The sequence below is a fragment of the Monodelphis domestica genome, chromosome 5, assembly GCF_027887165.1.
Source record: "Monodelphis domestica isolate mMonDom1 chromosome 5, mMonDom1.pri, whole genome shotgun sequence".
NCBI lineage: Eukaryota > Metazoa > Chordata > Mammalia > Didelphimorphia > Didelphidae > Monodelphis > Monodelphis domestica.
This window is the reverse complement of record NC_077231.1, coordinates 213,283,242-213,424,724: the sequence shown is the minus strand read 5'-3', so window position 1 is coordinate 213,424,724 and position 141,483 is coordinate 213,283,242. Positions and strand designations below refer to the sequence as shown.

General features: G+C 37.1%; 1 protein-coding gene across 2 annotated transcripts; it reads left to right on the top strand.

The window, feature by feature from the left end:
* Positions 1-20,819: 20,819 nt before the first annotated feature.
* On the top strand, positions 20,820-126,024 carry LOC100022977 (zinc finger CCCH-type antiviral protein 1). Of its 2 annotated transcripts, XM_056799754.1 has the most exons (14): positions 20,823-21,496; positions 57,104-57,239; positions 64,015-64,273; positions 70,344-71,387; positions 72,384-72,590; positions 73,408-73,509; positions 79,994-80,117; positions 80,788-80,947; positions 83,750-83,858; positions 85,847-85,949; positions 87,166-87,250; positions 116,326-116,456; positions 117,007-117,143; positions 120,803-126,024. In XM_056799754.1, the coding sequence occupies exons 1-14, from the start codon at positions 21,195-21,197 to the stop codon at positions 121,054-121,056; spliced, it is 3,153 nt and encodes a 1,050-aa protein (XP_056655732.1). In that variant the 5' UTR covers positions 20,823-21,194; the 3' UTR covers positions 121,057-126,024. The 2 variants fall into 2 exon arrangements, with proteins under 2 accessions (XP_056655733.1, XP_056655732.1); XM_056799755.1 differs by lacking the exons at positions 116,326-116,456; positions 117,007-117,143; positions 120,803-126,024 and adding an exon at positions 100,431-101,450 and having other exon boundaries at positions 20,820-21,496.
* Positions 126,025-141,483: the final 15,459 nt, after the last annotated feature.

The window sequence follows — 141,483 nt, the reverse complement described above, 5'->3', positions numbered from 1 at the left end:
GCCTCTAACCCCACAAATACTGGGGGGCCTTTAACCACCCCTAACTCCAACCGGGGAGCCTCTAACCACCCAAAATAAAGTCGACTAAAATCAACTGGCCAGAATACTGTGCTTAACAGAGTCGAGTCCAATGGATCCTTCCCACAGCGCATCCAAGAGAGAGGGAGTCAGGGATCCTTAAGTGAAGGTAGCCAAGAGGAGTGTCACAGTCTTTGTCCACACACTTCCCAGGATTTTTGACCTATCCCCTCACAGGAAATAAAAACTGCATACTTTCCCAGTTCACAATCAGAAGTAGGTGAGCAGCTCTCCCTTATGAGTCTGACTTGGCAATAGGCTGTCTTGTATAAGCCCCAGGCCGGTGACCAGTGGTCAGCCACTTAGTCGTATCTCAATGACTCAGGAGCCCTTACCTCCACACTCTCACACTACATTCTCCACTCATTCATTCAACACCTCCAGAAACTACTCACCAGACTCTACTGTCATCCACCAAGATGTGGCATATTCTGGATCCCATCATCTCGAGTTGTTCCAGTGACAGGGGTCCTCCCTCTGTTGGTCATACTCTGTTTCTTTCATAGGATCCCAGAAAGAGCCCCCATATGAAGTGCCCGGTTATGATCCCAAAGATGAAATGATAACCGACAATGTAATACACATAAGGGAGTTTTATTAACCAAACTTCAGTTTGGAGCTCAGCCCTAAAAATTGGCTGGTCCCGAGTCTGGGGCTTGCAAGCTTTTTATACACTTTTGTGGTAGGGGAAGTGCACAGGAAATCCTGGGTTAGGGGGAGTGACCAGGAACTCCGAGGGCTGGGGTCCTTATCAGTTCCTAGCACATTCCAGGGTGTGGTCACTGGTTCTTCAGTAACTTGACTACAGGGGCTCTAGGAGGTCACAGAAGGGGTATACAAGGTGTGGTGACTTATCTGCAGGGGGTATAGGGGCAAGGGAAGGGCATAGGAGCTGGTTCTTCACAGCTACTTAAATACAATCACGCAAAAACTTGGGGATGCAGGAAAAGGGAATTTTGGGAAATACCAAGGAATTTCTAGGGGATGAAGTTCAAAGGCTCAAAATCTCCATTTATACACGTGAACTGGAATGACTTCTAGGAACTGATGCAGAATAAGAGGAGAAGAACCAGGAGAACATTGTACACAGAGACTGATACACTAGTATAATCGAATGTAATGGACTTCTCCATTACCGGCACTGCAGTGATCCTGAACAACCCAGAGGGATTTACAAGAAAGAACTCTACCCATATTCATAGGAAAAACTGTGGGAGTAGAAACAGAATAAAAAAACTCCTTGATCACATGGGTCAAGGGGGATATAATTGGGGATGCAGACTCTAAATGATCACCATAGTGCAAACATCAACAATATGAAAAAAGTTTTGATCAAAGACACATGTAAAACCCAGTGGAATTGCGTGTCAGCTACGGGAAGGGGTGGGTGGAGGGGAGGGAAAGAATAGGATTCTTGTAACCAAGGAATAATGTTCTAAATTGACTAATTAAATAAAAATTTCAAAAAAATAAAAATAATAAAATTTTAATTTTAATATTTATTGGGAATATTGTCCTATACTTTGCTGAAACTCATTCAGAAGACAAATGGGGAAGGAACTGACCACAATACTAGAACTAATATTGAGTAGTTAAGTGGCACAGTGGATAGAGTGGCAGATACATCTTCCTGAGTTTAAATCTGGCCTTAGATACTTCCTCTTTAGGTGACCCTAAGCAAGTTACTTAACCCTGTTTGCCTCAGTTTTCTCATCTGTCAAATGAGTTAGAGATGAAAATGTCAGAGCCCTCGAGTAACTTTGCCTAGAAAACTCCAAATGGGGGCATGAAGAGTTGGATGTGACTGAACAAGAACTTTTCATCCTCTACTTTGTCCTTCCCAGGTTTAGGTAGCAATACCATATTTGTATCACAGAATAGATTAAAGAGTGTCTTCTTTTCCTTTTATATCAATTAATTTGTTTTATATTTGTGGAAAGTTAATCTTTGACTTATGATTTCTTTAGAATTGTTATTTCAAAATTCCTTCTTCAAGTACCCTTTTGAATATAATTTTTATTGATTTGTGAGCAATAAATGATGTTTCATATTTCTCCTTTTCTAAATTTTCTTGTAAGGTATTTATATCCCAATACCTGGCAAATTTTTATAAATGCTTCATGTATACAGGAACAGCAATATTGTCTAATAATGAACTATGAATGACCTAGCAATTTTCAGCAATGAAACGATCCAAGACAATTCCAAAGGACACATGATGAAAAATGTTATCCACTTCTAGAGAAAGAACTGATGGAGTCTGAATGCATATTAAAACATACTATTTTTCCACTTTATTTTTCCATGTTTTTTTAAAGTGTGTTTTTTCTTTTACAACATGACTAATGTGGACATATATTTTGCATAATTGCACATGTATAATGTTAGATTTAAAATGGTTGAGGTCTTAAACTGTAGTGAGTTAAAATGGTGGAAGATATAAATTGTGATAGATATAAGAGAGGGTGAGTAAATTTGACCGCAGAAAATATGTTTCACTACAGTGTCTTGGGTTTTAAATCAAATATAAGTTGGTCGCCAGGAAAATATTCCCAATTATTCAAATACCCAAGTCAACTGGGTTTTATAAAGATTTAATTAATACAAATGTGGAATTAAAGAAAAGAGAGAAAGAGAGAAAAAGGAAATAGGTATGAAGGGCCTTAAGCCAACATGGCCTAGACCTGAGTCTTAAGAGAGAGAGATCAGTCAGTCAGTCTTTTAACACTCACCACAAGGTCTGTCTAAGCAAGGATTCTAGTGACACCAGGCCAGCATCATCTCAGCTGCTTTCACCAGCTCCCTCCTCCATCTGAATGTTTCAGAATCAGTCCTTCCTCAATCTGAATGTTTCAGAATGACCTCCTCAATCTGAATGTTCCAGAATGACTTCCAGCTCTTCTCTGAGCTCTTATTTTTAAGGGCAAAATCTCCTATGTCACCTCCCCTAAGTTCTTCCATCTACCAATCACTGTAGATGTTTTCCAAAAGACATCCCATTTTGAATTCACAACTGAGTAGATTAATCTCTTTAGTAAATCAGAAAAAAAATGCTGCTGTGTCGACTAATTTCATTAAGAGAAAACCTCTGAGTAAGTTTTCACCTTTTAGGTCTAAGTAGTTTACAAGTTGCCCCACCTTTATAGGCACTTAGCATCCCATTGTATCAATTCCAAAAATAGGCATGGTTCAAAGAACTCCTTTCCTTTATAAGTATGGTTTTCTAGTACTTTCATTGTTTAGCAAGGAGTTTTCTGCCCTAAAGCATTCTTAAGTAGGGGTGGAGTAGGGATACTCCCATAGCAAGGAGTTTTCACATTCAAGTAGAGTTCTCACTATCTGGTAGGGAATTATTTCAAGTAGGGAATTGGAGGATTCCTCAATGTAGAGTAAAATTTTTAACATTCATAAGTCTGTGAAATTTTAAGGTTTACAATAATCTATATCAAATTGCTTGCAATCTTAGGAAGGGGGTGGGAAAGCAATGCAGGAGAGAATTTGGAACTCAAAATTAAAAAAAATAAATGTTAAAAATTGTTTTTACATGTAGTTGGGAAAGAATAAAAATATTTTTAAAGTGCTGTTTGTAGCAGAGAAATATGTAAATTCTTTTGTATCATTATGCAATAATTACCAAATATCTATCATCTAATTCCACATTTCTTTTCGGATTCAACTCAATCACCACCTCATTCACTGAAGCTCCAAATGCTAGTGCTCTCTTTTTCAAACTACCATATCTTTGAATTGTGTGTGTGTGTTGTTTTACATAAGAGAATGTGAGCTCCTAAAGAGCAGGAATTGTTTCAGCTTTGTCTTTCTATATTTGGCACCTAGCATAATTTCTAATACGCAATAGGCACTTAATAAATATTTGTTGATTTACTTGCTTATGAAACTATTAAAGAGGGCAAAATGAACTTGTACAGCATGTAGTTTTAGACATACATATTTTAAATATATATGTGAATACACATGGGCATATGTTTTCTAATAGTAATCCTTCTTCTTACTTTTGAAAAGTAAGCAAAGGCATAGTCTTGCAGAACTCTGTTCCTTGCTCTGATGAGTATGTGCTTTAAAGAAAACATTGCTGGAAAGGGAGGGGAAGAATTGGACGGAGTGGAGCCTCAAATAAAAAGAGTTTTGAAATACCAATTTCCTTGCTAATAAATCTACTTGGAAAGAACAGAAAATAGAGCTACATGTCAACTGATATCATCTATATATCAACTAATGTCTCCCACTCTTATTTGGGTTTTGTTAATGAGAGAAGTAAAGTTTTTGTAGAATGAAGAAATTTTTCTCTCTTTAATCTTTTCAAGGTTACAGCTGCAGCTGTAGAAACAAAGGCTTCTTCAAAGCAGAATTTTGGCAAGTAATAATGTTTTCCTTATTTGTTATATGTACAGCAAGTTCTCAGATGTAAAAAAGTGTCTTCTTACTTATGGAAATTGGGTTTTCTCGGATTTACTTATAGAGGGAAATTAGTCAATCAATTGATGAACATTTATTGAGTGCCTATTATGTTCCAGGCACTATATATAATACATATATACATCCATAGTAAGAGGCAGGAGCTAACTGCTGACATAATCTTTTCATCTTTTCTTATGGCACAGTAGTATTTGATCACAATTATACCACAACTGTTTAGATATTCTGCAATTGATGGGCATCTCAGTTTCCAGTTCTTTGCCACCACAAAGATAACTGCTTATAAGTATTTTGGAATATATGGATTCTTTCCCATTTTCCCCTGATTTCTTTGGGAGAAAGACTGTCTAAGGGTATACACAGTTTTAAAACCCTCTTGGTATATAATTCCAAATTGCTTTTCAAAAGTGGTTGGATCAGTTCACAGCTCCACCATTTTTCCACATCCCCTCTAACATTTTTTCATTTTAGATGATATCTCAAAGTTGGTTTGCATTTCTCTAATCAGTAGTGATTTGAAATATTTTTTCATAAACCTATTTATGGCTTTGATTTCTTCATCTGAAAACTGACTGTTCATTATCTTTCCCCTATTTACCAATTGGGGGGATGACTTTTATTCCTATAAATTTAACGAAGTTCTCTATATATTTTAGATATGAGACATCTGAGAGCCTATCTATGAAATACCCCCCCTCCAATTTTCTGTTTTCCTTCTAATCTTGGCAACATTTGTTTTATTTGTATAAAGCCTTTATAATTTAATATACTCAAAATTATATATTTTACGTTTCACAGTGCTCTCTATTTCTTGTTGACTCATAAGTTCCTCTCCTAATCATAAATCTAATAGGCAATATGTTCCCTGTTCTTCTAATTTACTTATGATCTCTCCTTTTATGTCTAGATATGTCTCCATTTTGATCTTATCTTAGTAAATGGTATAAGATATTAGTCTATACCTAATTTCTGCCCAACCAGCTTCCAGTTGTCCCAGCAATTTTTACCAAGAAGTGATTTCTTTTCTCCAAAACTTAGATCTGTTTTTGTTTTTGTTAAATATAAGATTATTATAATCTTTTATTATTGTTTGTTGTATGTCTGTTCATTTTATTGATCTACCTTTCTATTTCTTAGCTAGTATCAGAGAATTTTTGTTTTATTTTTATAATTTATTTTATTTATTTATTTAAGAACAAATGTCCACATAAATTTTCCCAAGTTAAATGATCCAAATTGTCCTCCTTCCCCCTTCCCAGATCTAGGAAGCAATTTGATCTGGGTTATACATGTATTATCATGCAAAACACATTTTCACATTGTTCATTTTTATGAGAACAATCATATAAAACCAAAATCCCAAAATAAATCCCCATAATAAAGTGAAAAATCATATGCTTTGATCTGCATTTTTGACTCCAACAGTTCTTTCTCTAGAGATGGATAGCATTCTTTTTCATGAATCCCTCAGAATTGTCCTGGATCATTGTATTGCTGAGAGTAGCTAAATCTATCATAGTTGATAATTCTACAACTTTGCTTTTTTTTTTTAACCTGGTAATTCCAACACTGCTTTACTAACCTAACCCTAAATCTAACCTAATCTGCCTAACCCCTTTAAAAAATTAAATCTTATTTTTTCAAATGATTAAACCTTTTTTCTTCTTTCCATCTTTTCCTTTCTAGAACAAAAGGAAAACAAGCTTTCACAGTCAAGTAAAGCAGATTTCCATATTGTCCATGTTAGAAAACATGTCTTGTTCTCCATGTTTTTTCTCAGCCTTTCTTGAATCTCAAAGACTTGGGGAATGTTAGAGTGAGAAGGCAGCTTAGAGATCATTCAGTTCAGTGCTCACATTTGACATTCTTCTCCATCCCCTTCATGACTTCCCAGTCTTTAGTTCTCCTCTCTTGGCCTACATGTATCCAGATTGCTTCTCAGTTGATGACAGATGAGTCCTTTCTTAACTAAGCTTACTATTGACTGATTCCTGGAATTTAGCTCCGTGACTCTCTTCTTGATTAGAAGTAGAAATTTGTCCTCTTTCCTATAGAGAGCCTTTCCTCTCCCAGTGGGTGTGAATAATGATTTTTAATACAGGTGCTACAGGCTTCATTTATTCATTTTATTGAAAGGGTTTTGGAGCTTATATCAAAGACATAAGTTATTTACCTTGTCCATATATGGTATAGACCCACAAGGTCCTAGGAAGTCTGTTTTTAGCTTCTCCTTCATCTTTTTTTTTTTAAACCCTTCCCTTCCCTCTTGGAGTCAATAATGTGTATTGGCTCCAAAGCAGAAGAGTGGTTCTACTGAGCTACCCAGCTGCTCCCTTCTCCTTGATCTTATATGAGTCACCTTGACACATGATGAGACTTTATTTGTCCAAATGTAGAATGGAGATCTTTTTAATGTGCCTTTAAAATAACATATCATTAGGGTGGGAGTCAAGACCAATCCCAGGTAAATAAGTAAATAGATTGTTATAATTGGAGTTATGAAAACTGAGATTCAAAACCCAACTCTAATACTATCTGGGTGACATTTGATAAGCCATTTAACCTCTATGGTCCTCAATTTCCACAACTGTGAAATGAATGGGTTGTCCTAGATGGCCTTTGAGGTCTATCTCTTCCATCTTTAAATCTATGTTGTACAACATTGCTTTTACTGAGTACCAGATAGTTTTGATAATTATGGCTTTATAATTCAATTTAAAATCTGGTAAATCTCCTTCCTTTACCTTTAAAAATTTATTTCTTTTGATATTCTTGATGTTTTATTCTCCCACATGAAATTTTGTTATTATATTTTCTAACTCAGTAAAATAATTTTTTGGCAATTGAATTGGAATGGCATTAAACAGATTAGTTTAGGTAGGACTGTCATTTTAATTATATTGGCTCTGTCCACCCATGAACAATTAACATTTCTCCAATTACTTAGATAGGATTTTATTTATGTAAAAGTTGTTTTATAATTATGTTCATGGGTTTGTTTTGGCAGGTACACTTCCAGGTATTTTATTTTATCTATGGTTAATATCTCTTTCTATCTCTTCTTGCAGGACTTTGTTAGTAATATATAAAAATGCTGATGGTGTGATTTATGCAGATTTATTTTATACCCTGCTACTTTGCTAAAATTATTGATAGTTTTCAACTCACTTTTTTAGTTGAATCTCTAGGATTTTCCACTTATACCATCATGGCATCTGCAGAGATGATTTTATTATCTCTTTGCCCATTCTGATTCTTTCAATTTCTTTTTCTTCTTTTGTTGCTATTGCTAGCATTTCTAATAGTCTGTTAAATAATATTGGTAAGAATGGACATCCTTGTTACACTCCTAGATTAAGGGGCTTTCAGAGTTGGGAGAAGTGCAATTCCCTGAAATTAGAAAAAGAAGTTTCCCACTCCCCAAGGGTCTATATTCAATCTAAAGAACAAGGAAACAGTAATTGATTGACTAATACAGCCAGATTTCTGATAAGACATGAATATGAATTGTTTGAAATGTATTATTCTGAGAAAACTTCTTGCATCAATCTTAGGATCTGATTGGATTTCTGGTCTGCATAACCTGGGTCCTTAATTAAAGGTCTTTAAAGCAACAGGTAAAAGTGGTTCAGCTTCCCAGCCACAGAGTGCTATGTTTAAATAACACGTTAAGATTTTCTCACAATTCTCATAATTGAATCAAATTTTCTTACAAGACAGAAATTGGACTAGACCCAAAATTGAATAGAAACTAAGCTAGCTCTAGAAATGAGTCACAAGATGGTTCACTCAATTCCCACAGAGACTGGCCTTGAATCCAGGTTACCATGACTCCTTACCAGTTTTCTAGTGTGAGGATTTAATATAACTAATACCACCTTATTCTGTTTGAAAGCCTATTTGATCAGTATCAGCCCCATCCTTTGATTGGGCACCCACACATACTATGGGAGGAAGTCAGAGATCTTGGGGTTCTTCTAGGAAGGAGCCAGCCCCAAATGCAGCATGATTATAAATGTTGGGAAGACTTGGCTCTGACCCAGCCTGAGGTCAAATCTGTCCATCCAGAGAGCAGCAGCAGGAGTGATGTCACTGGCCTTATAAGAAAGAGAATGGAATAGGCGCTTGGTCTCTTTTTTTGGGCTAGAGAGTCTTGCCAAGGAGCAGGGTGGTGTGGCATACAGATTAATAAGGAGTGGTATGGCTATTGTGTGATTTTTCTCTCTTTCTCTCTCTTGCTGGACACTCGCTCTCTTTCCTTTCTCTGGGGTGTTTAACTCTTGGGGTGCCCTGGCTTGGCATAACCACTTGTGGGGAAAAAATGGCTAGTAATTGGGTATGGCCAGAGGATCATGTGATCTTTCTCTCACTCTCTAATAACAAATAACTAATTACAAGTTAATATGCGATCTCCAGAGAATTTTAATCATAACACTAGCTACAACAACATGTTGCCTTTCCTGTGGTAATTTTAAAATGAGAAACCATATCTGGTAGAAAGAGGGTGAAGTCATCATTTGATAGTAAGGAATCAGAATCATAGAATTTGACAGTAAGGGCACAGAATCTATCACAGAATTTGACAGCTAGTACTCACAATCACAGAATTTGATAGGACACAGAATCACAGAATTTGACAGTAAGTACATAGAATCCATCACAGAATTTGATAGTACGGACACAGGATCACAAAATTTGACAGTAAGGACAAAGAATCAATCACAGAATTTGACAGTAAGTACATAGAATCATTCACAGAATTTGACAGTAAGGACACAGAATCAATCACAGAATTTGACAGTTAGGATTCAGAATCACACAGAATTTGATAGGACTCAGAATCACAGAATTTGACAGTAAGTACATAGAATCAAACAGAATTTGTCAGTATTAACACAGAACCACAGAATATAAGAGTTGGAAGACACCTCAACAGCCATTTATTCTAATTCATACACAAAAAGAATTCCCACTCTAATATATATAATGGTAGGGGTCTATTGATTAAATCAATCCATGAATCACACTATCCCACTTAGAGAAAAAAAAATCTTTATCAGGTTAGAACAGCTCCACAAAACATCTCTAAGAAGAGTGAGCTAGATTCACAACAAAGCCTGACTCAATTCAGCACTCATGTTCTTTATTTCAGGTTTTGTGACCAAAGTGTGATATGTAAATTATTGCCAAAATACATAAGAATAACTGAGTGACCAGTCTTGTACAGATGTGAAAGGCTTGTTTTGGGATATGGAAATTTGTTTTTGGACTGCTGATAAGCAGAACTTCTCTCAGCTGAAATAGGTAAGACTTGTCTTTTAAGGCAAAAAGGCTTCTGGGATCCAATGGCAACTTAGTACTCTAAGGAGAGAGAAAGTCCTAGGATGATTGGAGAAGGCAACCCAAGGCTCACCTTGGACTGGACTTTCCTGACCATCTAGGCTGCTATTCCTTGAGTGAAACAATAATGGCATGAGCAAATGACAGCCTTGGATTGTACATGAAGTCACTCACTGTGTCCTTTGGCACATGAGGAAATATTTTCCCTGTCTGCCTTTTCCTTTGTGACACATTCCCATAATCAGCACAAAATGCAAATTGTAAAATTAAAGTTTCCATTTCCCCAAACAACCTATTAGGTTAATAATTGAAAATTCTTAAATTGTCAGGGAACATACTTTGAGAAGTAGGTGAAGCCTTAATTTACCACAGTTGAAGTTTGGATCTTGAGCTTGGAAATATAGCGCAAAGCTTTCTTGAATTTCCCCCAGAATCTGGGGTAAAGAAATCCATCTGTAAAATATTGTTACTCAAGTGTTTAAAGATGCTATATGAATGCAAATGTTTGCAACACAATATTCTTTAATAGTAACATCACATACCAACTCTGCAAACAACTCAGGAATCCAACTTCCTAAAGGGATCTATCTATTCCTGACAGAAGATGATTTCTGAAGAAGTCTGGTAGCTAAGATACCCAAATGCAAATGTGTAATATCAATTACTATTGTACTAATTTTCTCTGTTTCTATCTGGTGTTCTAGTTTTTGCCCCAGTCCAAGTTTCTACACTTCTAACTGAGGGGCTGACTCTCCCCTTTGTGACCTGTCTGCCAATCTGGGGAAGCAGTTGCTGGACATCCTTCAGATCTCCAAGCAGGTCCCCACCGTCCTAGAACCCAGGCACTCACTGAGGAAACACTCCTAAAGACCCTGTGTCCACAGCCTTTCCGTCTATGTTCAAGTTTTGGCTACTCCCCTGTGGGATATGTGGACCTTGCATTTGTAACCTTGTCACTTCTCTAGTTGCTTCTAGGGTAAAAGCACTCCTAGGAGTCACCCAGATGCCACTATAACCTCAGCAACCATCCTGGTCTGAAGCCCTGGATATTGCCTACAGTCGATACCTCTCTCCTGATCATAGGCAGGGTCAGCTCTACAACCATTCTCAGCTCTGAAGAAGCTATAGAATATTGAGACCATCACCCCTTTTCCCTTAGATATTTGGAGAGGGGGGAGATGACATGGGCATTACACCCCCAGAAACGTGGGCAAATTATTGTCAAAGGGGTTCCTTTGCTCATTTACATCATTGTGACTCCTAACCTAGAAACATCTAATGACCCCTGTAGGACCCTGAAATGATTGTGCTCCTTTGATCCTCCTTTAGATTTAAGATGGACAAGAGAGATGCATCTCCAGGCTACACCTCGATTCTATCAGGCTATATATATCAAAGAATCTTTTATGGGGTCATTCCCTATGTCTCCAGGCACACCCCAGTCAGATGACCAAACCCCTGACTAAATACCTGAGGGTTTACTAATCTAGGTATAGGAAGGAGAACCTCCAGCCTCACTGGAAAGGACCCTATGTTGTTCTTTGCTTTTATGCTGATCATACAGGGCTAGTTTGCCTAGTAGCCTTTGTCAAGGATCACATTAATACTATCCAGCTATGGTTCTTCACCAGCAATATCAAACTCTGAATCCTACTGAATCCCCTCATGAGGATAGGGTAAGATGAATTACTCTCCAAAAAACTATGATATAATTCCTCAAAACAAATTCTGGAGTAGTATAACCCACAAAAAAGATGGGATGAAATAAAATTTCAGCTCAAAACAAAATAGAAGGCTGGCATAAAAGATCTGGTACACCAGGTTGGAAGTAGAGTGCAAAGCAGCACTCCTGGACCCCAAACATTCGAACCCCCAAAGCCAGGCCCTATCCTGGCAACAGGTCTTGGGGGCAGCTGAATCAGCAGCAAAGGCTTCCTGGTTTCTCAGTCACAGATACTAAAAAAGGGGATCAGACAATTGCTCAGAAGGTGATTGTATGGGTCCCTTTGCTGACTCTGGGAGTAAGACTCTTGTTGTACTGCCCATATACAGATCCAGGTACCAGTCCTGTGTAGATGTTTGAGGGTCAGGAGAAGCACTAGCACACACCATTGCTTGAGGCCACAAGGTGAGCAGGGGACCCTGGTCACAGTTCCAAGGTAGAAAAGAGTGCTTGGTGTTGCTCACAGACTACAACATAGGCTGTGAGAGTATTAAATACACTACACCTTACATAATAGCACCTTGGAAGAACTGAAAGCTTATAGATCATCAGAGCTAGCTCTGAAGGCAGCTGCACAAAGAACCTCAACCTTGGAACAGTGTTCCCTTGACCAAAGTTACCGAGCCCAACTTTAACTAAAAGAAAAGAAAAATGCACAAAAATAAGTAAACAACAGAAAAAGAAACTCAGCATAGAAATTTATTTTGGTGACAGAGAAGACCAAATACAAACTCAGAAGGAGACAACAAAAGTCAGTACTGCTGCATCTAAAGCCTCCAAGAAAAATAGGAATTGTTCTCAAGCCCAAAAAGAATTCATGGGGGAGCTCAAAAAATATTTTAAAAATCAAAAAAGAGAGGTAGAAGGAAAAATTGAGAAAAGAAATGAGAGTGATACAGGAAAATCATGGAAAAAGAGTGAACAGTTTGGTAAAGGAGACACACAGAAAAAAAAAAAACCCTGAAGAAATTAATACTTTAAAAAACAGAATAGGCCAATTGGTAAGAGAGGCATGAAAATCAAATGAAGAGAAGAACATCATAAAAAGGAGAATTGATCCAAAGGAAAAAGATAAACAAAAATTCACTGAAGAGAAGAACTTCTTAAAAGGCAGAATTGGTCATATGGAAAAAGATGTACAAAAATTCACTGATGAAAAGAACTTTTTACAAAGTAGAACTGGCCAAATGAAAAGTGAGGTACAAAAGATCACTCAAGAAAATCATGTCTTCAAATTAGAATTGGGTAAGTAGGGGAAAAAAGTAGAAATTGGACAAAAGAAACTAATGACTCCATGAGATATTACGAAATAATCAAACAATGTCAAAAGAATGAAAAAATAGAAGAAAATGTGAAATTTCATAGGAAAAACAATTGTCCTGGAAAATAAATCCAAGACAGATAGTCAAAGACTTATTGGTCTACCAGAAAGCCATGATAAAAAAGAAAAAACAAACAAAAAAACTTGAACATTATCTTACAAAAAGTCATCAAGGAAAACTGCTTTGATATTTTTTGCCCCAAATTATAGAATTGCTGAAACATGGAAATTGAAAGAATCCACTGATCACCTCCTGAAAAAGATCCCCCAAAATTAACTCCCAGGAGTATTAAAGTAAAATTCCAGCACTCCTTGGTCAAGGAGAAAATATTTCAAGCAGCTAAGAATTGTCAACATGGAATCTAGAAACTCCACACTTGTGGCCTAGTGGGATCTGATGAACCCCAGGTTTCAGGACTAGCTTATAGGTTTGAGACCCCAAAGTTTTACTTGTTACCTGTTCCCATGGGAATCCACCCTGAAGGGAATCCTGAACTAACAGTTTCAGACTGAGTAGGGAACCCTCAGGTGAATGATAGTCCTTGTTGGGTGGGACTAAATATATGCTAAGAATCCTCTTTGTTTTAGGTAGTCTCCCCTATTGTATCAGAGACCCTTTCCCAAGAAGATCCACACCTGGGAAGGAACCATTCTTTAGTCCATTGTAAGTAGTCCCTTCCCTTACACCCTAGCCTCTAGCTATGATTCCTTTCCCAAGCTTGATTGTATCCTGTCAGTGTAGTTTGAAAACTTCCATTTTCTTTGTAGCTATAGTGATGTCAATCATCTTTCCCTGCCCCTAGTTTTCTCTCAAGTGGTAGATAGGTTCCCCAAATTCTTTTGTTCCTTGGAGTCCTCATCTAGTGTGGTGGCACTCCCAGGGATAACATTCCCAGAGTGCAGGGTTTATACCCTGAAAAAATTGTGGTGCCAGACTCTGAGTAAAAAATTAAATACTGGACCTATCCCTATCCTGCTTGAGACTTGGTTTTTCTGACTATTTAATAGTTCTGTGTTATTTACAAGTTAACAGAAGGAACAATTGAAATATCCAGGAGTCAGAGTCAGAATAACACAAGATTAATAGCTTCCACATTAAAAGATCAGAGATCTTTTAGTTTAGTTTAGAGGAAAAGAATAGGATATTCCAGAAGGCAAAAGATCTACAACTTCAACGAAGAATCACTTACCCAGCAAAACTGAGCTTAATCCTTTAGGGACAAAAATGGGTATTCAATGAAATAAAAGACTTTCAAAAATTTCTGATTGAAAAGGCCAGATATAAATGTGACATGGGTATTGTACTCCCAGAAGCTCAGGCAAACTATTATCAGGGAAAATTCCTTTGCTCCCTTACATCCTTGTGACTCCTAACCTAAAACATCCAATGACCCCGCATAAGACCCTGAGATAATTGTCCTCCTTTGGTCCTCCTTTAGATTTAAAATGGACAGAGAGATGCACCTCCAGGCTACACCTTGATTTTATCAGGATATATCTCAGACATCTGTCTGTTTCCTAAAACCAAAGAATCTTATGTGGGTCATTCCCTAAGTCTCCAGGCAGACCCTAGTCAGATAACCTAAACCCTGACCGAATGCCTGAGGGTTTACTACTCTAGAGTCAAGTCCTCACCATGACACAGCATCTGTTATAAAGAGTATAAAATCCCCAGAACTGATGTTGTCTGGGGGACAGCTTTTCCATCCATGCTGTCCTCCCAAGGAGCAGCCTTCCATCTTGCTGTTCCACCTGTACCATCCTTCTGGCCATTCTCAACATTACTCTCTAAATTAATAAATTTCTCTTTTTATTTTTAAGCTAAGTTTTGGAGTCTTGCATTCTTGCAAAAGGTATCCTTCCCAAATCCCAGGGATGCACCTCTTCACCCCCACACCAAATGGAAAATTAACTCTCAAATGCAAGCCTCAAGAGAAATATAAAAAAGTAAAAAGGAAAGAGAAATCAAAAGACATTCAATAAGGTTAAATTGTTTATATACCTACATGACAAGATGATTCTTGTAACTTGTAAGAACTTTATCATTTTCAGGGAAGTTAGAGGGAGATTACATAGACAGAGGACAAGGGTGTAAGTTGAATATGATGATGAGATCTAAAAAAAAAATAAAATTTAGGCATGAGAAAGAGGAATGCATTGGGAGAAGTGGGAAGGGAGAAGTAGAATGGAGTAAGTTTTTCACATAAAAGAGGCATGAAAGATCTTTTACAGTGGAGGGGAAGATGGGGAGGAAAGTATATGAACCTTACACTCTTTAGAATTGGTTCATTGAAGGAAGAATATACACAAAGAATTGGGAATAGAAGTCTTTCTTACCCTATGGGAAAGTAGAAGAAAAAGGGAATAAGAGAAAGTGGATAGGGGTTGATAAAAAGAGAGCAAATTGGGAGGTGGTGGTCAGAAACTGTTTCAGGGAGAAATAGGAGGGAAAGTAATACACAGTAATTGTAATGGTACAATTTTTTTCAAGTTTCTCTAATAAAGGTTTCATTTCTCAAGTACATACAGAAATGAGTTGAATGTATAAGAATACAAGTCATTGCAGAGTTGATAAATGGTCAAAGGATTTGAATGGGCAATTCTCAAAGTATTAAAACTCTATAGTCATGCAAAAAATGCTCTAAATCAGGTTTAGAGAAATGCAAATGAAAGCAACTCAGAAGTACCACCCTACACCTTTCAGATAGGCTATTATGACCAAAAAGGAAAATGACAAAAGTTGGATGGGATGTGGGAAAATTGAGATGCATTGATGAGGAAATTGTGAACTGGTTTAACCATTCCAGAGAACATTGGACCTATGACCAAAGGGCTATAAAACAGTACAGATCTTTTCAGGACCCAGGAAAAAACCATTACTAGATTTGTATCCCCCTAAGGATCCAGGAAAAAACCATTACTAGATTTGTATCCCCCAAAGATAATGAAACAAAAAGGCTAAGAACTTATATGTTCAAAAATATTTAAAGTAGCTCTTTTTGTAGGAGTAAAGAATTGGAATCAAATGGGGAATGGCTGAGTAAGTTATAGTATATGTGAATGTCATGGATTACTGCAGTGCTATAAGAAATGCCAAGCAGATCAGGAAAAAACTGGGAACACTTACATGAACTGAAGTAGAGTAAAGTAAGTAAAGCCAGGAGAACATTGTACACAATGACAGTGATACTATATGATAAACAACTGTGAATAACTTAGTTATTCTCAGCAATGCAATGATATAAACAATCCCAAAGGACTCATGATAAAAAAAAAAAAGCCATCTGTTTCCAGAGAAAGAACTGATGGAGTCTGTATCCAGACTGTGAACTTCAAAAATTACTCCACCCTACTCAGACCATACTAGACCATACTTTGGTTAATTAACCATTAACCTTTAACTCCTGCCTGACTCAGCCTGAGCTGGAGCAGTTTAAATTGACTCTTGCCCCTCTCTCTCTCTTCTCCTTAATTCCTTCTCTCTCTATTAATTAAAATCACCATAATTTCCAGTTGACTTCGGTATTTTATTATTTGGGATTTTCCCTGGAGACCAAATTAAATAGATTTTAAGTCACAACGTTAAAACTATCCTTACAAGACCAAAGTAAACTTTTTTCAATTTCCTAAAAAATTTTTTTTCTATTCAAGTTTCCTTCTACTAAAGAACCAGCTCCTATGCCCTTCCCTAATCCCCTTGCCCCTAGACCTCCTGCAGTACACTCTAGAGCCCTGGTAGTCAAGTTACTGAAGAACCAGTGACCATACCCTGGAATGTGCTAGGGACTGATAAGGACTCAACCCTCAGGATACATGACCTAACCCCACCTAGGGCCTCCCAACTCTTCTGAGGAGATAAGCAGAACTAGGCACTTGACCGCAAGGACCTAACCCTACCCAACTGTTCTGATAAGATATCCTCTTCTGTAACTCAAATCTACCCTATACCCTTCTCTCCCCTTTGTTCAGGGCCCAATCTGCCTTGGAGGCGGTGGGACCAAAGCTCTATCTTGTAATAAAGCAGTGTCTCTCGCTTTTACATTATCCTGTGTGCCTCCTAATTTGGGAAACCAGAACTGGATCTAACACTACAAAATGATTGACATGGAAACATGTTTTACACAATTGTACATGTAAAATAGATTTCAGATTGCTTATCATCTCAGCGGGTGGGGGGGGGGGGTTGGAAAGGAGAGAATTCTAGCCTGAAAATTCCTTTTAAAATGTTGGAAACTGTTTTACATATAATTTGAAGGAAAAAAGAAAGATTTGATCTATCCAAAGAAGGGGCTGGGCAGATAGTTGCCTCTTTGGATAGAAAGCTAGGCCTGGAATTAGGGTCCTGAGTTTAAATCTGGATTTAGATCACACTTCCTAGTTGTGTGATCCTGGGCAAGTAATTTAACCCAATTGCCTAATCTTGGAATTGACAATCTTGTTTTATGAGATCCCAAATTTACCCTTGTCTAATGGGAACATGCCCTTAGAAACTTTCTGACATTGCCAGACAATAGGTCATTAAGCACCCATTTAAAGCACCTTGGTTAGAAGTGGTGGATGTAGTCAAATCTTAATTAAGCTTTCTGCCTTCTTAGTTTTTCTTTAAGTATTTAGGTACTGTAAATCTTGAAATCTCTCAGACTTGTGAATGTTAAAAATTTCCCCATCAGGGAATTCTTAATTGGAACAAATTCCCTACTGAGAAACATTCCCCATTTTGATGTGAGAACTCGCCAGGATCAGAAATGGGAGGACTTCTACTCCACCGTACTTAAGACTGCTTTAGGGGAGAAAACTCCTTGCTATGGGAGGACCCCTACTCTACCCGTACTTAAGACTGCTTTAGGAGAGAAAACTCCTTGCTAAACAATGAAAGTACTTAGATCCATGCTTATAATAAAGCAAGGAGTTCTTTGAGCCAGGCCTGTTTTTAGAATTGATACAATGGGATGCTAGGTACCTAAAAGGGTCGGGCAAGTTTTCTCTTGATGAGATTAGTTGACTCAGCTGTGTTTTCTCTCGTTCAGACTTACTGAGGAGATTGGTCGACTTAGCAGGAATTTAGATGGGCAGTTCTTTGGAAAGCGTCTACAGTGATTGGTAGATGTAGGGACTTCGGGGAGGTGACATGGGAGAAAAACCCCTATATAAGAAAAAGCAGAATCTCTTGAGGATATCCTTTTGGAGAAATCCTTTTGGAGGATCTCTGATGAGGATCGCTTGGGAAGAATCTCTTGAGAGAGGCTCTGGAGAAGGGAAGCTCTTGGAGGACAATCTCTAAGGAGGTCTTGCTGGAGCTCTCTCTGGTAAAGTCAGCTGAGATGGAGCTGGCCTGGTGTCACTAGAATCCTTGTTTAGGCAGACCTTGTGGTGAGTGTTAGAGGACTGACTGACTGATTCTCTCTCTTAAGACTCAGGTCTAGGCCATATTGGCTTGAGGCCCTTCATAATTTTTCCTTTCCTACTCTTTCTCACTTTCTCTAATTCCTCATTATATTATTAACTAAAAATCTCTATAAAACCCAGTTGACTTGGGTATTTGAATAATTGGGAATATTTCCCTGGCGACCACCTTATATTTGATTTAAAAACCAAGACATTGTAGTGAAACATTTTCTGCAGTCAAATTTACTCACCCTCTCTTATATGTCACAATTTATATCTTCCACTATTTTAATCACTACAGTTTAAGACCTCAACCATTTTAAATCTCACAGTACCATGGCCTTGGACTTCAATCCCTTTTCTGAGCTTCTATATAAGCAATCATTTGTCCTTTCTTTCATATGTTCCTTAAGGTATAAATAAAACTCCAAGTTCTTTAGTCAGAGGAAATGCCCATTCTTGGTGTTTTTCCCAGAATCTCCAGAGTTGGGTGACTCTGATGCATGTGTTGGCTCTGTGTGGTAAGCTGGCCATAAGAGCATTGTTTCCCCAGTCCGGATTAAAGATGTGTTCTTTTGTAACTGCTTTGGTGATTCTTTTTTTTTTCTCTTTTCAGGTTGTCAGAACCAAATTCAACTCTAAGACAGAAAATAAAAAGTTAAAAACAAACAAACAAAAATGAAAGAAAATGAAAATGAGGGAAAAATAAAAGTTATCAATAATTTTTTAAAGAATAAAGTAAGAATTCCTGTATTTTGCTTTTCTTTTTATCCCCTTAGCACAGAGCCAAACACATAAAAAGTGCTTAATAAATGTTCATTTATTTGACAACAATGTAAGTGGAAAGACCAAAATGCTGAAATTGGATGATGTGTGATTAGAAGTCCAAGTTTGGTTTTAATGAAGATCCAAAAAAATGGGTTCTCCCCTTATTTTGGCAAAAGTTCGATAATCGACTACACTGTATATATACACCTGTGTGCTTGGTAGAGACCTTAGTTAGTATTGCTGAAATGATTTTTTTTCCTTTGTCAATCTGGAAAAACACAGAACCATTAAAGCAGTTATGAAGAACAAGTCTTTAATCAGAACAAGGGAGATGAGTCCTTATAGCCACCACACACAGCCAAATTTGGGACTCTGGGAACAATATGTCTGGGAAAATGTACTATGGATGGGAATGTCCATTATGGGAATTTCCATCAAACAAATGAACTTAGGACCTTCTATATTATTTAGGAAATATAACCAGAGAAATGACTGACTTGTTACATAGGGACTTGGGAAAGACTAGGGTATCTGGGAGAGGCCCAGATGCAATAAGAGAAACCAAGAAACCAAAAAGGGTAGAATATCTATTATTCTTATTCAAGGTTTTCAATGAGTTCTTGATAGCTTATTGTTCAGTCTAGGACTAGGGTCAGTTTGGGAGTTCCTTCCTTGAAGGCAAGTTCCCTTGGGACAAAGGTTAATTTGGGGGTTTCATAAAACTATATTTGTCACCTTTTATTTTTTATTCTTTGTTAAGAGGAAAGGGGAGGGATGTGCCAGTAAATGTTTAACTGCCTCTCTGGGGGAAAAAAAGTATGCAGGAAACATTTTTAACTTTAAGAATTATCCACTTTTCTCCTTCACTTTTCTTAAGTCAAGATAACTAGCAAAACAATCCTGAGGTATAAATGACCATCCTAAAAAATCAAGTTGGCTCTCATCCCATAGGAACTGTTTTCAACACATTTTGGATTAAAAAAAAATAAAACCCATAACTTCTGTCTCAGAATCAATATTGAGTCTATATTAAATTCTAGTTCAATACTAAGAAAAGTGGTAAGGGCTAGGCACACACAGCTATGGAAGAGTCTGAGTGTCACAATCAATCCAGGATTTGGTTCTGAATCCACTGGGCCACCTAGTCCCACCTATTTCTCCTTCCTCCACCAACCCTCTGAATATATTTGTAAAGAAATTGATGTAAATATAAAAACCAAGAATACATTTTTTCCTTAATGTTAAATAGCTTTGGTATAAGTGAAAAAAATGTGCATGCAACAAAAAATATTGGATAAATAAATAATATTTTATATAAAATATTTGTGTAATATATATAAATATATTTAGCAATAAAGTGCTTTACATACTGTCATGTGCCCATCACAAACCAACAAGGAGACAGGGCATTAATTACCATTATTAAGTAGAAGACGGAAGAGAAGAGTGGAAATCAATCAATGGACATTTTTTTTTAAATTAAGCGCCTATCATATGCTAGACTCTGTGAGAGTATATCCAAGTCTAAAATAATCGTTTCCTCTTGAGGAATTACATACAAATGGTAAAAGGAAGAGGAGGAAGGAGAGCCCGGAGAGGCAGAGGCTGAGGGATAGAAGGGCCCGGGGTGGGAGACACAAGGATGCAACCAAAACCACCCTAGGCTCGTCCTAAAAATCAGTCCAGAAGAAGCAGGGCCTGGGCTCAGTTCTGAAGTTTCCGGGCGACTCGACGTTAGAATCTCAGAGAGGAAAGGGAGGAGGAGGAGGAGGAGGAGGAGGAGGTGGGCGGGGATTCTAGAGGGATCCTGGGCACTGGCACTGGCACGGGCGTAGTTTTGCTCACTTTCTAGCCTGGCACGTCAGCTGATCCGAATGAAATGCAATCACTATCTGGGGTGATTTCTGAGCCCAGAGAATTCCCAGATTGGGGATTCCCTACCAACCTGAGTTTTGCAATTCGAAACTAATCTCCCGCAGGCAGCCCGGGGCTGGGGCGTTTCCGGAAAGTCGGAGCCTCTGGCTGAGCCCACCCCCTCGGAGCTCGTAAGTTTCGTTTCTCTTTCCAGCTCTCGGTTCAAGCCCTCTGCGTCGCTCGTTCTTCTTCGGCAGAGGCTGCAGCGCTAGCCGAGCTGGACTGACCATGGCGGACCCGACCGTGTGCGACTTCCTCACGAGGATCCTGTGCGCCCATGGGGGCCGAATGGAGCTCCGAGAGCTGCTCGGCCACATCGAGCTGTCCGAGACGCAGGTCGTCGAGGTGCTGAGCGAAGCGGGCCCCGAACGCTTCATGCTCCTGGATCAGGGCCCCGGCACCTGCCCGGTAGTGCTGGCTACCACCTCTGTGCGAGTGTGCAGGCGCAAGGTCTGCGAGGGCCAATGTGAGGCCCTGCACCTCTGCAAGCTGAACCTGTTGGACAGGTGCCGCTTTTACAATAGCGAGAGGTGAGTGCGGCACCCTCCTCCGCCTTCCATCTCCTCGCCAGTTTCCCCCTTCCTTCCATCCATCCCCTTCCTTTCATTTCTCTCCTTCTCCCTTCCAATTCCCCTCCCATCCTCCCCAATCCCCACCATTCTGCACTCCCCTCCGTTCCCCCACCTCCCTTCCATCCTCGTTCCCCTCCACACCCCTCTCTTCCATTCCCCTCCCCTCCATTCTCTCCCTTCCTTTCCATCCCTCCCCTCCATTCTCCCATCTCCTCCATTCCTCCCTCCTTCCATTCCTCTCTCTCTTCCATTCTCCCTCCCCTCCATTCCTCAGCCCATCCCGGGAGCTCACGTGCCCCCATGCCAGAACTCCGCTGCTCTACCCTTCTCTTCAGAACAGGCTCTACTTAACTTTGAACACTCCTGCCCTTAACTTCCTGCATACGTGTAACTTGGCTGCTAGTTGCTTTAAATATATTTTTTTAAATTGATGTCTTCTATATCCTTGCATTGTGGCTGGATGGGCCCGAAAACATAGCTTATTTGTGAAGTTGGGATTGGAGAAGAAATACGTGAGGTGGGGGGCTCCCTCCCCAACTGATGAATCATCAGCGTCTCCACTGGCTCCTTCTCCAGGTCCAAGAAACATGCTCCGACATATCTGCTCGGTACTGCCCTGTTTTAACCTCCAAGAGCCCATCTACTCAGATTTAAAAACATTTTTTTTTTTTAATAAATAACCCAAACCTCTTGACCCTGCTGCTACCTTTTCTACTCCATCCAACTACCAACTGCTTCACTCTATCATGCCCCGCCCCCCATTGTCATATTCCTTTGCCTTCAGTTTCTCATTTCTCATACTGCCTTGCTTTTACCACTCTGTTGGAACTGTGCTAAGATTTATCAGTATTGATTGACCAGTCACTCCTAGAATTCTCTTTTCAACTTCCATAATGCTGTTTTCCCCCTCTCTCCTGGGTGCCTTCTCTGGGTCTCCTTTCCTTGGAACTCCGAAGCTTAGTCCTTGGCCTTTTGTGTCTGATATTCTTGCTCCATATTTTCACCTTTGGAGATCTCATTTATTCCTGTGTCTTCAGTGTCACCCAAATTTACACTTACAGTTCTCTGATAAGCCCAACATCTGTTTCTCTGTAAGTAACTGCTCAATGGATATTCCTTTTCATGGAAAAGGTGACAGTGGCCTATCAACACCTCAAATCTAGATAAACATCTCTCACTCCTCAACCTAGCCTCCTTTGGTCCAATATATGTACCATCATTCTAACAGGAACCAAAGCCACAAACTTAAAAGAGAGATAACATATGCCCTATTATAAATGATTATATAATATACACAGATATTATTTAAATAGTATATCATATACTATTTGCAAAACCTAAAGTGCTATACGGGTGCTATTATTATTCTTAAATTTCATAATTCTCTTTCGCTCAATCAAATTTCTTAAGTTATTTTGTGTTATGGACCACTTTGGCATTCTGATGAACCCTTTTGATTTCAGAATGTTTTTAAATGCATAAAATTAAATTCATTTGATTACAAAAAACTAAATGGTTAATAAAATAAAGATGGAAATTCTTGTTTTTAAAAGACAAAATTAAATTAATTGGATTACAAAAACCTAAAAGGTTAATAAAAAATAAAAATATAATTTATTGTTTTTAAAAGGCATAAAATTAAATTCATTGGATTACAAAAAAGCTAAAAGGTTAATTGGATATAATTTTTTTTCTTCTAAGTTCGTGGACCCACCTAAAATCTATTTATGGACCCCAGGTTAAGAATACCTACTGTAAAGGTTTTCTTTGCCCTGTCTCTCCTGTCCATCTCATCCTATTCATTTCCTTCCTAATTCAGGCTCCTAGTACCCAATTTCTGGAATTTTTCAGGGTTTCCTTAGGGTCTCCCAGTCTTCTGTATCTCCTCATTAGAATTTATTCTATTCAACTCCCTCTCTTTCATATTAACCACTCCCTAATACCCAGTAGGTCTGAACTCCATAGGCTGGTATATGCCAAGCCCTCTTCCTGACTCTCCAACCTTTCCCTGGAACATCCCCTGTGCCACTTGGGAACTCAAAGAGAAATAGAATCCCTGGAGCTACCTATTGACTTAGAAAGCCACATGCTAATATTATGTATTTTTATTGGTCTTATTAAATATTTCTAAATTCCATTTTAATCTGGTTCCCTCCTGCAGTACAAAGGGTGGATCTCAGGCCTCTGGGCCTGTTCTCTGAGACCTTAGCCTATGGCAAAGCCTATACTAGCCAACTGTGCCTCTCTTTGTGTCCCCCCCTCCCCCCATTTACCTCTGGTCTTCTGCCTTCCAGTCCTTGTTTTATGTTATCTTTCTTATCTGGAATGTCCTATCCTCTCCCTGCTTCCATATCTTCCCTTCAAGGATGAACTCTAGCCAGGCCTGCTTCCCGAAACCTCCATCACTGCCTTTATCTCCCACTCTCAGCCTTGCAGGAATATTCCTCCTCCTGAATCCCTGCTGCATTTTGTGGCCTTTCTTACATCTGCCCTTCTTAGGGTGATTTAGAGACTTCTGTTCCTCTGGTCTTACAATCCCCTTGGATTGTAAGCCCTTTGAGGGCAGCGACTTAGAATTCCTTATCCCATCGCCAGCTGGAAGAATGTCTTATGCCTAGTGAATTTTCAGTGCATGTCTTTTGAGTATGATGATGACTCAGACCTCTAACCTGCAGACATTCTTTTAGTCATAGAAGAAATAAGGCCTTGCAAGAATATCTTCTTTCCTCAAATTTCTATTTTAGGAAATTTCACTGTGTTGACAAAAAAAGTCACTATTGTGTATGTTTCTTTTGTTTATGTATTTATATATTCTTACATACACATGTATGTGTTTATATACACAAAAAGTGTATGTGGCCCAAACAAGACTCCTAGGATATTAATTATTCAAAATAAGAAAGCCATAAAGAACTATGAATCATAGACTTTTAGAACTGGAAGTTTTAAGGACTTTAGAGATTGTCTCATTCAATTCTCTCATTTTACAAATGAAACAAGTCCTAGAGAAAGCTGTAACACCTTTAGTTACATAGAGGCATAATCCTTGTGATGTTGTTCTTTTTCACAGACTGTATTATTGTCCATGTTAAAATATGCTCTTTAATATGGGCAGAGAAAAAAATGAGCAGATGACAAAATAAATTAGTTGTCTACTTCCTTATCGTCCCAAAAGTTATCAATTAAAAGAAAAATTTTAAATAAAAAAAATTAAAAGAAGTTAGAAAGTTAAAAAAACCCAACCTGAATAAAAATAACTGACATCAAAACAGTTTGTAAGCTGTCCCTCCCTGGCCTTGCCAAAATTTTTTTTGCAAAAATAATCTCTGCCTTGTTGATTAGGGGACCAATGTTTTAAAAGGCTCAGTTATTTTTGTTAGCCACTCAGACAGCTCTGTCACTGCAAGGATTGAGGCATTTATTATTATTGGGGCTAGTAATATATATATATGTATATATATATATAATTTATTTATTTAGAATTTAATTTTATTTAAAAAATTTTCCCCATGGTTACATGATTCTTATGGCCCATCCCTCCCCACTCCCATAGTTGACAAGTAGTTTCATTATAGTAAGATATTTTTTGGAGCTATATCCTTTCCTTTGATTTTTTTGCTGCCCTTTCAGTCAAATCCTAGGTTGGAAAGACTGAGAAACCTTTGGAAAAATGTCACACTCATGGCAATATGTATTTGAAAACAGCATTTATATGACTAATGGGTGAATGAAAATCATTTATTAAATGCTTCCAACATGCCAAACACTGTTCTGCATCCTGGGGATATAAATCTAAAATAAGGCAACCCTTGACCTAAAGGAGCTTGCCTTCTAGCAGGGTAGATAGTATATGTAATGATATTATGGGAAGGGTGTTTTAGTTTAAGAAGTCAGAGGGATGATGACTGCAGCCAGTATTTTTTTGTTTTGTTTTTAAAATTCTATTTTTTAAAATTCCCAATTACAGATAGAAATAGCTTTTAACATGTTTTCTGGCATTTTGTGATCCAAATTTTCTCCCTCCCTAATAAGCCATCTAATACAGGTTTTACATGGGCTATCATGTAATATATAATTCTGGTCATTTGTGTTGTGAAAGAAGACGTGGCACAGAAGAAACTTGTGAAGGAAATAAAGTGGAAAATGGTATGCTTTGATCTGTATTCAGACTACAGGGGCAGAATTGATTTTATCACTGTTCCTAGGACAAGGAGGCGGCAGGGCCAAGGACAAGGCCAGACATATTCTGAATGGACGGTCAACAAGGATAGGAAGTGTAGTCCAAGGCCAGCTAGCTGGAGTGGTTGTGTGTGTTGGCACTGACTGACTTAATAATCTGGACAGCCTGGCCCCATCGCCCTTCTAAAGAGGAATGAATAAAAGCTATTCAGGTTATGTTCTCAGCAAATCCAGGTGGCCTGGAGGGGGCCAGCAACAGAAGGGATGAGACTTATGAGATGGGACATATATGCGCACAACATATACAGACACACACACTGTGGTCTGTACTAAAGTGGATCTGTGATCTTATAAATATGAATATATTTATTTTTAATTTTAAGTACTTAATATTTATTTTAATATTTTAGTTCTGTTATAAATAAATAAAAAATTAGGTGTAAAAGAATCCATTTAGTGTGAATTACTTGAAAAGAATCCTTTCTGCGTCCTTAAATAAATAGCTATCTCCACTTTGCTAGGAGACCTCTGTTAAAGCAAACTTACTAAATCCTAAAGGCAAGTCTAATCTATTGTAGCCCAGTGGATAAGAGTCCAGCACTCTAGACCTGGAGTCCGGAAGATCTGAGATCGAACTCAATCTCAGACTAGCTTTTTTCACCTTAGGCAAGTCACTTATCTCTGTTTGCCTCAATTTCTTCAATTACAAAGTGGGGATAAAAATGACACTTCCCAGGCTTGTTGTGAGGATCCAATGAGATAATACTTGTAAAGCGTTTTGCAGTGTCTGGCACAAAGTAGGTGCCTACAAAATGCTAGCTATTATTATTAATCAGTAAATATTTATTTATATTTTAAAATATTTTTCCATGGTTACATGATTCATTTTTTCTCCCTCCTTTTTTCCCTCCCCACCTCCTGGAGTTGACAAACAATTCCACTGAGTTATATATGTGTTATCACTTGATACCTATTTCCATATTATTTATTTTTATAATAGAATAGTCTTTCAAAACCAAAATTCCAAATCATATACCCATATAAAGAAGTTAATAAATATTAAGACCCTTCTGTGCGTAAGGCACTGTGCTAAGCTCTTGAGGATACCCCCAAAAAGGGCAAAGGATAAGGCTGTCCTCAAAAGTCACTCCCTCTTCCTTCTTTTCCTTTTCATTATTTTTATCTGCCTGATTATCTTCTGTGTGACATTTCAGATACGTAAAAGGCATCTGAACACCCTGAAGTCTTCTCTTCTCTAGGCTAAGCATCCTCAGTTTTTTTAAATGAACCTTTTATGACATTAAACTCAAGGTTCAAGGATGTCCTCCATGCTGGTTTGCTTGTCTAAAAACTAGTTGATATTATTAGGGGGTCATCACTTCTATATTCTTGCACAATATGCCTTTTTTTAGTGTAGCTTCAAATTGTATAAACTTTCTTTGCTGCTCTATTACAGATTTGTCCCATGTTGACTTAGCAAATGTATTAAAAACTCTTAGAACTTTTTCAGATATTAGAATACTGTCTAGTCATACCTCTTCTGTCTTAATCTTATGAACTCAGTTTTCTGAAACCAAGTATGAGAGTTTACATTTTTCCTCATAAAAATTCATCTAATTCTAGTTGGTATTTGGCCTTTCAAGGTCTTTTCTAATCCTGCACTTGGTGTACCAGATATTCCTCTCAGTTTTATGTAATCCGTAAGTTGATAAACTTGCTCTCTATGCTTTTATCTAAGTCATTGATAAAAATGTCATTAAAAATTTTAAATCTCTGTCCCTTCTTTTACCTCTCTTGCCTCCCCTTGAGCATTTAAAAAAAAAAATTCTGAAAAATAAAACCTTCAATAGTCCAATAAAACAAATGCCTACATTGGTTAGATTTGAAAAATCAACATTTTTTCCTGCATTTTAAGGATTGTGTTTATTCATTCTTTTAGACTTGGGATTTATCATTGCTGTCAATCAAAGTTATAAATTAATTCCAAAGTTTTTTTCCTTTATAATACTATTGTAGAAATTGTTCTCATTTTATTATTCCTTTTATTCTCTGTATCAATTCCTCTGAAACTGCTCCATTTCATCATTTCCTAGAGCACAATAATATTCCATTACATTCATATACCACAGTTTGTCTAATAGGAAGGTGCATCCTCAGTTTCTAATTTTTGGCTGCCACAAAAAAAAAATATAATATTTTTGTATATGTTTGTATTTAAATATCCTTTTCTTCTTTCTTTGATTATTTTGGGGTCTACATTTAGCAATAGTCTGTCTATATAGCTGATTCACAGAATATGTATATTTTAGTAACTTTTAGAGCTTAGTTCCAAATTGCTTTCCAAAATGCTGTACTAATTCCCAGCTTTACCAAGTGGCATTTGTGCCAAGCACAAACCTCCTGGAACATTTCTATAGAACATATAGATTAGTTATTAGAAATTATTAATGATTAAGGATGTGGCCAATTAACACCTTGTACCTGGTGATAGACATTCGGTTTCAATTAAGGATAATAAACTCATTCATACTTCATCAAGGGATATAATAGGAATTGCTTCTTTACAGTTAGTTTAACACCTTATAAGCAGCCCCTAACTTTTTCTAGCTACATCTCTTTCTAGGGGGTGGCCCAAAGTTTATTCTTCCTTTATAGTGGTCTAAAATGCTGATGTAAACCTAATTTCTGATCAGATGTTTCTGAGTTCTCTGAGCAGAGTTCTTTTCCCAGGCAGGAATTTGTTTTTGGATTTATCAAGCAATGGGCTAATGTTTTCTATTGCTTCTGATACCTGTTTATCTAGTCTATGCCTTTAATCTACTTTTTACTATTTTAACTAGTATTTGATGATTATTGCTTTATAATATAGTTTGAAGTCTTTAGTTCCTACTTTCCCCCATTGTTTTTCTTGAGATTTAGGTCATTTATTCCTATAAATAAATTTTGTTATTGTTTTGTATAGTTATGTAAAATATCTGCTAATTTTATTGGTATAGAGCAAAAATCTATAAATTTTATTACATTGTCATGCCATAATAAACTCATTGTATGTATGATTGTCTTTCTCTAAAGAGTAACATAGTTGTATAGATATACATTTTATGTGTGTCTTAGGTAGGTTAACTTCCAAATATTTTGCAGTTATTTGGGAAGAAGTTTCTTATTCTTCCTGATTTTTGTTAGTTTTGTACAGAAATAGTTATTATTTTGTTCATTTATTTGTATCCAGATACTTTATTGAAGCTATTCTCTTAAAAATTTTCACTGATTCTCGAGGGTTTTCTAAGTATACCATCTTATACTCTGTAAAGAGGGATAATTTTTGTCTCTGCTTTGCTTATGTATATACTTTTAATTGTATTCTATTGTCCTATTACTGTGAAACTGCTGATTCTTGACCACTGCTTCCTTTTCTACATAGTCACAAACTATCCATTTAAACATATCCATTCTGGAATTATACCAGAAATCCAAGTTGAGTGCATTGGCCTCTAATTTGAAAACTCCCATTTTCTTCTCTCTTTTTTTTTTTGAAAATCAGAGCAACATTTGTCCTTCTCCAGCCCTATAGCACGGATATTTTCTATTGTCCATGATCTGTCAAAGATCTCTGAGGGCCGTGCTGTTTACCAGGTTTTTTTTCAATATCTGAGGACATAGATCATCAGGACCAGGTGACCTGAATTCATCAAAGGCCACAGGCTGCTTTTCTTTCTTTTTTCCTTATTTACCTTAATGGGTTAGAAGCAATATCCTAACCCCCAGCCAGCTATCCAAATTAGGTTGCTTTCTTTATAAGGGATTGAAATCATCCCCAGGATTGGCTGAGATGAAGAAAGGCTGTTGGGATGACTTCCTGCTCATCTAAATAGAAGGAAGCTACTAGGAGCCTTTTGATGCTTGGCCCCTGGTGAAGGATGAGCAGCCCCACACCTCCTGCTATGGTCAAAGCAGTCTCCTTTTCTTCATGGTTGAATGACCACCAGGTGTCTCTTTCTGTTCCATTCTGAAACCTCAACTAGCCAAGCCCAACTCACTGTGGAGCTGTCCTCCCAGTGAGCCATTTTTGTGCCTTTGTTTCAAGTCCAAAGACTATTTTTTTTTTGGTCAGAAAAATCAGAAAGAAGACAGAAACTGAGAGCTTTGCTTTGTCATCTTTTATTCACTTCCTCTCCACCCAGATCAGTGGGAATATGGCCCTTCTTTGATTGCATGATGTGTGAATTCCATAGGATACTACACATATAAACATATTTGTGTCTAGACCTGTATCTTATTGCTGTTTAATGCTCCCAGTGTGGAAATGCCCTTCCTAGTCCCCAGATTCAGGTCTGTCATTTGTAGTGTTAAGAATTTGCCTTTGGACTCTTGAGAGCCTAAGGGGTTTGTTTGACCACTTCTTTCACTAGTAAAGCACACATATCTCGAAGAATAGGAACCTTATTTATATAGACTTATATTTATCTATCTATATTCATAGATGCTTTCATATAGTCACATATATAATATAACATTATAATGTAATATGTTAATATATTATAACAGATACTGTCAGAGAAACCAGAAGGAACACAGGTATTGAGAGTTTTGCTTTGTCATCTTTTATCAACATCCTATCCACCCAAATCAATGGGAATCAGGGCCCTTCTTTGATTATATGATGTGTAGATATATATAATGCATGCACTATATATATGGTGTATCTGTGTAATCTATAATGCATTATATATTAATATGTAACCATATTCTATATTTGACTTTTGGGATGCTCTCAGAGCTCATATAGCACATTATTTTGAACATTCACTTCTCCTAAGGTACCTTGTATAAAACTGCCCCAGACAATGTTATAAAAATGCTGCCAATATTCCTATCCAACGCTCCTTTGGTGTCTATATTCATTTACATACCTTTGCATATGTATCCAGCTCTAAATCTGTTATGATTATATACAAATAAATAATTAAATATATATATATGTTATATAGAGGGAGGGAGGAAAGGAGAGAGAGAGAGAGAGAGAGAGAGAGAGAGAGAGAGAGAGAGAGAGAGAGAGAGAGAGAGAGAGAGAGGAGGAGAGAGAGGGAGGGAGGGAGAGGGAGGGAGGGAGGGAGGGAGAGGGAGAGGAAAAGGGGGGAGAGAGAGAGAGAGAGAGGGAGGGAGGGAGAGAGGGAGGGAGAGGGAGAGGAAAAGGGGGGAGAGAGAGAGAGAGAGAGAGAGAGAGAGAGAGAGAGAGAGAGAGAGAGAGAGAGAGGAGGGACAAGTGAGGCTGCCTCAGTGTTGGGACATGCTAGCACTCCTTTATGTCACTTTTGGGATGGGGGGGAATGGGTTTCCCTAACTTGTCCAGGCTGGAATTACAGTATTTTATTCACAGGCCCAACCTCATCACTAATGGGTGAAGGAGCTTTTAATGTCTATTTCTGATCTGGGCTGGTTCTGCCATCTGTCAGCCAACTGTTGATCCCTACCTGCCCCCCCTGGGGTCACCATATTGGTATTTGACTGCACTGATACCTAGTTGGCTTAGCCTTGATGCATGTCAGAACACGCAAGCCTGAGAGATCCTCCACACTTAGCCTTCCTGGTAACTGGGATGTACATGTACATGTACCACCACCTGTGTCTACACATACACATACACAGTGCATGTAATGCATAAATATATGTAGTGACTATGAAGTAATGAGATTGAGGGGTATGTGTGTGGCCAATAAACTGGCCCTGAAAGTACCTAATATTTGATTTTTATAACATTATTTAACCTTATACTATATGGTTTTTAAGAGTGCCTTTTTAGAATATACTTTGCAATTTGGTAGGACAAATCTACACCATTATTAATATTATTTTAAAACTATTCTTTGGTATTCTTGCTTATTCTTTCATATGAATTTTACTGTCAGTTTGTCATATTCTATCCTAAGGGAATTTTAAGTGGTATTTTATTAGATTTATGTATTAACTTAGCTAGTATTGCCATCTTTAGTGAAGAGACGAAAGGAGGACTCTCCAATTTTTTTCTCTGTTTATAAGGTTTTGTAATTTTCTTTGACTCAATCTAATCTATTGTGTTTGGAGCAATCTGTGTGCTGCTAATTTTGATGATAATTTTCAGTATTGGGACATGTAGGTGACTCGGTGGATAGAAAGCTAGTCCTTGAGATGGGAGGTCCTAGGTTCAACTAAAAAAAATACACACATATGTAATTTTAATTTAGTTTTAACTCAATTATATGTAACAAGAGTTTCCAACATTTTTCAAAGAATATTCAATCCCTTCCTCCCCCGTACTCTCATCTGTGTTGAGATGGTAAGCTGTAATCACGTAAACCATTTCCCCCAAATAATGATCCTTTTGTTAAAAATTTAAAAAAAAATTTTGTTTTGGTCTGGATTTAGATTCTTATCAGTTTTGTTTTTGGTTAGGAAGCATATGGCATTTTTTATCATGAGTCCTTTTGGATAGTTTTGGATCGTTTTATTGCTGAGTATGTCTGTTATTCACAGTCAGTCAGTCATTGTACAGTATTCCTGTCACTGTGTACAGTGTTTACCCAATTCTGCATATTTCACTCTGCTTCAGTTGTGTAAGACTTTCCAGTTTTTTTGAGCTCCTCCTACTTGTCATTTCCTACAGTACAATCATATACTACAACTTACTCAGCCATTCCCAAAATGATGGTTGTCCGCTTTCCAATTCTTTGCCTCCACATAAAGAGCTGCTTTAAATATTTTTGTATTCATAGGACCTTCTCCTTTCCATCTCTTTGGGATTCAAACCTAATAATGATACTGTTGGGTCAAAGGGTATGTTCTGTCACAGCTCATTGGGCGTAGGTTCAGTTCACAACTCCCCCAACAGAGCATTAGTGTCTCACCTTTTCCACATCTCCTCCAAGTTTTGTTATTTTTCTTTTCTGTCATAATAGCCAATCTGATAGGTGGGGGGAAGTACCTCAGTTATTTTAATTTTCATTTCTCTTAATTAATAGTGATTTACAGTATTTTTTGGCAAGAGTCTAGAGAACTTTAATACTTTTGTCTGAGAACTGCCTGTTCATATTCTTTGACTGTTTATCAATGTATCCTTATACATTCAACTCAATTCTCTGTGTATTTGAGAAATGAGGTCTTTATAAGAGAGCCTTGTAAAATGTTTTGCCACGTTATGATTACTGTGTGTTACTTTGTTTCCTATTTATCCTGTTTAGTTTCTGGCCTCCCCCTCCCCAATTTATCTTTTTTTTTTAATCAGCCCTATACCCCTTCTTTTATCCTCTTTCCTTCCTACTTTTCTGTAGGGTAAGAGATTTTTATACTCTTTTGATTGTTTATGTTTATCCCTCATTAAGCCAGTTCCAAAGAGCGTAAGATTTACATGCTTTCTTCCCCACCTCTCCATCTACCCCTCCACTGTAAAAGCTCTTTTATGTGTAGTAATTTGGCCTATTCTATTTTCCCTTTCCCCCTCCTCCCAGTGCCTTCCTCTTTCTCATGCCTTAATTTAATTTAATTTAATATCATCCCAACATATTCAACTCACGTCCTTATTCTCTATGTGTACTCCTTCTAACTGCCCTAATAATGACATAATTCTTTGGAGTAATAAGAATCATCTCCCCAAATAAGGATATATACAGTTTAATCTTATTAAATGCTTTTTGATTTCTCTTTCCTTTTTGCCTTTTTATGCTCCTCTTTAATCTTGTATTTGAGAGTTTTTCCACTCAGCTCTGGTCTTTTCACCTCTATTTCATTGAATACCCATTTTTTCCTCCTGAAGGATTATGCTTAGTTTTGCTGGGTAAGTGATTCTTGGTTGAAGTCCTAGCTTTTTTGCCCTCTTGAATATCCTATTCCTTGTCCCCTGATCCTTTAACAAAGAAGCTGCCAATTGTTATTCTTGTATTATTCTGACTTGATTCTGTAGTATTTAAAATGTTTCTTCATGGCCACTTGCAATATTTTCTCCTTGACTTTGGAATTTTAGAACTTGGCTATAATATTTCTGGGAGTTATCCTTCTGATATTTCTTTCAGGAGGTGACCAGTGGATGCTTGAAATTTCTATTTTACTCTCTGCTTCTAGAATATCAGGACAGTTTTCCCTTGATAACTTCTTTGAAAGATAATAGCTAAGCTCTTTTTTTTGATCATGACTTTCAGGTAGTATAATAATTCTTTTAAAAAAATTTTTTTTTAAACCCATACCTTCCATCTTGGAGTCAATACTGTGTATTGGCTCCACTGCAGAAGAGTGGTAAGGGCTAGGCAACGGGGGTTAAGTGACTTGCCCAGGGTCACATAGCTGGGAAGTGTCCAAGGCCAGATTTGAACCTAGGACCTCCTGTCTCTAGGCCTGGCTCTCAATCCACTGAGCTACCCAGCTGCCCCCTTAGTATAATAATTCTGAGATGATTTCTGCTGGATTTATTTTTCAGGCCAGATGTTTTTCCAAAGAGATATTTCACATTTTCCTCCATTTAAAAAATTCTTTTAACTTTATTTGATTGTTTCTTGATGTCTCATGGAGTCATTAGCTTCCACTTTCCCCATTCTAATTTTTAAGGTTGTGTTCAAATGCTGCCTGTAATACATTGACCTGTGGCAAGTCACAGAAAGAGTAGCTAAATGGTAAAGTTAATAGAAGTTCAGGTTAATACAACCTCAGAAATTTACTGGCAGTGTGACTATGAGAAATTCACTTAATTCTCTTTGCCTCAGTTTCTTCACCTGTAAAAAAAAGCAGGAGAAGGAAATGGCAACCACCCCCAGTATCTTTGCCAAGAAAACCCCAGATTGGGTCACAAAGAGGTCAACAGAACAGAACAATAACAAGAAGTCATTAAAATTCCCTGAGGCCTTTGTTTCCTTATCCTTAAAAAGAAAAGGTTGGACTAGATCTTAAGGTTCTTTCCAGTTGTAAATCTATGCTGTTATACACCTGGGGGACCTGAGACTGAGCCCAAGTCTTATCAGCACTGGAATGCAATCTCTTTGAGGGCTTTGTCCTAAGTTTAGCACAGTACCTGACACATATTAAATATTTAATAATTGCTTGTTGATTACTTGACACTTGAACCCATTGTTTTTCCCCCAACTTATGATGTTGCTTTGACTTAAAAACTTTTAAAAATTAAAAACATTTATTTTACCAGTTACACATAACAATTTTCAACATATGCTTTCCAAAATTATAAGATCCAAATCATCTCCTTCCCTCCCTTCGCTCTCCACTCTTGGAGATAGTAAGCAATTTGATTTGGGTTATACGTGTTATCATCTCATTGCTATTTAAACAGTGTTGTTCCATGGTTTTAAATTTATAGTCTGAAAAGCACCTTGCCAACCTTTAGTTGTCCCTACAATGATTTATTAAATACTATTATTTGTATACTAACCATTATATGTTATCATTCATCTGTGATCTTATAAGTACAAATATTCCTTCTGACCTATCCATGCCTTTTCATTCTGTATAACTTTTTCATGTCCTCCTGTAAACCAATAAGTAAGTTAAATAAATCCATTTATACATAAGTTTTAGTAGTTTTGATAAAAATAGATGTTAAATTTTATTGAATGTCTTCAGAAATCTTTGTTGGAGACAATTCTATTATTTGTACTGTTTTTCCTATTAATAGTTTTCCTTGTATTTATTTGATCAATCTTCCATTCTGAGGTGCTGACTGTGTTTGGGCAAAGCAGATAATTCTTTTATGTTGTATTATGTATAGTAAAATTATTTTTATGAATTTTCTTCCAAACTGTTATATTTGTAGAATTTCTTTTTTTGGTGCCATGAGAGTAAGACTTAATTGTTTTCCAAAATAAGCTGGTTAACATATGTTCCTCTTCTGTATTTTACAACAGTTTATGCAATATAAAAATCTTTTTTTCTTTTTAGTTTTTGATTGTTAGATCTATAGTTTGAAAGGGCCTTAGAGGCCATTTGATCCAACCTCCTCAGTTTTAGATAAGGAAACAGGTTAGATTGTAGAGCTAAGAGGTGGAAAGGACCTCAGGCTATCTGGTTCAATGCCCTCATTTTATGGATGAGGAAACTAAGGTCTCCCTTATGAGAGTGTAAACTTCTTGAGGGCAAGGCCTTTTTTTCTTTGGAACTTTTTTTGCATTTTCTTTTAGCCCATTTTCTGACACAGTGGTAAAGGCTTTAATAATTTCTTTTCTGACTGACTGAGATCGTAGTTGGTAGATTGGGCAGGAGGTTGAGCCTGGATCTGTGATATACACATTGGGTCAATGATAACTTCCTCCACCTGGGCAGGTCTGAACCTGTTCAGCAGTTTAGTCTTAGCAGCTTGCCTGGGGCATTTAGATCAGGTGAATTGCCTACTGATACCCAGACATTTTATTTCCGAGGCAGAACTGGAACCCAGGTGTCCTGACTTTAGGACCGCGATCCTATCTACTCATCTTCTTATACAGTTGAACCTATAACTAGGTTTTCATCTTTTAGTTCTTTTAACTTTTTTTCTGCCTGATCTTTGCCTCATTTTTCCCCCTTAGAAGTAGCTGCTTGGTTAAGTTATAGATTTATAGCTCATGTAGATTTAATTTAAGATTTAATCTAGATTTTAGTTTGGCAGGCAAGTGAAATTAAATTGCTCAGCCTTAGTAAAATTTAATTTCCTCTATAATAGTTCTGTGTATGGGAACCCTTTAAGTATTAGAAAGGGTAGGGTGCTATCCTTCCAACTCCAACTCATGAGATAATATTTTAAGGTGCAAATTGCTTGCCACAAGCAAATTGCTTGCCACAAATTGCTTGCATTCACTTTTGGTCCAAAGCTCCACTCTGACAAGTGGTGATCCTCCTTCCCTGAGCTGTCTTGCATTTGTGCACTGGATGGATCCCCAAAAGAAAAACCTTTTCCCTGGCCTGCCAATATTTCTTTTTAAAAATCTTTCTTTTTTATTCTAAATTCACAAAATCAATCAAAAAAGCATCTCCTCACAAAGAAAAGGAAGATGGCACACAAATGAAATCCCAGTCTCCTGTGTGTTTAGTGCCCCCTCCCCACAGGAGACCAGCATATTCACATAAATTAAGTATTGGGTGCCCCCCTACAGGTCACTCTGGAGTCAGCATCCAGAGGCCATGCCTCCAGCACCATTTCAGCAGCTGGACCCTGGCCGTGGTCAATTGCTCCTTTGCCTGGAGGTCTGTGGCTCTGGCTCTTAGCACTCTTGGAGGGGCTGGTTAAGTATAGAATAGAATGGTGAGTTCCAATACTGTCCTGTCTCATGTAGTGGCCCAGGGGGCATTAGACAGCCCTTCCCTTCAGTTTAGAGACCTCAGGCTGCTTCCTCTTGTTCAAACCAAGGCTTTGGAATGTCCACCACCAAATTCTGATTTCCGAGTCTCTCCTACTCCCTGAGAACTAAGATAATAATCGCACCTTCTAGGGCCAGTAACCAGAGACCCTTCTTCCCATCTGGGCCCCTACTTGCCCCTACTTGCTTCCCTGTGACTAGATGACTCATCCTTGAGTAATCAGATGCTCTTCCCTTGCTGAGTTCTCCCTTTCATAATAGGAAAAAAGTATTTGTACAAAAAAATAGAACATTTTCCCCCATCTAAATGAAAGGTTTTATTATTTCTCTTTGCTCGTCTTTTTTTTTCTTGTTGATTCTCCCAGTGAATATGTGTTCCTTGAACAAAGAGGCTGTTTTTAGTTTTAGTTTTTGCCTTTGCAAGGATGGTGCACATGGCATCCAGAATGCTCTCCTTCTCATGTTTACCTTGAAAAATCCTTCAAATCCTTTGAAGCACATCTCGGGTGCCGAGTCCTGCAATAAGATCTTTCTTGATTCTCCTAGTTACTCATTCTCTTTCCTTCTTGTAATAATTTTGTATTATTTTGGGTGTGTATACCCGGTATTATCTAACTGTGTGCATGTGCATGCATAATAGTCCTTTCTAGTAAGCTCCATCTTCCCTCTCCCTATACATTAGGTGCTTAATAAATAAATATGTGCCAAATTGATTTGAACAAATTATTTATATTTTAGTGCCTCTAAAGAATCAATCAATCCATATGGCAACAAGCATTTATTAAATGCCTGTTATGTGGCTAAGCACTGGAGATAGAAAGATAAAATGGAAATTGTACTACCTTGAAGGATCTTAAATGTTATATTTAAAATAGTTGTCTCCCATAAACTGTAGCTGATGGCCATAAACTGTAAGAGTTAAAATAGTTGGTAGACTTAAATTGTGGCAATTAAAAGAGTGGGAGAGACATAAACTGTATAATTAAAATGGTTGATGTTGTAAACTGTAGTGAGTTAAAATGATGGAAGATATAAATTGTGATAGATATAAGAGTGGGTGAGTAAATTTGACGGCAGAAAATATGTTTCACTACAGTGTCTTGGTTTTTAAATCAAATATAAGGTGGTCGCCAGGGAATATATTCCCAAATTATGAATATGCCCAAGTCAACTGGGTTTTATAGAGAATTTAATTAATAATACAATGAGTAATCAAAGAAAGAGAGAGAGAGAGAGAAAAGTGTAAGTATGAAGGGCCTTAAGCCAACATGGCCTAGACCTGAGTCTTAAGAGAGAGAGAATCAGTCAGTTTTTTATCACTCACCACAAGATTTGTCTTAAGCAAGGATGTCTGGGAACAGAGTCTCCCCAGAGGGAGTTCCAGCCAGAGTCAGCCTCCCAAGGGACTTCTTCTTAAGAGATGTTCAAAAGGCCTCCTCCAAAAGGATCTATCTCCAAGGATCTCTCTCCAAGGATCTATCTCCAAGGATTCAAGGATCTCCAAGCCTCTGGGGATCCCTTGCTCAAGAGATTCCTCTTCTTATATAGGGGTTTTTTCCTATGTCACCTCCCCTAAGTTCTTCCATCTACCAGTCACTGTAGATGTTTTCTAAAAGACAGCCCATCTGAATTCCAGCTAAGTCGACTAATCTCCTCAGTAAGTCTGAACCAGAGAAAATGCTGCTGTGTCGACTAATCCCCTCAATAAATCTGAACGAGAGAAAACACAGCTGAGTTGACTAATCTCATTAAGAGAAAACCTGCCCGACCTTTTTTAGGTACCTAGCATCCCATTGTATCAATTCTAAAAACAGGCCTGGCTCAAAGAACTCCTTGCCTTATTATAAGCATGGGTCCAAGTACTTTCATTGTTTAGCAAGGAGTTTTCTCCCCTAAAGCAGTCTTAAGTATGGGTGGAGTAGAGGTCCTCCCATTTCTGATCCTGGCAAGTTCTCACATCAAAATGGGGAATGTTTCCAGTAGGGAATTTGTTCCAAAGGAGGATTCCTCAATGTGGAAATTTTTAACATTCACAAGTCTGAGAAATTTCAAGATTTACATAAATTAGATTGAAGGAGATGATATGTACACATAGAGGTAAATACAAAACCAATATAAAAGCAATTTGGGGGGAGAATAATAGTAGCTGGGGGAAATCAGAAAAGGTTTCATATAGAAGGGGGACTTGGGTTGAGTCTTGAAAGAAACTCTTCTAATGTTTCTCAAGAATATGAAAATCTTCTAAATTTAGAATAATTATTTTATTTATTTATTTTAAACCCTTATCTGTCTGAGAATCAATACTGTGTATTGGTTCCAAGGCGGAAGAGTGGTAAGGGCTAGGCAATGGGGGTTAAGTGACTTGCCCAGGGTCACACAGCTAGGAGGCATCTGAGACTAGATTTGAACCTAGGACATCCCATTTCTGGGCCTGGTTCTCAATCCACTGAGCTACCCAGCTGCCCCAGAATTATTTTATAAGAAGGAAACTCTTCTAAGGCTTCTGAGGTATATCACTTAAGAAGGTCAGACTGACTGGAATATAGAATTAGTCAATAAGTATAAAAAAAAATCCTTACCTTCTTTCTTAGAATCACTGTCAAGTATTGGTTCAAAGGTAGAAGAGCAGTAAGGGCATAGGTAATGGGGTTAACTGACTTGCCCAGGGTTATACAGTTAAGTGTCTAAAGTCAAATTTGAATGCAGGACCTCTCATCTCCAGGCCTGGCTCTCTATCTACTGAGCATTTTTTAAAGCCCTTACTATATGCCAAGTACTATGCCAAGGATGAGAATATTAAAAAACATACTTTCTATTTGGAATGATAGCATATAAATAACTAGGTCCATAAAAGATATCTAAAGAGCAGAAAACCATAAGGAGCTGGGGGACTGAGAAAGCTTATCTTCATTTGTCACTGGAAAAACTAGGAAAATGTGTTGAGAGATTGTTAGTGATATTTACTTTAAATCATTACTGAATGCATTTTCTATTCTACACAAAGAACTGCAGAAAAGGGCAAAGTTAAGTTCTTTATAAATAATACAAATAAATATTTATTCTTTTCTGTCCCCAACTACTTTCCTCAAGCCATCCCCAGCTCTAGAGTTCACTCTATTCCCAATGGATATCATTGGTGAACTTTACACAGGAATCTTTCATAATGGGAGAGGGAAAAAGTGCCCAAAGAACTTGTGTGAGCCAGAGAAGAGATGTTGGTCTGAGCCTTCCCCCACGAGGGTTAGAGGAAACTTTGAGCCTGTTAGAATTTCTGGCCGGCAGTGATTATTCATTGTTCATCTACTGGTATTTGCTGTCTCAGAACTCATGTCTTAGTATCAGTAGGAGAGCCGCTCAGGGACTTTGATAACCACCCAAAGTGTCTGCTGTCCCTTAGGAGTGGCATGTCAGAATTTTAGGAATTTAGAATCAGAGGGCTTCATTTTGAATTCTGGCCACATTCTACTCTGGTTTTTTGTTTTGTTTTGTTTTGTTTTTGACAAACTATGTTATTATTCTAGACCTCATTTTCCTGCTCTCTTGTTGGAGAGGAACCAGATAGACTTTCTCATCCTTCTTTAATCCCAGAATACCATGAGGTCTCAAGAAGAGAGAAGACTGGTCAGAGGGGGGATTCCCTCCCCCCCCAAATCTTGACTGTCTAAGCTTTTGGAAATGTGGTAGGTCTTCAGTCCTGGATTCAAGGTTTGTGTTGTTGGTTTAAATGGGCAAACTGACGGTCAGCAACAGGCTCCTTGAAATTGCGTTCTGTTTAAAAATAAAGTGAAGTGATCCTGAACAACCCAGAGGAATATAGGAGAAAAAACACTATCCACATTCAGAGGAAACACTGTGGGAGTAAAAACACCAAAGAAAAACAATTGCTTAATGACATGGGTCGAAGGGGATATGACTGGGGATGGAGACTCTAAATGAACATCCTAGTGCAAATATCAACAACATGGAAATAGGTTCTGATCAAGGACACATGTAATACCCAGTGGAATTGCGCTTCGGCTATGGGAGGGGTGAAGGGAAGGGAGGGAGGAATAGAAAATGATTTTTGTAATCAAGGAATAATGTTTGAAATTGACCAAATTAAAAAAAAAATGTAAAAATAAAGTGAAGGGAGGCAGGGAGTCTGGTAGGAACGGAGGGTATATTAGGTTTTTCTTCCCAGAACTCTTTAAGTCCCAGCTTCTCATGTTCCTCCTCACTTGGGAGGATATAAGTTTTGTGTAGCTCTGTCCCCTCTCTCTTCTTCCCCTGATTGCAGCTGGGGAAGCGGGCTTTGGGCAGGCAGGAGAACTTACTCATGTGGTCTTATTTTTGTTAGATAATTTGGTTTTTATACTTCTATTTCCTTTTTATTCCTTCTACTTCAAGTGATTATTAATGAACTTTGTAAAATTAGTACTTGGAGTTATTGGATATTAATTTAAATCTTACAAGAAGGAAGCAGGATGGATGGGGGTAAGGGAGAGGGCATCAAGAGGCTGGTGGGTGGTGCAGCTAGAAGCCAGGTCGAGCTAGTCTGATCTTGAGTTATTTGGTGGGATGTGGTTATAGTGATTTCACAGCATGCAAGTAAATAAATTAATAAAAATAATAAAATAAATTAATAAGTATAAATTATAATGCTAGATAGCAGATTTCCCTATGATATGCCATATGGAATATATTGTAATGCATTCCTGTCAAAGTTATGCTACTGAGTGGGGAGCTGTTACCTGAGCACCCATGTTCCCTTCAGAAAATGCTTTGTTTGAAAAATGAACAATAAGGAAATATGTTTTGCATGATAATACATGCATAACCTAGACTGAATTGCTTGCCAACTCTGGGAGGGGGGAGGGAGACCATTTGGATCATCATCACTTCAGAAAACTTTTGTTTTCTGAAATTTGATAATTGGTAAAATTAAAGTATATTCATTAAAAATTTTTTTAAATGCTTTATTTGCTGCAGAGCTACAATTCTGTTTTCAATGGATAAGAGTTCATTGTTCATAAAAACGTGCAGCTTTGTAACCAGATTTTAATAAATGCTAGCTGTGGGACCCTGGGCAAGTAACTTAACTCCTATTGCCTAGCTCTTACTGCTTTTCTGCTTTAGAATTGATATTGATTCTAGAACCAAAAAGGTAAGTGTCTGAAGGGTTAACAAAAAAATAAATGCACTGGGTCCTCACCAAAAGAAAGTGTTCTATAGCTCTGTCAGAGTATTGAAGTTATTAGCAAAAGGTGGTGGTGGTGGATGGAGATCTGGGTCTGAGATCAAATTTAGCCTCAGATACTTAAGCTGTGTGACTCTGGGTAAGTCACTTATGCCCCTGTCTGCTTCAGTTGTCTCAGCTAAGAAATGGGCATAAATATAGCCCTTATCTGTCAGGGTTGTTGTGAGAATCAGATGAGAAAATAAATGTAAAGTGCTTATCATGGTCACCTGGCACATATAGGTGCTATATAAATGCTTCTTTCTGCATGCTATATGATATCATGCTATATTTTTTAAAATGCTATGTTGTATTGGGGTGGTAATTGAGAGGACCTTGAAAATTCCAAAGTTCACTCTTTAACTACCATTAAACAATAGGATTGAGGAAATCCATCCCTTAAAATATAATGCTTTATTGAGAGAGAGAGATGCCAAAATCCTCCCAAAACAAGATGTTCCTGTAGGTTTACAGAGACTCCCAATTTATGAGAAGATGCCATAGAATTAATGTTGGACACCTTCAAGCAAATTAACATCTTCTAGAAATTGCACGTGAGGATCCCTCCTGCCATGGGGCTTGACTTCCTGGAAGAAGTTTCCATAGATGCAATACAATATCAGGCTTTGCTACTTCTAGATCTAAGTACAGTTCAGCCTGGGAGTCCTGCCTCAGACAAATTCCCAGACAAACTGTGATAATTAAAATGTTTGGGAGCAAGGGAAATATATATATATATATATATATATATATATATATATATATCAATTATGACCGCTGAAATATGTTTTCTACTGTGTCTTGGTTTTATATAAATATAAGATATAAGATGGTTGCCAGGGAATATATTCCCAATTTATGAATATGCCCAAGCCAACTGGGTTTTATAGAGAAATTTAATTTATAATACACTGATTAATTAATAGAAAAAGAGAGAAAGTAAGAAAGGAATAAGAATGAATAAATCAGTCAGTTGGTTTTATCACTCACCCAAGAGCTCTCTAGGTAAGGCTTCTCATGCCAACCTCAGGCTCCACCTTCAAGAGAGCCTCCTTTCAAGAAATGTTTCCAGAGAATTCTCCTCCTTCAGAGCCAGCCTTCTCTCCTGGTCCTCCCACAGAGCAACCTCCTCAGTCCTCCTTCAGAGCTACCTTGCTCAGAGCAAAACCTCCCCCTTCTCTCCTCAGACCCCGCTATCTTTAAGGAAACCATCCAAGTTCCCTCCCCTCAGTTCTCACATCTACCAATCACTGTCGATGTCTCCCCTGTGCCAATGGTGGCTCTAGCTTAACCCAGGACCGCCCAGAGGTCTGTTTCCTTTGCACATGTCTGTTGTAGGTCATATTCTCAAATAATTAAATCTTGATCTATGCTACAGCCCTTCCTAAATCCTGTTACTCTGAGTAGGGTGGAGATTGTAAGTTCCAAGACCTGGTTCTGTCATTCCAAGTATCTCTATTGTATCAATTCTAAAATCAATCATGACTCAAAGAACTTCCTGTTCTATGCTTAAGCATAGGTCAAAGCCCTTTCCATTGTTTAGCAAAAGGTTTCTGTCCTAAAGTAGTCTTAAGTAGGGAGGAGAAGGATCCTCCCATGCCAAGGGGTTTCACATTCCAATAGAGTTCTTACTATCAGTAGGAAATTTTTTCCAAGTATGAAATTTCCCGATGGTGAAATTTCCAACATTCATAAATCTAAGAAATTTTAAGGTTTACAAAACTCACTTAAAGTCTTTGTTAGGATGGGGGTGGGGGACCAATTTTTTGCTAACTTTGTGGCAATATTAATAAAGATGACTAACTTGAGAATAACACACTAATTTCTCACTCCACACGATATAAGTCTTCTTCCTGCCTCTCACCACCTTATAGAAATGAGCTCTGATAGTTACTTTGAAGATTGTTGTCTAATCTGATCATCATCTGGAGTCTGGATGCAGATTGAAGCATACTTTTTTTACTTTATTCAGGTTTTCTTTTGTTCTGCATTTTTTTTTTTGCAACATGACTAATGGAAATGCTTTGCATGCCTGCACATGTATAATCTGTCAAATTCCTTGCTTTCTCAAAGGAAGGAGGGAATTCGGCACTAAAAATTAAAAATAATATTTAAAAATTATACGTAATTTGAGAAAAAAATTAAAATCTAATTGAAAAAAATCATCATTAGTGGATTCAGCTTCCTGTCTTCTGTTTTTTGGCATTCCCACATCTTCTGCATCTTGACATTTTCTGCCTCTTGCCCATCTGCTGAGTGTCACTGTTTGCCCTGAAGCTAAAAACTCTACGCAAATCATACAAGCTGGTTTTATAAATACTTGGAAGTAAGTCAGGAAGAGGACTTCTCGAAGCAGACTTTTTTTACTTTCAGAAAATTATTCCTTGGGAAGCAGTATGTAGTAGTGGAAAGAGCAGCATCCTTGAAGAAATCAGAAGATGTAGGATGGACTTGAGGCTCCCAATTTCAATAGCTGGACAGCCCATGTCATGTCATTTAACAGATCTAGAAAATGATAATGATATTTGCATTTCCTGCCACACGGGACTGTGGTGAGATCATGTAGGCAAAACACCTTGTACATGTTGAGATCTTGAGGTTGGAAAGGAACACCAAGTCCAATCTTTGTCCACCACATTGTTGAGAATCTCTATTTCATCTTCTTTTACCCTCTGCCCCATGTTTGGGCGTGAGCTCTCCCCCAGCCCTTGTTCTGAGAATTACTGCTTTGTAGCATACTTTGAGATCTGGTTCTACTAATCCTGCTTTCTTCTATATAAAACTTTCCATGAGATTCCTGACATTTTATGCCTCCAGATTAATTTCATGATTTTTTTCTAGTTCTTTAAGTAACCCTTTGATAATTTGATATGTGACTGAATAAATTAATTTCAATAATGTTTTCATTTTTATTACGTTGACTTGGTTTGCTCCTGAGCAATTGATATTTAAGTCTGCCTTTATTTTTGTAAACTATTTTGTGGTTGTATTCATACAGTTTTTGTGTGCATTTTGGAAGTTAAGACTCATGAGTATTTTATTCTTTAGTTACTTTAAATGGAATTTCTCTTTCTACTTCTTCCTGCTAGCTTTATTGGTACTTTATTGAGATGCTGCTGTTTAGTGTGGATTTATTTTATGTCCTACAACTTTTGCTGAAGTTATTGTTTCACTTACTTTTTTGGTTGACTCTCTAGGATTTTCTAAGTATACTATCAAATTGTCTGCAAAAAAAAAATATGTTTATTACTTCTATTTCTTTTTCTTCTCTTAGTGCTATAGTTTGAATTTCTAGCACTATCAAATATAAGTGGTGACAGTGAATATCCTGGGTTTACCTCTGATTTTATTTGAAGAGTCTAGTTTATTTCCATTACATAAGATGCTGGCTCTTACTTTAAATATAGACCATTCATCATATTATGTAAAGGTTAATTTATTCCTGTTTTCTAGGGATTTTAACAGAAGTGAGTATTGCATTTTTTGAGTATTGTATTTTGTCAAAAACTTTTTCTATATCTGTTGATATAATCAAATGACTATTACTCTTGTTATTGTTATAGTTAATTTTATATTTATATTTTTTCTGATATTAAACTAGCTCTACATTTCTGGTACAAATCCAGCCTGGTCATAGTATATAAGATTTTGGATGTGTTGCTATAGCCTCTTTGCTAATATTTTATTTTAAAAATTTCCATCAATATCTACTAGAGATGTTGCTCTTTTTCTTTCTCAGGTTTGAATCTTCTTGGTTTAGGGATCAAGATCATATCTGTGTATAGAAGGAATTTAGTAGGATCCCTTTTGTTGTCATTGCAATCAGTTTTATACTGAGGGAAATAATGGTTCTTTAAATATTTGATAGAATTCTTTTGTGAATCCTTTGGATCCTAGAGGTTTTGTTCCGCTGGGAATTCATATATGTTCTTTATTTCCTTTTCTGAGATTGAGTTGTTTACATTTTTATTTTTTCATTGATCACAGTATTTTATGTTTTTACAACAGTTTATTTAAGTTTTGTCTTTCTTTGTATCCTCCCCACCTCACATAATAGTACATTGCAGGCACTTAAGAAATGTTTGTTGTTCATTGTCAGTTTTATTGGCATGAAGTTGGGTAAAAAAAATCCTTTTCTGATGATAACTTTTATTCTTCATTTGTTGTAATTTTTTTTTTCATTTTTGATACTGAAATCTTATGAAGAAGATACATCCCTATTTAGTTATTCACCCAACTCATGTGTGCATGTGGGTATATATTATTGAGATGAAAGTGAAATTTTAAGGTGATTTTTGAAACTTTGCTCCCCCTCCCATAATACCTTCCATATTTGCATAGATTTCTATTTGCACATCCTAATTAAATTCCCTTATTCTTTATCCCTTTTCCCCTGATGTATTCTTTTCCTTCCTTCCCTTTTCTTTCTACTTTCAGTGTTAAAATGTAACAAAGCAATTGTTTGATTTGATTTTCTCTATGACCTCTTGTATGATTAGGGATCTGAAAAGATTTCTATATTATCAACCACTTATTTATATTTTATAGTTCTCTATTCAGTTCTGGTCTTCTTGGAAGTCCTGTATTAATTGAAAATACACATAAGATTAAAGGTAGTTGTTTGATTAAATTTAGTTCTCAGTAAATTACACTTGGTTGAAAGCAGTGATGTGCTAGTAAATATTTAATAATTAGCCCTCCCCCCCAAAAAAAGCAACACATTCTTAGATTTAATATGCATGTCTTTCTTAAATCTAGAAATCAGCAAAGAATAAATTAAGCTCTGATTTGTAGCATTTGCTGATTTTTGAGATGTAAATGCACATGCTGAAATTTTAACTCATGTTTCAAGCTATAATCTGAGGCTGGTGCTCCAGCCTATATTTTTGCATTTTGGAATATCTCATTCCATATTCTCCATTCCTAAATAGTAGTAGATGCTAAATCTTGTGTGATGCTCACCATTCCTCATTGCTTCAAATCTTTCTGATTGCTATTAAAAAAAATTTAATCCAGAAGGTATAATTCTAAGAGATATAGGTGGTTTTCTTTTGTGATTTCTTGAAATAGAATATCTAGATTCTTTTTTCCTGAAGGGAGGGAGCATTCAGGTAGTCCCATGATTTTAAAAAAATATTTTTTTTCTTCATTTACATGAAAAAAACAACTTTTTACAGCACAGTAATATATCATTGCAGTCATATGCCATAACTAGTTCAGCCATTCGTTAATTGGTGGACATTCTCTCAATTTCCAAATCTTTGCAACCACAAAAAGAGCTGCCATGAACATTTTTGTACGAAGAGGTCCTCCCATGACACTTTTTTTTTAACCCTTACCTTCTGTCTTGGAGTCAATACTGTGTATTTGTTCTAAGACAGAAGAGTGGTAAGGGCTAGGCAAAGGAGATCAAGTGACTTGCCCAGGGTCATGCAGCTAGGAAGTATCTGAGGCCAGATTTGAACCTAGAACCTCCCATCTCTGGACCTGATCTCAATCCACTGAGCTACCCAGCTGCCCTCAGGATAGTCTTTTTCTAAGTCCACAGCTGAGACCTAAATTGCCCCTTTCAGGTCTTAAATCTAATTTTCCTGGAGATAGACTGAGGAATAGAAAAGAGGGACTTTTTCTTTACTTCAGGACTAGTTCAACCCTCCTTCTCTTGGGGTTTCACCATGTTGAGGTGCTTTTCTTCCTCTTATTGAAGCCTTTCACTTGATCCTGATCATAGTATTGAAGGCTCCCTCCCTTCTTTGGGCATCTTGGGTGAATCTTGTGATGGTTGGGATTGCATTATGTAGTGTTGAGAGAGAGCTGAACTATGCCACTTCCTTCTGGTCTACCATCTTGCTTGGATTCCCCAACCCCTCCACTCAACGAATGCTTAACCCATTGCCTTGTAGGATGGTCCAACTCACTCTACCTTGTGTATAAGAATAATCTGAGCGATTTCATCAAGTGCTTTGTGAAAATCTAGATAGACTAAATCTATAGATGAAATCGTTCTTCTACAGTTTAGTAACTCAAGAAAGAAAATGAAGATTCTGGCCAAGGTGGCCACTTGGAATGAAGGCGAATCACTTGGTTCCTACATATGGACTGCATCAGAAACCTGAAATTCATGCCAAATTGAGTAGTAGTCAACAAATCGATTAAAAGCTGCAGTAACTTATTTCGCCCCAGAATTGAGTAAACATATCAGCCAGGATCCTCTGGATATTAGAAAAGTGTGTTATTACCAAAATTGGCCCAAGCATGGGGAAAATAGGCTGGAGGCTTCCCCACATAACATTCACTGCACTGGTAGATCCCTGTAGACTGCAAAACTAAGGCAGGAACAGTGGAGGTGCCCTACTCTGAGAAAGCCCTGGGAGAGGGCAGCGTTCTTCATCCTGAGACTGCTCTGGGGTCCCTAGTATTTTGTCCCGTTGGTTCCCTAGAGGGCCCCGAAGATCCAGCATTCAAAACCTCAAAGGTATCTCCAAAATCGAGAATAGAAGGAGAAAGTAATTTTGTTAGACTATGAGACACAAAGGAAAAATTAAGCTTTTCATGAGGACTACATGAATACTTAGGGGTAATGAAGCAAGAGAGTAAAGAAAAGAGGAAATAAAAGCTCTCAAGTAAAAAATTAAGAAAAATAAGTGCCTTTGAGAAAAAAATATTAGACATCATGCAAATGACTACTCCTTGAAAAGGGGAACAGACTAAAGAGAGATCGATGGCTGCATGAGAGCAAGAAATTGTAGCATCTCCCTTGTTTCTTTAAGCTCCAAGCTGAATTGCCAAAACACATAACAGACTTCATAAGTTGACAATAGAATGCATTATGCTTCCCTTCCCTCCCCCGCGTTACTCCTCTTCCAATCCTCCGCATTTCTTTCTTTTTTTAAACCATTACCTTCCTGCTTTGAGTCAATACTAAGTATCAGTTCCAAGGCAGGAGAGCAGGAAGGGCTTAGGCCATGGGGGTTAAGTGCCCAGGGTTACGGAGCTAGGAAGTATTTGAGGCCAGATTAAGCCCCAGGACCTCCTGTCTCTAGGCTTGGCTCTCAATCCACTGCTCTGTATAGCTTTCGGAAGTCTTTTGGCTACATGTTAGCAGCTTCAGAGTCATCTTTGATTCTTCTCTTCCTATTTCTCCTATGTTCAATTATTTGCCGCATCTTATCTGCACTATCAGTCAATGTTTATTAAGTACTGAGTATAAAAAAGGGGTAGAAGACAGTCCCTGCCCTCAAGAAACTTACAATCTAGTGTAGACAACATGCAAAAAAATATATTAAAAGCAAGCGAAATATTGGATAAATAGGAAGGAATTAACAGGGAGAAAGACACTAGAATTAAGAGGGATTGGGAATGGTTCCCAATAAAAGAAGAGGTTTTAGTTGGGATTTGAAGCCAAGGTAGCTAGTCACACTCCTACAATATCTCTCCTATCCAACTGTTCTCTACTAATATAGCTGCTATCCTAATTAGGGCCCCCTCATCAATTTTTGCTTGCTCTGTTGCAGCAGTGACTCCAGAGGCATCAAATACATGGCCTATAGCACCCCCTTTCCCTTCTCCCATGCAGCCTGAACCATATTAAAATATCATTGGGAAATATTTAACAAAACAAATACATGAATAAAAAAGGAAATCTATAAAGGTATGGTTTTCTACCACAGTATGTGGCCTGCAGGGATCCTCATGTATGATTTAGTGTCCTCATTTCTATTTGCTTTGGGCACCACTAGAGTACACTAATTGGTTCCCCTGCCTTTAGTTTTTCTCTCTGTGACATCCTCAGCCTAGCTGCCAATGCTAAATTGTCCTGAAGTCTAATCACGTACAGGATCTCTCCAAGATAAAATACAGACTCCTTTTCCTAGGATTTAAAGGCCTTCCCAGTGTGGGTCCAGCCTCATTATTCTTATTTATTATGTATTATTCCCCTTCATGCACTCTGTGGTCCAGCCAACTGGCAGGTGATTGAAAGTCCTCCTTTATACCTCCACTGTGAAGGCTCTTTTCTTTCTTTTTCTTTCTTTATAAGCCATCGATTACATGAGGCCTTTCCCAATTTCCCCAGCTGATGCCCTTCCCTTTCCTCCCCAAACCTGGCATTTTATGTGTACGTGTTATCCTGTCTGGCACATAAGAAGAACTTAATAAGTACTTATCAGCTGACATTGTCAGAATGTAAGTTCCTTGAGGGGAGAGATTATTTAGTATTTGTTTTTTTTTTTCTTAGTGCTTAGCATGTGATAGGTTCTTAATAAATAAAAACATAATTAAAAATAATCCCTGATGGTGATTCAGGGTGTCAGGGTTTATAGAGTACTTTACATACATCATAACAGAATCCTCATTAATTATATTCTGGGTCTTCTGATGTGAAGCTACCAGATAGCTTTGGGCGTGATCCCCAATTCCCTTTTCTGACAGTGGTAGGATATATTTTTGTTTAGAATGGCTGTAATTTTTTCTTCTCTGGAAACCATTCTTATGCCTAAATGTCTCTGTTATTTTCTAATTGCATTTTGCTTTTCAGGTGTCTTTGCTGGGCAGAGAAATATTCCGTTTACATAGTAGAAATGACTCAGAAGAACTAATTTTGTGAGATTGGAAGTCTTTCTTTCACATAGGTCTTCTCTTTCATCCTCTTTGCTAAATTTTTAGGATTGAAGTTATTAATGTTTGGAATTTCTTTAGTGTATTCTAGGATTTGGGCGTTATATTTTGAATTTTTTCTTTATTATTAAGAAACAGATTTTAAACATTATTTTAAATTATAAAAACAAAACAACAAAACTCTACTTTCTGTCTTAGAATCAATACTGTATATTGGTTCCAGGGCAGAAGAGCAGTAAGGACTAGCAATGGGGGTTAAGTGACTTGCCCAGGGTTACCTAACTAGGAAATATCTTGAGGTCAGATTTCAATCCATATTTTCTTATCTCTAGGCCTGGCATTTTATTCACTGAACCACCCATCTATTCCAAGAAACAATTCAAATTAAGAGGACTCTACTATTTAGTAGCAGGTGAAAAGGAGAAATGATCAAGTCATGGGTCTTTGATATTTCTTGAATTCTTGAATCAAAAGAATTCATACAGGAACTCATATCCTGATATTCATTTTAAAAAATAAGATTTATAATATATACATATGTGTGTGCATATATATGTATATTTCTAAAAATAAACATACTTTCTATCTTAAAATCAATACCATGTATTGGTTCAAAGGCCAAAGAATTGTAAGGGCTAGGCAGTTGGGGTTAAGGGACTTGCTTAGTTGCCTAAGAAAATTAGAAAGAGAATAGGGTAAGATATCTAGCCTAAGCACTAAGTAATTTACTCCTGGCCCCTGGCTCAACCCAGGCAGGGAGAGTTAATCCTTAGGGCTCTTTGCCAAGGACCTGGGGAAGTCTCTCCTGAGATAAGCCTCTTCAGAAAATCCAATATGAAAGGAGTTAGCCTTTCATTTATCACGTCTTGGGTCCAGGCAGCAGATTCTCCACCAGCCTCCACTTCAAAGAAAGAAAGAAAGAACTGCCAGTAGAACTCCAAGTAAAAACTCCAAGTAGAACCCCTTCAGGAAGTTTTCACTCCCTTTTGAGGACACTTTCTCTTGTGTCACTTCCTGTGCCTTCCCCTAATTTTATGTCTACCAATCACAGTTGAAGTTCTGCTTTAGGACTGCCTAGGAGGCCATCAGTTGATTCTGATTCGTCGCCCACTATCACCCATGTGAGTCACAGACCTCCCCCACTCAAGTGTGAATGGGGTGTTTATACCTTTGGTGATTAAATCTAAAAATGGGCAGGTCTCCCCACTCAACTTTAAGTAGAGTATTTATACTTTTGGTGATTAAATCTAAAAATAGGCACGCGTTACAATTTAATCTTTACAATCAGCGGAAAGTTAATTATTTTCATTTTTACAATCAAGGGAGAATTTAATCTTCACTGTGTGTGTGTGTGTGTGTGTGTGTGTGTGTGTGTGTGTGTGAATGAAAACTTAGCAAGAATGGTCATAAATGAGGAAATTGAGGTCTAAAGAGCCCAGGAACTCATGTTTCTCCTCTGACATTGGTGAGCTCCACATGAAAGTAGAATCTTAAGTGGGAAAATTAAATAAATAGAATTCCTTTCTGTGTTTCTCTTCAGTGGGGTGGGGATGGAAATCCCACCCCAGTGAATGTGGATGCAGAGGCCCTAGACTTCTCCATGGACCTGTCAATCCAAGATATAAACACTAGACCAGGTAGGATAGAAACAAGTTCGTCTGGGAGGAATGACTTTGTTCAGTGGTTCCGAGCAGATGCCATATGGGAAAAGTACTGAAAGAATCAGCTAGACTTTTGGGTCTGTGTTATTAATTACAGTAAGCTAGTCCAAAATCTAGCATTTGCTGGGGGGCCTGAGATTACCTTTGGGGGTAGGAGGAAGGATTGAGTTCTCTCGCTTCCTCCTGTGGCCTAGAGGGTAACCATCAAATCCGAAAGACCAGAAGATTTGTGTTCTGCTGGTATCCGTAACAGTGATAAAGAAAGTATCTGCGTCAGGAAATAAAAGACAGATTGGATATGGGCATTGGGTGACATTTCAGAGAGCTAAATAGATGCCCTGGGGCAAGAGAGCTGGTGGATTCTACAAGGGCTCTGACTCACATCCAAGTGGAGAGCTATGCCCATGGAGAATTTCATCAGAATACTGTGAAAGGTGACTCGAGTGCCAGGCCCAAAGGAGGGAAGATCTGGGTTCAGATTTGGCCCCAGATACTTCCTAGCTGTGTGACCTGGGCAAGTTGCATAATTGTGATTGCCTCTCCCTTGTCCTTCTGTCTTAGAGTTGCCCTAAGACAGAAAATTAAGGGTAAAAAAAAAAAGCAACCAAATACTATGAATGAAAAGAAAGACTTCTGCTAGCCAGGTCTGTGAGTTACTTGGCCACATTTGCTCTCTAAATAAGGAACCCATTCTCTTTTTGTCTGCGGCCCTGTGCCCTTGGCTAGGGCGAATGTTTTAGACCAACTGTTGCTATGCTACCTTTTTAGTAAATCCCTATTTCTAAAAGCCATTTCTTAACTCTGGCTGGCTTCTTGATCATCCGTGAGCGGCACACCAGATAGGGGGCCTGTGCCCCGACCTACCATGCATGGCTAACACTGGCTATAAATGAATAATGTGCAACAAGGAATTATCAAAGCCCCTCGAGCGCTGCCATGCCCCCACCCCACCCCCTAAGAACGTGAAAGTGGCAAAGATGAAAGTGAAAGCAGAACCCAACCCTCCCTCACCCCCTCAAATAGCCCCCTTCCGAGGTTCCGAGAGGGATTCCTTCCTACTGGAACTCCAGCAAGATAACCAGCCTTTGTCACTGATCCTCACTTATCTCCAGAGGCATCTTGAGGATGGTTTGAATTAGGAGGAAGTGATTCCACACCTCTTGCTGGCTTCTGGGACAGAGTGAAACCAGTCTGGTCCTTTTCTCATTTCACAGCCTGTCCCATCCATGGAGATAGCAACTTTTGCTTATTCTGTCTGTATATTACAAAGTTTTGTTTTTTTTTCTTCCCCCAGGAGGGCAAACAGCAATATATCAATCTGTTCGTTAGTTTTAAATGTTTGTTTTTTTAAACGTTTCTGAAATCAAATTCATGGGATGAAATTCTGAGGCCACACCCTTGGTCTCAATTTGATAGAAACACAGGCCCCTGGATAATTCAGGCTGGGGGCATTCTCTAGTATACCTTCAGTGGGGCATGAGGTGAGAGGATGAGGATGATGATAGGGGTGTCCCCCCTCCCCCGCTCCACCCAAAAGGAAAAAGGAAGAAAAAAGAAAAGTCATGGAAGAATTTTTTTTTTAAATGCGCAGAAGAAAACAGAAGGAAGGCTAAAAAGAGTCACTGAGAAGCAAGACAGCTTTGAAAGTTACATGTTGAGTTTGTTATAAACTTAAAGAGGAAAGCAAGCTGAAAATAATAAATTTGCAATTTCATATACTTCTGCTACTATGTATATGGAAGTGACCATTTTATTTAGTGTTTAATTCAGTATTTAAAAATGCTTTTAGAATGTAACTATTATTCTTTCCCTCTCCTTTCCTAGTAGTTTAAGTGATTTCTTTAAAGCAGGAGTTTGGGAAACTTTTAAAATAGATTTTTATGACTATTTCAATATTATTAATTTCTTTTGCAGTCCAGTATATTTTACTTTATGCATTTGAAAGAAGATTCTTAGAAGAAGTTTGTGGATTTAGCAAACTGTTAAATTCATTGCATACAAAAAAAGGCTAACCTTCCCCCCCCACCCCACCCCAAAGTAAGATTGGCTATAGGAGAAGAAGAAGATAGCAAGAATTAAGTTGGAAGATATGACTATCAAGAAATGAAAGAGAATAAAGGTATATAGATTACTAAGAAGTCTCACATCTATGCATGAAGACAAGACTTTCTAGGAGAAGAGAGTTAGATGGTACTAGATGTAGGGAACTTCATTGTTAACTATTTTTTTAACTACAAATTAATTTGCATTCATATAGACCAGGAAGGGTGAGGGTTTGGTTGCTCCTGTATTTCCCAAACTATTTCTCTCACTATGGTTGTCATCTAGTTCCCTTATAGCCTTTCAAAACAAATAAGATAGGGGCAGCTGGGTAGCTCAGTGGATTGAGAGCCAGGCTTAGAGATGGGAGGTCCTAGGTTCAAATCTGGTCTCAGACACTTCCCAGCTGTGTGACCCTGGACAAGTCACTTGATATCCATTGCCTAGCCCTTACCACTCTTCTGCCTTGGAGCCAATACACAGTATTGATTCTGAGAGAGAGGGCAAGGGTTTAAAAAAATAAATAAGATTGTATAGAGCCCATATAATTCTGGGCCAATTAATCACCACATTTCCTGTTCTTTGTTTCAATGCGTTGATCATAGCTCCACCCAGCCAAAGAGACTGAGACACGGTGGTGAAGACTTCCTGGCTCTAAAGTTCAGATTTCTTTTCATGCTCAAACTTGTGCGTTTAGAGTCCTAAAGCCCCAGAATGTTAGAGCTGCTGAGCACCTCAGATACCAGCTAGACCACCCTCCTGATTTTACAGAAGAGAACATCAAGGCCCTCTTAGAGAGGAGATATACCTTTGACTGAATTTATCAGTCACTTAGGAAGGCATTTTTTTTATGGAGACCCCCTACCCTAGAATTGGGACTTGGAAACATCCGGAGATGATACCAGACTTAGTCGAGGTTTTTCCCCACTTGAAACTTCCTGTTTATGAAGACTTGCCTAAAGAAAGATAATTAGTTAGTGGTTATAGGTTCTGTCCCCTGAGACAGCTAACTGCATTCAAAACAAAATTCCCAGAGTTCAGTTTGTCAAGTATTTCCAGGCTGTGAGTACAGCCTTAAGCCACATCCATGATTCTGAGCAACCTCATCATGAGTTCAATTCCATCTTCCACTAAGCCACTGAAAGGATTTTTCCAAAAAGTAGGTCACTCCACTCCCTTTCATAAAATTTAAGAGCTCTCTTTTGTCTCCATCTTCATAAATATGGTCCTCTTGTTTGGCCTTGAAAGCTCTTCAAAAATTGACTTTTTTTTTTTTGCCAGTCTTACACTTTTATTCTCTTCCAACACACTGATCCAGGATGCCGGACAGCCTGTTTGTAAATAGGACACTCATACGTAGGAGTATTTTGGTAAATGTTTACCTATCAGTCTTCCAGGAAAAAAGAAAGGTACACAATTGTGACCTACTCTTTAGATTAATTCAGCCAAAGAATCAAGCCATGATTTGTCTTCGAGGGATATAAGTCCACACTGAAAAATTAACACCTGACTTGTGTAGAGCTGGTGCCAGTGGATAGTCCCAAGACTGTCTCTGTGACACTTTGACTTTGCTGGCCCCCCATGCCTCGCATGGTCTCCCTCTATGCCTGCCTCTTAGTTTTCTTTGAATCCTCATCTCAAATCTCAGCTTCTCCAGGAGGTCTTTCCTGGCTCCTCAGCAGCTAAGTGTCCCCTTTTATGAGATTTTTCACCCACTTTTGTATATGTCCTGTAGAGTGGGCCATCCCAAGACATGGTGGGCTTTCTTTCCTTCAAGGCCTCCCTTTGCATAGATGGGGGGACAATCAAATAAAGAATATTTCATTGATTTTCCCACATCATCAGTGTGTTGGTTTTGCTGAACTGTTTTTTCTCTTTATTTTTAGTCCTTTTTTTTATAAAGGATGGCTCTTTGGGCTGGGAAAGAGTAAATATATTTGGAAATGAATGGGATCTATAAACAATCAATAACAATTAAAAAAACCCAAAATATATTGAGCTGAAAAATATTTGATCTGTTTTTAAAAAATAAATTCCATTAGTTTATCCTCACATTTTATAAACCAAGCCTTCATTTATGTAATAGTGATGTTTCTGTAAAGTGTATAAATTGAATTTTTTTGCAATTTCATTTTTTTCCATTTGACTTGCATATTTCTACCTCTTCCTTTCCCATTTTCTTTCAGTGTTAGATAACCATAATCTCTAGAGAAGTTGTCATTTAAAGGAGCCCTTTCTTTTGTAAATTAAATATTTCTAAAGGGATCTAAAAAAGTATATACCTTTTCTTTCTCTTTTTTCTCCAGATCCTACCTGTTTCGTAAGTTGGATTTTTACAGGATTTCTTCAAAGCAAGGTCTTCCTCTATTAGAAGTTATCAAAGAGCCCAGATGAACTCAACATCTTAAAACTTCCACTGATGTATCTCATTTGTGCAGTTCATTTTAGCAAGGCCAAAATTAGTGATACGTTTCCTAGTACAACTACTACTACAACTGCTACTGCTGCTACTGCAATGATGATGATTGCCCCCCCCCTTTTTTTTTCTTTTCAGGATTTACTGCAAATATTCCCACGATATTCATTCGGAAAAGAACATCAGAATCCTGAAAAAGCATTCACTTTTTACACTCTCCAAAAAAGAGCTGGGTGTTCTTCTTCTCCAGAGTGACCCCTTTTTCCTGCCTGATGTAAGTTACACTTTAACACTGAGGCTGAGACTTTGTAGAAAATGCTGGAGGTTGTTTTAAAGGACAGCATTGTGTAGGGGATTAAAAAGTAAATTATATAGCTCAAAGCCCAGAAAGACTCTTCTCAGAGGTGCCTGAACTTCCTAGTTAGAGGAGACTTTAGAGTGGAGGATCCCCAGTTTTTATTTAGTTCCTTTGGAGGGAACTGGACTGATGAGTGGTCTGGAGGATGAGGAGGTTCCATCTTTTTCTAGAGTTCTTCTACTCAGGAAGGAATGTGAGACTTTCAATCCCTCCACAGCCCACATGTGTTAAGGAGTCCACAGCATTTTGAGGCTCTAATGGGAGTGATTTTTTTCCTCCTTGTCATAATCAAAGAAAGGCTTCCTGGAAGAGCTTTACCTAACCCTGGCCTTTTACATGAGATGGCTTGTAGATGGGAATATCGTGACTCTTAAAAGCTTCCCATAGGAAATGACATTCGAAGATAGAGCAGGAGGGAATGAGTGAAGAAGATGGTGGACAAAGCAGCTTGACTGAAATAGAGAAAATCAACAGGATGACTAAAGATGGCCGACTTCAGGAACAAGAGTGAGTGGAAGTGAAGAACACTTTGAAAACTCTAGTCATAAATTGGGTTATAGTTTAGTGAACGTTTTAAAATAGTTTTCAAATAATTTTATTTCTATGTTGATTTAAAAAAATTAACAAATCTATTTTCTTTCCCTCCTATCCCCACTCCCCCAATTGGGAAAAAACCAAACTAAACTCTAGTAATATATGTGTGGTCAAACAAAAAAAATTCCAAAATTGGCCCCAGACAAAAAAATCTTATGTCTTATTCTCCATTTTCTGTCCATCATATTTCTGCCAGGAGATGGGTAACCTATCTTGTTATTGGTCCTTGGACACTGGCATTGATTTTTGTACTGCTCAGTATTCTTTATTAAGTTAGTGAGCATTTTCTTGTCAGAACCTACAAGATTATCAAGAAGACCTGGATTTTTAATTCATGAATTATTTCTTCCTGTTACAACCTATCTGTCCATTTCTGACACATATGCCAAAGGAGTCAGATGGCAAAAATATGAGTGATATAGTCACCAGGGTTGGAAAGTGAAGGAAGCGGGGATGGGGCTTGGGGTAAGACCTTCTTGGCTACTCTCCTCCTGACCATCCATTTAATTAACTCAGGTGCCGAAGGTATCCTGGGCCGCACCTCCGCACACACTCATGTTGGTTCCGAACATTTCCCTAGCTGTACACATGGGGGGAAAGTATCTTGAATTTAAGGTTCCTGCCCTTTTCGAGGATCCCAGGAGTTTCCACTTGGTATAATTTGAGATTACTTGATTGCTGTCCTGTTCATTACTTCAAGATGAAGGCTTGGCATACTCCTCTAGGAAGAGTGCTGCTGTGACATAAGGTGAAAAAATATTGGATTAAGAATCAGATGGCCTCCTATCTTCTTAGGGGTAACCAGATAAATCACACCATTTCTCTGTTGCCTCAGCCCAGTGATACCTCACCTGACTGGTTGTAGGATCAAAAAATAGAATGGGTGTTGTAAAAAGGAAAGGAGAACCCCTGGTGTGATGGTTTAAAGGTTGGTCAGAATATGTTGATGATCCCCCCCCCCCCAGGGGAAGCAGAGGTCTGCACCAGATAGAACCCCACAGGACTCTTGTTAGGACATGTATACCTAAGCTAACCACCTGGGTGCCCTTCTGATTAAACCCCTTGCTGAAGGAAAGAGCAATGGCTCTCGGTCTAGGACTTTGCTTGTTGCCTGGACCTGATGAGAGATCTTCCTCCAGGATTAAACCTCCACCCACCATCCTTCTTTCTTCTTTCAAAATCTGGCTGCTACTGAATAAACAACAGCTATTTATTTGGGAAAGGGTAACAAGGGAGAGGACTCTGCTAAAAGCCCAGACCGAAGGTGGGCTTTGGCCATTGGAAAACTTCCCTATCCTCTAGTTATTCTATGCTGGCTATCCTAATCTAATGTCAGAGAAACAACAAATGTCTTTAGGTATAGCTGATGCAGAGGCAGATGGTATCTGCCTTCCAGGGTAAACCCTCTCAGGCGGCTGAATGTCTGGTCAGTCCACACAGGTCCGGAGATGGCAGAGAAACAGGATCAAATCATAGTCGATGTGGGCATCGGATACGCTTGGGAAATCCTCAGGAAAACTGGGTTTCAAATCCTGAGACAGGAAAGGGAGCTGCTTTCAGTCCGAGGTTCAGAATTGAACTTCCTGTCCGTTGGTTATTTTCCCAGCAGTCCCTCTTCTCAACATTCCAACTGCTCTGTCTGTCACTCTTGTGTAAAATCCTTCTCTTTCTTGGATGTAAAGTGCCATAGAAATGCCAGCTTATGGAAAAGCCTCCATGAACTGATGCAGAGTGAAATAAGCAGAACTAGGAAAATGTCATTCACAGTCATAGCAATATTGTGGAATGAATCAACTGTGACAGACTGAGCTGCTCTCAGCAGTACGGTGTTTGGCAAAGAATGCTGTCTGTCCACCTCCAGAGAAAGAACTGTTGGAGTCAGAATGCGGATGAAAACATAGGGTTTTTCAATTGTTTATTTGGGTTTATGTTTGGGGGTTTTGGTTTTATAGGATGACTCACAAAAAATGAATAATATGGGAGTATATTTTGCATAATACGTGTATAACTCAGATTGAATTGCCTGCCAACACCAGGAGGGGGATAAGTTCAATCACATAATTTATGTGGAAATTTGTTATTACACATAATTGGTAATAAATACAAAATCCCAACTTACATGTTCTATTTGCTGGCTAGAATGTAAATTCCCTGAAACCACAGAATAGGCCCATATTTGTCTTTGTGGCCCAGGTGCCTAGCCCAGTATTTATTTAACACGTTGTAGAGCTATTAACAAAAACCCGTTGATATATTAAATACTTTGAGGATCACTTGAGTGCTTTCTTCCCATAATCCTGTGAGGAAGGCAGTGCATAATATCATTACCTGGGTTATAAGATTGAAAACTCCTGAAGCACAGAAATCACTTGCCCAAGGGTACACAGCTAATAAGTATCAGAATCAAGATCCAGGAAGTCCAGATCTCTTGGCCTTGCCCTATACTGGCATTCTAATTGTTATCATCAGTGTTGTCTACCCTTTAATAGATTAAGGTTATCCCTTATCTGACCATTATCTGTTGGCTTTTGACCTCTTCCTCTGCCTTCCCTTTCATGACCTTTCTCTTTATCCATCACTTGACCCCTCTATTCCTTCCTACACCATCCCCCCTGCACTAACCACTTTCTCCTCTTCTCCGCATCTTGACTTTTTGGTGAACCAGTTCATCTCTGCTGTGTCTTCTCTTGGATCCCTAGCCCCCTTATCACATCAATGGTCAGACCCAGCCGAGCCTCAGCCTTGGACCATTCCCACTGTCCACCCCTGTGCTACCAAATGTAGGGGGAGAAAATCATGCAGCTGCTTGGTTTGACTGGGTTTGCTATACATTTATGTTATACAACTTCAGTGGATCCAAAACAATATTTTATAATAGAACCGTATAGCTCTAATCAACTCATTATCCCACTCTCAAAAGTTTCTTCCAAATCTTTTCTTCCCTCCTTAAAAAAAAAAAATGGAGGCCATTCACCCAGAACTTCCTCTTCTCCCCCTTTCTGCCTGTCTTAGGTGCCTTTTGCCACTCTCTCCTCCTTCACTCCTGCCTCACATGATGGAGTGGCCTTACTCTTTTCCAAGGCAAACCCCCCCTTCTTGTTCACATGAACCCATTCCATCCTGTCCCTTCCAGTAGATTGCCCCCTGTTGTACTGACTCATTCACTTATTTTCACTCTCGATTTCTTCTTGATCTTTTCATATTGCCTTCCAACATGTCTTGGCCCCCACCCCCCGTTAGATTTAAAATAGTTTTGAGCATTAAGTAGTTGTAGATAAGGGAGTGGGAGCCATAAACTGTGATAATTAAAATGTTTGGGAGCAAGAGAAATATATAATAATTATGACCGCTGAAATATGTTTTCTACTGTGTCTTGGTTTTATATAAATATAAGATGGTCGCCAGGGAATATATTCCCAATTTATGAATATGCTCAAGCCAACTGGGTTTTATAGAGAACTTTAATTTATAATACCCTGATTAATCAATAGAAAAAGAGAGAAAGTAAGAAAGGAATAAGAATGAAGGGTCTCAAGCCAATAAGGCCTAGACCTCAGTCCTAAGAGATAAATCAGTCAGTTGGTTTTATCACTCACCCAAAATCTCTCTAGGTAAGGCTTCTCATGCCAACCTCAGGCTCCACCTTCAAGAGAGCCTCCTTTCAAGAAATGTTTCCAGAGAATTCTCCTCCTGACTCCTCCTGAGTTCTCCTTCCACTGCCTCCTTCAAGACCTCTCCAGGAGCTCTCCCTCCAGGACCTCTCTCCTCTTAGACCTCCTTCAGAGCAAAAACTCTTCCGAGCAAAAACTCTTCCTCCTCAGTCCTCAGACCCCGCTATCTTTAAGGAAACCATCTAAGTTCCCTCCCCTCAGTTCTCACATCTACCAATCACTGTCAATCTCTCCCCTGTGCCAATGGGGGCTCTAGCTTAACCCAGGACTGCCCAGAGGTCTGTCTCCTTTGCACATGTCTGTTGAAGGTCATATTCTCAAATAATTAAATCTTGATCTTTGCTGCAGCCCTTCCTAAATCCTGTTACTCTGAGTAGGGTGGAGATTGGAAGTTCCAAGACCTGGTTCTGTCATTCCAAGTATCTCTATTGTATCAATTCTAAAATCAATCATGACTCAAAGAACTTCCTGTTCTATGCTTAAGCATAGGTCAAAACTCTTTCCATTGTTTAGCAAAAGGTTTCTGTCCTAAAGTAGTCTCAAGTAGGGAGGAGAAGGATCCACCCATGCCAACGAGTTTCACATTCCAATAGAGTTCTTACTATCAGTAGGAAATTTTTTCAAGTATGAAATTTCCCAATGGGGAAATTTCCAACATTCATAAGTCTAAGAAATTTTAAGATTTACACCCCCATCCTGAAAAAACCCTTCATTTGACCCGTCTGTCCCTGCTCACTCTTGTCATCGATCTCTTGAACCCTCCACTTTCTATCATCTCATTGTTTTCTTCTTTTCCCTTTAAAAAGAACAAAAACTCATACCTTCATCTTAGAATCTTACTTTAACTTATCTTCCATCTTAGAATTGATCCTGATGGTTCCAAAGCAGAAGAGCAGTAAGGGTTAGGCAATGGCAGTTAAGTAACTTGTCCAGGGCTACACAGCCAGGAAGTGTCTAAGGCCAGATTTGAACCCAGGACCTCCTATCTCTAGGCCTGCTCTATCCATTGAGCCACCCAGCTGCCCCCCTCTTACTATCTTCTAACCTCTTAAATGATTTCTTAGTTGCCAAATCCAGGGCTTTTCCTCAGTCCTCTTTCTTCTTGACCTCACTGCAGCCTTTGGCACTGTTGACCATTCTCTCTTCCTTGAGATTCTCTTTTCCAGGCTTTCAGGACTGCACTCTCTGCCAGTTCTCTTCTTACCTCTCTGACCTATCCTTCTTTTGTGTCCTTTGCCTCTTTTAGATCCCACCCTGTAATCCTAGGCTGTCTTCTCCCTCCATACTGCTTCACTTGGTGATCTCATCAGAACAGAACTCATTATTTTTTCCCTTAAACTTTCCCTTCCTCCTATTTTCCCTATTATTGTTGAGGGTAATCCCCTCTTCCCAATCCTTTAGGCTTGCACCCTAGCAGTTCTCCTGGGATTCCTCAGTATGCTTTGCCCTCCCATATCCCATCTGTTGCTAAGGCCTATCTATTCCTCTTTCTAGCATCTCTTGAGTGTACTCCCTTCTCTCCACTGACATGCCACTTCTCTAGTGTAGATCCTTATCATCTGATGAGGGGACAGTCTGCCTGCCTCAAATCTCTTGCCCCTCCAGTCCATCTCCCAGCCACTAAAGTGATTTTCCAAAAGCATGGTCTGATCAGCAAGCTCCAGTGACTTCATCCTATTGCCTCCAAGAGAAATACAAAATGTTCTATTTGATATTCAAAACCCCTCATAACCAAACCCCTTCCAACCATTCCTGTCTTCTTGCACCTTACTTCCAAACCAGACTCTTCCATCCAGGGACAGCAGCTTTCTGGCTGTTCAATGAACAAGATATTCCATTCTTTAGCTGTGGGCATTCTCTCTGCTCATCCCTTTGCCTGGAATGCCCTCCCTCCTCAACCCTAACCTCTCTGTCTTCCCTGAAGTTCCAGCTGCCTTCCCCAGAAATCTTTCCCAAGTCCCTCTTATTTCTAAAGCCTTCTCTCAATTAACTATTTCCTATTATTGTATCTATGTTGATATATAATATATATATATTTGTTGGCATTAGACTGTAATAAGCTCTTATGGTGGGCAGGGACTCTCTTTAGTCTCCTTTTGTTTCCCTAGATTTTAGCAAGGTGCCTGTTACAATGGGGGTCTGATAAATATTTATTGATTAGTTGACTGATTACTTGTGAAGACCCTTATTTGTTAGTAAGTCCTGGTCTGCCTTGCTGCAATTAGTTAGTGCTAATTCATAAAGATGGACCAGATTGGAGTGTCCTTTAAGCTTTCTGTCTTCCTTGCTTCCTTTTGCACAATGCAGGTATCCTTGTATGTTCCGACTTTGCTTCATAAAGGTAAGGTGGACGCTGCTTGAATGGCTGAATTGTGTCCTCTTTGGTTATTCATTCCTGTCCCTGGTATCCTTCTTCTCTTCCCCAGATATGCAAACACTACAAAGGAGAAAATAGGAGTGACTCTTGCAGTAAGAAGACAGAATGCCAGAGACTCCACATCTGTGAACACTTCACTCAAGGAAAATGTGGCTTTGAACACTGCAATCGGTCTCATAACTTGATGGATACAAAGGCCTTGGAACTTCTCAGAGAACATGGGCTAACTGACTCAATAATTATGAATATCCAGGATATTTATAATCAGAAGCATGCCAAAAATAAAAAGTTTCTTTCCGGGAGAAAAGGTGAATTTAAATAACATTTAGAATGAGGGTGTATTGATGGGCATATTAATATTTACTCTTACATCAGCCTTGTGCTGTGCTGCTAGCTCTTATCCAGCCTTGACTGATCAACATCTGCCTCTGTGCATTGATGTGGCCCAGGCTCCATACCTGAAATGTACTTCCATCCCATTGAGGCCTCTAAGCTTCCTTCTTTTCCTTCCAAGGTCAGCTCAGGTACTTCTCCTTTCCCACAGCCTCCCCTTATCTGCCCAGATGGAAGTGCTCTCCTATACTCCTAGAGTACTCTGCCTAATCAATCACTCCTTTGTTTCTCTTATTCCTTATCTTGTTTTATAGTTCTTTTTTAGTACAGGTTTACATTTCCCCTCTGACTCTTTTAAGTCTGTGGCCTTGGACCAGTCACTTAACTATCTTAAGCCTTAGTTTTTTAATCTGTAAAATAGGACGTTGGACTAACTAGCCTATAATGTCCCTTCCAACTCCAAAATATGGTCTCCTCCCCTCCAACTGCCACCCCTCTCCCCCAAGGATGTAAATGGCTACAGGGAAGGGCCTGCTTCTTTGCATGCCTAGTGCTCAGGATAGTGTTTGTTATATGGCAAGCTCTTTAAATAAACATTTGCTAAACTGAATTAAATTATCACAGTCTAATATAGAAGGACCTTAGCTTATCTGCCCCATAAACAGTCATTACTGTTACCAATGACTCACATGTCAGTGGACTTTTGTCACAACACCCTTTGAGGTGGTGTATTGAGCTAATAGTATTTTCCTTAGTCCTCATCCTTGTTTGTTTGGTGTGTTTGACATCAGGGTGTTGACAGCATCTTCTCTTGGATATTCCTCCCTCCCCAAACCCCCTACCCCACTCCCTCTGTTTTCCTGACATTTCTCTGACCACTCCTTCTTGGTATCTTCTTTGTTGTTTTATCTTTTCCCATAAACCCTTCTTGCAAACGTCCCTTTTCTGTTGAAAATACCCTGAGTTCTTGTTCTTCCTGTACCTTCTGGTCGTAACTTTGGCATTCTCTTTAATTTCTCGCTCTCCTTTACCCTGCCCTCCCCCCCACCCCCCGGAATCTAGACTGTTGCTGCATCTTACACTTTCTGTCTCCATAACTCCTTTCCCATCAGACCCCCGTCTCTGCTCACAGACTACCTTAGCTCAGGCTCTCTGGATGATTTCTGCATCCTCTTCATTCACTGAGTCCTGCTTCAGGTCTCTCTTCACACCAGCCTGTTGTAAAGATAATTTTAGGGTTGTGACTTAAAATCTAGAGTTAGTTGGTCGCCAAGGGAAATCCCAAATAAAATACCCAAGTCAGTCTAGAAATTTGTGGTAATTTAATTAATATAGAGGGAAGGAATTTAAGGATAAGGAGGGAAGAGGATATAGCATTCTCCTGCCTGGCCTGTGCCATGGGGAGTTTTAAAATCCCTGCCTCTAGGTCTCTGAAGAAAATTAGAGGCTTCTGAGGGGATAAAGTTGGAAAAGTAAAGGAGGGAAACTTAGCCAGAAACTCACCACCAAACTGGACAATAGCTTGTAGCCACACTAAGATGCTGAAAGGCCAGCACGCTGCTATCAGCCAATTCTCTGCTGCAAAGGGCTCCAGAGAGAGGAAGTGATCCAAATATATAGATCTTTCACCCTTGTGTCTCCTCTTCTAAATTTTCACGTCTACCAATCACATCAAAGGCTTTTCTCCAGAACTGTCTATACTTTTAGTTCTCATACTCTTTTAATTAGATTATATCTTTAGAGTTACTTAACACTTCTTTGTTAAGTTCACCTTTTGTTAGTTACTTGACCTTTTTGTGATTAATTTAACTTTTATAGTTACTTAACATCTTTTTGTATTAAGATCTTAAAATAGACTTAAAGTTCTAGCTTCACTATAAGGTAAGAGTTAAGTACCTTCATTGTTCAATCAGGAGATTACAACTTTATCTTCCCCTAAAGTAAGGTCTAAGTAGGGTGGAGTAATTTTAAAGTTCCCAAGACATTCCTGATTTTGTTAAACTAAGTGTCTTCATTGTTACAATCAGGAAATAGCTAAATCCAATCTTCACACTGTCCTCCACACAGATGCCAAGGAGAATTTCCTGAGGCAAAATTCTGCCCTTGTCACTCCCCCAAGGGACTCTTACAGCCTCAATTCCCCTATTTTGTTTTCTAAGCCCTTCTTCACTTGGCCTAGCCCATTTTCCCAGTCTCCTTTGATATCTTCCTTCCCTCTGCAGCCTTTGATCTAGCCAAACCTACCCTCTTTCTATTGCTCAGATGTCACACTCACACTCCCATCTCCTTTCTGTGTGCCTTTGCCTTTGCTGTCCTATGTGCCTGGAAGGTATCCCTCTTCATCCCTGGTGCACCATCTTTTGCACAAAACCTTTCCTGATCCACTGCTCCCCTCTCCTTTCTGAACTTTCTAGAGGCTGCTCTGTGGGGTTGGGGCTGGAGTCAGGAAGATTTGCTTTTCAAATCCAGCCTCAGATATTTTCTAGCTGTGTGACCCTGCCCAAACCACTTAAACACCTCCATTTCCTCAGCTGCAAAATGTGGATATAGTAAGTTGTTGTGAGGATTAAATAAGAAAATGCTTAACACAGTTGCTAGAATGTAGTAAATGCTTGTTTCATTCTCCTACCTTGGACTTATATTTATTTATATTTATTACCTCTTTTTATGTTTCTTTGTGTTTGTATGTAGATGTGTATCTATATGTATGTGTATATATGTAAAAATATGTATAACATTTTGTATATATGTATGAAATTTCTACAGACATACTCCCTCCCCACAGTGTTCCAAAAATCTTAGTGCTATTATTGTGTGTTTGTGTACATATATACATGTATAAACATGCATAGTTCTATTGTAACCTATTTTGACATCATCAATTTATTCCCATGTGCCTGATATATTAGGAAGCATCTTGAGCATAATAGAAATTTTGAGTTTGCTTTAGCATGGTTTTTTACCTTGAGAAATAGCTTGAATGCTGAAAGCTGTACCATTGCCCAATAATTCCCAAGCTGCAACCCTTCAGACCCCTATTTCCATAAGTAGACTTCAGGTTTGTAAAGGAAAAGTGCCCGTGTATGTCTTTGCCGTGCAGCATCCTGGAGCTGTGAGTGGAGAAGGGCTAATCTGAACCACCCCCGCCCCTTTGCCTCCTGGCCTCTCGAGTCCTGCCTGCCTGCCTGGACTTCATCCTTGTGGCCCTCTTAGGCCAAAGGATCAGCTTCCCAAGGCCAAAGACTCTCCCACACTTTCTTGTAGTATTTATGTATTTCTTAGATATTTAACACATATAAAATATACAGCCATTTTAATTAGGATGGTGTCTTTAAAAAAATTTTTTAATGTGTTAGCCATGTAGTTTTTGAGTATTCTTCCCTACCCCCAAAAGCCTTGTGATTTTTACTGCCTAGTTTTGCATAATACAAAATTTTTTTGGAACAAAATCATATATAATAGAATTCACTCTGTGTATGTGTTTGTATATATACAAACATATACATTGTCTTTACCTTTAAAATGTCATCTTGAGCATAGACTGTTTCATTCATTATATTAATACACCTACCCCATATTAGAAGTTTAAAAAAATATGCTTGTTGATCGATGGATTATTATCTTCTTTAACAGAGGAAAGAAATTCAGGGAGTTTAGTCTCTCTTTTGAGATTTGAAGCTGGTGATATTTGAGCAGTTACTCAAGCCCAGGTCTTCTTCAGCCAAGCCCAGTGCCCTTTCTTTTTGCCACATTACTTCTCATACTCTGCTGCTCCATCCATTTCTTTTTCTTTCATTCTTGCTCCCTCCCTGCTCAAGAATTGATTGGAGACCAGGACAAGGAGGAAGAAAGCCCATATATTCCTCCCTATAGCATCACCTTCTTCCCTTTCCTTACTGCACCCTCCTCCATGTTCTACCCTTTCTTTCAGCTCTAGTCATACACTACCTAGAAGAGGACAAGGAAGAGAAGAAAATTCCCACTCACTGTTTTTAACATTTAGTATTTCTATCAAGTTCCCGCCCCCAAACTTACAGCTGTAAGGTTCCTGTCTGTTCCTTTTCATCCCCCAAGTCCTCTTAAACATCCCTGAAATTAGCACTGTTCATTCCCTCTGCCTTCAATATGTAATATTTATTGGGAAGGAAATAGGATTGGAAAACAGGGGGATAAAGGGAGGTTTGTATGGGGTATGGAGGAGATTAGGGGAGAGAGGGTATATTGCTTGGAGAGGCAAAGGAGGGAGATGCCCCCTGCTGAGAGGAAACAGCAGGGGTCCTATAAGGTCTTTTATTGCCTTGATGACTGAACTGATTTTCAGCTCCCTCTATGACCAGAAAAGATCGTCCACTTATCTGACTGTGAATTAAAATAATATAAAGTTTAATAATCCAGTTGGAATTGGAGTTTTTCCTTAGCTTCAGAGTATAGGGCCAGGCCCTAGAGGCTGGCAGAGGGTTTGTCCCACTCCCGTCTACACTCATTCTAATTCAGAATCTTAGCAATAGACAGAAAGCAAACAAGAACAATTCTAACTTTCAGAAGCCTGTGTCTTCGGGCTGAACCAAGACAAGCATGCCACTCCAGACTGGGCTGAACAAATCTCTCCTCCAATACCCGGAAGCAAGTCCCCCACAGCAGGAAGCAAGTGCTAGTCACCCAACTGCCACTCCCAGTTGGCCCCTTCCCCCACAAACTGTCAGTCTTGTTTCCTTTCCACAAATGCCACCAGCCCCATGGTTTCCTACAAACTCCTTATTCTTCTTCCATCCTGGTTCCCTTCATCTCCCTGTTCCAGGGAGCCTTTGCCTAAAGCCTCCATTGGACTTTCTCAGTGTTGTACAGCAGAGGTGTCAAACTCAAGACCCACTGTGTGCTGAACAGGATTAAAGCATAACTGGGAAATATTTAATATAATAGATAGGATGTCACATAAGTAGTGTTAACTTGTGGCTTTCTGAGTCAGTATGCAACCTTTCTATTAGAGTTGGACACCACTGCTGTCCAGAAGTCTTTATTTTCTTCTTTCATTGACTCTTTATCCCATTCCCTACAGTAATGATTCTAAATCTCTTCAAGTCTCTAACCCAATAGCATTCTTACTCTATCGTAGATGGCTGTACTTCTTCCTCTTCTGAGAAGATTGGGACCATCTGATGTGAACTTCTTATCTCCTTTCTCACATTTTAGTTTTTTTCTGTGTTTTCTCTCATCTTTTCCTCTTATCTTAGATGGTCAAGTAGGTCATACTGAACTCCTTTAACTGTGTCTGATTCTATTCCCCCATGTGTATCCTTCAGGACTCTATACCCCACTAACCATCCTCTCTCTTTCTGCTTCTTCTTTCCTCCATTCTCATCCTTCCCTCCTCCTTTTGGATCTGATTTCTTTGATGTTGGTAACTTCCAATATGGAAATTCTCCCCAGGGATGCAAATCCACAACTTATTTATAACCTACAGTCTTAGAGAATCATTTGGGGCATTTTAAAAATAAGTGACTTTCCCTATAGTCACAGCTAGCATTTACTGAGAAGCAGGATGTGAATCCAAGTTTTTTGACTTCAAGGCCAACTCTTTGTCTCTTTTCATAGTGCTTTTCTCTCTTACTCTTTAATGGTTCCTTTCCTTCTGTCTAATCCACTTTGAGGATGGGAAGATGGGGATCCATTTCATCACTTGTAGTTTTTGTTTGTCAGATTGGTCCATGTGGTTTTGACATGATTTGAGTTATGTGACATCCTCAAGAAGAAAGATATAGGGTAAGAATTTGGGCAGTAATTTGATAAAAGTGGAAAGAGTTCTGACTTTGGATTCAGAGGACTTTGATTCATATCTTGGCTAGTTCAAAACTATGACCTTGGCCAGGGCACTTACTTGGGCCTCAGTTTCCTCATCTGTAAAATGAAGAGGTTGGACTAATTGATTTGTGAATTCTCTCATAGTTATAAATCTCAATCCTTTAAACTTATTTATTCTTGTTTTCTGTGTTTTGTCTTTAATTCTGCCCTTTCCATCTGCTTATCCCCTGATTCCTTTTTCCTCAGGCCAGTCAAACCAAAGAAAAAGAGAAAGTAGAAGCCAAAGTAGAAATCGATATTTTTTTGAGACGCAGGAATTGGCTCCATCACCTTCTGCCTTGGTCGGAACTTCGCACATACCAGGACCAGATAAAACAACCCCAGCACCATTGCCATCCTTTGAAGGCAAAGCGAAAGAGAGCAGAACCACTACTTTAAGTAAAGATTGTGCTCAGTCAGTATCAGTATCTCCTAAGACTTCCAAAACCCAAGAAGGTTGTCAAGCTGGCACAAATTCAAACGTTTCAGTGACTAGCCATCGAGAAAGCCGCTTTGGGAACCAAGATGGTACCCAGCTTGCTGCCTCCACCTCTCCACCATTTTCAACGGACAAAGGCTCCACCCCTGTAAGGAGTAGTAGAGTTGAGAGAAAAATAAATATGTTCTTTGGGAGTGAAGATGATTCCTTCTCTGGTCCAGATCTCATAACCACTAGCAAAAGTGGAGTAATGCCTTCCCACAACTGTGCAAATGCAGGAGATGACTTTGGAAATCAGAAAGCCTATTCTTCACCTGGTCTCCCCAAAACCGTTCATGTGCAGGGCAAAGGCAGCAATCCTGTAGTGTTTTCCAAATATAAACAAACAGCTAATGGAAAGAAAGAGGACTCCTCATGTAAGAGTAAGGACAATCAGTCCACGTTGGCGAATCCCCAAATGGCTAAGACAGCAACATCAATAGGGAAATTAGAAACTCCAATCCCAAATCACAGTGTTGCTAATGTCAGTTCTACTGTGAGATCAAGAACATTCTGGAATACACATGAGCAGCAACACAACCTGAACAAACTTGCTGATGAATCACTAGCCTGTCAAACTGATGCCCTGAATCTGAACTCTGCAATAATTGCTAAAAAGGACAGAAAAGATGCCTCTTGTGCGTCTCAGAATATCCAAGCCCTCCCCGTGTCTAACACAGCAACTGCTAGTGGACCACCAAAAACCTCATCTGCATCTCTCACCCAGAGTGGAATTCAAAAGTGCAATTTAGTCCAGCCTTCTATACCAAGAGGTAAGATGGGCCATCAGATCAATCTAACATGTGAAACACAAAAACCTACTATTTCTAGAATCAGAGATTATGGGGTGGTAGTGGTGGAGGGTCACTGGAGTTATCTGCATTCATGTCAGGGGAGTTGTGGGACTTAAGGTGAGTAGTAGGAATAATAAATTAGGGACCAGACTTGCAATTTCATTGGTGTAAGGAACTTTTTTTTTTTTAAACCCTTACCTTCCATCTTGGAGTCAATACTGTGTATTGGCTCCAAGGCAGAAGAGTGGTAAGGGCTAGGCAATGGGGGTCAAGTGACTTTCCCAGGGTCACACAGCTGGGAAGTGTCTGAGGCCAGATTTGAACCTAGGACTTCCAGTCTCTAGGCCTGGTTCTCAATCCACTGAGCTACCCAGCTGCCCCCAGTGTAAGGAACTTCTGATGAGGAACTGAGACCTAGGAAGATTCAATGCCTTGCTCTATACCACACATAGAGAACCATGATTTGAACCCCAAAGACAAAAGAGAGGGAGGTCCAATTACGAAAGCAGATAGAGCTACTCCCCAGAGTCTTTAGGAAATTTAAGAAAACAAGCTTTGAAATGGAAATATTAATAGGGTTGTAGTTGGCAAGTAAAATATGATGTAAAAGAGGAAGAAAGAAAAGGATTATGTCCCAATGTTGGGGGAAGAGAAATCATAAATCTAAGCAGCATGGCTCAGTAAAAAGATGTGGGATTGGTTCCCAATATCATCACTTATTAGTCATTTTGTCAGGTCAGTTTCCATAGCTATGAAATGAGGACAATTATATCTCCTATGCTTACCTGTCAGAGTTGTTGTGAAGATTAAAGGAAAAAAATATACATTGTTATGTGTTTGTGTCTGTATTTCAATCCTTTGAAAGTTGCAAAGTCCTAAATAAATGTAAGGTATTATTAGTGAATACTTGTGGTCATCTGAGATAAAAACAAAATAAAGCTTCTGATTAGAACTCAAAATTTCGTTTTCCCCTAGTGGTACAAGATCCCGTTGTCTCCAAACCAGCTTCAGTGTACAAGGCAGCCGCATCGCCCTTGAGCAACCAAACAGTGGTAAGAGAGAGGATGTTTTCTTTTGGCCAAGTTGGATCTGTTTCTTCCTCTGGTTCTTGTCAAACTTCTGACACCTTGACTGCAAGCAATAGTGGAGGAGCATCTCCTTCCAAAAGTACAAATGCAGAGGGTAAGTAGAGAAACCATTTCTTCACTGCTCTTAATAAGGGCATCTAAAAGATATACACAGTATCTTGCAAGCAGCATCTTTGTTTTTTATTATTGGTGTTGTTCCAGTCCTGTGATTTCATCTATGTAGGGAGTCTCTAGGGGCGGAAATATTCTCTTAGTACAGATCAGCATCTTGCTTTATAGGGCCAGAGCTAGACCGAGCCTTCCTATCTTGGTCAGACTGGTCATGCCATCCTCATTCTTGGCCCCAGTTCCACCGCTGCTCAGTCCACAAGCTAGGCTATGTTGCTGCTGACTGGGCTATTGCACCATTTGCTACTTAGGCAGCTTGGTAGCCCCTAACTCCCTGGGGCTTGCTGTATTGGTGCCAGACTGAGGCTTGATGGACACCTGAGCAGCTTGGCAGCTCAGAACTTCCATGCTCAAGTGATCCATCAGCCTTCCTGGTATCAGGGAATTATAGCCATGTGCCACAGCCTGGACTGGGGTTCTTTAAGTAGGGTCCAGGAATTTGCATTAAAATAATATGGTTCAAAGAGATTCAAAGAAACACAAAAGACAGACCCTGCCCTTGAAGGACTCACAGTCTAACCATGTAAACAACTATGTACTAACAAGATATATCCAGGATAAATACAAAGTCATCCAAAGAAGGAAGGGACTAGGATTAAGAGAGTTAGGGAAAGGCTTCCCTTATTCTTTAAATAAGAAAGTTAGATTCTCTTGATAATCAGTGACATACCCTCTTTGCCCCAAAAGTCATGAGTATTTTTCCCTTCAGGAAAGCAATTATTTTCATGTATTCTCTTCTTTAGATTGCAGAGCCAGGGTTTCTAACACAACACCTTCAGAAATGGAGAGTAATGACTCCACTGAGATTTGTCTTGACTTCCTTCATACAGATTGTAAACTGCAAGGTAAGTAGTGTTGAGAGATTTAACCTGGAAAATACAGAAGTTCTGGAATTTGACCTGGGAGAGCTTGGGTGGGGATGGAGGATGCATGTTGATAGAGCGATGAACTGCACTTGCAATGCCACTTATTTAGGGAACTCTCTGATGAATGGACACCCTTTACCTGGTATAGGTTGGCATCTTCTCTGCAATTTATACTCTTTAGAGGGCTGCAAAGACCACTGAGAGGTTAAGTGATTTGCCTAGGCTCATAGTCAGTGGGTATCTGATCTGACTGGTTCAACTCTCAATTTACCTTGTGTCCATTATCTTGAAAGGATTTCAGAATATTCTATGTCCTTGGTTTCAGAAAGATCTAGAAACCCAAGGCCATCCTGGGATTAAACATGGAATGTACAAGTTTCCTAACCTAGATTTGAGGCTATCTTGTGAAAGGGGACCCAGTCTAAACCCAACCAGTTGTAGTCGCTTTAGTTTATCCTGCTATCAACTCGTATCTGCAAAGCTCAGAAATTTGTAAGCTGGCATGTTTTGCCACTAGAAACTTTACCTGAAATTGCTGATTTAGTGCCTGGTAGAACTCTTTAACTTTTAGTTTCTTCCCATTTGGTGAAAATTTGAAACACCAAGAGAAACAAGGTCAAAATTAATTATAAACATCAATAAAAAGTCTCCAAGCTAATAATAAATAGGTTCATTGAGAGGTGGCCAGTCTCATAATAAACCTGGATTCTGGTCAAAATCAATACAGAGAAATCTGTGGCAAAATATAATCAAAATGAAAATAGAATAGATGGAAAATCTTTCACATGGGCAGCTCTTAATTAATGACGCAAGTGCTGATTAAACTGGAAATTACAAAAATAATCACTATGGGTGGTAACTTTATATTTTTGCCCTTTCCAAGGCCTCTGCAATTAGGGTCAAGGTCTAATTGTTTTCTTCTGACAATTATGATTTAATACTAGGAGTCAGCAGTAAGACGGTCATCCATTTGCACCCAAGAGTAGCCCTGACACTTCCCTTTGGCTAGCATTTGCACCCAAGAGCAGGGTGTGGTGGGTTTGGTAGAAATTCCTGGGTTATAGGCTTAAGGTCAAAATGCCTATAAACAAGATTTGATACCACCCTAAACTGTATTTTTCATTGCTAATGTTTACAATTCTTTTAAAGCAAACTAACCATTAAGGCTAATACTATTATAATCATAAAAAGGGGCAGGAGGTTTCACACTTACCCCTGCTAGTCCCTTTGAATTTCTCCTCTTTTTAGGCAAAACAGGCAAGACAAGGAGAAAACATTTGTGATTGAGTGTGGTCCAGCTCCTTGGAACTTTCCTCTCAATTAGCATGTGTTTGCCTCCATTTCTTTAGCAACAGTCATTCTCTAACCCCCTCCTCCCCTTTGCCTCCTCCTTTTTTCTATCAGGAATCTATATTTAATAACTCTTATCCTTGTCTCAGGGATGTCAATTCCTATATAATTTAAGGAGTAAGTTTGCTTTTCCAAAACATAATGGACCTCTGTGGTTAGAGCCAAGAGGTGGCAGACTAGAGGAAACAACCAAGCTCTCCCAACGCTCTCCTCTAAACAACTTTCAAGTAACACCTCAAATTGGATTCTAGAGGGGCAGAGCCGGCAAAAGATCAGAGTCAGAAATTTCTCCTACCCAAGACAACTTAGGAGGTTGTAAGGAGAGGTCTGTGACTCTAGGACGGGCATGGCCGTGAGGCCACATGGTGGCATCACCAGTGGTGGGTCTTGAAGATGGTCAGATAGCAGCAACAGCAATCGCTTCAGGATAAACCAGAGACAGTAAAAGGATCTGACAACTGGCCAGAAAGTGGCCACAGGGAATTCCTGTGGGTGCCAGTACTGGGTGTGGGGCAGGATGATGTTTGTCCGCTCCATTATCTATACCCATTTCCTTGATAGTTCAGGGTAGAGAGTGCTTGCTGTCCCAAGGGTCTGGGGCCTTGAGGAGCACTATCATGTGCTGTTGCAAAGGAAAAGTGAGAACAGTTTTCCCCACGTCACAGCATCTTAGAAGCACCCCAAACATCTAACCCTCCAGAACCAGCTCTGAAAATAACATGCAGGAAAATCTGAAGCTTTGGGCACTATCCCTCCAACCCCATCTGAGGAGTGGAGCCAAACTTTAAAATAAAACTCGAAATCAAGAAGTACACCCAGAAAATGATGAGCAAACAACAAAATTAGAATCTGACCGTAAAAAGCTACTTTGATGACAGTGAAGATTAAGAAACAAACTCTGAAGAAGATGAGGATGTCAAAACAATCACAACCTCAATGAGTAAAAAAATGTGAAATAGAAACAAACTGAACAAGAATTCCTAGATGAGCAAAATAATGGTTTTAAAAATCAAATGAATGGTAGAGGAAAATCTGGGACAAATGTGAGTGTGATGCAAGAAAATTATGAATAGGCAATTAATATCATAAAAAATGCACAAAAATAATTGAAAAACAATTTTAAAAAGCAGAATTGATCAAATGAAAAAATGGTTTTTAAATTAGAATTTAGTGAGTGGAAGCTGATGACTCCATGAGATATCAAGAAACAATAAAACAAAGTCAAAAGAATGAAAAATGGAAGAAAATGGGAAATGTCAGAAAAACAACAATCAGAAAATAGATCAAGGAGTGATACTTTATGAATTATTAGATTGCCTGAAAACCATGAGGAAAGAGGTTCCCAAATGAAAGCTCCCTGCAATCGTGTAGTCAAATTCCATACCTCCCAGGTCAAGGAGAAAATATTGTAAGCAGCCAGAAGGAAAACATTCAAATTTTATAGACACAGGAACACACAAGATTTGGAAGCTTCTACATTAGAGGAGCAGAGGTTTTGCAATATGATATTCTATAAAGCAAAAAAGCCTGGATTACAATCATGAATAACATATTCAACAAAACTGAGTATAATTCGGGCTGTTAGGTGGCTCCGTGGAGAGATCTAGGCTTAGAGATGGGAGGACCTGATTCCAAATATGACCTTAGACACTTCCTAGCTCTGTGATACCTGGGCCAGGTCTTAACCGAAATTGCCTAGTCCTTATCAATCTTCTGCCTTGGAACCAATACTTTGTACTGAATCTAAAACAGAAGGTAAGAGTTTTACATAAACACAACTGTGTATAATCCTTTGGAGGAGGGGGGAAATAGATATATGGACAACATTTTATTATTCTGATAAACAGAATGGTGATGAATAGAAAATCTTATTTTCAGATAGAAGACTAAAAGGATTAAAAGGTAATTTGAAAGGGAAATCACAAGGGACTCGATAATGTTAAATTATTTCATTCCTATATGGGAAGACAATACATGTAACTCCTCAGTACTTTATCATTTTTGAGGAGGGTAAAGAAAAAAAGAATAATGTAAAGATAAACAGAAGAAATTAGATGGAGGGAAATGCACAGATAGCAGTCATAACTATTAATGTGAATAGGATGAATTCACCTTTAAAAAAGAAATGGATAGCAGAACACAGAAGATGTGAGACACGAAGAGTTAAAAATAAGGATCTGGAGCAGAATTTATTATGCTTCATCTGAAGTACAAGAGGCAGGGATAACAATAATGATCTCAGACAAAACAAATGCAAAAATAAACCTAATTAAAAGGTATAATCAGAGAAATTAAATATTATTAATAGGCTCCACAGAGACAAAGAAGTTATATTGATATTAAATAGCTATGCATCTACATTCTTAATGGAAACACTAAGTGAGGTTATAAGAGGAAATAGTAAAACTATACTAGTGGATGACCTCAACTTTGCTCAGAGGTAGAAAATTATAAAATAAATAAGAAATTAAGGAGATAAATAGAATTTTAGTAAAGTTAGTTATGATAGACTTTTGGAGAAAATAAAATGTGAATAGAAAGGAATATACCTTTTTTTCCAGTGTTGATGCCACCTTAACAAAGATTTTAATCACATATTATAGTATAAAAACCCCAGAAACAGATACAGAAAAACAGAAATCTTAAATGCATACTTACTAGAACATACTTAAACAAATATGACATTCAATAAATTTGTGGAAGCATAGATTAAGAGTGATAGATCACCATAGTAGTCTAATATTTGATAAACTCAAGAGATCCAAGCTTTTGAGACATGAACTCTTTGGAGTGCAGTTCAAGAGGAATACGTATAGACCAACATGTCATAACATATACCTAGATATGGCCAAAATGGATAAGTGATTTAGACATAAAAGTGATGTCATAAGTAAATTAGGGTAGCATGGAAAATTTTATGTCTCATTTATGGAAAAGAAAATAATTTATGATCAAATAGAGGATAATGGAAAATAAAATGGATAATTTTATTTACTTCATATTAAAAAGCAAAAACCAATCAACCAAAATTTTAAGGAAAGGAGGAAACTGGGAAAAAAATTTTTTATAATTGGTTTCTCTGATGAAGTTCCCATTTCTTAGATATTTAGGAAACTGAGCCAAATTTGTAAAAATAAAACCCATTCCCCAGCTACTAAATGGTCAAAGGATATGAATGGGTAGTTTACAGAAGAAGAAATCAAATCTCTCAATAAACACATAAAAGTTTTCCCTGTATCACTTTTGAGTAAAGAAATGAAAATTAAAACATTTCTAATGTCTTATTATACCTATCAGATTGGCCAGCAAGATAGAAAAAGAAAATGATAAATGCTGGAGTGGATGTAGGAAAATAGGGGCACTAATGGCATTTTGATGGCATTGTGAAGTAAGGTAACCTTTCTGGAGCTCCCCAAAGTGCTAAACAAACTCTGTATATGTTTTGATCTAGCATTGCTATTATTAGATCTTTATCCTAAGGAGATTTTAAAAAAAGGACCTTTATGTATAAAAAAATAACTCTTTTTTTGTGGTAGTAAAGAATTGGAAATTGAAAGGATGCCCATTATTTGAGGGATGAATCTACAAGTTATAGTCAATGATTGTGATGGGATACCATTATTTTATAAGAAATGATGAAGAAACCTGGGAAGTTATATGAACTAATGCAAGTGAACAAAACCAGAATATTGAACACAGTAACAACAATGTTAGGTGATGATCAACTTTGAAAGGGATATTCTGATAGAGACAATGATTCAATATTATCCAAAGGACCAATAGTGAATGAAACTCGCTATTTATCTCTAGAGAGAGAACTAATCAACTTGAGTATAGATTAAAACATCATTCTTCATTTTTAATTTTTTTTTGCAAATGGTTGAATTGGAAATTATGTTTTACCTGACTTCATGTGTATAAATCATGTATAATTACTTGCTTTCTCAATAGGTTGGAGAGGGATGGGAGGGAAAGAGAATTCAGAATTCCAAATTTAAAAAACTTGATAAAAATAAATTTAAAAAAGGAAAGCATAGAGAGCTCCCATTGGGGAGGCTACTTCCATCAAGGCAGATTAACAGACTTTGACTTAATAATTAACTTTTCAAAAGTTGCCTGAAACATTTAAAGCTCAAGAGACATAAGCAGTGTCACTCAACTAATAAGAATGAAAGATTTGAACTCCCTTACATTGAGCCAGCTACTTGTTACTGCCTCTTGTTATGGTATCAATGAGTTCCTTTAAGTTTGCCACAAAATTATATTTTAAAACATAAGGCCATATGACTATAATTTTTATTTGAATCTTAATTTAATCCTTGATGTCATGAAGTTCCACTAAAACTTGTGGTTTGTTTTTTTTAAGAGAAAGGCATAGAAGATACTAAGAATCACACAGCTCTTATGTTGTTTATAAACATTAACTTAATTATATTTGTTGTAAATGTGAAGTGTTTGTCCCAATAACCAACTAATAGATGTACTCTTGGATGAATTGAACCAGATCATTATTGATATTTTTCCATAATTAAGCCAGAAAGAAGTTTTTCTCTTTTCTTAAAAATTATATTCTTCATTGTTAACTGAAAATTGTTGTGTATTCTTCAGTCTCAACTGTACTTTTTGCTGCTTACTACTTGTGTGACCTTGGGGAAAATCACATAACCTTTTATGGGCTCAGTCTCATCAATCAAATGATAAGGTTGAAATAGGTGAACTCTTAGCTTCCCTCCAATACCAAATTTATAATCCCATATGCTAATATATGAACATAGATGGAATCATTTTACTTTGCTAGTGTATGTAAGGTTTTTGGTGGTGAAATATGGTCATTGTAGTTTTATGCTTAACCAAATGGTCTGAAAACTCATTTTAAGAAATTCTTGTGCTTTTCAAGGCTGCATTTTTGTAGTGAAAAGTGGAGCATATCTGTAATGAAGATGGATTGGAGAGACATAGTATGTTGGAGAAACCTCAGAATTGTGAAAAGGAAAACAAAGACTTGGAGGATGGGTGTAAAGAGACTTTGATTCGAGGTGGTATTAATAGATTATTTTAAATAGAATGAAATAGATCTTGCTTTAGTCCTGTGAATTCTGTGCTTTCTTTCCAGAACGCTGCAAGAATATTCATTTTCATCTACCCTACCGATGGCAGCTGCGCATTGCCAATAATTGGAAAGACTTTAAGGACATGGAGGATATTGAGAAGGCTTATTGCGACCCAAATATCTCTCAGTAAGTTGTTGCCTATGAGGTCTGTAAAACATATTTCTATTTAACTTCATTCAAGCTTGAGACAGATAAAATAAACAGGTAAAATAGATTTTTTTTAAAAGTTCAGCTGATTGAGTCAAAAAGATGAAGATCCATCCTAGGTTTTGAGTTTGAAAAGAACACAGAGACCATCTAGTCCAACTCTCACCTTTTACAGATAAAGAAACTGAAGTCCAGGATGTAGAAGTGACATGTCTGAGGTTATATGGATTGTAATTATTAGAAGTAGGCCCTTAGACTCCAAATCTAGCATTCTCCCCATTCTTCTATGGCAGATAAAGGTACTCAGATCCCTAATTAAATGATTGTATATTTTCAGATCCTGGCAGATTTTTTATTCAGTTATTTAATGAAATTATTTCCAAAATTAATATTTGACAGTGTACTTTTTTTACTCTTAAGCATACGCATGGACACACACAAATATATATGCACACACTTATACAAACATTGATCTATTTATTGTGGCTACTCGCTGATCATGAATCTGTTAAAATTGGAACAGTGTAAACAATCCACTTTGTCATAATTATATTATTTAAGAGGGTACATCAAGAGAAGGGGGTAAGACTTAGGTGGAATAACATTTGATTTACTTTAACTTTTTTTCTTTATGAACATTTATTTTTAGAAGTCATAGCATCGACTTCCAAAAAATGACATTTGGTTATTTTTCTGTTCGACGTCTCTCTACTCCTTCAACTATCCAAAAACCTGATTATGCCCTGAGCACTGAGTGGCTCTGGTATTGGAAGGATGAATTGGACCAGTGGATTGAATATGGAAAAGAGGTGTGTGTTCATTTCCTTCCTGATAATACTGGAAAACCCAGAAGTTTAAAAAAAGACCCATTAAATATTTTTTAATTAAAAAAATATATATATATGTATATTTCTCAGTTATCAAAAATCTGCTTTTTTTCCCTCTCTTCTCCACCCAGCTTGATTGAGAATGTAATAAAAATAAAGCTCCTGTTAACAACAGGTATAGTTAAGCAAAATATGTTAGAAAAGAATATGTTTTATTCTTCACTTAACCCTTTTACCTTTCTGTTAGGAGGTAGGTAGCATGTTTAATTCCTTAGAAACAAGGTTGTTCATTACACTGATGAGGTCCTAATTCTTCCCAGTTTCTCTGGAACCATCCCTGTCATCATTTCTTGCATCATAATAGTATTTTGTCTTATTTTTGTACCATAACTCGTTCAGCCATTCCTCTATCAATGAGCACCCCTCAGATTCTTATTCTTTCCACTTCAAAAAGAGCATTACTTGGCCTGGGTTTAAATGTAACTTCAGATACTTACTAGCTGTGTGACCCTAGCCAATTCACTTAATTCTGTTTGTCTCTGTTTCCTCAAATCAAATATTATTTGTGAAGTGCTTAGCATGGCGTTTGGCATATACTAGTCATTGTATACAGCTTGTTTCCTTACTTTCACCTTCTCCTAAAAAGTTTTGTATATCCTTAGAATTTGTTTTATTTAGGGCTAATCTTTCCCTTTATTTAACACCTTCCTATTTCTCTCTGTTCCTTCCCATTTCTGTTGAATGAAATATATTTCTGCCCTTGATTTGTGTGTGTGTGTGTGTGTGTGTGTGTGTGTGTGTGTGTGTGTGTGTTTCTCCCTCCTTTAATCAGTTCATATGAGAGTGAAGCTCTAGCCTTAGCTATTCCCTCCCTCCTCTCCTTCTTGAGTTCTATTTGTTCAGGCCGATGGCTATTTCCCTCCCCTGCATTCTATAAGATCATGGCCTGGGTTTCTGCTCATCAACAGTAAACTCTGCTGATGGACTTATTTCCTTTTGGCCAGACAGAAACCTCTGTTTGTTCAGAGTGATAGGTCTGCAAGCTCCCTTTGTGTCTGGGATTTCTTTACTAGCTTTTGCACTGCCCCCAGACTACTCTCTTCCTCAGACCTCAGCGGCACTGCTGCTCCTTGCTTAAAAGCTGCTCATCTCTCTTGATATGTAACCTAGACAGCTGGGGAGGCAGATGGTGAGATGGTACATCAAGCAGGGCAAGCATATGGATGCTAGACCCATCCTAGGGCATCTGTAGACCCATACAGGACCCCACTGTAGGAAAAGGTGCCACTTGGCAGCCTGATCACCCATGACTAATTCTGGGTCACAGTCTAAGACAGGACAGCCCAGACAGATCTTCCCCTCCATCTTCCTGGATATGACTAAGACAGCTGCCTTAATGCAGGCTGACTACCTGGTTCCCATGAATCTCTACTCCTAGTTAAAGCCTGAAATTCACGAAGCATGAAATTCATAATGTAACTGATCACAAAATGCAATGAGAAACTATAAGGATTCACTGTAGAATGGCACAGAAAGTCAGTCAGAAGCCCATGGGTGAAGGAAAGGGGGTTGATGGCAAAACCAGGGCCAACTACCAAGCTGTTTAAATGAGCCCCAGCTATTGCTATCATTCACTAAGTGGCTCTCCTGCCTAGTCACTTTCCTGGTCCTGTTTGATGGAAGGATAGGAAACTGGGAGTCAAATTCTTTCTTTCTTCGTTTGTTTTTATTTGCTTTTTATGTTTTTTATTTTTAAATGTACTTCCACGGTTACATGATTCATTTTCTCTCCCTCCCCTTTTTCTTCCCCCCCTCCCAGAGCTGACAAGCAATTGCACTGGGTTATATATATAATCACTCAAACTCTTTTCTATATTACTAATTTTTGAAAAAAGAATAATCCTCCAAAACCAAAACCCCAAATCACATATCCGTATAGTAGTAGTCTCTCGGTGACCGAGAATGATATAAACAAATAATAAATCACATGTTTTCTTCTGGATTTCTACTCCCACAGTTCTTTCTCTACATGTGGAGAGCACTTTTTCTCATAAGTCCCACAGAATTGTTCTGGATCATTGCATTGCTATTAGTAGCAAAGTCTATTACATTTGATCATCCCACAATTTTACAGTCTCTGTATAATGTTCTCCTGGTTCTGCAATCAGTTCATGGAGGTCTTTTGAATTTGGCTTTTCTTGACTCCAAATTCAACATACACTCCACTGTGCCCTCTGTCTATATAACAAATTTATCCATGGGATTTCCCAGTCTAAGGCACCTAGCATGTTCTTATTGTCTCCATTTTACAGATTAGGAAACTGAGGCTGATGGAGATTTAAGGACTTGCCCAGGGTCACACTGCTAGTAAATGTTTCTTGAGGCAGAATTTGAACTTGGGTCTTCCTGAATCCAAGTCATCTTCCCTAACCATTTTGTGAGCTAAGTTGTCTGCTCTGGTCCTGTCTGTCAGTGTGAATCCATTACAAACTTCTTCAGCATCCAGACTCATATTTCTTCATGTTGAGAGTTGAATCATGATGACTTTTGTTTTGTGCTTCGACTGCTTGGTCTGACCTCGACAGCTGCAACAACCACTCTTTTTGCTGGAAGTACTCATTTTTAATGAGTATTCTTAGAGAAAAACTCAAGTCTTATGTGTAATCTTCAAGGAAGTCATAGACATGCTTTTTAAAAAAATCAAATGACATCCATTTATTATTATGATAGTTTCTTTGAAAGTCCAACTCATTACACTTTTTTTGTGTGTGTGATATCAAACAGGAGTCTTTCGAAAACAATTCCAGAGACCTGGAAGTCTTCTCTCAGATCTATCCAATGGGGACTATGGAATTTAAGGCGGGCCATCATTCCTATCTCCTGAACTTTAAAGGTATGCCTTCTTTTGGGGGATCTTTTCACGTTCGTGGCATCGGTGCACATAATGCTCTCTTGGTTCTGTTGACTACATTGTGTGTGAGTGCATACAAAACTTCCTAGGGTTTTTTGAATTACTTTCTCCCTGTGGTATATAAATGCAATGAAATATTATTGGGTAATAAGTGACAAAAATGAGTGATGCCAGTGAACATGAGAAAACTCATGAATGAGTCTTTGAAATCTTTCTCAGGTTCCTCTCAACATGAATCAACAGTATCATTAATTAAAATATGAAAAAGAAACACATGAGTTTTTAGTTTTTTATAACAGACGCCTCCTTACCATATATGACCGAAAGAAAAAATATAAGATCATGTTGTGTTTATTTTTTTGTTGATCATAAAAAAAAAACTTTGATTTGTTTGAGGGAAATGCACTGTTAAAGGCTTTAACAGGAAAACTTGAATAAGTCGGTAAGATCTGAGTTCAAGTCCTACCTCAGGCTATGTGATCCTAGGAAAGTCAATTAACCTCTCTTTCTCAGTTTTTTCAAATGTTCAGTGAGGATAATAATAACATCTCCCTTACTGGGCTGTTGTGAAGATCAAATGAGATAATATTTGTAAAGTGTTTCACTTAGAACCTTTGGTAGGTGCTTAATAAATGTTTATTTACCCCATCCATGTTAAAATAATACATAATTTGTGAATAATACAACCAGAAGTATCGTTCATTAATCCTCAGGCTTCCTTTCAACTAAAAATGAAAAAGGATGATTTAGATAATGTTACCTTTTGTTGTGGAGAATATCTTTTAGAGTTTCAAAGGAAGAGATTTTTCCTGTACTTGGGTAGATCTTCCCAATTGTATCTTTCTGAGTATATCTTGTCCCAAAGCCTTACAGGAAATCCATAATGATATCTAAGATCCCCAAAGACAAATTAGCCTGGGAGAAATTCAATTAATAGAGAAAGTCTATTATTGCCTACACTGCCATGTATGTAACTAGATGAGTAGTTTGTTGAATTAGTCCATCAGTTTATTTGTTATGTTTGTCTCTTTGTGCACCTGACTCTAGACCAGAGTTTCTTAACCTGGTGTCCTTGAACTTCTTATTAAAAATATTTTGGCATCTTTATTTCAGCATAATTAGATTAACCAATTAATTTGTTTTATGCATTTAAAAGCATTACTTTGTAGAAGGGTCCATAGGCTTTACCAGATTGCCAAAGGCTTCCATCCACAAAAATAGTTAAGAACTCCTATTCTAGATCAAAAGTTAAACTGATTCTTTACTGGTTTCCGAAAAGGACAGAGACTTAGGGGACACAAGTTTTCAATTATGACAATTACCTATCCAAAGAAGATTTCTCCCTTTGTGTCTTTTCACCCTAGATTATTGTCACATTAATATCTGTTTAAATATATTTAAAGGTCACACATTAATATTTACTTTTGGGGATTTATGCTGTCATCCAGTCTTCTAGATTTATTTATTTGGACAGCATATATATATATATATATATATATATATATATTTTTTTTTTTTTAAGGAAACTACTTAGGGCAGACAAGGGGAAAGATAGGCTTGGGTTTACCAGTTAGTGCCTGTTTAGTTAAGGATTAATCCAAAAGCCAGGTAAGTTATGAGTCAGCAGAAGCCATGATATTGAGAAGGCCCAATGGAGGCTTAGGTCAGAGCATCATCTGTGGTCCTGTTCTAGTGGGTAAACTCAGACAAGCCAGATTTGTCAAAAGATCGAAGACTCAAAGGAGAGATCAGAGAAGTAGTGAGAAAAAAGTCACAAGAAAAGAATTAGTTCCCAGATGAATACAGGCTTTGGTTGATTTCTCATTTGACAGGAGAATTGCATTTTTGTGCCAAGGGAAAAGTGGCAGCTCCATCCTTCCCTCTTTGGAGCAATGGACATGGTGGCTACTCTCTATAACTAATTGTAATGAGCATTTTAACTTTATTCTGACTTTTTTTTCTGTCTAAAGAAATGATCCAGACAAACATATTATATCACACTAAACGGGAAGTACGAAGGCGGCCTAAATTTGTGTCCTCTGTGACGGTGTACTGGACTAAAAAACAAGGAAAGTAAGTATTCTGATCAAATACTCTTGTAGGTAACGGGGACCTAAATCATTTATCTCATAAGATATGCAATAAAAACTCGGTCAGATGTGTGATAACTCTTAAGCAAAATGGAAATTTATTGTAATTTTTTCTTCACATGTTTATTCTATTTGCCTATGTCATGACACTATTCAAGGCTTTGGGGATACTGAGAAAAAAAAGAAGTTATTTCCTGCCTTTTAAGGAATTTACACTCTTTTGGGGGAAACAGTCTGTGTATAGAAAGTTCAGTTTAAAATATCTTCAAAACAAAATGTGATTTCTAGGGTTAGGGCACTAGCAATTGAAAAAATTAGGTGGGATTTCCAGAGCTCTGAAGGAATTTAGGGATTGTATGAAGTATCGGTAAAAAGGAGAGTGCATTTGAGGTAGAGGGGATAGTCGACACAAAGATGAGAATTGGAGTGTCCTAGAGGAGGAACTATAAATACTTGCATTGAATTTGAATTATGATCCTGGAGATATTTTTTTTTAATTTTGTTTTTATTGTCTTACAAAGCACACTTCCATATTGGTCATTGTTGTAAGGGAAAACTCATACATAACAAAACTCTAAAATAAAATCATAAATACACCGTGGAGACAAATTATAAAGGGCTTTATGTTTTACCCTCAATGTGTGAAGGAACCACTGGAGTGTCTTGAAAAGTAGAATGATGTGGTCAGATCCTTGCTTTCAGAATGTTAATATTCCTAATGTAGTTGTGTGCACAATAGATTGGAGAGAGACTATAAACAAGGAAACCAGTTGAAGAGAACACTGCAGTTGTCTTGGTGAAAAATATTGAAAGCCAAAACTCCTGGGAGTTGATGATACTCTGTGTATGTGTGTGTGTGTGTGTGTGTGTGTGTGTGTGTGTGTGTGTGTGTGTGTGTGTGTGTGTATGTCATGAAATGAGGTACTGGTTGTGTGCATGTTATGTGCTTGTTATGAAATGATGTGTTACATATGGTACCTCAGTTCATAATACAAATATTATATCTATGCAAATACACCATACATACTTATGTGGTATCCCATTTCATAACTTACATGCATAAATGTTGGACGAGTCCACTAAAAAAAGAATAGGAAGTCAATATCCTTTTCTTGGTAAACCCCAAAAGAGGTAAAATTTCAAGGATTAAGGTAAATATGACATGGACTAATTGAGTCTTACATTTTTTTTATGTTCAGCCCTCAATCAGATCAGAGCAAGGCAATTTCCATAGATTTTCCTTCATACTGGGACCACATGGCTCTGCCACAAGTAGGATATAAGGTATGATTTTTTGTTATTGCTTTTGTGCATGAATCGCTGAGGACTGTTTGGAACTATGAAATATGTCTGGTTTATCTGCTTTTTCCTAGTGTTAGAGAAAGAGAAAAATCAGAAAGTTATGGACAAGAAGCTTTTCTCTTAGTTTTGTAATATATATTTTTATATATATCCCCATATATATTGTTATATATATCGCCATCAGGAATTTCTGAAAAAATTTACTATCATTTAAATGATGCTTCTGCACATCTCATGGTTACAGGAAGATGACGTAGTAAGAAGTACTTGTAAAAGTACTAGTACTTAGAAATACTTTGTTTTCCTGTTTGTTTTTAATTCATTATTTATTCTTTTTTTAATATTCTTTTAATATTTTTAGTTCCAAGTTCTCTCTCCTTCCCACCCATCCCCATAGGAAGGCAAATAATATAATATCAATTATACATGTGAAATCATGCAAAACATTTATATATTAACCATATTTCCTTAAAAAGCAAAAAAAAAAATCAAAGCAAGAAAATTATACTTCAGTTTGCACTTAAGAGTTCATTGGTTCTCTTTCTGGAGGTAGACAGTCCTTTGGAATTGTCTTAAATCATTGTATTAATTAGAGTGTTTTACAGTTGATCATTATTATAACATTGGTATTACTTTGCATAATTATCTCCTGGTGTTTCTCACTTCACTTTACTTCATTTTATCAAAGTTTTGTCATTTTTTTTCTAGATCCACTTCCTTCGTCATTTCTTGTAACACAGTAGTAGTCCATCACAACTATATGCCACAACTTGTTCAGCCATTTCCCAACTAAGTAACATCCTCTCAATTTCCAATTCTTTGCTGCCACAAAAAAAACTGCTATGGATATTTTTGTACATATGGGTCGTTTTCCTTTTTCTTAGAACTTTTTGGGGGTATAGACCTAGTAGTTATATTACTGGATCAAAGAGTATACACATTTCTTTAGGCATAGTTCTGGGTTGTTCTCCAGAATGGTTGAACCAATTCACTATTCCGCCAGCAATTCATTAATGTACCTATTTTCCCTCATCTTCTCAAGCATTTGTCATTTCTGATAAATGTGAGTTGATACCTCAGTTTTTAAAATTTGCCTTTTGCTAGTCAATAGTGATTTAGAGCATTTTTTCATATAACTATAGAGAACTTTGATTTCCCCTGAAAAATTCTTGTTCATATCCTTTTACCATTATCAATTGCAGGATGGCTTTTGATTTTATAATTTATAAATTTGACTCTTTCCTATATATTGTGAAATGACTATCATAGAAACTTGCTGTAAACATTTTGGGTATTTCTTGATTGTCTATGGAACTTTTTAGAAAAATGTAATTTCCCTAATTATCTCTTATCTTTTATCAGGTCTATTTTTGTTTTTTTGAGACAATGTTTGATACTTCTGTGTTTTTAAATTTAGCTGGAGCATAAAACAATTCTATTCTAGCATGTATATGTCTTTCTTTTTCAAGTGTACCTCTTATACACAGTTTATTGTTCAATGCTTTTTTAAATTTATTCAGTTATTTTATTCTTTTTATAGGTTAACTTATCCCATTCCCCTTTACAGTTATGATTACTGTCTTTTTTTCTTCTGTTTATCCTTCTATCTTTCTTCTTTTCTCTCTTCAAACATTTATTATGCTTCTGACCCCTGCCTCCCTTAATCCACTCTTCCTTTTGTCATGTCCTATCTCCTCCCTATATTTCTTATTTTCTTCCCCTCTTATTTTTCTGTCGGTAAGATAGATTTCTGTATCCATCATAGTATATATATATATATATTCTACCCTCTTTGAACCAATTCTGTTGAGAGTGGTTCAAGTATTAGCCACCATCTTCCTCTCCCCTCTTACTTCTACACCTCTTTTATGTGAGAAAATTTCATCTATTCTACCTATCCCTTCTCTATTCTCCCAGTGAATCTCTTTCTCACCCCTTCCTGTTTTTTTTCAAGATCATCCCACAATAATCAACTCACACTTGTGTCCTCTGTCAATGTAGACTCCTCCTAACTGACCTAGTAATGATATAGTTTTTAGGAGCTACCTATATCATCTTCCCATATAAGGATGTAAACATTTTATCTTTATTGAGTTCTTTTGATTACTCTTTCATGTTTACTCTTTTTGAGCTTCTTTTGAGTCTCCTTTTTGAATGTCACATTTTCTATTCAACTTTGGTCTTTTCATCTGGAATGATTCAAACTCTTCCTTTATTTCATTAAATATCCATTTTTTCCTTTGATGGATTATACTCAGTTTTTCTGGGAAGGTTATTCTTGGTTGTAATCCCAGCTTCTTTGTTTTCTGGATTATTATCTTCCAAGTCTTTCATTTTAATGTGGAAGCTGCTGAATCTTGTATTATTCTTTTTTTAATATTTTATTTGATCATTTCCAAGCATTATTCATTAAAGACATAGATCATTTTCTTTTCCTCCCCCCCCACCCCCCATAGCCGAGGCGTAAATCCACTAGGCATTACATGTTTTCTTGATTTGAACCCATTGCTATGTTGATAATATTTGCATTAGAGTGTTCATTTAGAGTCTCTCCTCTGTCATGTCCCCTCAACCGCTTTATTCAGGCAGTTGCTTTTCCTCGGTGTTTCTTGAATCTTGTATTATTCTGACTGGAGTTCCATGATATTTGAATTGTTTCTTTCTGGATGCTTGCAGTATTTTCTCCTTGACCTGGGAGAGCTGGAATTTGGCTAGAATATTCTTTGGAATTTTCATTGAGTATCTCTTTCAGGTGATCATTGGTGGATTGTTTTAATTTTTATTTTACTTTCTGGATCTAAGATGTCAGAAAAATTTTCTTTTGATACTTCTTAAAATAGTTCAAGGCTCTTTTTGATCATGACTTTCAGGTAGTCCAATAATTCTTCAGTAATCTCTCAATCTATTTCCCAGGTCAATTTTCTAATTTTTAAGGAATTTATTTTCTTCATTGAACTTTGTACCTCTTTTTACATTCCAGTTCTGTTTTTTAAATTCTTAAGTGAATTTTTATTATTCTCTTCATAATTTCTTGTATCATTCTCATTTCTTTTCCCAATTTCTCCTCTCCCCACTATTATCTCTTTCTTTGATTTCTTCATGAATTAGCACCTTTCTTTGATGCTTTGCTTTTTAGCTATTTTCTCTTTATTTTCCATTTCTAAGTTAATATGTCTTGGTCTCCCCTACACCTTAGTAGTTTTTTATGGTCAAATTCTTTTTTTGTTATTTACTTATTTTTCCAGCCTATTTCTTAACTTTGAACTCCATGCTTAAGTTGTACTGTGGTTCCCTGGTGCTGGAGAGGTAGCATGCCAAATTTTTGTCTTTTGGTAGGTTGCTGTTTCCAGAACTAGAGGTTTGTAGGTTTTTGGTGCTTGCGAGGTATTATGTTCTTGGAAGATATATGGTCTCTGTTCTCCTAGTCTATACTCTGGTCTTTACCTAGGAAGGCCCTCTTCCCTCCCTTAGATGCAATCATTAGTGTTCCTCTCTGTCCTACATTTGACCCAGAATTGTTTATGGGCAATACTCTCACCATCTCAGTACTGAAAGCTCCCAAAGCTGCTTCTGCAGCTGTTGTTGTGGCTACGTCCAGCATCTACCATTAGTGTTCATGACTTCTTGTGGGCCTGCCCCAAACATCATATTTACAGACCTCTTCTACATTCCTCCTAAGTTGTCTTAGGCAGGAAAAGTGTCTCCCTCTGATATTTTGTTGGCAATCTTTTAACCTATATTTTAGAGTTGTTTGGAGGGGAATGTTGGGAGAGTTTAGTTTAGTCCTGGCCTGTATTCTGCCATCTTGGCTCCTCTTCCCTTGGGAGTAATTGTACTTATTTCCCCTATTCATTCTTGGGCCCCTCAAGTTCAAGGCATTCTGCATATTTATATCTGTTCTAAATAGAATTAAGTGTCTTCCCTCCATTCCCCTCATAAGAGAACATTTATTCAGAGGCACATTTAACCAAACACATTTCAAGGATTGTGCTAGGCATTATCCTCTCTGACCAGCTTAATTTCGTAATCCCAGGTCCTATTTCCTAGGTTGTTGTGATCAGAAAGCCTCTCCTTGATAAGGGCAGGCTGACATAGTCACATACCATAATCAGGGATGCTGAATACAGACAGGAAAAGTATTCTATGTGAAGTCTTCTTTTAAATATTTAAAAAACAAAACCCCAACTACAATAGCAGATTGGACAATGAGGATAACATTTACCATAATTCCTGCATGCTTTTGATTTCTTCTATCAAATCTCTATTTTATTATTCTATTTATCATAATCATAAAATATGTTATACATTTATAAATATTTTAACAAAATCTATTTTTATAGCTAAGTCCCAGGATATTGTCCCAGACAGTTTGGTTGCAAAATAACTTGGGGCAAAGCAAAAATTAAATGGAAGAAAGTATGATCTTTTCCCTCTGACTTTCTGGCCCATTTTCCTATCTTCATCATGTCTATCTTAAAATGGCAAAAAAGAAGCAAACAAGCTCTTGACTTTGGGCCTACATTTTGGTCAACAGAAAATCCTCACTTTCTCCTTAAATATTTTCTAAGAAAGAAATATTTGCGGTTTGTACAAATTACATGATGGACCATAGAATTGAATATGGTCAACATATATTATAAAAAACAATAAGCTGACATGTAGTGAGTCATCCCAAGTCCACTTGCATGCAGATACCTAATATAAGTCTTCCAGATGAGAATTAGATGCATCTGATATTGTCACTGTGCAAACCTTATACATAGCACATAATCACTGGACTGTATGACTGTGTCAGAATAAAGATGTGTTACTCATTGAATACACGCCTCACTTGTGAAAGGACATGCAATAATCAAATACATATTCATGTGTACAAACATACCATATCCTCACGCGCATGCCTGATACTACATTGGGGCAGGCAGGTGGTATAGTGGATAGAAGACCCGTCTTCCTGAGTTGAACTGACCTCAGTCACTTGCTCGCTGTGGTACCCTCGAAAAGTCCCTTAGTCCTCTTTGCCTCAGTTTTTCCATCTGTGAAATGACCTGGAGAAAGAAATGACAAATCATTTCAGTGTCTTTTCCAAGAAAACCCCAAATGGGGTCACCAAGAATTGGTTACAACTGAAAAATCACCGAAGAACAAATACCATATTACCATTTATGACAAAGAAGTATAAGATATCATAACATTGTATAGAAAGCCATTGATAACCTAAACCACATAGTTACTTTTAGAGTTACATACAAGCCGTACCCGTGCAATCCAACATTGGGCACCGTTGGGAATGACCACCCTCCACTTTATATAGCATACTTAATCTTGACCATTGCCTAAGTAGTCCCGATGATTGGTTGAAGCTGTTTGTTGCCTAATAAGTGTCAGTCCTCTAAAAGTATCTGACAAACGTGGGTGATGGTGTAAACCTCAAAATTTCTCAGACTTATGAATGTTAGGGGTTTCCCCCATTGGAGAATCTTCTACTTAAAAAAATTCCCCAGCAGATGGTGAGAGGGCTCCTTGCCTTGGGAATATCCCTACTCCACCCTACTTAGGACTGCTTTAGGACAGAGAGCTCCTTGAGAACAATGAAAAGTACTTTGATCCATGCTTATGGAAGGGACAGGAAGTTCTTTGAGTCATGACTGTTTTAGAATTGATACAATGCGGGGGCAGCTGGGTAGCTCAGTGGATTGAGGGCCAGTCCTAGAGACGGGAGGTCCTGGGTTCAAGTCTGGCCTCAGACACTTCCCAGCTGTGTGACCCTGGGCAAGTCACTTGACCCCCATTGCCTAGCCCTTACCACTCTTCTTCCTTGGAGCCAATACTCAGTATTGACTCCAAGACAGAAGGTAAGGGTTTAAAAATAAAAAAAAGAATTGATACAATGGGATACTAAGTACCTATAAAGGTGTGGCAACTTGTAAACTACTTAAACCTAAAAGGGTGATAACTTATTCAGAGGTTTTTTCTAATGAAATTTGTCGACACAGCAGCATTTTTTCCCTGACTTCCTAAAGAGATTAAAACTACTCAGCTGTGAATTCAAAATGGGCGGTCCTTTAGAAACATCTACAGTGATTGGTAGATGTAAGGACTTAGGGGAGATGACAGAGAAGATTTTGCCCTAAAAAATAAGAGCTCAGGGAAGAGCTGGAAAGTCATTCTGAAACATTCAGATTGGAGAGACTCATTCTGAGGAGACTGATTCTGAAACATTCAGATGGAGGAGGGAGCTGGTGAAAGTAGCTGAGATGCTGCTGGCCTGGTGTCATTAGAAATCCTTACTTAGACAGATCTTATGGTGAGTTATAAAAAACTGACTGATTTCTCTTTAAGACTCAGGTCTAGGTCATATTGGCTTTGAGGTCCTTCATACTTATTCCTTTTTTACTCTCTCTCTCTCTTTCTTTGATTACTCATTGTATTGTTAATTAAAATCTCTATAAAACCCAATTGACTTGTATTTGAATAATTGGGAATATTTCCCTGGCGACCACCTTATATTTGATTTTAAACCCAAGACACTGTAGTGAAACATATTTCTGCGGTCAAACTTACTCACCCTCTCTTATATCTATCACAATTTATATCTTCCACTCTTTTAACCACTACAGTTTAAGACCTCAACCATTTTAAATTTCACAATGGCGGGTCAGTATTCTCCTTGAACATCCTTTTCCTATTCCCCTTAGGGGCCTGGTCTGTTCTTAGGTGACTTTTTGAGTTTCTCGATGTTTCAGGAAAGCTCTTGACACGATCTCAGGACCCTGTCTGCACTCTCACTGGCTCCAAGAATTGGTGCTCCCTTTGGGCTCCTGAATCAAAATGGGATTTTCCATCAACCATGACCAAATCACTTTGATTTCCCAGCCACGTTGTTTGGTGATAGTACTCTGTTTCTTCCTCATTTCAATCACTGAGTTCAGAACTGTAATCAAGCCATAACCAGGAGATTGCTTTCCTCCTTGGATTATACTTAGCTGATTCCTTATTGTTCCTCCCTTCCTGCTTATCAATGTTAAAAGAAACCTTGATTTGGACTTCACCCTGATCAATAAGGGAAATTCAGGAAAAGAAAGGTACAGTAATTTTATTAGTACACCAAGGCAGCAAATAGTTAGAGGCAGCCAACCCTGATTTGAAACTTCAAGCTGCTTTTATAGACAGGAAGATATAATGTTCACATAAGGATAGCTAGTGGTATAGAGATTAGATTTCATTTAGTTTAAGTCATTTATAGGGAAACGAAACTTTTAGACATAGAGAAGACTGAAATTCTGAAGCTATAGACCTCTGAACTTAATTCATGATTTAGAGTGTTAAAAATGTCAGTAGTAGCAGATAGAATCAGTTACAAAATACATTCATTTTAATTTTTATTGATTTCACACTTTGATCAATGGGGAGAGATAAGTCTCCGGTGGACTACTTAGATATAAACTAATTCTATAAGATTTTTAACAGTCATTATCAGTAGTACATACGTTTTTTCTTGTAAGTTTGGAATAGACTTTAATACATCAAGCAAGGCAATGTCTAAAAAGAATAATGAGATAAGACTGAAAAGGCTCTTTTCCTATGGGTAACAGGCTTTTTTCCTGCAGCCAAGTGAACGAAGAAGAGGAGTTCACTCAGGGGTCACCTGAAATGGGTAGTTGTGTTTCTGCTCTGACTTGGTGGGTCTTAATGTAGGTTTGTGATGGTTTCTCCTGACCAGTTAATGTAGGAATAATAAAATTGATTACTTTTAATGCCATAGTTAGAGTGGTTAAATTTTAAGAGTGGAGATATACTCACTTATGTCTTGAGCCAACTTCTCAATTTTTAAATGAGAGATAAAAACTCCTTGGAATGCTCACCATGGACTCATTTGAGAGAGGAGATTTATTTACATGTCCCCGAGGTAATGAGAAAACTCAGCAAACATAATACCACAAACAAAAAGCCAAAGCAATACAATTCATGGTCATCATGTTTCCTCATACTCTAATAACCTAGTCCCAATATCACTTTAATCAACACATTTCATCTTAAGCCCCAGATGGCCCAGATAGTTGTCTGGGCCCTTGAAGTAGCTTCTTTTGGACATTCTGGAATAGATCTTATTCTCGGTACAAGTCTCAGGGAGGCTTCTCCTTGAAGTTCTTTTTCTCTAGTTTCAATTTACTTGTAGAGAATACAAAAATACAATTTACTACAATCCTCTAAATTTGATTTTGCAATATCTTGTTCTTGTGGTGAAAAAACTGTTCAATGAGCTTTATGATTCTGTTCTTATTAACAAGTATCATCAAATTAAGAACCCATAATTCACCTAAAGCTTCAGAGATTTTCAGTTATTACATACTACTTACTTTTTCTATCTTTACCTAAAACCTTGTATCAGATATAGATACACCAGCAAGTTAAAGGAAGAGTCTTAGAAAGAATCTATGAGAAAGAATCTGACTTGTAAAATAGGTCCTTCTTTAATTTTTATTTAAATTATTTTTCAATAATAATAATATCTATATATTATTTATAATTGAATTATCAGACATATTTCAAGTAGGGTAAAGATTATTTAAAATTTCTCATATATTCTAATTTCTAATCCTTTTATTTTCTCAAATTTTGCTACTTCATTCTATTAAAAATCTTTTACTTTGTGGCTTAATAGAAACCTTTTTCTCCCTTATGAGGAAGTTTTCCCCATGTTATAAACACTAGTGAAGACATAGGAACAAGGTTGTCACAACATCAGGACTTTTCCTCCAAGCCTAAGCCTAAGGTCACAGAATTACTTAATGTGACAGGATAAAGCATCCTTTGTTTTGTTTGTTTTCAGATTAAGAATCACACTCAATATTTTGCATCAGCCAAAGTTCCCAGGAAAGTATCAGAACCAGATTGAGGACTAACTAATTGGGAAACATTCCTGATCAAAAGCAAAAAGCAGAGTTAGGAAACTTGAGTCAAGAACATCCTACCTTGCTCATGCAGGGTCGTCTCCTCAACTTTTCCAGGCATAGACATCCACTGATGGCAGTGATCAGACCCCACTCCCATTGGGCTGCACTTGGCATTTCCCTGGAATGGCGAAATATTGACTTATCAATTCAGACAATTCATACCTGAAATCAGAACTCATGACAATATAAAATTATTGTCCCAAGAGATTTTACCTCATATAGTAAGATTTCACTAATCACTGCTTAGAGATAGGTTATAATGTTTTTTTCATGTTGCAATAAGTTAGCAATGAGCACATGTTTATGAATGAAGAATGATCACATTCTGGATTTTATAAATAGTGAATATATGGGAGTTGACTCAAAACTTCAGAACATGTTAACTAGATAAGCTTCCAAACTGGACTGACTATTATCTTTTTTTTGCAAAACTAAAATTTTTGAATTTAATGTCTGTTGTTACTGAGTTGGCTCAAAGATGTAATGCCAATACTTGCTATTCATTAACATGCAATTTCCTAATTTTCATACATGGTTGCCAGATAATCTCAGATAAAACTCACTCTTTACTATATGCAAACTTAGAAATTTCCTCACTTTGACTGGGATGGTCTTTAGATTCTCAGACCTTATAACAAGAATTTTTCAACCTGCTGTCCGCCCAACTAATAAGATCCTATGACTTTGCCTGAATAGAAAATCCTAAAAACATCACAAATAAGGACAGCTTAAAAGGTCTTTGCAACTTATTATCCATTTTAGAGCAGAATATGCCCAATTTAATACATTAGAGATTTCAAGTATTATTTCCACATTCTTTTCCAGCTCAATTCATAATCTAGTAGTATCTAGGTTAAAAGAAAAATTTTAAAACATTACATGAAACTTTATGCCAGTCGAATTAAATCAGTTTATTTAAATGTGTTTCTGGATTCTCTTATAAAGCAAACAATTTTGGCTTTCTATAACAATTAAGTTTAAAAAAACCAATATGCAGTAATTACATTTAATACAATAATAACTAACATTTCTGTATTACTTACCAAGTGCCAGGTACTATATGTCATTTGATCCTTACAACAAACCTGGGAGATAGATGCTATCATTATCCTACTTTACAAGTGAGGAATCTAAGGCAAACAAGTGAACTAACTTGTTTACAGTGACACAGCTAATAAATCTTTTGAGATCAAATTTGAGCTCAGTTTTTCCTGATACTTGAAGTTTTTCAAACATATTGCCTTAATGCTAAATATCAAATGTATTTTGCATTAAATTCTGATTTACCACAATTATCCTAATAGGAAAATCCAATTCACTTTAATTGAGACTAGAATAAATTCAGTCGTATCTGGATCTATATTGGGGTGCTTTTCCAACAATTAGTTCAGTTTAAGTTGGAACTGGTATTTTGGTCTCTGTTCCTCCAACCCCATATAAAAAGATGGCAGAAAGCATGGAAATCAAATGTGTAATGCGTTTGAAATGAAGGATGAGGACCTTATTACCAGGGTTAAAGAAACAGGTGGCCAAAGACTGCTGATCTTGAGTCTCCTGAGTCCAGGGACTAATCAGTGGTTGTGTCCTCTCTTGGGCTAATGCTAGTCATGACATCATGACAGCTGGTTCTTTGTGGGGCCCCCTGTGATAATCTGGAGGGTGTCACCCTTATAATAGATAATATTGAGGGGGTATATTTGATGGTTACTGGATAACTTAATACATCAGGCAGTTATCTTCCTTTTTGCCTACCCTCCTCCCTCTATACCTCCCTTCCTCTCTCTTCCAGCCTCCCTTCCTCCCCTCTGCTTCCCTTCAGCTTCTCCTCTTCTTCAGCCTCCTTCTAAGTCACTCAGGGTGAGCTATGATGTTTCAAATGATATAGTCTTTATCTTCTTTTATCTCAAGTAAGGGGTTTATTGGGGAAGACAAGAAAAGGTAGAGAATGGAAGTAAGAGGGTTGGAGGTTTCCCTACAGTGAGTCTTAGGTTGGAGGATATTGAGAGAGATGGTAATTCAGTCACTACCATGAAACAGAACAAGTCAGAGAGAGATATATGGACTATTGTCCTTCTTCTTCTGCCTGCAAATCAGTTAGGCCACCTCCAACAATTATCCCAAGTCCTAGAGATAAACCCAGCTTCTTCCTTCAAAGTCACCACCATCAGCCAAGAAGCCCAGAAATCAGTCAGCAGTTGGCTCTTGCCTTTAACTATTTTCCAGTAACATTCCAAAAATGAAATCTTCCTTTGATTGACAGCTGATCAACCTCCAGCTTTTGCTTCTTGTCTTGCTGCATGCCTTGTAATTTCTCTCTTTTCCACGCCCTCTAGTGTGGCCTCTCACTCAAGATTCCTGAAAACTCTTAAAGTATGCTTCCTTTTTTTAAAATAAAATACACACACACACACACCTCACATTGCCCCCCCACCTTTTGTTTTCGAAATAACCTATTTCCCATTTTTAATGTCTTCTCCTCCTCTGTCTTCCTTGATCATCCTCCTTCACAAGAGTCATCCAAATCTTTTAAAAAATTGTTAAGAGTGCCATGGTTTTCTTTTTGAGAAATTTGGATATTATGGACATAATGAGGGCAGTCTCCATTTGAAAAGTCTTCCCAAAATTCCTTTTTTTTAGATCTTTAATTCTGGTTTTGAGAATGAGCAGTTGATGATAATCAAAGATCTTGTATTCGATCTGGCCAATTTTTTGTCCCACAATTATCTATATACTCAGCCCAGTCCCTGCTGAACTTTATTGCTTGAATTTTGGACCTTCTCAGTTGAACTGGCAGTTTTCTCTTGCCCCAAGCTTTCAGAGCTTGCCCAAGTCGAAGGTATACTCTGGCCAGATACCCTAATAATATACTATCCCACTGACTTTCTTGTCCCTTGCTGATCTGGTGTCTGGCAAGACCAACTACTCCACCTCCTTTTGTTTCATGTAAGCTTTCATTTTTCTTTGTGCACCAATGAGAGAGAGAATCAATTTTGGGCTTGGAACCTATTTCTCATCTGTCAAGGGTTTGGGGAGTTTAATTCTCCAACTACTTCCTGCCTTACTAACACCCCCTAAACTCCACTCTGACCATTGATCCACTGTGAGATCAGACTAAAATCTTGAGTGCTGACTGGGAAGTCAGAATAGGCTCATTCAGAGATTTCCATCTGAGAGAATGATCCCAGGGGCCATGATGGTTAAAAACTTGGTTTGCCTTATTCAAAAAGGCAAAACTTGGGAAAAGAAAGATAAAAAATATTTTTATGGCATAACAAGGCAGCAGGCTAGGTGCTACCAGCTGAATTCAGAGTGGTTCTACTTTTATAGCCAAGAGTAAAATAACTTCCATAAAGGGTCCAAGATAATCGTGATTGGTGCACTGTTCAGACCACAATCTCCTGAAGGCATCCAGTGTCTAAAAGGTTTAAACATGGGGTCACTCAGACTGATTCTGGCTGACTTCACACACCAGGACATTCGATCAGTTTCCCAGAAAACAACAGATGGTTCTGATATATTTCTTTTAATATTTTTATCTCATTAACTCCCCTGGTGTTTGTGATGTTTGTTTTAATATTTATTGTTATGTGAAGTCATTGCTTTCTGTTTAACTCATCCTAATTAATTTTAAGGAAATTCAGTTCTTCAATAAGGCTTACCATTGATTATTCTAAGCAATCAATTCACCTAATTTGTCTTTTAACTCTGTCTTTTCCTTTATCACATGTTATAACTTTGTTTCATGTTCAACTGTAAAGAATTGTTGACTCAGTCTGTGAGTCTTCTTGAGGATTATATAGTTCTAGATTTATACAGCTGAAGTAGTCTCATCCCTAGAATTTGGCACAATTCTCATTGATTTGCCTTGCAAAATTAACTTAAAGCAGAACAAAAGCCAAGGGAAGGAGGCAAGATAATTATCTTCTATCTTTCTGTCTTTTTCCTTCCTTTATTATGCAGATCTATCAGTAGCAACAATAAAAAAATAACCTAACCAAATAGCCCTGGTTAGACCTCTAGTGTTTAAATTTAAAAGCTTTAGAAATTGGCTTATCATGTATTTTCGGAAAGACATATGTTGTAGAATATAAAACAGTTCCAAGTATTTCATCCAGTATTGTGCCAAAAACATCCCTCTTGCCCCATGGTGGCAAGATCTTTGCATGTCAGAGTTTCTGACACCTTTTGCTTCTTACCTGCTTTAGATTCCTTCATCTTCTGCAGCATGTGAAAGAAATTGTTCTCTGGTCGAAAATACTCATGTGAAATCAAGAAGTAAACGAACACATGGAAAGATAGAGAAGCTGGTCTCAATGTGGGAAAACCTTCAGGTTGCAGAATTCCATAAAGAAGAAAATAATAAAGTATCAGGAGAAGCAGAAACTACTGATAGTGACAACTCAGAAAGTGAAAATGATTTTAATACATTCCATGCAACAAAAGTTGAGTTAAGTGAGTTTTGAGGGTTTTCTTCCCTTTCTTTCTTCCTGTCTGCTTTTCTGAAATTCATTGCTTCTTGTTTCAGAGAGAATAGGTCCAATGTTCCTATGGTTTTATTTGTTTGTAACTATAATGTGACCTGTTTTTTGCCAAGTTTCTGCCTGTTTACCATTAAGTGGAAAAAAAAAAGAATACAACCGAAGCCAAAATGAGATTCTGTATCTGTGTTGTTAGTAGCTAGTTATTATATTTGAAGAAAAAAATAAAATTTTCTTTTGTATATATAACTAGCAATTAAGTTTTGTTTGAATAAACTATACTTTAAAGTTTCATTTCCCTAACATGATTATTTTGTGAGCTAGTCAGCTTATATAAGATGTCTTTACATTCCCAAACTAATTGTGGCAGTGGTATGTGGTATTTTATGTCTACATTGCAATATTTGAAGCACGACATGTGAACCTTTCACTATAAACAGTGTGTATCAGCTCAGATATGCTACCTGTCTTTAAACTTACTGAATGGTATTGTGTCATTATATTAATTGTGCCATTATATTAATTATTCAGTGAGGGAGGGTAATAGCTAAGTTGTCCACCTGTACTCTTCTCAAATCACCAGCCCAGTGGTCTCTTTAGAATCTCTTAAACATGTATCAGAGAGTTCTCAGTGGCTGAGAATTGTAAAATGCAAACTGGTGGAGTTCAGAATTTAGACTAAGGGATCATGAAATACTGCTCAAAAATCTATTTAAAAAATAAATATTTGGTTCTATGCCTACTTTACACTTTGAATTTTTCTTCTCTGTCCAAAGAGCTTCCACATTTTCAGAACACAAGCAATTAATGTACCATGTGGACTGATGTAGTTCATAAATCACCCTACATTTCAAACAGTGGATGGGGTACTTGGGAGGAGATTGAGGAAAATAGTTGGGGCTGAGATCCTTTCATCTTCATTTTTTCTAGCTACTCAATCAAATGGGATTGGCAGTAACTAGTAGCCCCTATGATTACCGCTCACCTATACTACATTGCATCTCCATCATCTGTATCCCTAGAGTGGGTGGATTTGGTCTATGCATGTGATCAGCTCCTTCTCCTGTGGTTCTGACTATTAATGGACGAAGTCTTGGTCCAAGGTGACTCTGACAGCAGCTGCTGCCCACCCCATGTTAATCTGAAATACCCCAGGCTATCCTGAAAATTTTTTTGCTCGAGGTACCTTACATGCCCTGTAAGGAATCTTCCCAAGAGTGAAGGAAGAGTAATAGGAAAGTCCAGACTTTTCGTAGGGTAGTTGGTGTGGGAATGAGGGAAAGTGGTGGAAAACCAAAACCTTGGTTTTTTAATAACTGTCATTATCACCACATAGCATCAACAGGGAAAATAACATTTTGAGTCTTCTTAATCTTTAACAAACAAAATTTTTAGACCCTAAGTTAAGAACCCCTCATTTAGATAGATGAGATCTCAAAGAAGAGATCCAAGTTATCCATGTGATGAGTCTACCACATTATACAACAAAATTATTTGTGATTTAAAAAAGGAATTTTTACACTTTTAATCTTCCCCAAAAGAGATTTCTGTTTTATTCCCTTATGGCTTCACAGTTCTCCAATGTTTTACATTTTTAAACTTTAATATATCTGATTGTCTTTTTCAAAAAATCAAATAATTGAGCCTGAATAAAATTTAGATGTTTTACAGGATGTTGTAAATGAGGTGGGTGGAATGATGATGGCCTGCTAGAATATGTAAGAACTCAGATCCCCTGTAAATATTTCAGTAAGACTAGAACTGTACAAGTCTAAAAGGAAATAAGAAAAATCATCTGTAGACTCCTAAGGCTTCTAGGAGACCCTGAGATAAACAAGTCAAGATTCATGAAAACAAAGTAACACGCAGTATTAAGGTGCTCTGGGTCAGCTGCAGTATTATACTGGGAGTCCTGAGACCAGTGATGAGAGAAAAGCCCCAGGCAAAGAATAGCGGAGGGTATCCTTTTAATTTGTCAATGCTGGATCCCATCACAAGGAAGCAACCCTGAAGAATTCCAGCTGGGGCCTGGCAGGGCACCAATGGTCTTGAGCCCAGTGATGGAGGAAAGGCCTTCAGCAGGGGTCAGGTCAAAGCATCCCCCAAACCTGGGGAGAGAGCCCAATGTATGGAAGTAGCTTGAGCCCAAAAGCCAAGGGCAAAGGACCCTGGGTAGAGCTGGAGATCTGTGGTAAGAAGCAACCCAAGTCCCTTAAAGAAAGGACCTAATCTAGGCCACCAAATCAAGGACCAGGAAGTCCCTTCCTGTGCATTTCAAATGTGGACCTTGATCTTCCAACCTAAAGACTATTGATAAGTTTAGCAAACCAAGGAAAATTACCAATACCAAGAAGAAATATTTTGGTTTGTGAGTTGCCCAGGGAGTAATCCTGCAGGAGAATAGCAACCCCACAACACAAGTAAAGCCTCAGAGAAAAAAATGTTCTTGACTACAAGGATTACGAGAGGACCTGAAAGAAATGAAATAGTTGCAAAATGGAATAAGTAAGGAGAAAAGAATGACAAAGAAGTTAAGATCTTAGAAAAAATAGTGAAGAACTTTAGCCAAGAATTACATCCTCTTAAAATTGGCATGGGCCAAATCATGAACAATGACAACTCATAGGAATATCATCCAAAGTCTAGAACTTAACAATAATAAAAAAAATACCACTCCAGCCTGAAAGAAAGAACTGAAGTTCAAAGTGGCCACAGTAGATCACACAAGACTTGGGTAACTGTCATGATTCAGAAGAGTACTTGGAATACAATATTTCAAAAAGTTGAGGCTTACAACCAAGGATAATCTTTATCGGGCAAAACTATGTAATATGATGGGAAAGATAAATCTTAATAAAATAGAAAATTTCAAAGAATTCTTCATTTAAAAGTTCAACGCCAAGTACATATTTCAAAATGAGAATGCAGGCACCAAGAAAAAAAGAAAGATACACTTATTTGTTAAATTGGAAGTGGATATATGGAGATGGTTTTTTTGTAAACAATGGGGGAATAAGAAATGTTTTCACAAAACTAGGGCTTCTACAGAAAAGTTAAAGTGACAGGGCTACTGGGGAGCTCTATTTTGTTTTTATTCTCAGGAAAAAAAAAACAAAAGAAACAAGGAATTGTAATGAATAAGGAAAGGAATAAAGAAAAGGAGATCACAATAACAGAAGATGTTTATCAGATGAAGAGTATATAATGATGAAGGAACTGGTCAAGGGAATGAACATGCCATTAACTTCACTTTCATCTGAACTGGATAAAGGAAGATTGCTATATTAAACTCAAAAGGGAAATAGAGAATAGGGACAAAGAAACACGGTTTGAGAGGGTAGGATATGTAAGGGAATGATGATAAGCAAGACATTTGAATTTTGGAGAAAGGAATATGAAAGGAGATTAAAAATGGAAAAGTAAAAACCTGGGATTAGAGATGGGGCAAAGGAAACAGAAAAATTGCAATGGAGAGGAAAGAGGCTATTTAATTTATATTACAAGTATCTAATTCACTTTCTTATGACTTTACTTGTAAATATGGAAATGAAGATAAAGAGAAGAAAATATGCAAGAGGATAGGATGGAGGGAAATATACACATAACATAACCATAAATATAAATGGGACACACCCATAAAATGAAAAAAATAAAGCAGATGAATTAGAAATAAAAACCTGACAATGTTTACAAGAAACATATTTGAAACAATAACATAAAGGTGCTAAAGCAAAATGTATTATATTCCACCTGAACTAAATAACAAGAGATAACAATCATGAATTCAGATAAGGCTACAGTAAATATAAGTAAGATAAAAATAGACAGGAATATAACATTGTCAAAGGTAGCAGAGATGAGGAGTTAAAAATATGTGTTAATTTATAGAAATATAAAATTTGTTAAAAAAGAGAAATAGACTTTAAATAACCCAACATTAGAAAAAGATATTGAACAAAATGAATGCCCCAATAAAAAACCCTAGGATCAAATTAATGAGAATTTATTAAATATCTTCTATGGTTAGCCATTGTACAAGGTGCTGACATTTCCAAAAAAGGGCACGAAACATAATATTCTCAATAGCTTACTTGTATGGTACTGATCCCAAAGCCAGGCAGGTCAAAAACAGAAAGAAAACTAGACCAATCTCCCTAATGAATATAGATGCAAAAATCTTAAATAGGATACTAGCAAAAAGACTGAATAGCTTACTTGTAAATGGAGGAGACAGTGTAGAAATAACTAGGTACAAATTAGACATGTACAAGATAGATAATTTATGGTACTAAGATGAAGACAGAATGAGAAAGGTATCTTGGAGAAGGTGAGAATAAAAAGAAGGTAAAAATCAAGATATAAGAGAAAGTGTTTCAAGCATCCAATTAAAATGTTGGGAATTGAGAAGCAAAAGTGCCACATTCAAGAAAGAACAAGGAGTCCAATCTCATTTGTGAAGGGAATTGGCATTTATATGGCACCTACAATGTGCCAAGCACTGTACTAAGCACTTAAAATGTCTGATTTGGTCCTCACAACAACCTTGAGAGATAGATACTGTGATCCCCCATTTCACAGTGGAGGAAACCAAGGCAGATGTTATGACCATCTCCAAAGTCCCACAATTAGTGAGTGTCTCAGGACAGATGTGAAATCTTACCTTTCTGTCTCCAGACCCAGTGCTCTAATCCACTTTGCAACCTAGCCACTATCTAGGCTCCCTGCATCACACAGTACATGGTGGGAGTAAGGTATAAGGAAACTTTTAAGGTAGGAAGGGGCTAGGCTATGAAGGCCTTTGAAAGCCAAATGGAGGATTTAAATCAGATCCTGAAGGCACTAGGAAGCCATTGGAATTTCCTTTAAAAAGATCTGTATGACACTGGAGGATGAATTAGAGTGGCAGAAGACTTGAGATATTGCTACTTTTGCTAATGCAATAGTCCAGGCATGAGTTGATGAGAACCTCCACCAAGGTGGAGGCATGAATGAGAGATATTACAAATATAGAAAGGAGAAACACTGACAAGTGACTATTGAGGGGTAGTGGGGTAAAAGAGTCATGAGTTGAGATTGAATCCTAGCTTGTGACTCTTTAAGTGACTGGGAGAACGTTGACACCCTCAACAGTCATAAGAAAGGGAGATGGGGGAAAGATCATTTCATTTTCCATCTGTTGAGTTTAAGATGTCTGCCATACATCCATCTGAGATGTCCAGTATGCAGCTGATAATGCAAGACTGGAGGTCTGGAGAGAGGTGAGGGCTGGATATGTAGATCTGAGAATCCTCTGCAGAGCTAATAGTTGAATACCTACCATGGGATTAATGAGTTCAGTGAAATCGGAAAGAGAAAGAAGACTAGAACGTCCAGCATAGAGAACTAGAGGGCACCGTAGTTAGCAAGTATCATCTGGATGAAGGTCCAACAAAGGAAACTGAGAAGGTGGAGAGATGAATGGAATAAAAAGCCGACAGAGAAGAGAGTGCCAAGGAGAAAAGGGTGAGTGAGAGTGTCAAAGGCTGCAGAGAGGTCCAGAAGGATGAGGACTGAGAAAAAGCTCATTGGGGGGTTGGGGGGGGGTTAAGATCACTGGAAAAAAAGGGAGGGATAGAACATGAATCCCATAACCATGGGAAAAGACTTAAATAAACAAACAAAAAAGATCCCTGGAGAAAGGAAGGTCAGCTGAAGATGGCCGAAGTGTCACAGAGAGAGCTAAGGGAGGAGAAAAGGAAGTGGAGGCACCCTTCTAAGGAGTTTAGTGACAAAAGTGAGGAAAGATACAGCAAAATAGCATGGAGGGGCTAAGGGAGGGGTTTTTTAATTGGGAAAATGTTGGCATGTTCGTAGGCAGTAAAGAAGGAGCTCAATGAGTGGCGATGATAAATTAGTCTTTTGGAGGATACTGGATGGAATACATCATGTGAAAATGTAGAGGGGTTCACCTTTGCAATGAGAAGGAACATTTCTTATGAGATGGAGTAAAAATGGAGATGTTGATGAAAGGCTTCTGAGTGATATGAGATGAGGAGAAAAGGGAGCTCTTGGTGAATGGTCTCAATTTTATTTTTCTGGTGAAATAGGAGAGAGGATTCTCACTTAAGGTGAAGTTGGGAGTCGAGAGTAGAGGAAGAGGAATCAGTGGGAGATTTGAGGGGGATTTGAGTCTCCTGGAGATGACCGTTACAACCAAGTCTTTATAGTAGAAAATAAATAAGGATTGTATAAAACCCAGAACAAGATAGTTTGTTGAATCATGGTGGTAGAGGGGGAGCCTGAAAGGTTAGGCAAATGGAATTGATTGACTTGCTCAGGTCACCCTATTAGGAACTATCTGAGACCAGATATAAACCCAAGTCTTCCTGATTCCAGGGCTGGTTCCACCTAGTTACTCCATGAATTTGGTCTTATTACCTAATCTATGGAGAGCTAAAGCAGAAAAAGAAAACTACAGACCCATATTCCTTATGAACATTGGTAGGTTAACTAACAAAATGACTAAACAATATATTAGAAACATTATGTTATTGAGTTGAGTTAATTTAAGGACAGATCAACATGGTGAATACTATAAATATAATAAGTCATATTACTGTAATGATCACCGTTTATTGGGAGATGCTGAAAATCCTTTGACCATATCCCTATAATTTTTATTAATAACTTTAGAAAGCATAGGAATAAATGAATTTTTCATTATTATAATAAATTCTATTTATCCAAATTAAAAAGCATATATTATATATAATGAATAAAAAGGTGTTTCTAGTAGTATTAGTAATAAAGCAAGCCGCCCATTTACCACTAGGATTTTAAAAGCTAGTTCTATTGATAAGACAAGAAAGTGAAATCAAAAGAATAAGAAGAAAGGAGAAAACAATTATTTTTGTAGTTACAATTCACTTAGGAAACCCTAGGGAATAAAAAAAAAGTTAATTGAATTCATCTATAAATTTAGCAATTCCATGAAATAAAAGTTTTTCACATAATTATCATTCATATATTTAACTAGCAGAACCCATAAGGAAGAACTAGAAAGAGAAAATACCAAATTTTTAAAGAAGTTAAATGATATAGGAAAAAATAGTAAAGCTAGAATTAGAGAAATTTAATTTAAAAAAATAAAGTGAAAAAGAAATTATGGAGGTGGATAGGAATAGAAATGAATATACCTTTTTCTCTTTGGTGCATGGCATGTATATAAAAATCTACCATAGATTAAGACATAAAAATCTCACAACCAAATGCCAAAAAGCAGAAATATTAAATTCATACTTTTCATATAATGCAATAAAAATTACATTCAGTAAAGGGCCATGGAAAGATGAATTACAACTTAATAGGAAACTAATCCTAAAGAATGGGTGGGTCAAAGAAAAAATTATAGAAACAACCAAAAAGTTAATTAAAGAGAATAACAACAAGAAAGCACATCAAAATTTATGGGATGCAGTCAAAGCAGTATATAGAGGAAAATTTATACCACTAAATGCTTATATTAATGAAATAAAGAGTAGGATATGCAACTAAAAAACTAGTAAAAGTCCCCAATTAAACACCAAATTAAAAATCCTGAAAATCAAAGGAGAGTAACAAAATTGAAAGTAGGGAAACTATCAGTATAATTGACCATGCTAGTCACAAAGCCAATAAATCATATGATTATTTTAATAATTTTTTACAAATTTTTTTACAAAATATAGCACCCTTTTCTATGAAGAACACTAGAAAGCATAGGAATAAATATAACTTTCCTTAGAGTTATAAGTAGTATCCAAAAGTAAACATCTATAAAGGGGATAAGCTAGAAGTCTTCCTTTTTAATATCAGGCATGAAGTAAGGATTCCCATTATCCCCACTCTTATTCATTATTGAATTAGAAATGTTAACTAGAGCAATAAGAGAAGAAAAAGAAGTTAGATTAGGAAATGAGGAAACAAAACTATTACTCTTTACAGATGGTAGGATGGTATGATTAGAGAATCCTGGAGGACCAATTAAAATAATTTAAATAATTAATATCGTTAGGAAAGTTTACAGGTTATAAAATAAACATAAATCATCAGCATTTCTACTAATTGCAAACAAAGTTGAGTAGGAAATCTTAGAGAAATTCTATTTAAAATCATTGTAGACAAAATAAAAACTCAAGATTTTGTCTTTCAAGAAAAACCCAGGAATTATATGAACACAATTACAAAATTTTCATACAAATAAAATCAAATCTGATCGAGTAGGAAAATGTTTCTGGGTAGACCAAGCCAATAGTTAAAATTATAATCTTATCTATTCAGTGCCCTAATTATTTTATTAAACTGCCAAAAATTAATTTATAGAGCTAGAAAAAACAGTAACAAAATTTATCTAGAAAAACAAAGTCAAGAATATTTAGAGAATTAATGAAAAGAATGTGAAGGAAGGTGGCGCCATACCAGATCTCAAACTTTATTATTAAGTGGTAATCATCAAAACAATTTCATACGAGTTAAAAATAGATTGGTGGATCAGTGGAATAGATTAGATACTTACTATACAGTAGTAAATTATCATAGTAATTGAATGTTTGACAAACCCAAAGATTCAAGCTTTTGGGACAGGAACTCACTATTTGACAAAACATGCTGGGAAAATTAGAAAATAGTTTGGTATAATCTTAGGAATAGGTCAACATCTAACTGTATATGCATCAATATATAATGTGTATGCATATGTATAATCATGGTATATACCATATTACGGTCAAAATGGGTAAATACTAAGACATAAAGGGTGCTATCATAAGCAAATGAAGGTAGCCTAGAATTGTTTACTTGCTATATCGATGGATAAAGGAAGAATTTATGACCACACAAAATATAGAGAGCATTACAAGATATAAAATTGAATAATCTTAATTAAATTAAAGAGTTTTTGCATAAACAAGGCCAATGCATTAGATTGCCAATACAAGATTAGAAGGAAAGTGGAAAGGTGGGCGAAAAAAAATGTTTTACACTAAATATCTCTAATAAAGGCCTCCTTTAGAAAATATATAGAAGTGAGTCAAACTGTTAAGAATACAAGTCATTCCTCAATTTATAAATGGTCAAAGGATATGAACAGGCATTTTTGACCAGAAGAAATCAGTCATCTATGGTCACATAAAAAATGGTCTTAATTACTCATGGTTAAAGAAATGCAAATTAAAACAGCTCTGAGGAATCATGTCCCACCTATCAGATTAGCTACTATGTCAGAAAAGGAAAATGAGAAATATTGGAGGGGATGTGAGAAAATGGGACACCGAAGTACTGTTGGTGGAGTTGTTTACTGATCCAAATATTCTGAAAACAATTTGGAACTATACCCAAACGGCTATAAAACTTTGTATACTCTTACACAAATACTAGGTCTGTTTCCTAAGATAAAAAAAATTGTAAAAGGATCTATTTGTACAAAAATATTTATAATGGCTCTTCTTAGGTTGGCAGAGAACTGGAAACTGATGGGAATGGCTGATAAAGTTGTGGTATATGATTATGATGGAATACTATTGTGCTCTTAGAAATGACAAGCAGGATGATGTAAGAAAAACCTGAAAAGCCATGAACTGATGCAAAATTAATTGAGCAGAACCAGAATATTGAACATAGTAATGGCAGTACTGTATGTGAATGGCTTATCTATTCTTAGCAATGAGGTAATCCACGATAATTTCAAAGGGCTCATGATGAAAGAGGCTATTCACTCCCACAGGAAAAACTGATAGAGTCTGAATGTTAGACCAAAGTTGTCTTTTTTTTACTTTATTTTTTTTCACGGTTTTTTTTTGGTCTATTTTCTTTTACAACATGACTAACATGAAAATATATTTTGAATGATTGTACATTTTTAACCTACATCAAATTGCTCACCATCTCAGGGAGGGTGGAGGGGATGGAGGGAATGTGAGAATTTGGAACTCTTTTTTTTTTTAATGACTTAAAATTATTTTTACATTCAATTGGGGAAAAAATTTTTTAAAGCTATAAAACATTTGTTAGTGTACTAACAAGATGTACAAGATGTACAGAGAAACTATGTGAATGGGGATATTTTATTTCTTACAAAATTAGGTAGATGTAAATAACTGGAGGAACTAATTGCTCCTGGGGAGATCAAGACAATATCATTTAAATGACAATACCACCTAAATCAATGTTCTTATTTAGTGCTATTTTAACAAAACTACCTAAGGAATATTTTGTAGAGCCAGAAAAAATGATAACAAAATTCATATAGAAGAACAAAAGGTCGATAATTTAGTGGGAAGGGCTAACGAATTGCTAGTTAGGTATTATTACAATGACTTGTTACAGGTTAAATAAAAAGAGGCTGATCAGTGGTACAGATTACATACATAACATGCAGAAACAAACAGTAGCATAGCATGTCCAAACATCCCAGTTACTAAGGGAATGATTCAGTGTTTGACAAATATTGCTGGAAAACTAGACAGCAGACTGACAGAAATTAGGCTTAAACAAACATCTTGCTATATGCTATATGAGTTACACATAGATAACTATAGATAAAGAAGGAATTCATGACTAAACAAGTAATAGCATCCTACCAGGTAAACTGGACAATTTTGATTATATGAAATTTAAAAGTTTTTGCACATATAAAACAATGCATACTCTTTGATCCAGTAATAGCACTGCTAACTCTGTATCTCAAAGAGATTTAAAAAAAATGGGAAAGGACCTGCTTGTACAAGATTTGGAAACTAAAGGGATGTCCCTCAATTTGGGGATGGCTGAACAAATTGTGGTATACAATGGGGATGGAATACTATTGTGCTGTAAGGAATGATGAACTGGAGGATTTCAGAAAGACCTGGAAAGACCTACATGTACTGATGCAGAGTTAAATAAGCAGAACCAGGAAAACATTGTATACAGTAACAGCAATACTGTGGAATGATCAGTTGTTACAATCTTTGCTATTAATAGCAATACAATGATCCAGAACAATTCTGATGGACTTATGACAATGAATGCTATCCCCTCCAGAGAAAGAACTGTTGGAATAGGAATGCAAATGAAAGCATATCATTTATCACTTGTTTATTTGGGTATATATTTAAGGGGTTTGATTTTATAAGATTATTCACTTATAAAAATGAATAATATGGAAATAGGTTTTGCATGTAATACATGTATGATCCGGATTGAATTGTTTGCCAACTCTGGGAGGGAGGAGGAAGAAGGAAGGGAGACAGTTTGGATCACATAACTTCAAAAAACTTACATGGGAATTTGTTATTAAAATAAAAAACTTTTTCAAAAACAAGTTTTCACACAAAGAAATCTAATGTTCAAATGAGAAAACAAACCTAAGTGGGGGGAAAATCTTTGCAGCAATTTTTATAATGATTTCATATCCAAGATATATATTATATCTTGACAGATATAATATATCTAATATATATATTACAAGATAATATATATATAAGATATATATCTAATATATATTATAAGACTTATAAGCATTTCCCCAACAGATATTTGGTTTATAGATGTGAGCAGCACATTTTCAAAAGGAAAAATCCAGGCTATCAACTTGCAAAGATTCTCTAAATCACCAAAAATTAAGAGAAATGGAAATTAAAGCAATATTTAGGTTCCATCTCATATTCATCAGACTGGCAAAGATGATAAAAGAAGAAAGTCAACAAATATTGGAGAAATGATAGGTAAAAAAGTAATTTATCGTTCAATTGAGAGAGCTGTTCTTTGGACCAGCAATTCTAGAAAGCAATTTGAAACTATGGCCAAGAAGTTACTAAACCACATACCCTTCGAGCCCGTCATACTGCTATATTAAAGAAATCAGGGTGTATGGGGTGTGCAGGAAAGACTAGAAACTGCTATGAGGGCTCTTATCTACTTTTGGGGTCTGCCTGTCACCCAACTCTTTATCTGTAGCTTTGTCTGGAAGAACAAAAGGTCAGGAATATCAAAGGAATCAATTTTAAAAATGGGAAGGAAGATTGCCTAGCTGTACCAGACTTACTAAGGTCTGAAAGCCCTTTCTCTTATCCTATACATTATAAACATATACAGGTACAGAGCCACCAGTTGGGGAAATAATCACATTCATATTTCATTATCTAATTTTAATATTATTTATATTTCAGTATTTTATAAGTTCCCTTACATTATTTTATATAGAGAGTTTCCTTTGTGCCAGATACTGTGCTAATACTAACTCTAGGAGACAGGCACTATTATTATTCCCATTTTACAGACCAGAAACTGAGGCAAACAGGGCTTAAGTGATTTGCCCAGGGTTGCACAGCTGCTATCTGAGGCCAGATTTGAAATCAAGTCTTCCTGACTCCAGACTGAGTCCTATCTACTGTACCATCTAAATAGCTAATATTTGTTGTGAAATGTGTACCAATGGACAGCCTGTCACACTAGCATGCAAACTCCAGTTGCACAAAACTGCTTGGTTTGAGGTTGAGACCAGGAAATATTATACTCAAAAGTTAAGGAAATTTTAGCATCCAATTTTTTGAGGTTATTCACTCATGTCCTAGGGTAAGATCTAGAAATCATGACATTTTCACATTTTTGAGTAAGGAATAAACTAGAAATCTAGAATCTGGAAGTCAGGGAACAAGTATGGATAGATTAAGCAAATGAATCTCAAAAGCTAAGGCAACACGTGATTAGAAATTCAAAAGGTATGGGGCTGGTACTGGACATCAGCAAAGAGAAATGCCATGTGAATCTGACTTTAGAATGAGGAGTGCTTTTTATTTTCTTTCTCCCCCTTGGAGGTCTCAGCTGCCATTAGATATCATCTCTTTGGAAACGACTTCCAAACTTCTGCCTGGTGGTTTCCTCTAGAGACAGGGTCAATTCCACCTGTATGGGCAGAGCAATGTACAATAGCCAGGGCTTCAGATAGTTGGAGAGCAGAAAGAATCTCATTGGTGATTTTAGCATTCCCAACAGTTTGCCAGCTGATGTTAAAAATCCCCTTTGAAGCCAAAGTGTACCAACAGCATGACATATTCTGAAGGCATATTTCAAATCAGTGTAAATTGTTGCTTTCTGCTCTCTTGCCTTCTAAAAAGACAGGGAGAGCTTAAGAAAATCCCTTTAACAACAGTTTTTTAATAGAGAAGCTTTTCCACTCAGAAAATGTTATCAAAGAAGTGTTTTTAAACAAAACTGTTGCATCTGACCATTATTATTCCAGAGTCCTAGAAGTGTTACTTGTAGCAATAAAATAAAGCAAAAAGACATAAAAGAAATTAGAATTATTTAAGATGTTAAGATTTTTCTATTTGTAGAAGTATGATGTTTTATTTGAAGAATTAAGTAGCAAAACATTCATTGAAATTATAGAGAATTTCTATGAAATCACAGGATATAAGATAAATTTACAAAAATCAGAATTTTATATATAAAAAATACAAATCTGAAAAAAATGTGCCAAAGATTTTTTTTTAAAACACAAATTAATGATGACATAGGTTAAAAAGCAAGGAATTCTCCTATCCAGACATTATTACAATTTGAATAGTGGATTTAAATAATTAGGGAGATGTTCAGTGTTCATCATTAGGTTGAACAAGTAAATTGAAGTTGACAATACTTTACAAATTAACCTACTAACAGTCCTGTGCCTCTCAAAATACATGACATCCTTTAATGGAATAATGTTGAAAAAGCTCATATGAAAGAAGAGATCAGGAATATCAAAGGATATTACAAAAAAAAAAAAGAAAATCGAAGGAACTTGGGTTGCCAGACCTTCAATTACACTTTAAAGGGGTAATTTGAAAAATTAGATGGTACTAGATTTTTCAAATAAAAGTATAAATTCATAAAAGTTCAGTCACTAAAAAGATACTTTCCAGGGTTCGATTAAATCCACAGTAAATTGCAAATAGAATCTCTCTAAAGAATCCCAAGATTCTCTCTGCTAAAACCTATTATAAGTATGCAAAGTTAAATTAAAAAAAAAAAAGAAAAATACTTCAACGTGCTGAAAGAAATCACTTACCAAGGAATGACAGTCCAGATCACAGCAGACTTTTCAGGAAGGACAATAGACATTTAAAGAAACTGAAATACAACATATACAAGTAAGGTATAAGGACCACAAACCTACAATTGTCACCCACAATAATTCAGTATACTTTTTGGAAAGTGATATTTTAAAAAAAACTCAAGAGTCAGAAAAGATTACAGTGAGACATATGCTCTTCCTAGGCACGTTCCCTTTCAACTACAATAAAGTTTTTTAGACAAATAGACAATTTCCCCTGTTTGGGTCAGGATTACCACCAGCAAATAAAATGTAAGAACCCTTTGAATCATTTATTGACTGGATTATTACATGTTTAAGAAGAGTGTTTTAAGAAAGTAAGAGAGGAAAATCAAAAAGGAGAAAGAGAAGGGAAGAAAGGAATTCTAAGGTAAAATTCCTGATATGAACAAATAGGAAACTTGAATTAAGAATGCTACATAGCTATTAATATAAGACAAGAATTTTATTCGGAGCATTTTTTAAATTGTGTTTTGTAAGAAAAATAAGAAAAAGTAAACTATTCATCTTGAATTATGAAAGATGAATCTAGCACTTAAAATACTAAATGTAAACTGATCAAATTCTCCAATAAACCAAAAAACATGACAGAATTTAATAAAATTTATGTTCTAACAATGCACTATTAATAGGAAGTAAATTTAATCCAGAAATATTTAAAAAGATTAAAAACAAAACCACCTAAAATTTCTTTTAAAATAATTACTCATAATACATGTATAATACAGTGGAGTTGTTTGTCAGCTCCAGGAGGAAAGGAGGGAGGGAAAATTAATCATGTAACCATGGAAAAATATTCTCGGGGGCAGCTGGGTGGCTCAGTGGATTGAGAGCCATGCCTAGAAATGGGAGGTGGCCTCCCATACTTCCTAGCTGGGATGACTGTGGGCAAATCTCTTTTCCTCCATTGCCTAGCCCTTACCATTCTTCTACCTTACAACCAATACATAGTATGGATGGAAGGTCATGATTTAAAAATATATATATGTTTATTTAGAATACATATTTTAAATTTTATTTATAACATTTTAAAATTTAAATTTAATTTTTATTCTAATTTAATTGTATCCATATTTAAACATTTAAAAATATATATTCTAAAGAAATAAGTTTTTAAAAAATCATTACCTTTCTGTCTTAGAATCCATACTATATATATATAAAGTTCCAAGGCAGAAGAAGTGACTTGCCCGGAGTCACACAGCTAGGAAGTGCCTGAGGCCACATTTGAACCCAGGACTTCCCACCTCTAGGCCTGGTGCCACTCTAGATGCCCCCAAGTGCCTAAAATTGATCATGCTATGCCAAAATCATAACAGAGTGATACTATTGCTATTGGATAAAATATTATAAAGTAATAAAATAAATAAATGGGGGGTTGATATTTCTTTTCCTTTATTTTAGCTTATTTTTCTTCCCTTTAATATGTTTGAGGAATATATTAGAAGCCTCAGTTCCTTTAACTGTTGCTCCACTATCTTGCCAGAATGCTTTTCTAACCGGCTTTTTTTTCTTTTTTTTTTTTTTAAGTTGTTGGAGGTCAGCAGAATGTCCAATGAATATGTTGTCATCGACTTCCGCTTTAAATCGACTATGAAAAATTTTGAAATTCAGAAGATAATGAGGAACCAGAACCCATCGCTCTGGAATAAATTTCAGCGGTTTGTAGCCATGAGAAATGCTTGTCCGAATAATCAGTAGGGGGCGTAGGGCCTGAGTGAAGCCCTCTGCCGTAATTCTTCTCCCTTGATCCTCACCACCACTCTAGGTGTTGGGTGCCATTATTATTTCTGTTTTACAGATGGGGAACGTGACTGCAGGGCTTAACCCAGTGTCCTTGACCTCCTCCTGTCCTGACTTTCTAAGGCGGGTCTTTGCGCTCTCGTCTCTCTTGCGCCCCCTAGCGACTGAGGCGCTCTAGACAAACACCAGTTGGAGGCGTCCAAGAGGCGGATGTGCTTCGTAGCGCCAATTCCCTACAAATGGGTGTCTCTGGCCGTTTTTTCCCCCACTGTGCAAAATTCGTTTCCAATAAGTTTCTGTTTCTCGATTTGGTCTCTAAACTGAGTGTCTGCTGGTGAATTGATTAAAGAGAAGCTGAAGGCCCACAGAACAAAGTAGTATAAATATTAGAGGGGGGGCGGGGCATCTGGGTGGCTCAGTGCCTTTAGAGACCAGGCTTCCGGTTAAGTCTGGCCTTTATCCCATTAGGAAGAAGAAGATGATGCTGAGCAATGGAGAGGAAAAGATACTATTTCATGCGACGGACCAGACCAGGATAACTTCAATTTGCACTTTCAGTTTTGACTACAGTTACCAGTCACTTCATGAAGCAAAATATGGGAAAGGTTTGTATGATCTTGTGTAAATCATGGTAAAAATAATAGCTGATATTTGTCTAGCACATATATGTTGACAAAGTCCTTTATGTCACTTTTTCCCATAAGTGCTCTTATTCTTCCCATTTTTCAGATGAGAAATCAGCTGACTACCCTGACATGCTCTTTACTTTATAATCTTTGAATTTTCTGGGGCAAGGACTGTTCTAATGACCATTGTGTCAGAGAAAGGATCTGAAAACATATCTGAGAGTTAATGTGACTTGCCCAGGGTCACACAGCTAGTAAGAGTCTAAGACCCAATTTGAACTCAGGGAAGTGAGTCTTCCTGATCCCAGGCTATGCACTTTACCCACTGGACTACCTAATCCTTATATATACAAATTAAGTAAATATTTTTTATTATTTATTTTAGGTATTTTATTTTCATAAATATGAAATATAATATTTTGTTATTCTAAAAATGTTTACTCTTTTAAAGAGTTATTTTAATCTTTAATTTTTAAATTTTATATTTTAATTTTTTCAATTAAGAATTTTTTATTCATCTAGTCCTTCTACCTCTCATTGAATAGTTTTTTTTTTTAACCTGAAAAACAATGGCTCCTTTCTTCATCAAAACAATATGCTTCTCTTGTTCTCCCTGCCACAAATTTCTCTCCTCCATACAGTGGCTAACACAATTTCCCTTCATTGGAGATCCAACCATGTCCTTCCCCTTATCCAATAAGCTGCAAAATCTCCCAGTTGTTTTAATGATCCAATAGAAGTCCCCCTATTTAGCTTGGAAAGCTCTTCACGAACCTGCCATACATAACATGCCTTTCCAGCCTCTACTTTCTGAACTCTGGAATCCAGCAAAATTGGCCTTTTTTGTCCTTCCTTATTTACACCTCTCCCCTCCCTTCCTTTGTCCCAGATTGGCCTCTTGCCTAGAATGAATTCCCCACCTTTCCCCCACCAACAAGGGCTCATTCACCTTGTACAGGTATCTCTTCCACATGGCAACTTTCCCATTGCAGTTTCAATATAACATGGGTTGGCATGAGAAATGAAATGGAAATTTGGGGGAGTTTTGCAGAAGCCAAATAATATGACAAGATGAGCAGATGACAGAAAGAGTTTAGAAACTCAGAAATGTATAAAATGTACAAATGGCATTCTATAATATCAACATATTTTCTCTTTTAACACCATAGGTATACATAATTTCTTTTTAAAAACTTAAACTAAGTAAAAAGTTAAAGTTTTCAAAAAAAAGTTTTCAAAAAGAACATGAAAGCCATTAAATGACACACAAAGGCTAGAAATATAGATACCTTAAAAATTCCACAACTCATAAATGCATAAAATGTATTTTCTATTATATTCTTACCATGCTGTAGTTTCAGTATTATTCTCTTGAAATTTGTTTCATTAAAATTTTTTCATATTCATTTTTATATTTATTTATATTATATGTATATTATTTTATTTATACTGTTATGATCTTACCATGCTATATTTTCATTAATATCTCTTGAAATTTATTTCATTAAATTTTTTTCACATTATCTTGATATTTCATTGGTTTTTCATATTTTATATTTATTTATATTTATATTATTTTATGTTTATTTACATATATATACACTATTGTGCTCTTACCATGCTATATTTTCAGTGTTATTCTCTTGAAATTTATTTCTTTAAAATTTTTTTATATTCTCTTGAAATTTATTTCATTACATTTTTTCATATTTATTTAATATTAATTTAATTTAATATTTACCTATATATATATACTATTATGCTCTTACCATGCTGTATTTTTAGTATTATTCTCTTGAAACCTATTTCATTAAGTTTTTTATATTTATTTCTTATTTATTTATACTATATTTATATTATTTATTTTATCTTTATATATAATACTTTTATGCTCTCACCTTGCTGAATTTTCAGTATTAATCTCCTGAAATTTATTTCATTAATTTTTTATATTTATTTTTCATATAGTATTTTTATTAAAATTGACCTACATATAGCCTATGACCAAATTTAGCCCACATTTTATAATTAGGTACCGTAAACACTCCATAAAAGAAAAATAAAAAATTCAAATTTCTACTCTGGTAACAAAGAGAAGGTTAAAAAATTTTACGTGATTTTACTGAGTGCAGGGCCACTGTACTTCAAACCCCCATGATGTAGAAGGGATACCTGAATTTATTTTGTCTGTACTTACTTAAGTACATATTGTCTCATGATAAAATGTATGTTCCTTGAAGACAGGGACTATATCCCCAGTGCCTGGTATGATGCCTAGTAAAGAGTAGGCATTTAAAAAATGTTTACTCTTTGTTTAATTGATTGGTGATCACATAGATAAGAGTAGGGACTGGAACCCAGATCTCTAACCCCAACTCCCAGTTGAGAACTATTTATACCATTTTGTGTGTTAGTATAAATAAGCAAATCTTTTAAAATAGATTAAAATTTGATCCAGTGAGGGGGCAGCTGGGTAGCTCAGTGGATTGAGAGCCAGACCTAGAGACAGGAGGTCCTAGGTTCAAATCTGGCTTCAGACATTCCCAGCTGGGTGACCCTGGGCAAGTCAATTAACCCCCATTGCCTAGCCCTCACCACTCTTCTGTCTTAGAATCAATACACAGTATTGATTCCAAGATGGAAGGTAAGGGTTTAAAAAAAATAATTTGATACAGTGAAACTGACTTCCTTGTTGACCCTTCATTTCCCCATTCCAAGGATTTTCCTTGGCTATCCCCCATCCTCTCCCTTTCTATCTCCCAATCCTTGCTTCTCTAGCTCAGGTCCCAGCTAAAATTTACTTCTAAGAAACCTTCCATTAGTGCTAGTTATAGTCTTCCCTCTGTTCGTTATTTCCAATTATTCCTGTCTTTCATGGTTTATATGTAATTGTTTGCAATGTTATGTCTGCCATTTTACTGAGTTTTCTTTGATTCTTCCCCTCTGACCATCCAACACTTGACCTGTAATAGGATTCTATATGTAGGCTTTGATACTCGTATCTACTGAGCCTCCACCATGTCCCTATGGTAGACTCTTAAGAAATGCTTGTTGATGTAATACCCAGTGGAACTGTGCGTCGGCTTCAGGAGGGGAGGGGAGGGGAAAGGGGAGGAAGGAATAGAAAATTATTTTTGTAACCAGGGAATAATGTTCGAAATTGACCAAATTAAAAAAAAATTTTTTTAATTTAATATTTTTCAAAAAAAAGAAATGCTTGTTGCGGGGGGGCAGTTAGGTGGCTCTGTGGGTAGGTCAGGTCCTGACTGTGTGACCCTGGGCAAATCACTTAACCCCCATTGCCCAATCTTTCTTGCTCTTCTTTGGAACTAATACACAGTATTGATTCTAAGCTGAAAGATAAGAGTTTGAAAAAGGCTTATTGACTTGCTTTGCCTTGAGTATACTATTTTTAGTGAGACTCATATGTGTGGAAATGGTTCTTAAAATATGGATTAAATGAATTAAATTAAAACTTATTAAAATATCATTTGAACACCAATGGTAATAATGAATGTGATTCCAGGTCATGTGGAAAGTTCATGGACTGAATCCCCCAAGTTGCCATGTGTTCTTAGGTATGAAAACTGTCCTTTCCAAAATCTCCCTCATCCTTTCTTTCTTCTGGTCATTCCTAGGTATTTACTTTGCAAAAGAAGCCAGCTCTTCCCACAACAATCATAAAAGCAGTGCCAAAAAGAAGATTATGTTTGTCGCCCAAGTCTTGGTTGGAATAATGGCTGAAGGAAAAGAGACTCACCGTCCTCCGGAGCTTACCATTGTGGACAATATAAACAATCCCTCCATTTTTGTCATTTTTGATTCGCATCAGGTTTACCCAGAGTATGTCATTGAATACACCGATATTGATAAAGCCTGTAGCATTAGTTAGGAAGGAAAAGAATCATGATCATACTCCAGATAATGAACCGTTTCCGTTCTTTAGAACCAGGTTGTCCACGATAATGATGAAACTTTATTCCTGAGCCCAGTAGTCGGGTACTAAGTATCTGCTCCCCATCTTTGGTTAATATGATTTTCAGTCTGTTCAACAGCAACACCACGCCTATTGTTATGGTTCTCTCATAACCATTGTAGCACCATGTCCGTAATACACTGTATGGGGCTAATTTTTGCCTATGTTAAAGTAAATTTAAAATAATTTGGAAAATGTTGGAATAGCCATTGGGATATAGACATATAGTCTGACGTGTTTTATCTCCAAGGATGAGAATTCCAGCCTTAGAGCTGAGATCCCAGGTTTGAATTTTTGAAAATGATTTTTATTAAATGTACTGTTGCAAATGAATAGTTATGATAACTTCTATATACATGACACATTAAAGTGTAAACCTGTGAATCAGATAATAAAATTCAACGTGTTGGAAAGGGAGATAAATAATGAGGAAAAAATAATGGGAAATTTATTGGAAAAGATTGAAGCAAAAGGGTATTACTGAAAAGAAGACATTGGAGCCAAGCTTGGTAGTGAACTCTTATAATCCTAGCTATGGGGAGGCTTAGGATAGAGGATGGTTAAGTATTGGCACAGAGTTTGGCTTTAAAATGGTGAGCCCCTGAGAGCAGAGGGCAGGGATTTCTAAGTTGTTTATGGAGGAGTGAACCAGCCCAGGTCAGAATTGGAGATTCTGTGCTGATCTGTAATGGGGATTGGATTTACCAGTAGTTCCTGACCTTCAAATCTATAATAGTGATAGACTAAAAAGACTGAAAGGAAGAATTCAGTGAGGGCTGGGGATAAGAGGCAAATAGGTAAAAACAAAAGTCACCCATACGTGAATTTTCAAAAGGGAATTGGATTAGATGACTTTTAAACATCTAAACATCATCATTAGCCAAGCTTCAGAAATTATCCTTGAAAATTAAGAAATAAAAAATTTTTCAATTTTTTATTAGATAGCAATATAGTTATAATACTAAACCAGAGAAGGATAAAGCAAAGAAACAGAAGTTTAATGTCACTAATGAATATGGCTATAAAATTTTTAGATAAAATGCTAGCAAAAGTGAATAGAGCAATATCTAAAAAAATGCTCATTGTAATCAAATTGGATATATACTAGAGATCTAAAGATGGGTCCAAAATTAGGAAATTAGTTAGCATACTCATATCAAAAACTACTTTGGACAAAATGACTATATTAATAGACGTGATTTAAATCCAACCTCAGACCTCTGCTAGATGTGTGACCCAGGGAGAGTCACATAATCTCTTCAGTTTTAGCACCTATCTCTCCCAGGGTTGTTATGAGGATTAAATTAGATAATAGTTGAAAAACACTTAGCATAGTAGTTGGCACATAGTAAGTACTATATATAATTTTTAGTTATCATTAATGTTATTAAGATGCCTTTGAAAACATAAAATGGTTATTAATGTTTTAACCCCCCCAACAAAGCTTAAATATTAAAGACCTATTTTAATATTATTGATAGAGTCAGCATCCTATATTACCTACCATAACAAACTCAAAATTGTATGCATAGCTAGAGCTAGAGGAGAAAATTCTTTACCAAACAAGGGATAGAATTGATCACACACACACACACACACACACACACACACACACACACACACACACACACACACAAATAGATAATTCCTATTACATGAAACTTAAAAACTTTTTCATGAAATCAAAATCTATGCAGTTAGAATGAAAAATGAAAAGTATTCTCTGGGGAGAAAGAATATTTCCATCAAATGTCTCTGATAAGGCTCCAATACCCAAGATATATAGTACATTGCTGATACATTAGACAAAAAGCCAGTAAAATATTCAAAAGATTTGGAAACTGATCCAAAATACTCATAATAGGAGAACTACAGAAAAATAATTCTGAGGTGTCACCTTTACATCTAGGAAATTGGCAAAAAAAAAAAATGGGGATAATCTACGTTGAAGGGATGGGGGGGAAACAGAGACACCAATGTAATATTTGCTGAAGTTGTAAATTGGTCCAACCATTCTGGAAAGCAATTAGGAATAATACTAAATTTAAAAAATAAATAAATATCCATTGCTTTGACCCCAAAATCACTATTGGATAGCTTCCCAAAAGAAGTTTAAGATAAAAAGAAAGGCTCTGTATGCTCTAAAATAACTTTAGCATCACTCGATAGTAAATTTCCCAACATAGCTAAACAAATTGTGATGTATGAATGCAATATAATCAATGAACATCTATTAAGGGTCTCCTAAATACCAGGCAGAATCCTAGGCAACAGGAATAGAAACTACAAAGAATAAAATAGTCCTTATTCTCAGAATTGATGTCAATAAAATAAGTGCAAGATACTTAAATACTAGGTAGTTAAGGGAAGAGGGCTATTGGCTATGGAAATCAAGAAAAGCTTTGTGTAGAAAATGGTACTTGAACTGAATTTTGAAGGAAGATTGACAGTAGGAGACAGGTGAAGAGAAAATATATTTCAAGCCTGTTGAATGGCCAGTGCAAAGGAATAAAAAAGGAAATTAGGATCTCATGTGTGATGAACAGAAAGGATAGTTTATCCGGATTGCAGGGTGCTCGAAGGAGGGAATGTACAATGAGGCTAAAAACACAGTTTAGGGTCAGGTTATCAAGGTCTTAAAATACTAAAAACAAGAGTTTAAATTTTTTCCTAGAAACAATAGGGAACCACAAGAATTTTTTGTGTGTGCAAAGGGACTAATACGGTTAGAGCGATACTTGAAGAAAATCATTCTAGCAGTTCTGTGAAGGATGTTTTGCAGTAGGGAGAGATGAAGCAGGGGAGAATAATGAGGAAGTTGTTGAAATAATCTAGATAAAAGCTGATGAGGACCCGAGTTAAAGATAGTAGCTGGGTGTGTAGAAAAGAGGGTTCTAATGGGAGAAATGTTGTGGAGGTAGAAACAGCAAGATCTAAAAATGGTTATATGTGTAAAATGTAAGAGAGTGAAAAGTTGAGAAAAATTCCAAAGTTATAAATCTGCAAGACTAGAAAATATGGGAAGAGAGAAGTGTTTTGGGGGAAAGATAACGAGTTTTGTTTTGGACATGCTGAGTTGGAGACATCTCTGAAACATTCTGTGTGAGATACCCAATGGGTACTTGGGGATATGGGACTCATTGGGGTTGGGGGATGATTGGTGTGAGGAATCTAGAAGTCTATCATATCAGAGAGATTATAATTAAACCCACAGGCACTGATGAGATGACCAGGGGAGTGAGTGTGGAGAGAAATGAGATGAGGATCCACAGCTTTGGATTGGGGCTTGATATAGCAAAGGAGACTGAGAAGGAGCAGCCATATAGACAGGAGGAGAACCAATGTCACCAATTTTAAAAAGCAGCAACAGGGAGGAAAAGGTGTCAACAGCTGAAAGAGGAGGTTCGCGAAAAGAACACCAGATTTGTCCATTAAGAATTTGCTGATAATTTGTAGAAAACAGTTACAGCTGAGTGAAAAGGTTTGCTTTTTGTTTTGTTTTGTTTTTTGCTAAATTGCAAAGAATTAAGGAATGATTAGAAAGAGGACATGGATGCAAACATATAGGAGTTTGGGAAGAGGATGAGAACTTGAGGGGATTTGGAGTCTAGTAAAGGTTTAAAGATGGGGAGATGGACATGTTTAAGGAACCAGTAGATAGGGCTGGGGGTGGTGATTGAGCTTTCAGATTAATAGACAAGATTAGTGAAATATTCGTGCCTTGTAAGAAATGACAAATATGAAGAATTCAGAGAAGTAAGAGAAGTTTTATTTGAAAAGTGAGCAAGGAAAACACATACAGAGTGACTGCAGTGATGTAAATTGGAAGACGCTGAATAGTGTGTAATTATAATGATCAAGCTTAGCTCTGTAGAAGGATTAATAAAATGTGCCTCCAGCCTCCCTTTGCAGAAGGGAGGGAGTAAGGATGTAGAGTATTATACATCCTCTCAGATACAGTAAATATGTTTAGTATTTTTGCTGAAATGCTTATTTTCCTCATTCGTTGAAAAAAATCCTTGTTATAAGAGGGAAGGATATATTTAAAAATTAAGGTGATATAAAATAAAAAAACATCAGTAAAAAAAGATTTAAAGAAAGAAATTCTAAAAACTTATTCTGTCATGGTGCTGTACAACAATAATAACAATACTTGGATTTAAAGTTTGCAAAGTTCATTATATATGGAATCACATTTGAGTCTCACAACAACTAGTAGGTACTAGAGATATTTTACAGATAAACTAAGGCTGAGAGGACCCACGTCCACTCGTCCAAGGTCACACTACAAATAAATGCCAAAGGCAGGCTACAAACTTGTTCTATGAGTCAGCTCACCTGATCCCTGGTCTAGCCATCAGCTGTGGTGTGCTGCCTCTCTGCCTAGAGTAGGTGATGGTCATTTAAAATAACACCCAGCACGTTTGTTGTAGCAAAGAACTAAAAACAAAGCAGGCACTCATCCGTCAGGGAATGGCTTGACAAATTGTAATGCATGAATACATGAATGTAATGAATGAAGCATTATTGTGCCCTTAAGAAATGAAGAGTGGAAAGACTTCAGACAAGCCTGGGAAGACACATCAACGGATACAGAGTTACTTAAGAAGAATCAGAGAAACATATACAGAAGGGTTATAACAATGTAATAGAAAGAATAAAAAAGGGAAAACTCCAGGGAAGAGTTGAGAAAATTCACCTTCCTTTCCTCTGCTGAGACTGAAAATTTTTACTCAACTGACTTTTTTCTCTTCCTTTTGTAAACTTTGTCTTATAAAAATTGGGTCATTTCAGGTACAGGAGGAGGAGGGAGGAAGAACATACTCAGAAAGTAAGGTGATATAAGAACAAAAGATTCCAATAAAAATAAAAAATTTAAATGTCCCTTTGTCTCATTATGTTAAAAATCGACCTTAGGACCAAAATACAGAAATGACAATTATATTGCTATATTGGGGGCAGCTAGGTGTTATAGTGGATAGAGCACCAGGTCTAGTGTGGAAGATTTGGGTTTAAATCTGACCTCAGACACTCTCTTTGTGTCCCTGGGTGAGTCATTTAACCTTTGTTTGCCTAAGTTTCCATATCTGTAATGCAAGGATAATAATAGTACCTACTTCCCTGTGTTGTTATGAGAAACAAATGAGATAATTAGCTCTTGTCACAATGTCTAGCACTTTGCAAGTGTTATAATATTTCTACAACTAAAATGAGTTAGAAGAGTATCAGTTATGGAAGAAGAAATGATGGGAAAAAATTAAACAAAAGAAGAAATGATGGGTTAATGGCTCATCGACTATTTGTAGGTGCAAAATGGGCATTTGTACAGCCCTAATTAGGGGGCTTAGAAAAGAAGCTGGTGGTTCCAGACTGGACTTGTTGGTGTAATTGACTACCTCGATGGGGTCTGCATATTCTTGGATTTGGTTCTTCAGCTTTGGAGGCTCAGAAACGACTCATCCAGCTGTGATCAGTCAGTGAGGAATTGAATCACACAAACCAAACCTAGTCCATAAACCAAGGTCATAGGAAGTAAATAGCTAGTCACCTAAAATCATTCTCTGCTGCATAGCAGTGTTGGATAAACACTGAAGAATCTTTGGCTCTGATTTTTCATTTTCATCATGCTTTTGTCAGTCATCAAAAACAGCACTTCTTCATGACAGACATTTTACCATTAATCAGATTTCTTTCATTTCATTATATGGTTCAGCAACTTGCTGAAGATATTTTCCATAGGTTCTCAAAGTTCCTTAATTGTTGGGAGACATAAAATCACAGAATTACAAGATTTCAGATATCAAAGGGATCCCAGAAGCCATCTAGTCTATACTGTACCTGAACAAAATTCCCCCATGACATCATGGGCAAGTGATCATCTAGCCTTTTCCTGCACATCTCTGGTGAGGGGAAAACCATCACCTACCAAGGTAGTCCATTCTAGTTCTGGATGGCTTTAATAATTAGGAGTTTTTCTGCTTTGTAGACTCAAACTCTTTTAAAAACTTACACAAATCTGTACAGCCCCGTGGAATGGTAGAGGGTAGGGAAAGTAAATGAATCATGGAACCATAGAAAAATGTTTTTTAAAAATTAAATAAAAATTTAAAGTGAAAAATAAAATAAAAACTTCCACAAGTCTCACCCCTCTTCCAGATTATAACTTCAAATATTTACAGTCATTATGTTCCTTGTCTTTTCTCCTGTAGACTAAATATTTCCAGTTTCTCCTTTTTTCTTTCTTTTTTAAAAAACCCTTACCTTCTGTCTTAGAATCAATACTGGGTATTGGTTCTAAGGCAGAAGAATAGTAAGGGGGTAGGCAATGGGGGTTAAGTGACTTGCCCAGCATCACACAACTAGGAAGTGTCTGAGGTCAGATTTGAACCCAGGACCTCCCATCTCTAGGCCTGGCTCTCAAATCACTCAGCCACCCAGCCACCCAACTGTCCCCTTTCTTTCTTTTAAACCCTTACCTTCTACCTTAGAATCAATATTATGTGTTGGTTCCAAGGCAGAAGAGTCATAAGGGCTAGGCAATGGGGTTTAAATGACTTGTCCAAGGTCACATAGCTAGGAAGTGTCTAAGGCCATATTTGAACCCAGGACCTCCCACCTCAAGGTCTGGCTCTCAACCCACTGAGCCACCCAACTGCCCCCCAATTTATCCTTATATAGCCTTATGTTGAAACTCTTTTCTTTTCCTTTTTTCTTTTTATTGTCTTGCAAAACACTTTCACAATGACATACATAACCAAAACCCCAAAAGAAAACCAAAAATACACTGATGTGAAAGACAACTTCCTATGCTGAAGCTCTTAACCATCCTAATCAATTAAATTAAATCAAACAATTATTAAGCACCTAAGTATGAATTGCCCTCTTCTGGATGCATCCAGGTTATGAACATCATTTCTAAAATATGGTATCCAGAATTGAACCCAAAACTATGGTTTGATCAGGGTAAGGGTCTGACCAGCAAGACTAGTATTCCTATACCTGGAAGCCTCTTGGGCAGCTAGATAGTACAAGGCCTGGAATCAGGAACTGTTCATAAGCATAAATCTGGCCTCAGACCCTTAATAGGCAAGTCACTTAAGCCTGTGTGCCTCAGTTTCCTTATCTTTAAAATGAGCTAGAGAAGGAAATGGCAAACCACTCCAGTATCTTTGACAAGAAAATCCCAAATGAGGTCATGAAGAGTCAGATACAATGGAATCATAACATTCCTCTCTTAATTCAGCCTACGAACAAATTGACTTTTTTTTTTTTGGTTACCAAAAATCTGTGGATTGATATCGAGCTTACAGTTTGAAAAAATTTCTAGTTCTTTTTTAAAATGACCTTTATCTGGCTCCACCTCTCTCAACTGTCTCTCAGTGAAAGTTATTTTCTTAACTGTAAGACTTTATATTTATCTCTATTAGGATATAGACTCTAAATGATCATCCTAGTGCAAATATCAATAATATGGAAATAGGTCTTGATCAATGAGGCATGTAAAACCCATTTTGGGGGGTTTTTGTGTCAGCAATGGGAGGGAACTGGAGGAGGGGAGGGAAAGAACATAAATCCTGTAACCATAGAAAAATATTCTAAATTAATTAAATAAAATCCCTCCCCCAAAAAATAATAATAAATTTTAGTCATCAGGTCAAAAAAAATTTATCCCTATTAAAATCAATCTTATTGGGGGGCAGAGTCAGAATGGCCGCTCAGAAGCGGCAAAAGTCCAGACCTCTGAAAACCCACACCAAAAAAAGCAAAGTATTTTGAGGGAACAGAAAACAAATCTAACAACAGGACAGTGCCAGGGGACTATGAAGATTAAATCAATTCTTCCCTGATTGTGCAGATTAAATTAAATCTTCCCCTGCTTATTTTTAGATTTAATCACCAAAAGCATATACACCCAACTTGGACTTGAGTGGGGGAGGTCTGTGACCCACGTGTGCAATAGTGGGTGATGAATCAGAATTGACTGATTGATCCCTCGGCATTCCTAAACAAAGCTTTAGCTGTAATTGGTACATGTCAAATGAAGGAAGTCTCAGGAAGTGATAAAAAGAAATAGTCTTTTAAAATGCCAAGAAACTTCCTGTGAGAGCTCTTCTCTTAGGACTTTGACCTGACTTCATTTTATGAATAAATTGTTAAAATAAATCTCTTTGGAATTAATTAAATTCCTGGAGACCTTATTTTTAAATAATCCAGTCCAACCTTTTATAAAAACTCACATTTTCTGCCCTTACAGGATCCTCCTACTTGATTCAACTTAAAAGGTAGTCAGAGGAGGCTTAATTCTTGGATTAAGGAAAAGAATGAAGGTCCCAGTACCCCTCCCCCCACCTACTGTGCTGAGACTGGTGATCCCTGGAATCTCTGGCAAGGGCTCCAGCCTGGAGGGAATGCCCTGCTGCCACAGCTGTGCCAGGCTCAGGGCTCTAACCACAACTTTCAGGGAGGCTGCTGGAGGAGAGGTACAGAGAGGAGGGCAGCTGCAACCACCACTCTCCATCTTGGGCCTCCACTTCTTGAGGTTTTGATCTCAGGGCACATCCAGTTCCCCAGATCAGCTCTACCCTGACTTAATCTAGTCTATCAATAGGGCAGATAAGAAGCCTTCAGGAGGCAGGAAAGCTCAATCTTCTACGCCCTTCCCCCACCAACTGGGCTGAGAATCCCTGTAAGAATCATGCTGATTCAGATCCCAGGGCTGCAACCAGAACATAATACCTTGATAATAGAATGAGAAGCCCAACTCCTTTAAGCCTTCACCTACACCTTCAGCTTCTGCTGCCATCTGGGGAAGATCTGACCTCAGGGCTTATTCATACTCCATCAGCCTAATCTAGTCAATCAGCAGAGCAGAGTTCAAGAAGCCCCTTTAGGACAGAATAGTTCAAACCCACAGATTCAGCAAGTAATCCGAGGAGCAAGATTACAGCCAAAAACGGGGGAAAGAAGGAAAAAAAATATGAGTAAGCAACAGAAAAAGAAAAAAGAAATTACAACGGAGAGCTTCTATCCAGGTAATGAACAAAAAGCAGATGGAAGAGAGGAGGACTAGGGAACACCAAGCAAAAAAACATAGAAACTCTAGTGAACTGGACTTCGGCTTTGGAAGAACTCAAAACACAATTCAAAAAACTATTAAGAGAGGCTGAAGACAAATGGGAAAAAGACTTAAAAAGCAAAATGAGGCATCTGTAAACAGAGGCACATGAACTAAAACAAGAAAATATTGTCTTAAAAGCCAGAATTGACCAGCTTGAAAATGAAGCAAAGAAAGTGAAAGCTGACCTACAAAGAAAAACAGATCAGAAGGAGGAGGACCAAAAATCCAGGGATGAAATTCAGTCTTTAAAAATTAGAATCCAACAGATAGTGTAGGAAGCCATCACCCCTGCTGTCTGATAGAATCAGAGTCTGGGAAAATGGGGGCTACAAGGCAGCCCCCAGAAAATGAGGCCCCCACTGATCTCCCTCTGTGACTTCTCTCTCTTTAACTTCCCTCAATAATGGATGATTATTATTCTCTCTCCAACACAAAAGAGCAATATTTATAGAATAAATACATATCCCACCTTAATCCCCCCAGAATATTACCCTGAAAGATTACATTCACAGAATTAAAACCTAAAGATCACTACCCATTACCCACCTCCTTTCCCTCTCCAGAGAGTTACATTCACTCCCATTACAAGTCAGGCAAGCCAAGAACATCAATCACCTTAAAGACACACTCCACTGCAGACAGAAACCAGGCAACATTGCCAGGTGCTTTAAAGTAGTACAAGAAAAATGGAACTTTTAAATTGAGGAAAATCCCAAATCTGATCTGTCTCAAATTATCTTCTAACCCTGTACTTAGATATGAAATATTTTGTTATCCATCTCCTAAATAATTGTGATTGATTGTGAAAGCTGACCAAAAGTAACAATGATTCACCTTAGGTCAGGGAGAACTAACCTCCAGATCACCCTATTTATGTCATTCATCTATAGCAACAATGTTTTGTGGACTATCTCCTTAGGCTATACATCTATTGTTAAGTTCTGTGGAAACATATATGTAGAAAATTGATTGTGTGCCAGAAAAGCATGTAATCACTGAACCTATAAAATAAACCAACCTCGTGCCATGGCAGAACACTGTGTGATGCCTACACACGTGAGATGGAGCATACAGTGTCTCTCACTCCATTATTCGACTGGACTGTCACACTGAGGCAGAGGACCCTCACTCTCTGAGAGATGGCTGGCTCAGCTCTCAAAGAACTAGAAATAAATGACTTCACAAGGGAGAAAGAGTCTATAAAACAAAATCAAAAGAATGAAACCATTGAGGAAAATATGAAACACCTTATTGATAAAACCACAGACCTGGAAAATAGATACAGAAGAGACAATTTAGGAATTATTGGGCTACCAGAAAATCATAACAAAACAAAAATCCTGGACATCATTCTACAGGAAATTATCCAAGAAAACTTCTCTGACATTCTTGGACAAGAGGGAAAAGTGGAGTTTGGAAGAATCAACCAATCACCTCCTGCATTTAATCCCCAATTGACAACACCCAGAAATGCCATAGCCAAATTCAAGAACTACCAGACCTAGAAAAAGACTACAAGCTGATAATAAGAAACCATTCAGATATCATGGAACCACAGTTACAATAACACAGGACCTGGCTGTGTCCACACTGAAGGACCAGAAGGAAGTATATATATATATATATATATATATATATATATATATATATATATATATATATATATATATATATATATATATATATATATATATATATATATAAACTAGGAGTTAAAAAAGGGGATAATACTAAGAGAAATGGAAAAAGAAATAAAATTGGGTAATTTTATATTTCATAAAGAAGTACATGGGGAGGAGGAAGGGGGCTAAGAAGACCAATACCATGGAAGAGTGAAAGAGATTGGATACCTTCTCCAAGAAAATTTTAATCATTACAGTGGGAAGGGTCAGAAGGGTTTAAATGGAAGGAAAATCTCTAACTCCAAATTCAATCATCATCATCATCAACATCAAAGTCAACAACCACATAGTCAACATCATCAACAACATTGACAACACCCTCATCAACAATATCATAATCAAACATCAACAATATCAACATCATCATCAAACATCAACAACATCAACATCATCATCAACATCAATAATATCATCAACATCAATGTCATCATTATTGTCATCATACTTAACATCAACATCTGGCCCAGGAAAGATTTCTGCCAGGTGACCTAAACTAATAGCATACTATGTAGAGTACTGAATGAGAGCCAAAAGACCTAAACTCTAGACTTGACTGTGTATAATGTGTCCTTTGGGGGGGTAAAAAGAAAGCCTTGCTTTTCCTGGACTCAGTTTCCTCATTTATGTATGAGTGAAGTTTACTTGGACACTGCATTAATCATTTAAATCAAAGAATAAACCAGATGTAAACAAGGGAAAAAAAGAAATCAAAGTTTCACCTGGAGGAAATTGGACAGATGAGACTTGAGATAACTATAACATATTGTGAGTCTTGAAATTTCTCAGAGTTGTGAATGTTAAAAAAATTCCCCATTGGGGAATTCTCCATTGGAACAATTCCTTCCTGGGACCATTCCCCATTTAGAAAGTGAGAACTCTACTTAGATCAGAAATGGGAAGACCTCTACTCCACCCTACTTAAGACTGCTTTAGGGAAGAAAAACTCCTTGCAGAACAATGAAAAGTACTTAAACCCATACTTAAGCCATGCCTATTTTTAGAAAGGGGTGCTAAGTACCTATAAAGGTCAGGCAACTTGTGAACTTACAAGGAGCAAAGAGGTGAAAACTTACTCAGAGCTTTCCTGATGTGAATTACTCAGAAGTTTTAGTCTACCCAGAAAAGGTGAGAGCAAGATGTGAATTAAGAAGGTGATAATAAAATGTGAATTAAGAATGGTTTGTCCTTTGAAAAACGTCTACTGTGATTGGTGGATGTAAGAATTTAGGGGAGGTGACAAAGGAGAAAATGCCCTATATAAGGAGATGAGTAATCTGAGTAGAAGAAAGAGTCAGCTGGGAAAGGCTGCCTTGAAGGGTCTCTCTCGAGACTCTTTCTGGGACATTTCAAATTAAGAATTGAGCTGGTGAAGGCAGCTGAGATGGAGCTGGCCTGGTGTCACTAAAATCCTTGCTTGGACAGATCTTGTGGTGAGTAATTAAGAACTGACTGATCTTTTCTCAGAAAGCTTAGGCCTGGATTGGCCAGGACTGCCTGGGCCGGCTATTCTTTTCACATTTATTTCCTTTTTCTCTCTCTCTTTCTTTTATTCCTCATTGTATTATTAATTAAATTCTCTATAAAACCCAGTTGACTTGGGTATATTCATAATTGAGAATATTTCCCTGGTGACCACCTTAAATATTTGATTTAAAACAAGACACTGTGGTGAAAACATATTTTCTGCGGTCACAATTTACTCATCCACTCTTATAATCACTACAATTTATATCTTCCACTATTTTAACTATTACAGTTTAAGGCATCAGCTCTTTTAAATGCCACAGTTTATGGAAGACAACTATTTTAACTCTTATAATATCATATAGAGGTACATAGAGTTCATACTTACAATAGTGTTGGATTAATAAATCATTTGTTTTTAATTGTGTGTTCAAATAAAACTATATAGTTCTCTTAACATATTAGTGATAATTCAGCATCTAGAAATGCAATTTAGTCAAGCATAATTTTCTGACCTTAATCTGCTATTAATCACTGGAGAGATTTTTGAATGCTTACTGGAGGGGGTCAGAAATTTCTCTCTCTTTGACTTTTTTATCTTTTATAATTTAAAAGGATATATTGTTTCTGAGAAAGAGAAAAAAAGAAAATTAGGGTAAGTATGAAAAATGGGCTCAATAGTGAAATTTAATGAATGTATACATTTTGAGATGCTTCAATATTTGAATTAATTTTATGATTTTAAAAAGTCAATCTTATTAATTTTATCCTACTATGTTATCCTGTTGGGATTTTTTTTGGATCTAGAAGACTCTGATATCCAATTTGTTTCTTCCTAATTTTGCATTATCTGCAAATTGGCAAACATATCATCAATGCCTTTAACCATAAAAATATAGGTATAAAACCTAATCTCTATGGGCACCCGCTTTAGTAATTTATTATTATTTTGGGGGTCTGGTCTTTCAATCAAATCTGAATCCTAACTGTACCTAGATCACAATATCTAAGTATACTGTTATCCCTCCGGTGGCCCTCCATTTGGTCCACATGAATAGCATGAAAAACTGTTAATTCTTAGCCAAAATTTAAGCAAATGGTATCTATCAACATGGAATCTAGAAGCTCCCAAAGGTGTAGCCTAGAAAGATTTAAACCTGAGGCTTTCACCCTGTCACATGAGAGTTCCTCCCTGAGGGAAAGTCCTATTTCACCAGCCTCAGACTAACAATAGACCTTAAAGGAGTTTGAGTAGGAATAGCTAATCCCATCAGATGTTAAGTATATCTTTTGTCCCAATGGTTCCTCCCCTTAGGCTAAAGTCCTTTATAAAATGGTCCAGCCCTTGACTGGGTCCTTCCCTTATTGTGTCCATTTTAAAGCATCAGCCTCTCACTGTTATTCCTATCTGGAACTCCTCATTTTCCTTTGTAACCATTGTAAAGTCAATCAACTGTTCCTCTCATCCTCAGCCCCCATATTTCACCTAGAAAGGTATTTAAGCTCCCCAATGTTAATGGCAACTTGGAATTGTCCAATGCAATGTTGTTGGTTTTCGTAGTGATCAGTGTCCAGAGCCATCAGAGTTCAATCCTTGGACTCTGCAGTAGGTGTGTGGCATGCAGCTCTGTGTAGAGGCCTACTCTCGAACTGAACCCCTTTCTTTTGATTAAAGAGTGGTTTTTCTGACTATTTAATAGTTCTGTGATTTTTCTAAATCAACACATATTTTTAATAAGTAAATATTTTCATAATTTAATATATGTATCTTTTAGTGTTTTGATTTTAATTACTTAAATTAATATTTCCATTTTAATTCAATAATAATAAATGATTTTAATAGTTTAGCAAGTTAAATATTTTAATAAGTAATTAAAAAATAAAAAATAAGTAAAATAAAATATCTTTATAATAAAAAAAGAAGGGGATTGCTATAGTCCAGGAAAGGGGATAATGAAGGCTTTCCTTAGGACAGTGGCTGTGTGAGTGGAGAGGAGACATGCAGGAGAATGATTGTGAAAAGAGCAACAAGTTTTGGCAATAGGTGGGGTTAGTGAGGGTGAGGAATTAAGGATAAACCTGAGGATGAGGGAATGGGTGGCTTAGAGCATAGTGACACTTTGAAAAGCAAAAGAAAATTTAGAATAACATTTTGGACAAGTTGAATTTAAGATGGAAATGGAACCTGTGAAAACAGGATTTGGCTCTCTCCTGATTGTAACAATGAAGGCTGTTACTAAAAGTTTTTCATAGGGAGGGCAGTTAGTTCCAAATCAGTAGATTTAAAGTCAGTTTTGAGGAATAAATCTGTTGTTTTTTCCCTCTTTCTCTTGATCCAAAACACAAAGCAGAAGTATTTTTTCTCTCTTATGCAAATACGCTATTGTTTTTTTCCTGTAAGTTTTGCTACTTTCTGTTTATTCTTTAAACAAACCCATTCAGCTTCTTTCAGGAAAAATGCTATTGCAAAGCACACTTGAAACTCTGAAACAACAGTTTGAGTTGGTAGTGCTAAAAAGTGCAGTCTGGATCTCCTTAATTCTTTTCTTGGGAGTTTTTATTTTCACTGGAGGTTTCCTAATTTATTTCCTTCTCCTCAAGAATATGCCACAAGCTAGGCTACTTACGTTACAAACCAACCTGAAACATTTTAACAAAGTTCTAAAAGTCCCAACTGCTCTCAGCATGCAGAGTGGAGATTGTGCCCTGTGCCTCTATGAGGAAATTCAGACCTTTGACAAATGAAATCTAAATGGATGATAAATATAGGGGGAGGGGAAAGAAATTTAAAAGAGATCTGGAAGTTTCTCGCTAACTATTTAGAGTTTATTCTCCTCCTATAATGGTGAACAAATTTGTTGGGATTGGTGAAAAGGATTTTGACTGCACTGCCTATCTGTACCTTTTCATTGGTTTGTATTATTGTATTTACTGATTGCTTTAAGGTTTAATTTTTTTTAAGTTTATCTGTTTTAATCTAGTTAATACCTTTCTGTAATACTGAATCATTTTAAGCTACTATGTTTTGCCTATATTGATTTTTAATTCGTACCTTCACTTCTGCTGAAGAACAAAATATCATTGTATAAGCCCATGAACATCTTGCCTAAAACCCTAAAACCTTACCATTAGATCCACTGAAGATTACATGTTGCCTTTGTGTATTGTCACATAGATGATGATGGATGGACTTCATCAAAAGCTATATACAACTTTTAGAGAATTTAATAAGCTAAGAATTTAATTGTAATTCTAAGGAGTCTTCAAAATATTTTTAGTAACCAGTAGTTCCTGAATGGATGATTAAAAAAAAAATATATATATATATACATATATAAAGAATATTGTATTAAAGGTACAGAAACAAAGAAATGTTCCTACCAAGGTGTTTCAATGAATCAGGAAGCTGGGGAAAAAAAAAAACAGATCCTACAAAACTCTTCATTTTAATTTACTTCTAGCAGAACAATCTCGATTTCTTGATGATGTTCTAGATCCAAATAAATTTTACTTTGCTTAAAAATATATTTGCCAAGGTAGAAAGATTTGCTACATCTGTAAAAATTGTAACAAATATCCACCAGTTCATAGGTTTTTTTCTTATGTCATACAGCAACTTATCTGAAATATGATAGTGGATTTGTTTGCTATTGTAATTAACTGGGCTATTGTGAATTTTGGGGACTTTGGTACTTCTTTGAATGTGCATTATCTACTGTGTTACTGTTTTATTCTGAAAATCATTTGTACTCACATATGGCTGACACAGTGATTTTAGACACTGATTTTAAGCTATATATTTTTTATTTTAAAACTTTTTTATTATTGTTTTTCCTCACATGTGCAATATAGTATCTGAGTTTATTTTTCTCTCCTTTTTGTATTTGAAGCATATGTCAATAGTATTGAAGATTTTTCTTTAATTTTTTTATTTTGCAGTAATATTTTTAAAATATATTTGTTCTAATATTAATGCATACCCAAAAAGCTTTAGACTATAAAAATGATGCCATTGATAGTTTAAAAGAATTATGGGACCTTGCTTCATGATTCTGTCTGATTTCAGAAGAAGGGAATATACAAAAGAGTCACTGTACAGAGCTAAAGAAGCACAGAGCACCTGCATAGTGTCTATGGACACAAGGTCAAAGAGACCAGATTCCACTGGGATTGATGCAATTTTGAGCCAAGACAAGAGGACTTGAACTTGTTTGGTGTTTGAGGTTGTGGCTGTTTTGACATATGTCAGAGGCTGGACTTCTTCTGAGCCACATTCTATCAAGCATCTACTTTTCACTGCCATCCTGACTTCTATTTGCTACTGAAATCTAGTCCCTTTTCTGTCATTCTTGGTGGAGCAAACTTTCTATAGTCCTGGCTACTGATTGGGCAAATGCATAATTGCTTAAATCATTTTAATTGGGCCCTGATTCAATGACCTGTTATAGATTTGTTTTTCCTTTAATTAGATTTTGTATTTCATCCACAAGTTATTTTTCTCTTTTATTTGGATTTTTTTCATGTTTTTTATTTTTTATTTTTTTTATTATATGACAATTTATTACATATTTATATGTATATCATGTTTATTATATACAAATATTAGATGTTAGATGCTAGAAATGTTAGATGGTAATAAATCCTACCCAAAACGAATAGTGGTGGAAGAGATAAGACTGGATTGTCTCCTAAATTTTTTATTTTTTTATTTTATTTTTTTACTTTTAAACATTATTTTATTTGGTCATTTTCAAACATTATTCTTTGGAAACAAAGATCATTTTCTTTTCCTCCCCCCGCCATTCCTCCCATAGCTGACGTGCGATTCCACTGGGTATCACGGAAGTTCTTGATTAAAACCCTTTTCCATGTTGTTGGTATTTGCATTAGGGTGTTCATTTAGAGTCTCTCCTCAACCATATCCCCTCAAACCCTGTAGTCAAGCAGTTACCTTTCCTCAGTGTTCCCACAGTTTGTCCTCTGCTTATGGATAGTGTTTTTTCTCCTAGATCCCTGCAGATGGTTCAGGGACATTGCATTGACACTAATGGAGAAGTCCATTATGTTTGATTGTACCACAGCATATTAGTCTCTGTATACAATGTTTTCCTGGTTCTGCTCCTTTCGTTCTGCATCACTTCCTAGAGGTTGTTCTAGTCTCCATGGAATTCCTCTACTTTATTATTCCTTTTAGCACAATAGTATTCCATCACCAACATATACCACAATTTGTTCAGCCATTCCCCAATTGAAGGGCATCCCCTCATTTTCCAATTTTTTGCCACCACAAAGAGTGCAGCTATGAATATTCTTATACAAGTTTTTTTCCTTATTATCTCTTTGGGGTACAAACCTAGCAGAGCTATGGCTGGATCAAAGGGCAGACAGTCTTTTATCGCCCTTTGGGCATAGTTCCAAATTGCCCTCCAGAATGGTTGGATCAACTCACAACTCCACCAGCAATGAATTAATGTCCCCACTTTGCCACATCCCCTCCAGCATTCATTACTTTCCTTTGCTGTCATGTTACCCAATCTGCTAGGTGTGAGGTGATATCTCAGAGTTGTTCTGATTTGCATCTCTCTGATTATAAGAGATTTAGAACACTTTTTCATATGCTTATTAATAGTTTTGATTTCTTTGGCTGAGAACTGCCTGTTCATGTCCCTTGCCCATTTATCAATTGGAGAATGGCTTGATTTTTTGTACAATTGAATTAGTTCTTTGTAAATTTGAGTAATTAGACCTTTGTCAGAGGTTTTCTTTCTGAAGATTTTTTCCCAATTTGTTGGTTCCCTTCTGATTTTAGTTACATTGGTTTTGTTTGTACAAAAACTTTTTAATTTGATGTAATCAAAATTATTTATTTTATATTTTGTGACTCTTTCTAGGTCTTGCTTGGTTTGAAAATCTTTCCCTTCCCAAAGGTCTCACATGTATACTATTCTGTGTTTGCCTAATTTACTTATAGTTTCCTTCTTTATGTTCAAGTTATTCACCCATTCTGAGTTTATCTTGGTGTAGGGTGTGAGGTGTTGATCCAAACCTAATCTCTCCCACACTGTCTTCCAATTTTCCCAGCAGTTTTTATCAAATACTGGATTTTTGTCCCAAAAGCTGGGGTCTTTGGGTTTGTCATAAACTGTCTTGCTGAGGTCATTTACCCCAAGTCTATTCCACTGAGACTCCTTTCTGTCTCTTAGCCAGTACCAAATTGTTTTGATGACCAGTGCTTTATAGTATAGTTTGAGATCTGGGACTGCAAGTCCTCCTTCCTTTGCATTTTTTTCATGATTTCCCTGGATATCTTTGATCTTTTGTTCTTCCAAGTGAACTTAGTTATGATTTTTTCTAATTCAGTAAAGAAGTTTTTTGAGAGTTCAATGGGTATGGCACTAAATGAGTAAGTTAATTTGGGAAGGATTGTCATTTTTATTATGTTAGCTCGTCCCACCCATAAGCAATCAATGTTTTTCCAATTGTTTAGATCTAATTTTAACTGTGTAGAGAGTGTTTTGTAGTTGTGTTCATATAGTTCCTGTGTTTGTCTCAGCAGATAGATTCCTAAATATTTTATATTGTCTAGGGTGATTTAAAATGGTATTTCTCTTTCTAATTCTTCCTGCTGAAATGGGTTTGGGATATATAGACATGCTGATGACTTATGCGGGTTTATTTTGTATCCTGCAACTTTGCTAAAGTTGTTGATCATTTCCACTAGCTTTTTAGTTGATTCTCTAGGATTCTTTAAAGTATACCATCATATTATCTGCAAAAACGGATAGTTTAGTCTCCTAATTGCCTACTTTAATCCCTTCAATTTATTTTTCTTCTCTAATTGCTACTGCTTGTGTTTCTAGTAGAATGTTAAATAATAGAGGTGATAATGGGCATCCTTGTTTTACTCCTGATCTTATTGGAAAGGCTTCTAATTTATCCCCATTGCAGATGATGTTTTGATTTTCTTTTGCAAATTGATTCATACTGTGAAACTTAAAACTGCTCAAACTCTACCTTAAAACATTTGGTTAAGGCTATTCCCATTTAAACAATGGAGGTACTTGGTCAGGAATGTATTGAGAACTTAACCTTACTCCACCCATATTTAGGCATACCTTAAGGGGAAGATAAAGTTGTAAAACTCCTTACTGAACAATGAAAAAGTCCCCAACCCATACTTATAGTGAGGCCAAGCCCTTAAGCTAGGTCTATTTTTAGATCTAATACAAAAAGGTGCCAAGTACCTATGAAGGTCAAATTAATCACTAAAAGGACAAGCTTAGCAAAGAGATGTGAAATACTCAGAAGTTTTAGTCTCCCCAGAGAAGGTGATAACAAGATGTGAATTAAGAATGGTCAGTCCTTTGGAAAACATCTACTGTGATTGGTAGACGTGAAAATTTAGGGGAGGTGACATAGGAGAAAATTCTCTTTAAAAGGAGCTGTCTGAACCAGTTCATGAGGAGTTCAGATCAGTTGAGCTCAGGAGTTGAACTGGAGGGTCTCTCTGAACACTAGAGTTTTGCTTGGGACAATCTTGTGGTGAGTGATTAAAGACCGACTTAGTTTTTTCTCTTAAAAGGAAGGCCTAGGCCCTGGCCTTCCTATTGTTTCCTCTTACTCTGTCTCTCTCCCTTTCTTTAATTCCTTCATTTGTATTAATTAAAATCTCCATAAAACCCAGCTGACTTGGGTATTTCATATTTGGGAATTTTTCCCATGGCGACCACTTATTTTTTATTTAACTCAAGACACTAAAAATTATCTTTACTGTTTGGCAATTCACAGTCTTGAACCCACATTTTCGCAGTCACAGTTTATGGCAACCACTCTTTTGTCCATAACAATATACCTCATAACTTAGCCATGCATCCCTGAGTGATCCCTGTGTTTGCTATTATTTACCTCAGGGGGGCCAACTTATTGTTGTGAATTTTTATTTAAATTTAAGCAATTTTAGGATAAGAAACTTGCTACCTCCCAGAATCCAGAATATGCCATGAAGATAGATGCCTGCAGAGACCACATGCTGTATCAGAAGATCCAGAGAGAACTCTGAGATATGGTGAATTTGAACTT

What these genes read in the sequence shown, in the direction of transcription:
- LOC100022977 (XM_056799754.1), top strand. Translation starts at nt 21,195, where the DNA reads ATGGCGGACCCGACCGTGTGCGACTTCCTCACGAGGATCCTGTGCGCC. An exon ending in CTATCTCCTGAACTTTAAAG is followed by an intron (nt 83,859 to 85,846) that starts GTATGCCTTCTT and finishes TTCTGTCTAAAG; the next exon opens with AAATGATCCAGACAAACATA. An exon ending in TGAAGCAAAATATGGGAAAG is followed by an intron (nt 117,144 to 120,802) that starts GTTTGTATGATC and finishes GGTCATTCCTAG; the next exon opens with GTATTTACTTTGCAAAAGAA.